The sequence below is a fragment of the Sorex araneus genome, chromosome 6 (genome assembly GCF_027595985.1).
Source record: "Sorex araneus isolate mSorAra2 chromosome 6, mSorAra2.pri, whole genome shotgun sequence".
Lineage (NCBI taxonomy): Eukaryota > Metazoa > Chordata > Mammalia > Eulipotyphla > Soricidae > Sorex > Sorex araneus.
In genome coordinates, this window is record NC_073307.1 from 152,709,035 (window position 1) to 152,853,213 (window position 144,179).

The window sequence follows — 144,179 nt, forward strand, 5'->3', positions numbered from 1 at the left end:
ATCGGGCTTGGCCTTGTGCAAGGCAAATGTCCTACCCGCTGTGCTATCGCTCCAGTCCCTGGAGTTAAATTTTTAACTGGATGGTGACTTTGGGGTCAAGAGCAATCTCTGAAGCTTGTTTATCTTTTTTGAGATTTTTTTTATGAGTCTCTGGATCATGGCTGGTAAATGAGCTTATATCCTGTGAAAGGCAGCTTCTGAGGTGACTTCTAGGTCCCAGAAGAATGGGTAAAGGTCACCTATCCCCAACTCTGTGAGAGCCTGGAGTTTTGGAGATTTCTCAAAAGTGGCTTACCTGAGCTTTTCAACAGATACATTCCTAGATGAGGTTAATCCCAATCCTGTGGAGTCCGACTGTGAGTATGGTGGTTGATTGGGTTATGGAGGTCTTTGGGCTGACATGGCATTATTTGAGTGGGTTGTATACTCACCTACCCACCTTGAAGGTACCCCCCATGAGACTCACTCTGGGATGGGTCAGGAGGTATCTTTGAAGCATTTTTACCTCCTCTGAGATATATTTATGAGCCTCTGGATCATAGGTCATTAAGGAAGTTATAGGGCATCAGTGGCAGTTCATGGTCATGACTACCAGGCATTCAGCAGAACAAGAGGATTGGGGAACGTTGCCCATTCCAGACTCCATGAGATCCTGAAGATTTTGTAAGCAACTTAATTTTATTTTTTTTAATTTTTAAGTATATATTTTATCTTATAAAGTAGTTCACAATATTTTATTACATTTAATATTCAAACACCAATCCCACCATTACACCTTCCCAACACCATATTTCGGGTGTTTCCATCCCGAAATCCAATCCATGACCCAAAGCAGAACCAAAGTAATGAATTTTGTATTTTTTGTTATAAAAAACCACTGAAAATGCTAAAAAATAGTATCATTAGAGAAAAAGGGGTGAGAATTGATGTATTCCACCCAGGGGCCATTAAGCCCTAGTATAAGATATCACTAACATGTTGTTAGAAGTTGAGCTTTGTGTGCTTTTACATATACATATGTACATATATATTACATATATACATATGTATCTGTAAAAATGATATTTCCCTCTAAGCTTGGTTATCTCCTACTTTGAACCCTATGAAATGTGGTGTGCTACTCTTGGAGTACAGGTAGGGTATGTGGTATGAAGTGTGGCACAGTCACATTTGTGGGTTCACTCCTGGGTGAGGCTCTGCCCGAGCATGTGGAGAGTGGCTGTGAGCATGGTAGTGATGTGTTCTGGAGGTTTTTGGCTGCGGCTGTTGGGTCCCTTGGGAGAGGAGGGCTTTCTGTCTCCCCCCTCTGGGGCTCCCTGAGTGAAACAGCCTGGCACGGGGTTGGCAGCATGGTGATGGTGAGCATCATGGGAACAGCTTAATTTTAGAACTCAGAGAGATGTCCACAGACTGCAGTGATCACACAAATAGGAAGCTCCATGCCCAGGAGAACAGTCTTGATTGTCATTCTTCTCACTCTGCTCACCATTTACCTCTCAGCTAACCAATATTTCTCTTCTCTACTCCCTTACCATCTCTTCTCTTCCCCTTCTCTGGGTTTGTACACATTACATATCTCTGTCCCTTGTTTCTTCTGATTGGTTACAACCTTTGCAGTCATCCCCTTGGAAAGACCAACCAGATTGCATATACAAATAGGAGTATGGCATGTTTGGGGGACAATCCATCAGGTCACACATCACTTGTCTTGTATCACTTGTTGTCCCGTTGATCTTCGATTTGCTCAAGCAGACACCAGTAACATCTCCATTTGTTCATGTGCGAGCTAGTGCAGCCCAATGATATCTGCTTGCTCCATGAACAGGACGAGCCTCAAATCATTCATTCAGGGATTTGACGAAGACATCTGACTATCTAGTTGGTGGGCAGCCACACGGTCTTCTGACATCCTGTGGAATCCAGTCGGTAACAGCTCTAGTCCAGTGGTCATCTCTGAATCACATTACATGACCAGCCCATTTGATTTTTGATGCCTTGGCAAATGCAGTGTCCCTGTTTCTTGACCATCCACAGAGGTCAGAACTCTGGATTCCTTCTCTCACTTGAGTGAGACGTGATACTCCTAGCATAGCTCTTTCGATTCCTCTTTGGGATACCCTAATAGCGTATCCAGTTCTCATCCTGTTTGCGTAGGGCCCAGGTTTCTGAGGCATATGTCAGTGCAGGAAGCACAGTGGAATCTAAAAGATGTGCCCAGAGTTGGAGGTTATTCGTTCTCTTAACCACTTCTTTGATGCTTTTGAAGGCATTCCACGCTGCTCTCTTCGTCCTGCGCAATTCTGGCACCAAGTCATTCCTCATGTTGAGTTCTCGACCCAGGTACACATAGCTGCTGCATTCGGAGATGTTCGTTCCATTGAGAGCAAATAGAGCTTCAGGGACCAGTTCGTTTTTCATGAGCATGGTCTTGTTGAGATTCAGCTGCAATCCGACCTTTCCACACTCTTGGTCAAAGTCGGCCAGCATTTGTGCCTGTTGGCTAATGTTTGATGTTATGAGAACGATGTCATCAGCGAAGGGAAGGTGGTGTAATTGCCGACCATCTATCTTCACTCCCATTCCTTCCCATACCAATCATCACATGATGTTCTCGAGGATGGCACTGAAGAGTTTCTGTGAAATGGTTTCGCCCTGCTGCACCCCTCTCTTTACATCAATGATGACTTCCTTATAGAATGGTGAGATCTTGGTGGTGAATCCACAATACAGCTTGTGGAGGATTTTGATATACTGAGTTTGAACTCCCTGTTTGGCTAGGGCTTTGATGACTGCTTCAGTCTTAACAGAATCGAAGGCCTTCTTTAAGTCGATGAATGTTAGACAGAGCAGCATCTTGAACTCTCGCGAAACTTCAATGAGTTTGGTCACTGTGTGGATATGGTCGATTGTGCTGAATCCCCTTCAGAACCTGGCTTGCTCGCATGGTTGTCCTTCGTCTAATGTTTTGCCTATTCTATTCAGGATGACTCGAGTGAACAACTTGTAGATGAGAGGTCACCATAACATACATATCTATAAAGTGATGATATGTACCCTCATTTAAACCATATGTGAAAATGTTCAATAGGATCACATATGCCCTTAATAGAGTTTGTAAGGAGGGGGTTGGAGATTGCACAGAGGACAAGGTACTTGCCAACCCATGTCCAATCCTAGTTCAATCCCATATGGGTTCTTGTGCCTCACCAGGAGTGATCCTTGAGCACAGAGCAGAAGTAAGTCCTAAGTATCACCAAACTGGGCCTATAAATAACAAGTAAAATACCAAAATCAAAACAAAAAAAAATATTTTCTCTTAAAGTACTGATATTTATTCAGCTACTCATTAAGCTGACTGAATTGGGCATGAACTCGACATTATTTTTTATTCTGAATCTGAATTGTATTGTTTTATTATTACTCTTATTATCAATTATTATTATTTACCACAATGAGATACAGTTACAAAGCTTTCCTGTTTGAGTTTCAGTCACACAATGATCTATCACCAAACCCTCCACCAGTGCACATCCTCCATCACCAAGGTCCTCAGTATCTCCCACCCCACCCCTCCCCTTGTTTCTATGGCAGACAATCTCCCCCATACTCTTCTTTGTATTGCTTGTATGAATACCAGAAGATGTTGGGGCCATGATCACCTGGATTCTAAAATTTTAGATAATTAGGGTCTAGACAAATCTCTCTAGCAATGTGCTTGGTTAAAAGATTCATTTGTACGTCTCTGGATTATGACCATTCAGGAGCTTAAGTAGCAGCCGGAGGAGGTTTGTGGGCATAACCTCCAGGGTTCCATGGGGACGTGCCTGCCCATCTCCCTATCCCTTGAGTCCTGGAGTTTGCCATTACTGAACCCACATACCTGCACTTTTCATTGGGTTTTCTAAGTTGGTGGTTGCCAGGGTTCTCAGGAGGTAGATGGAGGGGTGATTCCTGCCCCCGTCTGACACACCCCAGTGGAGTCATCCTGGTTTAGGGTCTGGAGGCATATCTGCAGTGAGCTGCTCTGTTTAGAGATTCTTTTGTGTGTCTCTGGATCATGGCCCTTGTTTTCATTTTTTCCAGAGTAATATACTATGGGCCTATGCCTTGCAGGGCACGCCCGCTCACGTGCAATACGCTGTGCTGCTGGACCTAACTGTAGCTTTTGATCTCTTCAAGATTCATGGGTCTCTGAAATAGGCCAGTAAAATGAGCTTGTATAGCTGAGGCAGAGGTGGTTTGTGGGTGTGGCTCCCACAAACCTAACTTTTAGCTGTTTAATATCTTGGTAAACTTGGCCCCAAGTTTTTAGGCCAAAGGCACAGTAGCAATTTTGGAATATCAGGAAGTCTAAAGGCACCGTCAGGCTGCTGATGCATTTGCCCTGAGAAAACTAGGATCCTGGGAAGGTTGGTGCCAAAAACTTTCTAGAATACAGGTCTTGTGGAAGAAAGACAATGTGGACAGGATGTTCAGGACTCATCTGGTTTTTATTAAATTTCGGTATTAACCTTCAAATTTACCATTTCAAAATAAAATGCCCAGATTTTATTTTATAATTAAAAGCTATAAAATTCTGATAAAGAAGAAATCCAATGATTGATTTCACCCAAAGAAGGGAATCAGCAGTAAAAAAAAAACCAAAAGAAAAATAAAAGTAATAGAAGTAAAAATAAACATCATTACTGGTTCTTTCAATTTTATGAGCACTTATATGTATAGTGTTTTCATATAATCACATATATATCCATGCATCAATCCTCCTGTCAATCATTTATCTATGAAGATCTCTAGGATCTATTTACCTATTTGCATAATATCTATCAACTCTTTAGCATGCTTTGATACTATAATTATGAATTCAGCACTCCTCTTTTATTTATTTCTTTTGCCCTACCAGAAGCCAATATTTCACAAATATTTCTGATATTTTTAATATTATTATACTTTGTTTAAAACTTTGAAGTATTACCTAATTAGTAATACCTAATAGCTCAGGAGTTATGTCCTTTTCCATGCATATTTAACACCTCTAGATCAAAACTGCAAAAGGTATCTTGCTGAATACAGCAAAAGTGAAAGGAATTAGAATAAATACCAAGCCTTAACTCTGTAAGTAAGATACATATTAACTTTCACATACGTCAAGTTTTTTTTTTTTTAGGAAATGAACTGTGCAATTACCAAAAAAACAGATAGAATACAAACATCCATTAGTGTTCAGGGCTGATTTCTGGCTCTGGACTCAGGACTCATGTGTGGCTTAGAGCACCAAATTTCAGAGTTGGAACTCAGGTCGGCCATATGCAAGGCAAATACTTGACCCATTGCACTATTGCTCTAGCCCGAACATTTTGACAAATATATAAACTATACATCATTCGTTGTTTTCTATTCCCATCTCCTTTCATACCAGTTTATTTGATACAATAGTAAAATTCTTAGTAATAAGTAGTTGAAAAATGTTCAGTAGCAGCTCTTTAAATTTTATAATAATTTATACATATAGTGGCTTTCCATATGATACATTTGTTTTAAAGTAATCTTTAAAATGGGTTAAAATATTTTTAGACAAAATAATACTCTATTATGGAATGATAAGATTAATAGCACTATTAATGACTCTGAGTTGTTCTAGATATATCCATAAATTGATTTGAAATTTCAGATAAAATGATTTCTTAAAGCTGACAACAGAATTTATTCCAAGTTAGATGAAATATTTGAGATGACTCAATTGAGACTTATGACCAAATAGAAAAGGAACCAATTAATACAAAATATTACGTCTTTGAGTCATTGCGTTTCAGTAGAAATTTCCTCAGTGCGGCCACAACATCTTTGTTTCTTAGACAATATATCAAGGGATTAAACATGGGTATGACAATGGTATATATAAGAGAAAATATCTTTTCCATGCCCTTATAGGGACTAGATACTGGTTTTAAGTACACAAGGATTCCTGATCCAAAGAATAAAATCACAATTGTGAGGTGAGAAGAGCAAGTCGAGAAGGCCTTCGCTCTCCCAGTAGCTGATGGCAGTTTCAGGATAGTGGAGATAATATTCACATAGGAGCCCAGTATCAGTATAAAGGGAACAGTGACGATAAGAACAGCAATGATATAAATCAGCACCTGAGTCATAAATATGTCTCCACAAATTCGCTGAACTACTGGCGGCACGTCACAGAAGAAATGATTCAGCTGATTCGAGCCACAGAAGGAAAAAGAGAAGACGTGGTAGGTGAAGCCGGTGTATACTGGAATTGAACTGACCCAACATGCAGTTGCCAGTTGAAGACATAGTCGATTGTTCATGATGAGATGGTAGAGCAAGGGGTTGCAAATGGCCACATACCTGTCATAAGCCATGACGGTGAGAATAAAGCACTCGGTAGCACCCAAGATCAGAAAGAAATACATTTGAACAGCACAGGCCAGAAAAGAAATACTTCTGTTTTGTTTATGAAGATCTGATAATAATCTGGGAGCAGTCACTGATACATAACACATTTCCAAAAAAGAAAAATTGCCGAGGAAAAAATACATGGGGGACTGGAGGGAAGCATCAACCTTGGTTATTATAATAATGAGACTATTTCCCATCAATATTGTGGTGTACATAATTAAAATCACCCCAAATAGAAATCCTTGAAGTTTAGGAACATCTGAAAAACCAAGAAGAATGAAATCCACCTCTGTTGAAATGTTCTCCCATCTTGGATATTGTCCTGTGGATTTCATCTATGGATGAAAATATTTGAATGCTTTGAAGTGACTTTAATTCTCTGTGTAGGGTTGCAGAATGTGACACACTGAACACATGATTTTTAATACTCATGGGAGCGATATTCAATTTTGCAATCTATTCATTGTAATAAACTTCAAATCGATATTCTCTAAAACAAAAAAAAATATTGAAATTTTATAAAGGCTTCTTATGCCTTTCTACCTCAAATTAAAGATTCTGGGAGAAAACACAACATAGATTAATGAATAATACAATTTAAAAGCTTAGGGAATGGAAAATTTTGTGAGTAATATTGATAGGTCTCCTTTTGTGATTTGTATACAGACTTTCTAGCCTCTCTTCCAAGTTAAATATTGCTTTCTCCCAATATTTTGTTATGATTCTAGAAACTTCACCTACTTTTTCAGATTCCAGATTCATCTTGGCTTTGTACTGAAGATAAAATCCCTTTCTCCCTTTGAAAAACCAAATTCTTATTCAATCTCACAAATTACAACAGATGAAACCATTTCTAATAATTTTTCTTTCATCTAAGTCTTGCCTCCCCTAGATTCCTTCCTTCTCATTTAAGTAAATCATCTGATCTGATTTTAGTATATAACCAAATATACTACAAATATGAAACTATGAGCTGTACTTTGCTATGACTTTACCATTGACTCAAAAGTGATGACAATGAACAACAGCCTGGTAGATGTTCAACTTGATCATGAGATGCATAAATAGGAACTGGTTTCCTCACCCTCTCTTCTCTTGCCAACTCCCATTTCTTTCTCTGTAGGCCTCTTTCTTCTCCTCTCTTCACATTTTAGTATTACCCATTTTATGCCTTCTCAATTTTTTCAGCTTTTATAGCACACTTTTCATAAATGCATGGATCTTATGGAATGATATCTAATGGAAAAACAGGTGCAGCGGAGGAGAACTCAATTTTCAGTGACCTAGCTATGTTTAATGTATATATCAGGCAGTGAATTTGCATGGATTTTGTACTACACATCATAGTTTATGATAGATTAATACTAAGTACATGATAAAGTCAAAGTGTATTAAAAATCAAGGGTACTGATAGTAAATGATATGAGCTCATTTGGAGTCTTCTCAGAGATTATAGACTGGTGGTGACGCCAGATACACTAGATAGATATTACATTTAAGATATATGCCAAGGTATTCTGGGACTTCCAGGCCATTTATTAGTGAATTTCTATCCACTCTCATACTTTGTCAAATATTAGAGGAAATAGACTTATTAGATTACTTTTACTTTTGGGGGAGATTGATTCCAAGCAGTGCCCAGGGGTTCTGGGGGTCCCTTAGGCAAGCCTCACCAACTAGGCTGTTGGTTCAATATGAGTTCTAGAATACAATGAGTGTTTGCGCCCTGTGGTATTAGTGATACAAGAGCCCCCTAGATTAAATTTTAGTTTTAAGAAAAGATAATAAAAATGTATTTCTGGTGAAAGGGGTCTTTATGTCCTAGAGTTATGTATTTCAGTAGATAGCTCTGTAGTATTGTAGGTGAGCGCTGTGTCCATTTAACAATTAATATATGCAAATGATTTTCCATTGAGTTTAGCAATCATTTTCTAATTTTTAAAGTACTCGTGTACAAGAGAATAGGACACTACCAGACTTATAATGGAAATAATTTAAGTTCTGGTGTCTGGAAATGTTGAATGTTCCTTATTGTAAAATATATGAAGTAAAAATTAACATGTGGATCAATTTGTTTTGTGAAGAAATTAATCAGATTTCTGCAAATAGCTTGTCTTGAAGCCAGCAGTTATATTTATATTATAGATTGCTCTATAGTTAGATTTCCTATATCTATCATTATTTTAACCCTCATGTTCTATCTTCTATTTTCTATTTTTTTCATCTTTGATTCAGCGCAAAAGTCGATTTAGTAACACCAGCATTAAAAAACACTTACCTGGTAAAAATTTGGCAATAATATTAGATTCATGCTTAATGGTCTGTGAGTGCAAAAAAAGTAGCAGTAGCTTCAAATAGAACAGTGCATACTTGAGCACACATTGGTAATTAAAATTCACTGGCCCCCAGAATACATTCAATATGCAATATTATTTTGAATATTTGAATAATGTCAATATTCAAATTCAAAGGAGAGAACTGTTTACAAAGACCAATTGATTTCAGTTTCATTGTCCATTGTAAACCTCACTATAATAAAACTAAAATAAAAGACAACTTATTGTTACAGTCTGACTGTTACAAGTCCAGAAGTTTTATCTTAAATGAATCTTTTCGGAAGAAAGACTCAATATGTTTTTCTTAAATATCTATTATAATTAAATGCACACTAATGTTGCAGGACATCAGAGTGCTTTGGAACACTGGATCAGGAGTAGTGTCTAAGGAACACCAGTTGTTATCCAAACCAAAATAATAATGATAAAAATAAAAACAAACTACACTTAATCCACAAAATGGTATTTTAGTTTATTAAAATAGAAATTACTGTTAAATTTTAAATAATTACTATGGATAAATTAATTGCAGCTTACCTTTTTATACTATAAAAAACATCACTTGCTTCTTTAGAAAGAATACAGCACTATAGACCAAATTTGTGGTTTTGAAAATCAAGAAAAATATTCAGCTGCAAAGTTTTCTTGAACTCATGCTTTAGTCAAATCGATGGAGCACTTTACAGAGAAAACTCCAAGCATAGACTCATTTTAAGGATAGCTTCCCTGCCAACAAGTTGTGTTTGAAAGAAAAATGCTCTGTTTATCAAGATGCAATTAGAAACATAATCCAGACTGTCTGTGGTTGGACCCATGCTGCTGTAAAATGTCTCCCTCTGTGGAACGTGGTCTGGGACCTGCTAACTTCCTGGCCATCCTTTGTACCTGTGTCCCCATTCTCTGTCTCTGAGGAATTAAACTAGTTCATTAGGAACTGCGTATAAAACATTCACAGTCTTTCAGTTGTACTCTGTTTATGTAAGGTTACTAATTTGAAATAATTACAATGCAATCTATTTTCTTATTCCTGTATTTGGGTCTCACCCAGGTGTGCTCTGGGCTTAGTCTTGGCTCTGCTCCCAGGACTCTCCCTGGTGACGGCGGCTGCTCGGCTGCTTACTTCCCAGAGGATCCCAGGCCAGCTTGTGATCCAGCTCAAGGGGAGATGGCACTAGGGCCTCAGAAAAGGCTTTCTAGTGAATCTATGACCAAGCTGTCCCCTGCTAAGGACAGTTCTTGGGATTTGATAGGAAATGAAACGGCCATGAATTCCCCAAACTTTCTCAGAGGTACCTCTGTTTACTAGACAGGGGTTTCAAGTTGGACACTCATTCCTTTAAATTCCACCTTTCCCAGAACCCAGGCCTGGCCCTGCAGTCCCATTGGCTTCCTAGTGATAGTCCCACCCAACCCCCAGAAATTCCACTCAGGGCTTAGAGACCTTGGCCTGTGGCGTTGGCATCGTTTCCCTGTAGGCATCATGTTTTCTCATCCGGACAAAAATCAAAGTAAGCTAGCAAAGCTTCCCCAGCTGCCACAGGACTATGTAGCCATGAGCAACTGGGTATTAGGGACCTCTCAAGGGGTGGGGGTGATGGAGAACAGAGCAAACTTAAGGCCCTGGCAAGCTAACCAGGTGGGATGCTATTCCTGCCGACCATATTTCTGGTTTCCTTTACAATGGTCAGGGGCCTAAATCCATGGGACTTAGGGAGAGGCAACTGGCCTAGCCTGTCATAGGGACCTGGAAAGGCAGGGATGCCCTGACTTCCTCTTGCCATGATTGGGAGGAAGACAGATGGGAGCAAATGCCCTGCAGTCTGGCCAGTCCTGGATTCAGGAGGCTTGTGAGAAGTTGGCAGGAGCAGAATGTGGTTTACTGGTTACAGGGGCATGATGAGGCCCCAGCTGACCTGCAGCACCTCTGGGTGTGATGGCTCACATGCCCCCCAGTCAATGGATATCAGGAGTCAGAGGGTCAGCTGCATCCTCACATCGGAATAATGGGAGTCTGGAAGGGGTACCAAGAGAAGGGTGCTGTGTTCCTGCTTCAGGGAGCCTGGCGGAAGCTATAGCACACTGAGAGCCAAAGAGACTGGGTGATGCCTCCCTCGTGGCAACTGCTTTTGGTACATGCCATGGAGTCAGATGGATGTTCAGAAGTGGGGGAGACTAATCTATGAGTCTGGTTTTGTGGCTTCCAGTGCAGCCAACCCAGCCAAGGGAGTGTGGGAAGCAGATGTCCCCTTCGGACTAAACATCAATACAGTCCTTCTGTTCAAACCCAAAGCTGATGTATTTTCACCATGCTCAGAGCATGATTTACTTTTTTTCCCAAGCCTCCAAGGCCAACTTTTACTTTTATTTCCAATGCTCCCAACCACCAGCCAACCCTGCCCCAATCGCAGGTCCTGAGTAATTTATTTTGAATTGCTTATGATGAAGAATTTGCTAAAAATGATCAAAACCTGAGATTTTCTTAGAAGACAGTGTGTGAAGATTGTTGTCTCTCACCCTAGAACCATTAGACTGCTAGCATGTTGTCACAGGTTGAGCCTTGTGTGCTAATAGTTTCATAATTGAGATTGGTTGCCTTGTCTTTACATCCCATCCAATGTGGTGTACTACTTCTGGTACATCAGCTGTATAGAGTTGTTGTTGTAGAGGTGTGAGATGTTGCTCCAGAAACTCTAAAATCTTAATTGGGGTGACAGAGCTGGAGTTAAGTTTTTAACTGGATGATGACTTTGGGTTTCAGAGGCATCTCTGCAGCAGTTGATCTTTTTCAAGATTTACTTATGAGTCTCTATGTCATGGTTGGTGAATGAGTTTATGTGATGCCAGACACAGTTCATGGGCATGACTGCCAGACTCCTAGAAGAACAGGGAGATGGCAGGATGTTGCCCATCCCTGACTCTGTGAGACCTTGGCTATTTTGGTCATAAAACCTGTATCACTGTATCACTATATTACTGTTATTCTGTTGCTCATTGATTTGCTCGAGCAGGCAGCAGTAACATCTCCATTGTGAGACTTGTTGTTACTGTTTTTGGCATATCGAATATGCCATGGTAGCCTGCCAGGCTCTGCCATGAAGGCTAGATACTCTCGGTAGCTTGCCGTGTTCTCAGAGAGGAGCAGAGGAATTGAACCCGGGTCTGCCACATGCAAGGCAAACACCCTACCCACTGTGCTATTGTTCCAGCCCATAAATCCTGTATACCTGAGTTTTTCAACAGATTTATTCCTGAGTCTGTGGAGTCTAGCCGTGAGCACAGTGTTATGGAGGTTTTTGGCTGCCAGAGCTCGTGTTTGGTGGGTCATGAGATCACCTGCCCCGCTTCAGGATGTCTTGGGTGAAACTCAGCCTGGCGTGGGTCTGGAGGCATCTCTACAGCTTTTTGATCTCTTCAGAGACTTATTTATGTGTATTTGGATCATGGCCTGTTAATGAGCTTATATGGCCCCAGAAGCATTTCGTGGACATTACTCCCAGGTTCCTGGAAGAACAGGAGGTTGTGGGGAAGTCTCTCCTCCCCGACTCCATGAGAGCCTGGAGATTTCATAACCAGCTCTTAATATTAAAACTCAGGTGGATCTTCACAGACTGCAGAAATAGGAACAGAACTAGGAACCTCCACGGCCAGGACAGCAGTCTTGATTGCCATCCTTCTCACTGTGCTGTTTGCCATTCACCTGACCACTATTTCTCCTCCACTATTTCTCCTTACCATCGCTTCTCTTTCCCTCCTCTGTGTTTATGTACATAACATATCCCTGTTGCTAGTTTCTGCTGTCAGATTGGTTATGACCTTTGCAGTCATCCCATTGGAAAGACCAATCGGATTGCATATACAAATAAGAGTATGGAATGTTTGGGGGACAATTCATCAGGTCATATTTACTCGTATAAAGATTTATTTCTGTGATCATTTGTGCACTCTTATGTAAATGAAATCCAGAAATGCCCAATAGGATCACATATGTCCTTATAAGAGTTTGTAAGAAGGGTTGGGGAGAAGGCACAGAGGGCAGGGTACTTGCCTAGCATGTGGCCGACCAGTCACTCCATGTGGCTTAATGAACAAATAGAATCCCGGACTTTAACTCCAGATACTCCAAATGATTTCTTAAGCCCCACCCTGAGTGATCCCTGAATACAGCATAAGTAAGCTCTGAGTACCACCAACTGTGACCTAAAAAGAGCAACGAAAAAATAAAAACCAAATCAAGAATAAAAGATTTCTAAGGTGATCTATCTGAGGTCTGGATCAAGTTCTCTCCAATCATTTTCTGATCTCTTACTGTTCATTTCCTTCATAATATGCCTTGCCTATTGATTTCTGATATCACCTGATTTCATGAACATATCTGGGAGGCCCCTGACTGGAGATGTCAGAGTGCCTCACAGCATCACAGCACCTGCACAGCCCTGCATCCCCGGCCCCTAGAAATGCACTGCTGAATCAGTTTGCTAGGAATGACCAGGAACGATCCCTGGGGCCCTGAGCACTTTGGGGGAGCCCCCCTCTAAATAATAATAGAAAAACCACACAGGTGGTCCTAAGACCTAAAGATACCACGCTGACTCACACCAGGTTGGGAGTTGTGCTCAGTACCAGTCCACTGAGGTCACAATGCTATTGCTACCTATAACCAAGAACCCGGCCAATAAGGAAAGGCGAGCTCCTGCCCAGCATCCTTGGAGCAGAAGCAGAGGCATGTGACTTTCTTTAGAGAGGCGTATGCTTTAAAACAAGTTGCAAGAAAAGTGGATTGTGGATCAAGCAGTCTTGCCCCTCAGGGGAGAAGAGCGGAAAAGGTTTGTGGCAATGAGCATTGTGGTGGTTACCATTCAGGGGCTGCCTTGGATTCCAGCATTGTTTGCCAAACACTATACCCATAGTGTGTGTGTTGGGGGCCTGGCACGGTATCCCTCAGGGGGGTGTGCTGGAATAATTGACCTTGGGGAACTGCAGTAGCCGTGGGATAAGTGCAGGGATTGGGGAGGGTAGTTTTCTGTTTGTTCTCTTAAACAAGGCTTTTTGTCCAGGAAGATATGAAATGATTTTTATTTATTTGCTTGTTTAGTGAAGCAAGAACCTTTTTATTAAACCCTATTTAGTAAAATAGGGTTTAATAAAATAAAAATAGGGGAGGGAGGAGGAGAATCTATGTTTGAGAGAGAACACAGGCTTCTCTAAAGTAGAAATAGGCAAGCGGAAAGAAACATTGAGGCAAGCAAGCAAGATAAGTGTTCAAAAGAGAACACGAGCTTGAAGAACAAGCCCCTAATTTTTAGTTTTTTTCTGAAAAGGATATGGTAGACTTTAAAAATATGGGAAACTCTGGGCCTTGTTCTTGTTTATGGTCTTAAATCTTCTCTCTCAGAGGGTTGGGGGGAGGGGGAGTTCAGGATGGGGATGGTGTTGGACCAAAAGTTGTACCTATTTCTATGTCCAGGACTGACCCCTGGTAGTTCCCAAAGGACCGTATGTGGTGCTGGGGATTCAGACCAGGGGCTGCAGCATGCAAAAATATCTCTAAACAAAACTAACAATTGTTGAACAAAAGCAACTCCCCTAGGCAAGCAAAACCACAGGCGCGACTTGTCTTTCCAGGAACCATCAAGGTAAAAGGAGGGAGGCTGCTTCTCAGAGGAATTTAGGAGCTGGAGAACTTAGGCGAGTGAACTTCGAATATCTCTACCCTGTGGACATGATGGTTTTATGTTTTCTTTCAATATTTCTTTTTTGGGGAAAGGAGGGTGTCACACCATTCAGTGCTCAAGGACTACTCCTAGCTCAGTACTCTGGGATCACTCCTTGGCAGGACCATGGATTGAACCCAGGTCACCTGTCTTAAAAACATTAGCTTCCTGCCAATTGAGTTATCTTACTGGCTCTTGATGCCTCTTTTGACCTTCTTCTTTCTTTATTTTATTATTTTTATTTTAATGAATCACCGTGAGATACAGTTACAGATTTACAAACTTGCATGATTACATTTCACTCATACAACATTCGAGTACCCATCCTTCCGCCCGTGCCCATTCTCCACCACCAATGTTTCCAGTATCCCTCCCACCACCCCAACCCTTTCCCCTGCCCCCACCCGCCTTTGTGGCAGACACAATCCCTATTACTCTCTCTCCTTCTGGGTGTTATGATTTGTAATACAGATACTAAGTGGCTATCACATTTGTTCCATAGTCTACTTTCAGCATGTAGTTACCTGAACCAAGTCACTTCTGTGATTCTGGTCAATCTAAACATGGCAGGAGTCTGGTCATTTCTGTGACTGAACATACATGAGCAGGTCCCGGGGTCCCAGCATCGCAGGATGGGGCTCTGTGAGTATAGATCTGAGTGCAGGTGGCGCATTCTCAACCACACCAAGGCTCACTTAAGGAAGAGTCCCCCTTCCCCCACTCCCCAGGCTGCTGACAGTCCCCTATTGGCAAATAAGAAGATGCTGGGATTTTGTATTTGGAACCCACTAGAATCCATCAGTATGCCTTTCTCACAAACAAGATAAGTAATGGTAATACTATTGAAAATGAGGGAATCCCTTATGGAGCAATAGGGCCTTGCTGTTGCATATTCTCCAGTGAGCTAACAGATGTATTTGAATGTACCAAGGTTTTATCAACACACTCTTTCCTCTGCCTTTCTCTAGGAACTAGACAATCCAGAATTGATGCTCCAGGGTTGATGCATGGTAGAGAAAATGATTCTAAACTTTTTAGCATTGTCAAGAGACAGAGGAGCAGAAAGAGCTGGGACTCCGGTTCATTCCAGTCTCAGAGAAAGGCACCTGTGGGTGGATCTTAGATTCTCATGGTTAATTGGGTGACAGATATTTCAAAACATGAATGAAGAGATGTTTGAGCTGACAATGCAGAGTAACTGGTATGAGCCCTTGCCTATGCTGCATATATTAGATGGCCCCCAGCATTGAATAGCAGGAACCTTTTTCACCTGAACATAATCTCTTGGCCCATTGTAGATCTGCAAATTCACAAAAGAAACTTGATCAATCTTTCCAAGTTTAGTCAGTCCCATTGATGAAACATTGGTAAATACTCGAGGCTTTGGGCACAGGGTCTCATCACTACTGCTCAGACTTTTCACTGTAGCCTGAAAGCAGTTGCAGAAAAACAATGTGAATATATGGGCATGATTGTGCCAAATTATTCTTTATATAGTACAATGAGAGAATACCTTTGAGCCTCTGGACATAGTTGACAGATTTCCACATCGGCGGTGTAGAGACTACATCTTGGTACCTTTTTAGGGCTTAGAAATGGCTCTTTTATTAAGCAGAGAAATATTTAAACTTTCACATTCTTTTTCAAGTATACTTTCAAAGTGTGTGGGTGCGTGCATGTGTGCATGTGCTTGTGTGTTCATGTGTGTGTATACAGGTGCTATAAAATTGCATTGTATTATATTAGGACATAAATTCCTTCATGTGTGCAAAAGTGATTTTTTTTAACCTTCCTGGAATATTGAGTCAATTGCAGACAACTTGCAAATTATGGATGAACCACCAGAGGGCACTCACTCATAGGAGTTATCACTGATTGGAACTATAAAACTCTAAACTCTGAACTAGTTTTTATTTTATTTCATTGATGTATTTTTGTGTTCCACAGAAAAGAATTTCAGGAGTAGAAAAGCGTGAAGTAAAAACATATTTTATTTGGAGGCTTTGAGGAAGGACAGGAGGTTGAGAAAGGGTGAGAGGGAGAGTAAATAACTTAAAGGAGAGAGCGCCGGTGCACATCTCAAGAGGGAAGATGTACAAGACACATGTGTTTGGCCACATGGACACAAGAAGCACATGGGAGAACCTATAGGCCCCAAAACATAGTTTTTATTCCACTTAAATCCTAGAGGAACCTTTCTGATCCAATAAAAAGTTGAGCATTTTAGCCCCTGTACTATTTCCCCAGCCCCCAGGTAAGGAGTTATTTAAAATGCAGCAGACAAACAGGAAAAATGGTTCCGTATGTTGTGACAGGAATTGGCTCTGCTTAAATCATATATAGAAATAGACTTGAAGCAAATACCAAAATACAAGACTGGAGAAGTGGATGTTCAAAGAACATGAGGGATGAGGATCTCTTTCTCTCTTTCCTTGTATCTATTGATATTTGTCAAACCTGTAAAACATTTGCAAGAGGCTGTATAGAAACAAAGTGTAGGAGAGGCCTGAATTTTCTAGAGGAGTCTGGGTCTGAGCTGAGGATGGAATGGGGGGACTGCACATGTCCACCAGGGATGCAGGTTCATCTGAGGTCCCCCATAAGCCCAACCTGCAATCCCTGCCTCAGTGAGGGGAAACTTTGTGTGCGTGTGTTGGGTGCGGGGAGAAGGAAGGCTTAAGTAGCCAGTGACTTCAGGTGAAGATTGTCCGAACGGGACAGACCCCCACCAGAGGCCACATTCTCATAGCCCAGAATAATCAGAGGCACCCCATGCACCTGCCTTCTCTGGGGCGACCATGAGTAGGGGTGATTCCTCAACACCGCTTCCTTGCACCTGAGCAGAGACAAATGGATGCATCTCTCCAGTGGCACCGATAACTGGATTGTTTTTCCCTGCAGCCCCTCAGTGTCCAGACGAACATGGCCCTTGTCTGTGACTATGGCTCTGGCTTCAGCAAGGTGGGCTTCTCCGGATCAGAATTTCCCAGGGCCATGTTCCCAACTGTCCTCGGGACGCCTCTGCACAAAGTGAGTAATGAAGGGACTCTGTCCTGAGACCCGCCACTACTTTTATCCTTATAAACAGGACCACCTCAAGTTCTCAAGTTGAGCAGGGGTGAAATGTGGGGGCCCCAGGGGAGACAAGTGTCTAGACCCTAGGGGTGCTTGATGAATTGTAGCGGGTGATACCCAATGTTGAGAACTTATGTGACAGCAGGACTGGGAGGGGTGGATTCTAACTGGTTCTAGGGTGATGCCATTGGCCCAAGTCATGTGGTGAGAACCAAGTAGCTTGGCTGCAGCACGTGAGAGGTGCGAAGCTGCAATGATATTGCAGGGGAGAATAGTGCTTGGCTGTCTGAAGCAATGTTGTCAGGCTGGCAGAGTGAGGCCCAGTGAGACACAGCACAGGTTAGCTGATCACCGTTGAGGCAGAAGCATATTTTGACTCAAAATGAGACATCACCTCTCAGTCCTCGCAAGTTCCTTTCCTTCTCTCATCTCCATGAGCCTGTCAAGCAAAAGCGCCTTCAACCTCAACTCTGCAGAATTGGGGGAATCAAAGTAAAATGGGATAGCATCTTATAAACCAAAACCCACAGGGTGATGCCAGCATTAATCAGCACCCCGCCAACACCAATAGTTGGCTTTTTCAGATTGCACCAGAATGTAAGGGCTGAGGACAGATACCGGGGCAGATGGGGAAGCTTCCCCTGGGTGGGAAGTTCCTGTTTGCAGGACGATGAGAAGCCAGAGCATGAACTGAGTAACTGGCTGCTACAGCGGGACTGGTTTCCCCCATGGAAGCCTTATCTCATCTCTCCATGGCACACATCCTTCCACAAGGCTTCTCCCTGCCATTTTGGATTTGGGAATTAGGAGCATGAGAAGGGGCCACAGAGCTGGGTTCTCCAAGGAAGTGTGAGTCCATACAGAGTGGCCCTTGGTACTTACTTGCTGCCAGAGGCAGCTGAGAAATAAAACCCAAGCATCCCAGTCCATGTTGGTCACTCTTTCCTATTTTGGTGAGAAAATCAATTTTCCTCTCCTTTTGGTTTTATGCTTTCCTATTTTTGCACATCCCACTCTTCTCTGTGCTGCCTGGGACAAAAAAATATATATCTTAGGGCAACATGAAATCCAACTGGCACTGATTATTGTCTCAGCACAAGAGATGCTACACTGTCAATTTCAAACAGAGAGATGCCTACAAGGAGTTGATCCCAGAGCACGGAGTTTGGCAGAGTGAAGGGGCCATGGAGGAAAGCTACAGAGCCGAGCTGCAGGACCAACACTGTCAGGGGAGATGGAAGTTCAGAAATTAGGTTCACGTAACAGAAATCAGAGAAGGTCCCATGGAACAGGGAGGAGGATCCAGTCGGGTGTTCTGGTGGTGATGGAGGGCAGAGTGGACAGGAAGTGCCCTTCTCTGTTCTGTTTCTGTACAGGAAAGTGAAGACCTGCCCTAGGTGCACCTCCATGCTCCTCTTATCTTCTTTTTTGCCAAATATACCAAGCAGTGACTGACCTGGGTCCAGCATCATTGAGCAAATAAAGGATGACTTTGCAGTCAAGAGTCAAGAGGCTGACAGCTGAGATAGAGAAGGGATCACCAAGTAAATGATGCTGGGAGGGCTCACTCAGGATGGGAGATGTGTGCTAAAAGTAGACTATGGACCGAACATGATGGCCACTTAGTATTCATATTGCAAACCATAACACCCCAAAGGAGAAAGAGTAAAAGAGAATGTGTCCTCCACAGAGGTGGAGGAGTGGGGGGAGGGATACTGGGAACATTGGTGGTGGAGAATGGGCACTGGTGGAGGGATCGGTACTCGATCACTGTATGACTGGAACATAATCACGAAAGTTTATAAGCCTGTAACTGTACCTCATGATATATTCATTTAAAATATATTTTTTAAAGAGTCAAAGGCTGAAAGAACCTGTGCAACCTGTGCAGGTGTCTCCCTGAACTAAGATTAACACAGAGGCCAAGTGGTAACCCACATTCGAGTAACTGAAAGTATCACTGTCACTGTAGCACTGTCATCCCATTACTCATCGATTTGCTCAAGCGGGCACCAGTAACGTCTCCATGTGAGACTTACTGTTACTGGTTTTGGCATATCGAATGCGCCATGAGTAGTTTGCCAGGTGCTGCAGTGCAGGCAGGATACTCTCGGTAACTTGCCGGCTCTCCGAGAGGGATGGAGGAATTGAACCCAGGTCAGCTGCATGCAAGGCAAACACCCTCCCCGCTGTGCTATTGCTTCAGCCCAGTGACAGTATGATTGCTTTAAAATGCCATGAAGGAAGCTATATTTGTCTTCCTAGTAATGAAATTGAAATGAAATTCAATGAAATCAAATTTGAAATGAAATTGCAAAGCCCTCTACACCAACCTTACAAAGCAAGCAGAAGAGGGTGCCCTACACCTCTACATTCCCTCCTCACTGCCTTCAGAGTCTTCATCCACATAGGAGCAACGTGAAGGTTCTGGCATTGGTTTCTCAGGAGAACTCTGACCTTGGATGTCACAGGTAAACCTCTTGGTGGCATCGTCAACTAGTTTGAAAAGAACACAGAAAGCAGCACTGTCCCATTCTGACAACCCCCTTCTCCCCGCAACACACACACACACACACACACACACACACACACACACACACACGTAAGCTCATCACTGCCCCCTACCCCCAATAAATTCTCCATGTCCCCTTTAAGCTCCTCAGACCTCATCCCCTGCTGTCGACCTCTGGGAACCAAGAGTGAAAGCTGAACGGGGATCACTTACTCCTCAGATATGATCTGTTCTTTTATGTGTTTTCCAGAGTTTATTCCAGGAGGAAAACGCCAAAGAATTGTTCATTGGAGAAGAGACCCTAGAGAATAGACGGCAGCTCCAGCTGCATCATCCCATCTTGCGAGCCACTGTCTTGAACTGGAGCAACATGGAAAAAGTAGGTGCAGCTTCTGCAGGGGTGAGACTTATTTATGCCTTCCCCCAAGTGAGGTCAAGGGTGTCCCTGATGCTATGATAGCTAGATGGAGATCTGTCGCTGCATTCAGGACTCACCAAGATCTTGGCTCCTGCAAGCTTGATGCCATGGTAATAATCCCAAGGGTACCTAGAGACTTCAAATTCAGAGACTAAAGAGACCAGTGATGCTAGGGGCTATGAGTGGGGGGTTAGTATTTAATGTGGATAAAGTTTAAATTGAAGATAATTATCTAAAAAAAATGCATGGGGATGGATGTTTGGTGAAGATTGGACAACAATGTGAATATATTAATGCTATAAAAATGATGAATTTTATGCTTTCCACGTATAGCTTTCCACGAGAAAAATATTTCTTTTAGCCAAGCATGGCAAAGGAATTCAAAGGGATTAATTTAAACTACTGTTTCTTAATAACTGAGGGTTCTCATCAGACCTTTCATAAAATATTGCACTGGTTGTACATTGACATAAAAATGAATTATATAAGATACATGTCCTCTGTTCCTCTCGGAGAGCCTGGCAAGCTACCGAGAGTATCCTGCCCTCATAGCAGAGCCTGGCAAGCTACCCATGGCGTATTCAATATGCCAAAAATAGTAATAACAAGTCTCACAATGGAGATGTTACTGGGGCCCGCTCAAGCAAATCGATGAACAATGGGACGACAGTGCTATAGTGCTACATGACAAGTGTCCCCAACAGTAAGAAGTTTAAAACAATGATCATCCATTGCTACTCACAATTCTTGTGACTCATTTATGTGGCTGTGGTTCGGGGTTTCTCCTTAGCAGGTTCTGATTAGGCTGCATCATCTGAAGTCTCGACAGGGGCTGGAGGATGAACATCCATGATGGTGCCCCCCCCCCCTATTACCAGAAGGGGACGCCTTTCTGCAGCAACCTCATCCTCTCAGCAGGAGGGGGGGGGGGGCAACTGCTTCTAGAGTGAAGGATCAGAGAGGCAAGAGGAGAGGCTGTAGTGCCTTTATGTCCCAGCCTTAGACGCCTCTCTTGGTCTCGTCTGCCATCTTCCATTGCCAATCAAGAACGTGAGAAAGGCAAGGGCAGCAGGAGAGGGGCTCAGAGGGGAACCTTGGAGAATGGCAACCAAACACCCTTCCCAGAAACAAGTTATCTCTGCGACACCCACCCCGCCGCTGACTCAAGTATCACCAGCCCAAGCTGTGGATCTTTGCTTGGGCAGCCCCAGAAAATGAAAATGAATCCACTAGCTTTTCAGCAAACACCATATTACCCGCTCATCACCGTCTATGGGGTAGGGCTCATCGCTCACAAAGACTCATCTGTCTTCCCTCATGACACATGGGTACTTTGGCCCAGCTTTTGGCACTGAACCTCCTTCCTCAGCTGTACCATGTGCTCTGTTTGTCTATATCTGTCCCAACTACACGATTCTCTGCACGGACACCTGCCTCATGGTACTCCTCTTCCTAACCCACCTGTACGGTTCCCCTGTTTGCTCTGTACTTTGGCAGTGCCATGCTGCTTCCCCCTGCAGACTGGTTTGCAGATGGGGGGCTCTGGAGCTTTGGCTCAGGAGGGCGGGTGCCAATCACAGGACTCCTTCCTTGTGAAGACACGCTTCTGCCCATCACCCTCTCTCCTCAGGTGTGGCACCACTCCTTCTACCAGGTGCTTCATATCTCCCCCGAGCAGTACCCTCTGCTGATTACAGACCCGCCTTTAAGCACAATCAAGCAGAAAGAGAACATCTTGCAGGTAAGGGTGTTAGGACTTGAACTGAAGTCCAAGCCTGGACTCAGATCCTAATCATAACCCTGGAACACTGTACACAAAACTTGGTCCTGGAATACTGCACACAAAACTCAGTTCTGAAATATTGTACACAAAAACTCAGTCCTGGAGCACGGTACCTAAAACCAGTGGACAAAGCTCCTGGCACCTAGGATTTTGATATTTATCCTCTCCACACATATATAGGGGTGATTGGTATCAACCATTTGAGGAAAGCCAGGTGCCAGGCAGAGGACCTGCTCCCCATATTTTCTTCTCCCATTGCCAACCTGGCTCTCTTAATTCTGGTTGTTTGGGAATTCCCCACCTTATTGTGGCGGGAGGGAAATCAAAGGTGCACTGGCTGGCCTGAGGTCCCTGAGGGTGGGATAATCATGAAGAACCACAGAAAAGTGGGGGCCTGGGCTAAGGCAAAGCAGGAAGGTCTGTGCAGGGCTATTGAGGAAGCCTGGGGCTGAGCAAGAGCTGAGCAGCAGGGAAGGAGGAGGGATGCTTGGCTCTGCTCTCTCTCTCCCTCCCCTGCCCCTGAGAAAGGGAATGTGACTGCCACGGAAGTGGGGAGGGTTGGATGTCCCTGCAGATAGGTTAGAAGCAAAGACGGTGAACAAGGACAGAGGAGCCAGCATTCCACTGTGAAAGACAGATTTCTCTGCATCCAGAACCAGCCCTGGCCATTGGATTACCTCCCCCTGCCCAAATCAGACTCCCCACCATGGGACTCCCTCAGGAGGTTGCAGGATCAGTAGACATGCAGGTTCTCAGAGCAAATCTATCTATTTTTTTTTTTTTTTTGCTTTTTGGGTCACACCCAGCAGTGCACAGAGGTTACTCCTGGTTCATGCACTCAGGAATTACTCCTGGTGCTCAGGGGACCACATGGGATGCTGGGAATCAAACCCGAGTCAGCTGCTTGCAAGGCAAATGCCCTACCCGCTATGCTATCACTCCAGCCCCAGCAAATCTATCTTTTATCCAGGTTTCCAGGGGCCTGTTCCAGTAGGGAATCTGGTGGGGTCGGGGCAATGGAGGGGGGGCTGTGGGAGAGAGGGAAGCCCCCTGCCCAGGGATGGCTAGGCCTGGCCTAGACTGGCCTTCCTTGTACCAGTGCCCCAGCACACTCCAGCCTAATCACATTTATATTTGATTGCCGTCTCCACCTGGTGTTGAACTGTAGCTGCTGATGTTCACAATTCACTTCCTGTTCTGTCCCGAGCCACCAAACACTTTCAGTCTCTGTCCTTGTCCAGTGTCCTGTGATCTGATTCCAATGAGTGTCCCTACTCCCCACCCCCACTTCCCCCACACGCACAAGAATCCAGTGGAACCTCACAAACCCACTCAGCTGCCCCGTCTTCTGCCCTTGACCCCATCCTCACCCAAGTTCTTCCCTTCCCCTTCCGTTCAGTGTCACCCTGAACCCAGGACAGGCCCCTGCGCCACCTCTCACAGCCTTCTCTGGTGTGGGCGGAATCTAAGCACTATGCATCAGGTGGCTTCATGGGGACCTCGGGACATTCATGCCCTTGACATTGAACTAGGTGCCCAAGAAGCTTTCCTCTATAGTCAGTCTCCACACACTTACAGGTGGTCCAGGGGACAGTTGTGAATGCACTTGACAGACCGGAAATGGGGCTTCAGAAATTTTGGAGTAAAGAGGGGCAGCTTTCCAAAGTCAGGGACTCTGGGAAGCAGAACTCAGGTTGTGCTCCAGCCCCTTTCCCCCCAGCGCCCGGGGAACCCGGCTGCCCGTACTTCCTACTTGCTCTCTGCAGATCCTGTTCGAGGAGTTCAGGGTGCCTGGCCTGTACCTGGCCAACCAAGCGGTCCTTTCTCTCTTTGCCTCTGGCCAAGTTTCTGGTAAGTAACTCTCACTGGGCTTAGCCTCAATGAGCCTGCATGCTCCTTGGGTGCTCCCCAAAAATAAAACACTAGAAAACTCACTCACTAGTTTCCTCCAACCCTGCCTAGACCCTTCGCTTTGCTGAACTCCTTGGCCCCACAGTTTCTGTTCCCTTGGTGCTCTAGGGATGTTTAACAAGTTTACAGAGGTCCAATCGATATATAATCTACCAAATGTGTATTTGCACACAATTAGACACTTTTTTATGCACAGATACTCATGAAACCAGCCTCACAGTCTAGGCAATGAACATATCAACTTATCCATCACTTCTCAGTGATTTTCTCACTAATATGCATACACAAAATGTGAACACCATTCTACTTTTATGCTAACATTTTCTGGAACTTAGCATAAATGCCACCATGTAGTATGTACTCTCTGTATATGGCTTTTTTTAATTCTTTTTTGGGTCACACCCGGCTATTCACAGGGGTCACTCCTGGCTCTGAACTCAGGAATTACCTCTGGCGGTGCTCAGGGGACCATATGGGATGCTGGGAATTGAACCTGGGTCAGCCGCATGCAAGGCAAACACCCTACCCTCTGTGCTGTTGCTCCAGCCCCTGTAAGTGGCTTTTAAAAAAATTTCCCACTCAGCAGAATCATTGGGTGATTTGCTGTATTATTTGTATCATTCCCCATTTTTATTGCTTTGTTGGATTGCATTGCAGGAATACTTGACCTATTCAGAGATGAATGGGCATTTGGGTTGTTTTCTGTTTGGAGCTATTAGAAATGAAATTGTTAGGATGAAATTGTTAGGAACATTTTTATACACGTATTTGCTTAGATACATGCTTTCATTTCATTTGGATATGCTCCTAGAGGTGAATAAGTCCATAGTAAACATCTAATTTTGAAAAATATATATGACTAAGTAGTTGTTAAAGAGAGTCTCTTGCCTCTGTGCCTGGCTGTCTTCACCGGGGCCCCTCTGAGGGGGTGGGTTTCAGTTTCTCTCCCCACCCCAAGCAGAGCCCCCTTAGCCTAAGACCTCCAGAGCCCAGCCACAGCCATGCTCAAGGCCCCTCTCCGCATGGTCGGAGGAGCCTCACTCATGAAAGAACCAGCAGAGGAACCTAGGTGTGTGGGACCCAGGACTGAGATCTTTAAGGCTGCTTGGATGGGAAGTGGGCCTCTTCCGCCCAGATCCCCCATTTTCCAGTAGCTAGGTGGTCACGCCCAGGGACTGCCCCAGCACCGTGTAATTCTACCAACAGCCAACATCCAGAGACTATGAAACTAAGCTTCTGAACAAAAGACATCTTATAGCCTAGTTCTCCCTCTAGGAGAACTTGGCAAACTACTGAGAGTTTCCTGCCCACATGGGAGAACCTTGCAAACTCCGCATGTCGTATTCATATGCGAAAACCAGTAACAATAATGGGTCTCATTCCCCTGACCCTGAAAGAGTCTCCATTGCAGCATCGTTGGAAAGGGTATGTAAAGAGAGGCTTCTAAAATCTCAGGGCTAGGATGAATGGAAACATTACTGAGACTGCTCCTGCTCAAGAAAATTGACGATCAACAGGATGATGTTGATGATGATGATGATGATGATTTGTTAAAGTGGTTGCATGTAGTGTTTTGGAATTTCCTCCAGATTGAGTGCATTTAAATTCTTCCACTGCATTTTTTGTGACTGGTCATTTTCATTGTTAGCATAATTCTGTAAATATACATGGATATTTCATTGTGGTTTTGACGTATTTAATAGTCAGTGTTGAACATTCTTCCATACGTTTTTCTGCCACCAATACGTCTCCTTTAGCCAAGAATTTTCTCTCCAAATTTTCTATTACGCTATTTTTGAGTTATAAAATTCATTCTTATATCCGAGACATGAATAAGTTTGGCAAATTTTAATTTCAGTCTATGGCAAGACTTTCCATTAGAAGCTAAATTTCAAAAAAAGTTGTAGCAATGTATATTTTTAGTGTGTATTATGTTTTCGGTATAATGTCTAAGAAGTATTTGCCAAATCTAAAGCTGTTTAGCTCTTGCTTTTTTCTAGAAGATGTCAACTGTTCATTTCATGCTTAGTTTTTTAACTCACTTTAAGTACATTTTAACATAGTCTAAGTATTTCTTAACTCTTCTAACTATAGCCCCCTGAACACTTTCTTTGCTTCCTGAAATCCTCTAATTGGTTTCCAGTCATATATCCCATGGTCTTCCATTTATATCATGTTCACCTGTGGTCTCCATTTGAACATCTTGGGTGTCCACAGAGGTTATATGGTCCTTGGTTGAGAAATTCTGATATATTATAAGTGAAGTTTCTGTGTAATTTATATAGCGAGATAGATAAGTGATGTTCAACTGTCCCCACGCCATGTTAAAAAGACTATTCTTTCTTTACTGAATTGCTTTTGCACATCTATTTGGTGTGTTTATTTTGTTTCAGGGCCACATTTATCTTGTTTCTGGCTCTTAAAGGTTCATCATTTATTCATATACCATTGAATCCAAAATTAGACATAGGTCTTTCCTAGACATCTTTTATCAATATGAGAAGTTTTCTTGCATTCTTGGGTTGGTGAAAATTTATATTTTTATAACAAATGGGATTTGATTTTGTCAAATGCATTTCATGCATCTATAGACATGATTATTTGGGTTTTGCGTTTTAGTCACTCACATGGAAAATTACATGATTCTTTTTTTAAAGTTATGTTCATTGAACAACCTGAACTTACCTAAAAGAAGTAAAACCAATTTAGTTATGAAATGCCTTTTTATGCATTATTGCATTTGATTTAATATTATTTTGTTTAGGAGTTCATGTGAGTTGATTGTCCCTAATTGTCCTAATTTTTTATATGATACACTCACTATTTCTTTCTCTCTGTCTCTCTCTCTCTCTGTCAATATCTCTATCATTGTCCCTCATTGCTGTTCATACAATAACTTGAAAACTGTTTGTTTCCTGCATTCCCTCTTTTTTTAGGTATTTAAGGTGGGAGGGGGATTGCACGCCTGTCCCCCAGATTAGCTAGATGTGAAGATCTTGACTCATTTTATTTCATTTTAACCTGAATTTGAAATTCTTGGTTACCCAGGTGAAGGAAGCTAATTACCTAGGCACTAACAAACTCTTGGGAAAAAAAAAAAACCTTTTTACACAAGACACGATTATAGCCTCTCACTGCTCTAGGACCCTCACCCTATTCCCCATCTTTTTGCAATTAACAGCGGGCGGGTAGGGCGTTTGCCTTGCACGTGGTGACCCAAGTTCGATTCCTCTGTCCCTATTGGAGAGCCCAGCAAGCTACTGAGAGTATCCCACCCACATGGCAGAGCCTGGGAAGCTACCTGGGGCGTATTTGATATGCCAAAACAGTAACAGCAAGTCTCACAATGGAGACATTACTGGTGCCCGCTTGAGCAAATTGATGAACAACGGGATGACAGTGCTACAGTGTTACTCTACTCGATATCTTTAGAAACCCAGAGACCACAGTAATTTTCCCATGCCCATTTCTTTTATTTTTTCTTTAATTTTATTGAATCACTGTGAGATAGTTACAAACTTTCATGTTTGGGTTACAATCATACAATGATCCACATTCCTCACCACCAATATCCCCAGTATACCCCCCCTTTCGCACCCTCCCCCTGCCTCCATGGCAGACAATATTTCCCATGCTCTCTCTACTTTGGGGCATTATGGCTTGCAACACAGACACTGAGAGATCATCATGTTTGTTCCATTATCTACTTTTGGCATGCATCTCCCATCCCAACTGGTTCCTTCAGCCATCATTTTCTTAGTGATCCTTTCTCTATTCCATCTGCCTTCTCCCCTCTGCTCATGAAGCAGGCTTCCAGCTATCCCATGCCCATTTCATCACATAAACACACACGTACGCTTGCACACACACACACACACACACACACACACACACACACACACACACTACGTTACTGCGAAAGGGTTTGAAAATACAATCAGGTTGCTTGTCTTGTACACCCAGGTTTGATCTATGACACTGCACAGTTCCCTGAATGCTGCCAGAGTCATCCCTAAGCAAAGAACCAGAAGTAATCCCAGAAAACAGCTGGGTGTGACACCAAAACAAAACAAAACAAATCACAGTCCTCTTTCTCTTCAATATTATTGACACTTGCTGCTAGTATCTTTATAAAGACCCAAAGAAAGAAACAAAAATTCACCTTCATTCTCCCTGTCCAAATTTGTACCCTTGGTCTGTTGAATTCCATCCTAGCAAACTCCCTTTTGAAGTAGAGCTCCTGCACTTAAGACAGGTTGTCTTTCCTTTCCTAAGCTTTGTTTCCCCCCTATGCCTTGTCTCATAAGGACTTGACTGGTAAGAAACGTCATCATATACCCTACATTAAAATGCTAATTGTGCTCATCTAGGGACAACCATAGAATGTGGAGAAGGACTGACATACTGTGTGCCCATCGTGGAGGGCTACTCTCTGCAGCACTCAACACTTAAGATGGAAGTGGCAGGACAAGACCTGACCCTGTACCTCATGAAACTGCTGGCAGAAAGTGGGAATACATTGGTACGCAAAGGTGGGAAATTGCAATTATTAGCCAAGTAAATCAGTCCCTGGTATATAATATTATATCCTTCTTTGACTTGCTTAATCTCTACTCCTCAATTTGTCCTAAATTTGTAAATCTAAGACAACTTGATCATTCAAATTCTGAAAAAGAATACTCTAGTATTTAGAGGCATTAACATGATTGATGTGAAAATGATCATGATGGAGATGGTAATGACGATGATGTTTATTGTGATAATAATGGTATGAGTGATAGAGACAGTGGTTGTGGCGGAAGGTAATGATACTGAGATAATTACAATGATGATGTGGGGTGGGAAGTGTTTAAGTAGTACAGAAAGTATGGCAGTTACTTTGCACAGTCAATTCAGATTTGATCCCCATAGCTATAAGGTCCATCCGAGCCCCACCAGGAGTGACCCCTAGATTCAGAGCCAGGACTAAGCCCTGAGCACCAAGAGGTGTGGCCTGAAAACAAAGCAAAAAAATGATGATAATTTAAGTTTATACACTTATGTAAGTCTCAGTGTAAAGCAAATGTTTCACATATTCATTCTTTCATTGCTTCATATTACCACATAAGAAGGGGAAAATTTTTCTCAATTACAAGAAGAAATCTAGACATGTGATTTAGACATCTAGAAATCTAGACATCTAGAAATATGACATTCATATTCTGTTACAAGTAGATATGGCAGTTGGCATCTGAACCCAGGTTCTTCAGAAAAGACTGTCCCTGTCCTGCTTTATGTCCAGTATTTGGAATAGATTCACCGATTTTATAACCTCCGTGATCCTCATTCTCAACAATCCTACAATCCTGCATTATGCCTTTTGTTATTCCAAGCATGTGTCTATTAGTAAAGACATGAGAAGCATAGAGACTTAAATAACATAACATGCAGGAAGCAATAAAGGGTAAAGGTAGTTGTCAGATGCTAATAGGTGCAATAATCTGGGGAATTTCTAGTGAAAGTAGTATGGAAAACTCCCTGTAACTCATAGTTAAAAACAATGATAAAACATACTTCCAAAATTTCAAAAGCAGGGTTTCAAACTTGTTATCAATCACCCAGAAAAAGAAAGGGATATAGCCTTCCAGATATATGCTGTTGAGTAAGGGTTCTGTTGGCCTGGAAATTCCACAGAGTGGGGGGTGCAATGAGCTGTCTAGGACTCAAGGGGGGTAGGAGCCCACTGTATATTCCTTATTAATAGATAATACAATTAACCTGATTTTCTAGTCCCTCCCCAATAAAACACTGTCAGACCTTGCAGGATGGCAACTATTAAATGCAGATGGTTTGCTCACACTTAGATGTTAGTTCAGAACATTCCTATGACAGCTTTCTGTTTTGTTCACAAGTCCAGACCTCAGTACACATTAGTGATCAAGAAATCCTAAAATATGAGATGACTGTGAACTTGGCATCTGTGTCAGCATCACTACAAGGAATTCTATGAAAAATATGGCTTCCTTGTCACTGTCACTGTCACTGTTATCCTGTTGCTCAAGCACTGTTATCAATTTGCTCAAGCGGGCTCCATTGTGAGATTTGTTCCTGTTTTTGGCATATCAAATATGACACTGGTAGCTTGACAGGCTCTCCCGTATGGGCAAGATACTCTCGGTTGCTTTCCAGGCTCTCTGAGAGGGGTAGAGGAATTGAACCCAGGTCAGCCACATACAAGACAAATGCCCTACTTACTGTGCTATCGCTCCAGCCCCTTAAAAAAAAAAAAAAAGGTGCATTTGTGAAGACATTCCCTTTTGCACCCTTTATTTTTTTTCTCATTTAGTTTGGGGACAGATCCAGCACTGATTTGATTTATTTCTTGCTCTGCTCAGGGATTACTTCTGATGGGCCCGGGGACCAGATTGGATGCCAGGGTTGGAACCCAGGTTGGCCAAATGCAAAGCAAACATCCCACAGGCTGTGCTATCACTTTGATTTCATGTGCCTTTTACTACTTGTCTCTTTTCCTTTCTCCACAGTAGGCAAAGACTCTATCCAGGATATGAAAGAGAAGTATTGTTATGTGGCTTCAAAGTTTGACAGAGATGAGGAGAAAACCAAGGTCAATACGAACACCCAGACCTATCATCTGCCTGATGGCCAAGAGATCATCCTTGGGTCAGAGAGATTCCTCTGCCCGGAAATTCTTTTCCAGCCAGACCTCATTGGTGAGCCCTCAAAGAAAGAATAGCAGGTAGTCTCTTAGGGAATAATTCAAATTATCTTTTGAATAGGAAACCTTTAGCAAGCTGGCACACATTTCAAAAGTTCATTGATACTCACATACTAAAACCCAGTGATACATCATTGATTTTCTTATCTCTACATATGGGTTGTATCCTTTAATCTTCACTACCTTTGCAGAAGTCAGCAAGGGAGAAAAATCATTTCTTATATGTGGCAAAGTATGTCAATGCAGTCTTCTATTGAGGTCCATAAAGGTATCGGGGTCACGGGTGTTCATATTTGCCCAGAGCTTGGAGATTGGAGCAGAGGTGACCCTCTACACCCCATGTCTGCAACTGAACAGGAGGGTCCCAAGTCTGCAGTCTCATGTCAAGGCCCCTGGTATCTCTCTCTTCTGCCTCCATCCTGCAGGGATAAACAGCCCAGGCATCCACATGATGGCCTTCAAGAGCATGAACTCCTGCAATCCTCAACACTGGGACACTCTATTTGGAAACATCCTGCTGACTGGAGGAACTGGATCCTGTGCTGGCTTGCAGATCCGGTTGCAGAAAGAAATTTCCAAACTTGCTGTTCCTAGTATGTCCGTGAAGGTATGGTTTACACACACACACACAAACAAACAACAAAAAAAACATTCACACTCGCCACCTCTGAGAACTCCCAACTTCATGCCCAGATGCTTCTGGAATACCTCTTGGAGGGCCAGGGTTGGTCAAGGTATGGTGGGAGGAGTGTCTGTTAAACCAATATGACAAAAATCTTTGGAGCTGTTACAGGTGGAATAAGAGAGTCCATCAAAAAAATAAATAGTAGCATTCCTGGGAGTCTTATCAAATATGCTCCAATTATTTATTTGGAGCCGCCTTATCAATTTAGTTACAGGTCACTCAGCTCATGGCTCTCTTGCCAAGGTGAAGTGAGAGTGAGGAATAAAGCCTTGAGTAGAGGGCTACTCCCTATATTTTACTGAGTGTTGCTTCCAACCCTAACGGTCAATTCTCTGTTGGTAGTTTTGCTTTCTTCTGATCAAGCAGCTCAGCCTTGTACATGCTTTTGAGTGTTTTAGAAAAGATGAAGCTTGGGATGGGTGACTTGCCTTGGACCAGAGGACCCTGTGCCACATCTGCTCTTCCCTCTGGCTCATGCCTGACCAGCACAAGCGTTGTACGCTACCTTTAATTCTTTGTTGTTCTTTGTCCTCAAAATTCCAGCAATATTTTTTCTCTTACCTAATACCAGAAAAGTTTTCTAAGCCAAGAGTTATCATTGGAGCCACCAATCATCAGTAACTAAATCAAAGAGTTTATTTTCCCTTATTCCCAACTAACCTCGATCCTGGATTTTCAGCATATCCTTTCAAAAGACCTTCCTTCTGCAGATCACTACAGCGATGAATTGACTGCATGCTTTAGGAGAGCAAAATCTGTTCTATTGTGACATATCTGGGTACCTTAAGGAAAGTCTAGGAACAACCAAATGAGAACAACTCTCTCCTTGTACAAGCAAATTTGATTTTCCAGAGACTCAATGGTCCTGCCTGACAAATGGGTAGAGAAATGTTTACCTCTGGCCAGCCCAGAGGGAACTAGTTGGATCTTTATCTCCAGTATCAGTGTGGAGAGGAAAACAATTTGACAGGTATCAGTGTGACAGGATAGAAGACTGCAAGAACAGAAGAAAATACCCCAGATAAAGTAAGAAACTACTTGGCTGCCGAGATGTGACCCCAGGGGCCGCACGCGTGTGCGGCTCCTCCGCAGCTGCACCCACGTGAATCCAGACCCAGCTGAATCAACTACAACATGGATTGCTCTTGCAGATTGTTTCCAGCCAGAGAACTAAGCTGCGACCCCATGCCCGCCTAGGAGGGGAAAGGCATTTCTCTCTCTCGCCTGCCCCTTCCTGGGGATGAAGGGTGTGGGGACCGCCATATTATGACGACCACAGATGGGGTTTACAAGCTTGCAATGATCAAATATCCAGAAGAAATTTCCCTGGACTTAGTTGTTAAAGTACAGAAATACAAAACAGACAAAAACTGCAGCAAAAGGGCGCAACATTTTGTATTTCTGTACTTTATACAGAAATACAAAAGCAGCGGCCGCGCGACCTCATTTCTCTTCACAACAGGTCTGACTCTAGTGGGGTGCTCCTAATAATAATGGTGAGGTTTGTGTTGAAATATTGAATGTAACCAAAGTAAATAGAAAGTAAGGTGAAATTTATCAGTTACAAGGCGGGGGGAGGGTGCGGGGGTGGGCGGGATAGGAGGTGTACCGTGGTTGTTTTTTTTTTTGTCTTCGATGTTGGGATATGGGCACTGGTGAAGGGATGGTTTTTTCAGCATTGTATGACTAAGACTTAAGCCTGAAAGCATTGTAATTTTCCACATGGCGATTCAATAAAATAAAATTAAAAAAAAATAAAGTAAGAAAGTACTTAAGGTATGTACCCCAAAGTGTAGAAGGAAATTCTCTGCATGATGTAAATATGAATATTGTTATAATAATTATTATTCTCATCATCTTTTATTTTAACTTTAGTTTTTTTTAATTTGTTTTTGGATCACACATGAAGGTGTTCATGGCTAACTCTTGTCTATGAGCTGAGGGAAACTGCTGGCAGTGCTTAGGGGACCATTTAGGACAGTAGGGATTGAACCCAGATTGGCTGCATATGAGGCAAATGTCTATCTGCTGTACTATTTTTCTGGTCCCAGTTTTCCAGTTTTTTGGACAAGGTACATTTCATGTCTTAAGCATAGCCTTTCATACAAATACAATTGTTGCACTTATAATCCTATTATTTTGGTTTGGGGGCCACATCAGGTGGTACTCCGGGCTTGTTCCTAGCTCTACAGCTCTACATTCAAGGATCAATCCTGGAGCTACACAACATACTATATGGCGTGTTAGGGATCTAACCTAGTTTCTTCATTTGCTAGGCAAACACCTTATCTACTGGACTATGGTTCTAGCCTCAATTGTCATATATTTTAGGTTAAGGTAGAAAGAGGTGAATCTTTTCTACTCCTGTTCCTTTTATCCTATTTCCAAACTGCAGGTAATAGAATGTGGGTAGTTGCCCATACTTGAAGGATACCATACTTTTATTTCCCAGGGATGAGGGAGCAGAAAAAAGTTACCCATGTAATTTATTCAAGGATTGGTGCTAGAGCAATATTTTGATTCTGGTTCCTTCTCTCTCTTCTCCTCCTTGTTCTCCTAACTTCTTCTTTCCTCTAACTCCTCCACCCCCATCAAGGTGTCCAGCTGCCCGTATTCCAATTGCAGTGCCTGGATTGGCGGCTCCATCCTATCTTCCCTCTCAACCTTCAAGGACATGTGGATCATGCACAACGACTATAAAGATGTTGGGTCATCCATCATCAGGAGGAGAAGCCCATGATTTGTGACTTTCTTGGACCTGTCCCACCTTATTGACAGAAACTCCAACCACTGGGTCAGCTGATTTTCCATCATTTCCATGATGTGAAATGCATGATGACCCCCACCCCCACCCCATAATCTATCCACCCCCATTAAAAGGTCAAGAAATGGCAAGTACTACATCTTGGCATATCTTCATAGAAGTCTTATATACTCATGTGAAATAATGAAGGTGATCTGGCCAATAGTCAGGGTCTTTGAATGTGGCAGTTATGAACATCCCCACATCCTATAAATGAGTCTTTCTCAGCTGGGTGAGGTCTGCAGGTTTCTTTCTCCTTCCATCTCACTACAGAATTGGACATAGATATAACTTAAAATCACTCATTTACAAAATGTAGCATAATGCAATAAAATTTTGATTTATCTTTTGTGAAGGTTCAAGACACTTTCTGAATAACACGTGTGGGTCTTCATGTTTGTTTGCATTATAAAATGGATTGAGGGACCTTGGGGATTACAGGATAGTGTTTCATTGTCTCATTTGAAGGCAGAAGATCAAACCTCAAGAGTCAAGGAAAGCCTTGGACCCTCAGCCACCAATCTCCCCAACCACCATCATGTCCGCCCCCCCACACCACCCTCCAACACTGTGCCTGGTTTGCTCCACGTCCCAGGTTCATGCCCCCCTCATCCCACCTACTTTGCGGTAGGGGGTGTGGCCTCCGCAGAAGTGGGAGTGGCCTCTTGTGGAATACTGGCAGACACAAGAATCTGTACAAACCCAATAAAAAAGAACACATCCTCCGAAGCTCCACTACAGCCTCACATAAACCGCAGAGGAGCACCTGAGAGGAAGGTGGAACTCTAGAAGTGGGGAAAGTTGACCATCATCGACCAAGCTCATCCAGAATCCTTTCTCGAAACTAGAGGGGAATACTGATAGTGAACTGGAAAGTCCTACCTCCATCCTACTACAAAAACATGAAGAAACAGCAAAATCCCCACCACAAGTAGAGAATGATGAAAAGGATCCAGATGTCTCAACAGATATTACCCACAAAATACTATCTCTCCGATAAAGAATTCAGAGATGAAATGTTGAAGATGTTCAATGAACTCAAAAAAAAACGGTGTAACAGACATCCAGTAAATTAAAGGAGGACATGAAAGAAACAGTGGAATGGACAGCCAAGAAAATGCAGGAAGAAATGAGAGCAAAAATAAAAAAAGTTACAAAAAGAAGTGTCATGAATACAGGATTTGGTAGATGAAATTAAAAACTCAGTGAGTGCCCTCAATAGTAGAATAGGTACAGCTGAAGACAGAATCAGCGCAAGCTAGAAGATGAGCTGCCGAAAGCTTACAGGCAACAACAATTAAAAAAAAAAAAAAAAAAAAACCTCAGAGACCTAGCGGAGATTTCAAAGGAACAACATTAGAATCATCAGAGTACCAGAAGGACAACCCTAATGAAAAAAGCCACAGTTAAAAATATCGTTGCTGAAAAGTTCCCAGAGCTGGAGAATGCAGGCATCCAGATCCAAGGAGCCTGAAGAGTGCCAGCTAAAGGAGACCCTAGTAAAAGACTAAGACATATCATAGTCAGAATGATGAATGCCATGGATAGAGACACAATACTGCAAGCAGCAAGGTCAAAGGAGGAAATCACATAAAAGAAGCACCCCTTACATTTACAGCAGACCTATCACAGGAAACCCTCCAAACCCAAAGACAATGGTGGGGATGTAAAATGTACACACATGGAAGGGTGTGTGTTTGCGGGCTCTCCGTGTGACTCTCTCACTGCTCTTGTTCGGTGCTCACGAGCCACTGTATATGGACTGGATCAGGATGACTGTTGCTGATGGGCAGGCGAAGGAAGAATGAGAACCAAGCTGGTTGCTGATTAGTTGCTGTTTATTCAATCTCTCATCTTTCCCATCTCACACACACTTCCTTCTTCGCTCCTCATTTTTATGTCCCAGCTCTCTGGATTCTGCCTCTCCCCTACTCATCTCTCCAACCCTAGCCCTCTGGGCCCAGGCTACACCCAGTATGGTAGCAAAATCAACATAAGAAAGCCCTTCCTGACTGCCTGTTAATTTCAAGGGCAGAAACAACACCTAGGGCTATCCCTCTTCTCCTAATACCTTAATTAACATCTTAATGTTAGTTATTTTTGTATGGGCACAGTAAGAGATACATTGACACTTGAAGGGCAGCTCTCATGGAACATCTTGTCACAGGCTCAGACTATAGTGCTTAGGCTGGTTTAATCATTTCTAACCGTAGCAGAGTCCAAATCTAGTTATTGCTTTTTGGATCATGACAACATTTGTCCATGACCAAGCTCTTAACTTCTAGTTAAGCATTATGGCACTTTGGCCAGGCCCATCTCTATGCCAGGGTAGCACATAGCTCACCACTCGCCTTGGGTCCATCCAGTCCCTTGTAGGGATCCTGCTTTTGAAGTGCTAATAAGTAAGGGCAACTAAGGCTTAAGAAAACAGATGCCCAGGATGTAAATTTTATTGAGACTCAATTAACTCCTATGTTACAAAAGCATAGCATTTACTGTCTTCCTGTGTCCATACAAAAAGAACATTGGTCTGAATTAACTATGCAAAGGACTTAAGGAAAAGAGAAGAACAATATTTACAAGTCATCAGAGCACAAGGAACAAATAAACAGAAAGGAATGGGAGCACTGTGATGGGAGTAAACCAATAACCCTAAGTTTCCTGCAGCAAGGCAGAAAAGACAAACCAGTGTTATCCTACATCTCCCCCTTTTCTTTTTATAAAAACAAAAAAATTGAAATAGAGGAAAAATTCCAAACAAAAAACAGTCTCTGTTGTGCTAAGAATTCAGCCAGACCCTGGACCCAGAGCAGAGCTTATAGTAAAGCACACAATTGTCCTGCACTGTCCAGGAGTGATGAGAGTCACCAATGATGAGAGTCATTTAGTCCCATCCTGAAGAAATGAAGTGCTTGGATCAAAATTGAAGAGTTGTTCCTGTAACAGCATTAGTAGTGGTTGCAGCAATAAGACCCAGGGGAGCAGCTATTAGAAATCCGATAAATTTTAGGAAGCACTGGATCAGTTCGGGAGCACTGGAACAGGAGCATCACAACTTCTGGCAGGGGTACTTCAGTAGGGGAATGCAGCCATTCTCTGGTCAGGTTCATCTGCAGTCATAGATGTGCATCCTAGCTTATGTCTGAGAAAAAAAATCACTTTTTTAAAGTTATCAGAGGCTTTGACAATTGGGGTTTGGTCTCCATGCCTGTGAGTAGAAAGAGACAAAGGGAAGCTCCTATATACATGGATATCCTAGAGAGAAATGAAAAGGTGTTTCTGTTAAAAGTCATACCTTCTTTCTTCAGGAACTGAGGCATCTGTGAATTCCAAGAAAAGGGTGAAAGTAAAGAATTGTTAATTCAAAATATGGAGGCCTTGCGTTGTCCAATCCACAACCTGTAAAAGAGGGGTATAAGGAATGATCTTAATGTGACCTTATATGTTAAAGGAGCAAGAGGCTTTGCTGCAGATCCTCTGAGGCTGGCTCCTCTTCTTCCCCTTGTGACTTCCAGCTAAAATCAGCTTGGTGATCGCTTGGAGCTGGAATTTGGAGGGTTGTAAACTCCGATAGTCTGAGAGCCAAATCAGATGGATGAATTTGACTCCTGATGAGACATAATGAGACCCAAAGTTTCTCAGTGGAGTTATCATCCATTGAAACAAAAGCATAGCCTTTTCCTCGAATGAGGAATTTCCCTGCTACCCATTCATTGTCAACTTTAATCCAAATACAAGAATTAATAGTTTCCTGAGTCTGTGCACCTTCTTGAAAATGCCTTTCAGCTGCTGTATAGGGCTCTCCTTGAGGTATATTTAAAATGTTTAAATTAAACAAAATCGGGCTGGAGCAATAGCACAGCAGTAGCGTGTTCGCCTTTCATGCTGCAGACCCGTGTTCAACCAAGCCTAGGACAAGGAATCAAGAGGAGGCATACTTCCTTTATTTTGTTTAATTACTGTGTTTTGGGGGTGCTATGAGCATGCTCAACTGTGCCTTGTCCCTGTGGGTCATGAGGGATTCCAGTAATGTGTTTAATTTGCCATTCATCACAGAAATCTTGAAAAGCTTTACTAGTGTAGGCTGGACCGTTCGTTTTAAAACAGAGGGAATGCCCATGACAGAAAAACATTGTAGTAGGAAGGAGCAGACTGCTTTGGTTCTCTCAGAAGACATGGGAACAGCCCATAAGAAGCACAAGTAAGTATCTATAACTGCATGGAGAACAGGTTTCTTGGGGAAACACGTGACATGAGTAATATCCATTTGCCATAATTCACTGGTCTGTAGGCCTCAGGGATTAGCTCCAGCCACATGGGAGGTACAGTGTAAAGGAGCACAGATAGAGCAAGCACAGACAATATGCCTGGCTTCTTGCATTGGGATACAATGGTGAATATGAAGGAGGTGGGTGTTCGTGTGTAAGGCCTGGTGCTCTTCTGCAGCAGAGGTAAAAATTGGTGCCACCAAGAGATCAGCAGCTTCATTTCCCCAAGTCATAGGTCCAGGAAGACCAGAATGAGATCTAATATGAGTAATAAAAACAGGTTCAGAGCACTCTTGTAAAAAAAAAGCTTGTAGCTGCTGAAGCAATTGTTGAACTATAGGTTTGGGGACACTTAGAGAAGCTGGCATCATATCAGAGAAGAGACCAACCACATAAGCTGAGTCCAAGACTATATTAGCAGGTCCTGGTATAAGGGAGAGTAGATAAACCAAAGTGGCAAACCAAACACTACTTGCTGTGCAAAGGCATAGTAATGTTTACTATTACTCTACAATGGGATATAGTGAAAAACAATGAAATGAACGCCTCACCAAGAATGCTTTATCCAGCTAAACTCTCACTCATACTCGAAGGAACAATACACTAATTCATGAATAAACAACAGCTCAGGAACTTTATAGACTCAAAACCAAATTTAAAAGAAAGACTAAAGGGGCTACTGTAAGACAAGAAAAACTCCTACAAGCACAACAAAACCCTACAAAAAAATGGCACAAAATCCCATAACAATAATCTCTCTCAAAGTCAATGGTCTAAATGCACCAATTAAGAGACACAGAATGGCAAAATGGATTCGGAATCTAAACCCAACATTCTGCTGCCTACAAGAAACATATCTGAACAGTCAGAGCAAACACAGACTCAAAGTCAAAGAATGGAAAACAATCTGGCAAGCAAACAACTCCTTCAAAAAAAAAAAAAAGAAAGAAAAGAAAACGGTGGCCATTAGTATCCAACAACATAAATTTCAGGTTGAAAAAGATTAGAAGAGATAGTGAAGGCCATTTTAATAAGAAAAGGATATGTACAGCACGAAGAAATCACACTCCTAAACTGGTTTTTATCTCTTTGGCATAAAATTGCAATGGGTATACTTTCTTTGGAGTGCTTTGATCATGCATGCACACATTAGTTTCATGTTCTTGACCAGAGTGCTGTTTAATACAATTGTTCTATCAATTAGCTCTATTTTCTGGTTTTGGTGGTGTTGGGGTTGGGGGGACGTGATGTAGGATTAGTGACAGTGGATCTCTTCTTGAATCCATGGTTTACAGATTGTTTGGTGTTTCCCAGAAAAAAAAAATATTGACTCATAAAGATGCTGAGATTCAGAGTTAGAAAGTAGAAAAGTTTATTGGGAAATAAGTAGAAGAGAAGAAACTCCCTTGCAGGGAAGGAATTTGGTGTAGGGCTAAATTAAATATTAATTGTTTTGTGGAGGTTGTATAGGAAAACTGGGTCAAGTGACAAGATAATTATAAGGAATGTAAGAAGTTCTCTTTGTCTTATATAACATGCTGGCAAATCCAGGGCTTTTGTACTGTTAAGCTAAGAGTAAGTCCCTGTGATTATTTTTGTTTGGAATAGTATGGCTATTTATACAGAGCCTTTTCGGTGATACATTCAGCCATCTGTCTGCGTTATGTCCCTTATGTGCAGATCTCCCTTGAGCCCTAAAGCTGGAACCAAACATAGTTTCAGGAAAGTGTAAACTACTCAGTATCAGAGAGAGTCTAGCAGGAATGTCTATAATGTAGACTTAAGTCAGCTAAGACAGAACTTCAAGTGACTATGGTGAAGGGGAAACTGAGACTTCTTTCAAAGCTGCTCCTAGAGTGCTCAGGGATTATTTTAGGTTTTTTATCGAGGCACTATTTCTGGCAGGACTGGGATGCCAGGGATCACATCCTTGTGTGCCTTGTGTAAGGCAAGCTCTGGGTCACTATACTATCCCAAGAAAATGTTTGATTTCTTATTTTAGCAACATCATACAAATCCTTTTCAAAGTATTTACATTTAACAGATAAATCTAAATTAGCTTTAGAACAATGTAAAAATATTTCTACACAACAGTAATTGTTTAACATCAGGACTCCATCTATTAATATGGGGAAGGGTGGGGTTTATTTGGATTCCTATGGTTCTTAAATATTGATGTTACACTACTCCCAAAATATTTTTTAAACTTTGAAAAGTCACAGATTTTGTAACCTAGTTCTAATTTGTTGAGCCTTATCAGATCAGTTTACCGGGAAATATGCAGAAAAAAAGGGCAGCCTGAAAGGGGAATTGAGATGGTGGGTGGAGTTATCTCACTTCTGGCTGGGTCTCCTGATGTGATGGATGGATGAGTGTCCAGAAAAGTAAAGATTGTAAATAAATACACAAGTTCCTTCAGCCTCACTAAATACCCTATCAAAATGCATTCAAGACCCACTTGATCTGCAAAGCATGTCAGCTGGCTCTTGCTTCCTGATTTTTGAGGAGATCAGGTTCTTAAATTAAGGTGAACTTTAATTCTACTCAGAAATAGGAGAAATCAGTCCGAAAATTTATCAAGGCTCTTTGTTTCATACTAAAAATAAATAGTTTCTGGGGACCAGAATTGATAGTGCAATAGGCAGGGCACTTGTTTTGCAAATGGCTAACTGGGGTTTAATTCCCAGAAGCCCATAAGGTTCCCTAAAATGTAGACTTAAGTCAGCTAAAACAGGAGTGATCTGTGATCGTAGAGCCAGGAGAAAGCCCCGAGCGGTATTGGGTGTTATTTCAAATTATATAACAAAATATGAAGAATTATAGGAGAAAACAAAAGATTATTTTTCTTAAGGAAACCATGAAAGATGAGAGGCCCATATAGTCTTTAAGGTTTTCACATGCTTAAAGAAAGCGGGAATAGCTCTAAAATGGATGCTCAGAGGTGCATTGAGAAGATAATGTCTTCTCCAAGATGTTGAGGCTCGGGCTGTATCCATCTGACACATGAGTCTGTTTTGGAGCATTGGCAAAGAAGAAGGCTTTGATCTCTGGTTGACCTCTTTATTCAGAGTCCATTTTTTGCAGGTCTCACCAATAGTTTTTAGAGATCACACTCCACCTCAGTGATTAAGGTCACCCTTCAGCTGCACAGGAGATCATGCAGTGCCATGGATCTAATAGATTTGCATGTTCTGCAAACAAAGTAAGTGCTCAGCTCCTATAGTTATCTCTCAGGACTCTTCATTCTTAGTTTTATAAGAGCTTTGTTCTTGTTTAATTGTCTTTCCATGGGTTCTTTCAGACTTGAGCTGCTGAAATCCTGCTGGAAGGATAATTTCTTTTCACATCATTTCTTATCTGTTCAAACATTTGTTGTTGAAATTTATTGCTAAAGTTCCATTCCCTGCCTGTCTATTTCATAATTATTGATAGAAATATTGATAAGACACACGTATACATTTAAAATTTTGTTACTTATTTTAATTATTTCAATTCTAAAAATAAAACATTGAAAACTTTCAATAATATGCATTTTTGGGGAACGGCATGATTGAGCAGCAGTAAAACATTAACAAATATAGTAAAACAAGAAACATTGGAGATAGAGCAGAATTGCATTCACAGATGTCGCATTCATGAACATTTTTATGTTAGAAAAAATGAGAATCACTTGAACAAACTCATAAGAGTATTTAGTATCCAAATGCTTTTACAATTTAAATGTATTCTTCAGATAAAAAATAGAACAATTTTCAGATGACTGCATGAAACCATGAGCAATAAAATATAATTAAAAGATCTTAAGTGATGGGTTGAAAGAAAAAATATAGAAAATCATGCTAAGTGATTTTGTAAAGAAGTACATTATTAATAACTTAGAATTTGGATTGTTTCATATTGAGATTATTCATGTAATTCACTGAAAATGAAGTACAGTGTAGAATTACTGAGCTAAGAACATGATTTGAACATGTTCAAATGCTAAAATTAATTAAGCGCTACAAAATATGATTACTTCACAAATATACTAATCAAAATCTATAGGTTTGAACTAGTCATTGGCAATCGATAAGAGAGTTTAATTTTTAATGTATTTAAAAAAGAATCAAAGGAATGAAAGTATCCTTTTCTTAGTAATGACATTTCTTAAAGCCATCTTCACTTCTTTATTCCTGAGGCTATAGATGAGAGGGTTCAACATGGGAATCACCACTGTGTAGAAGACTGAAGCCACTTTGTCCCGATTGTTTACATAGGTGGAACTAGGTTTCAGATAAGTATAGATGGAGGTGGAATAGAAGAGAATTATAGCAGTCAAGTGAGAGGCACAAGTGGACAATGCTTTGTGTCTCCCTGCCCCTGAGTGCATCCGAAAAATGGAGAAGAGAATGTAAGCATAGGAAGTGAGGATGACAATCAGAGACCCAACTATATTCACACCAGCCAAAGTGGAGACAATGCTTTCACTCAGGTGTGTGTCAGAACACGAGAGCTTAAAAAGTGGAGGACCGTCACAGAAGAAGTGGTGGATGACATTGGGGCCACAGAATGGCAAACTGCTTATGTAACTGGTGATAACCATGGAGTTCAACAGTCCTGCTGTAAAGGCTCCTGCTGCCATTTTCAGGCAGACTGTGGGAGGCATGGTCAAGGAGTAAAGCAGAGGGTTGCATATGGCCACATAACGGTCATAGGCCATTAGCCCAAAGAGAATGCATTCTGTTGTGGCCATGGCTATGAAGAAGTACATTTGTAGGAAGCAGCCAGCAAAGGAAATGATTTTCTTCTCTGATAATAAACCTACCAGCATCTTTGGGGTGATGGTAGATGAATAACAAATATCCACAAAGGACAGGTTAGCCAGGAAGAAATACATGGGTGTGTGGAGGTGGGACTCAATCTTTATTAAAAGGATCATCCCAAGGTTTCCCAGAACTGTAAGAGTGTAAACCACTGAGAAAATTGCAAAGAGAATAATCTGGATTTCCCAGGTGTCTGCTAAACCCAGCAGCATAAATTCAGTCACTGAAGTGTAATTATTTATGCTCATCTGTTGCCAATATATCCAATATATTTGAACTATACTTGCAATAAATTTAAATGTTTCCCTGTCCAAATATTTACAATAAAAATTTGCAGAAATTCACGTAAAAGGAAAAAGCAATATTTACCATAATAAAGCACTGTAAGTAGTTTGATTCAGTAATACGAATTAAGATGCATACTGAAAAATCATTTAAAAATAATGTACCGAAGTCTAGTGAATCTGATATGCTGGTTCTCTAGTCTAAGTCCAGATATTCCACTTTCACGTTTCTTCCATACCATGTTTCTTTAAAATGATGTTTAAGTCATCCTCATTTCCCAATTCTGAAAAGGAATAGAAATATCCTTGCTGAATTTTCTCCCAGTCTCTGCACAGTTATATGCTTTTAAGTCAGTTTTATATACTTGCATTTATACATTTGCCACATAATATCACCTAATATTTTTTTGAAATTTATTTAATCCTCCAAAATTTGTTTTCATTCCAAAGGTTATTCTCACCTGCCCCAAACACATAAACTAAATTCTTTCAAAAAATAGATTATTTCACAACTATCATAGTCTTAAAAGTGATTTTCTAGTATTCAAAAATATACTAGGCAGTTTGTTCTTTTTACCCTACCATATTGTCATTTTTCTAGGAAACAGAGTACCTGTCTACTGCAATAATGAGCATCACCAAATCCTCATGTCTTCTTCAAAGTATGCTTTGTGTCTAGTCCATATTTTCATTGTATATAGGATTTTCACCTGAAACAATTATTTTTCAACACCATTCTCTATGAAAATGGTATTTATAAACGGTATTAAATGAATGAACATTTGAATTTCCTTTTTCTAAAAATTGGAGACAGCTTCTAAAGAGCTCTATTTTGCTGCACTTTTATATTGTTTTTCTCTAAGAGGATTGGGAAACCATGGGGATTACATCATAGATTTTAATTGTACTGTCAACTCTCTAAACACAGAAGCTCAAATCTCAAGAGCAAAACACCCTCTCTCTCCTTTGCTCTTTCTATAAACAGGTTTTACACATCATGATATATATGTATATATATGATATGTAAGTATATTTTATATACTGATCATATGTATGTATTTGATCATATATATGATTAGATTAAGAAATATGCTATCACATCCTGTGGTGCTTCTCAAAAAAATACTATTTTTCATTATAACTTTATTTATGCTCCATTACCAAATTATTATTTTTTACTTTTTACCTTTGCTTATGTGTATGTGTCTGAGTTTTCATGCTTAAATGGATATCTTTAATGTGTGTGCCCTTCACTTACATAAAATTTAATTGTGTTTGTTTTGTTTTGTTTTGCCTTGTGGATATACCTAGAGATCTCTAGGACTACACTTCCTCAGTGTTTAAGGCCATTCTTTTTTTTTTTTTTGCTTTTTGGGTCACACCAGGGATGCTCAGGGGTTACTCCTGGCTTTGCACTCAGGAAATACTCCTGATGGTCCTCAGGGGATCATATGGGATACTGGGAATTGAACCCAGGTCGGCCGCATGCAAGGCAAATGCCTTACCCACTGTGCTATAGCTCCAGCCCCATAAGGGCCATCCTTGATGGTGCTTGGAAGACCATATTATCCAGGGTATCAAACCAAAGAGAAAAACATGTGATTTCTTTATTTATAGAAATAAATAAAGATTAATTTACCTCCCTGGCCCCATAAATTTAATCTTTAATACAATTCTATTTTAGTATAAAATTAGCAAAAATGAGTAAATAACTAAATTTATTGTGCCAGGCTTGGTAAAATACTCTGCACAGAACAAAGGGAACAATGGATAAGAATAACTTTTTAAAAATTATTTCAGTAATGCTGGGGTTTTGAAATTATTGTCTCTGATCCTCACTGAAGTAGAGGATAATATCAAATATTTTCATCAATAAATAAATAGGACAAGATAATATAAATCACGCTGGTACGCTGGTATTTGTATACACAGAGTTGACTGTATTAAGAATTAATACAGTGGGCTGGAGAGATATTACAGCTGATCAGGTACTTGTCTTGCACGCAGATGAGTTGGGTTGACTCTGGCATTCCATATGCCCCTGAGCACTGCCAGGAGTAATTCCTGAGTGGAGTGCCAGGCATAATTTCTGAGCATTGTCAGTTGTGGACCACAAACAAAAACAATTAGCAAAAATACTTCTAACCCACCAATTATTATCATCATTTTTAATTGAAATTTGCAATTAATTCTCACACCAAAGTTTGAGATTGACACTGTTATACATTTTAAAGGGAGTAAAACAAAAGTTCAAGCTATTAAGTAAACAATTGGACATGGAACAATGAATTTAGATAGAATCTTCAATAGAAAGAATACTCAGGTTACCTTAGTAATTTGTATTTTATGTTTTTGCAGGCCATACTCAGCAGTGCTCAGAGAACATGCTCCTTGCTCTATGCTCAGGGTATCATTCCTGGTGGTTCTCAGAGGACCCTATAAGTGCCAGTGATTAAATATGGGTCAGCTGCCTACAAGGCAATCACCCTACCACTTGTAATATTTCACCAACCCCAGACTTCTGTCCTATTCCATTTTTATCTAGATATTTAGAAAATTATTAATTTATTGTATACCTGGGCAGTATATATAAACAGATAATATATACACAAAGATGTTTGCATTTTGCATATATTTTAGTAAATCCATCAATCAACAGGATAAGTGGAATAATATCTGCATCTAAACAAAAACCTATAATTGATACAAAATTCTACTTAAAAGCTTGATATGTAAAGTCCCATAACCATGTTCTAAAAAAACTCCTGATTGACATGAAATACATAAATATAATTAACTAATTTTTCAAAGTTAACAATTCAAGAAATATAAAAACTTAAAGATAATTTCATATTGAGCAGATAGGAACACAGAAAGACATGGGAGAAGAATCAGCATTGTGACCTATTATGGAATTGAGAACAGTATTATAAAGGACAAGGGCATCAATAGTATTGCACTCTAAAGAAAGCCAAAATCATGAAAGGACTGATTCACTGTACAAAGGATCATTGAAAATCTTGAGAACAGTTTTGATGGGAAGGAATTTGAAAGAACAAAGGGTGTTAAACTGGGAAAATATTGAATTAGAAACTGCAGTGTTTTTAAATCAGCTTTTTGGTACCAGAGATTTCTTACATTATATTTTCACTGGTTTTATGGGGGCATGGTTTTGTGAGTTTTGATACACTGACATGTAATCATAGCCACAATCGAAACAACGTGTGTGCTCCAGCTGAAAATGTTCCATTATGTTATCTATTCTTTATAGATAACACATTATCTAACAAGAAAATTGAAGTACTGGTGCAATTCATGCCCTCTTGCATGAATATTCATTCAGTCAGAGGCACTGAGACAAGGAACGTGAGAGAAATTATATTTCATGGAGGGTCTGACCTCGCTCAAATCCTATGACAAAGGTAGAGCATCCTGAGATCTCCTTTTATCACTATCCTACTGTACATACCTCTAAAGTATCCAATACAGTGATGCCATCAAAAGAAGTTACAGAAAGAACATTGAAGGAGTATGCATTGTTTCCCTGTGTCTGTAAGTCAGTGGGTTTTGCCTCCAAAAATAGGAAATACAAAGCTGAAACCAGAAGCTTTCCTGAACAACAAGTATCAGGGTTTGCATCCCAGAGACAAGCTGGGCTATATCTGGAAGCTATATCCCAAAGACTAGAGTGGGCAAGCACCTGGAATCTACATGTCCAAAACCAGGCAGAGCTAGCACCTGAAATCTGCATGTCAGTGACAAGCTGTGTCCAGGCTTCTGTGTGAAAAAATAAAATTGACTCCATAAATTGAAGTTTATTAAATTATTTATTCAAAGCAGTTTAAAGAAAAAATGTTCGGCTTCATCCAGACCAGTCAGGACACAAGAGAAATCTCACCCATTTTCATGGGCCCCTATGTTCCTGCCCGTGTGTGGTGCAGTCTGCATGGGATCAACCTTACAGCTTAGTCCAGCTCCAAGAATGCCCCGCTTTTGAACTTCTAAGAAAATGACCTAAATGGAACTGAAATAACCAATAATTTGACATCAATCATACCCTTATGAGTGAGTTTTGTAGTTAAAAGTGAATGACGCTATTATTTTCTTTACAGGGTGCACTATCCTATCAATTAATGTCACGTGGTAGTGGACATAATACCTATCATTGCAGGAAACATCAGTACCAATTGCTTAGATCTTCCAGTGTCTTTCTTGCATATTTCATCATTTCCATTTTCAACAGATATGACTTAAAATCACTCACTTTAAAAATGTTGGATAATGCAGTAAAAATTTAAATTACCTCTTGTGAGAGTGCAAGCCACTTTCTCAATAACATTTGTGTGGTGGCATGTTTGTTTTCATTATAAAATGGATTGAGGAACCTTGGGGATTAGAGGATAGTGTTTCATTGTCTCCTCTGAAGGCAGAAGATCAAACCTCAAGAGCCAAGAAAAGATGATCACATGCAGATATATTGAGTCAACAAAATTTGACAAGTGCATCATATTCTATATTGTTTGACATGGAAAATTAAGTGACTTTTTATTACTTATCTTTGGAATCCTTGCTTTTTCCAAATACTTACACAGCTTATCACCAAATTGTCACTTTCCCTTTTTTAGTGCTTGATCCTGTATGTCTGCCCTTCCCCAATTAGTAAGGACTTGTTTGGGCTACCTTGTAGGTGGGTCAAATTGTTGAGAACCAACAATCACCATAGTCTCCTGAGTCTTCCTGAGTCCAAGTGTATTGGCAAAGCTCTTTGATTCTATTTGTTGATATCACACATTCTATTTGGCTTGTATTCCACATTTTTAAGCCAACATTCCTTTAAGAGTACATTTGTACACAAATTCAAGAACTTTAAATAGATTTTTTTTGTACACCAGGCAACTGGGTTTTATCGATTTGACGTAATATTGTAATGGGTGTCCTTTCTTTAATGTGTGTGCATGCATACATTCATTTCACATTCTTGGCCAGTGTGATGTTTAATGCAATTGTTATATCACTTAATCACAGTGTTAGCTTTGTCTATTTTCTGGTTTTGGTGGTGTTGGGGTGGGGGTGGGGGCTGATGTTGGAGCAGTGACAATGGGTCTCTTTTTGCATGTACTGTTGCCAGATTCTATAGTATTTCACAGAATGAAAATTTTGAGTCATGAAGTTGCTCAGATTCAGAGTTAGAAAATAAAAAAGTTTATTGGAAAGTAAGTAGAAGAGAAGAAACTCCCCAGCAGGGGAGGAATTTAGTGTAGGACTAAATTAAGTATTTTTCTTTTTATGGGGGTTGTGTAGGAAACCAGGGTCAAGTGTCAAGATAATTACAAGGAATGCAAGAAGTCCACTTTGTCTTACAGAAAATGCTGGATAAATCGGACTTTTTTGTACTATTAAGCTAAGAGTAACTCCTTATGTGTATTTTTGTTTGGAATAGTATGGCTATAAATTTTTCCAGTGATCCATTCGGCCACCTGTCTAGGTTATGTCCCTTATCTCCAGGTCTCCCTTCAGCCCAAAATCTGGAAAGAAACACAAATTGTGGTCTGAAAGGGAATTTGAGGTTGTGGATGGGGTTAACTCACTCCTGGCTGGATCTCCTGATGTGATGGATGGATTTATGTCCAGGAAAGGAAAGATTGTAAAAATATACACAAGATCCTTCAGCTTCACTAAATCCCCTATCAAGATGCGTTCAAGACCCACTTGATCTGCAAAGCATGTGAGCTAGCTTCTGTCCCCCGATTTTTAAGGAGTTCAAATTTTTAAGTTAAGGTAAACTTTCATTCTACTCAGAAAGAGGAAAAGTCAGTCCCAAACTTTATCCAGGCTCTTTGTTTCAAGGGATCAGAGTGATAGAACAACAGGCAGGGCACTTGCTTTGCACATGCTTGATTGGGGTTTGATTCCCAGCAGCCATATAGTTCCCTAAAATGTAGACTTAAGTCAGCCAAAACAGGAGTGATCCCTGAGCACAGAGTCAGGAGAAAGCCCGAAGCACTGTTGGGTGTTGTCTCAAATAATAAAACAAAATATGAAGAATTATAGAACACAAAAGATTATTTTTATTAGGGAAACCATGAGAGATGAGAGAGTTCCGTAAAATTGCTAAGGTTCTCACATGCATAAAGAAAGTAGGAATAACTCTAAAATACATGCTCAGAGGTTCATTGAGAAGACAAAGTCTTCTCCAAGATGTTGAGGCTTGTGGTACATCCATCTGACACATGAGTCTTTTTTTGAACATTGTCAAAGAAGAAGGCTTTGATCGCTTGTTGACCTCTTTTTTCAGTGTCCTTGTTTTGCAGGTCACTCCCAGTAGATTTTAGGGACCACAGCCCAGCTCAGATATTAAGGTCACCCTTTGGTGCATAAGGGACCATGAAATGGATCTAATAGATTTGCATTTCCTGCAAACAAAGTAGGTGCCCAGGTCCTTTAGCTCTCTCTCAGATCTCTTCATTCTTAGTTTTAAAAGGGCTTTGTTCTTATTGAATTGTCTTCCAATGGGTTCTTTTAGACTTGAGCTGACATCCTGCTGGCAGCTGGATAACTCCTTCTCACATTTTTTTTTTCTTTTTGGGTCATGTCCAATAATGTTTACTACTGGATCTGCACTCAGGAATTACTCTTGGTGGTGTTTGAGGTAGGAGGAATGCCAGGGATTGAACCCAGGTCAGCTGCATGCAAGGCAAACACACTACCAACTGTAATATCACCTGGGCACTCAAATCATTTCTTATCTCTTCAAACATTTCTTGCTGAAATTTATTGCTACAAGTCCCATTCCCTGCCTGTCTACTTCATAATTATTGTTAAAAATATTGACAAGACACATTTATACATTTAAAACTTCCCTAATCATTTTAATTATTTAACTTTTAAGATTGAAAAAGTTAAAACTTTCATTAATATGTACTTTTGGGGAATGGTAAGATTAACCAGCAAGTAAAATGTAAACAAAATTAGTAAAACAAGAATCGATAGAGATAGAGCAGAATTACATTCACTATTTCACAAGATTTGACAAATATTTTGAGGTTAGAAAAATAAAAATCACATGAAAAAACTCATATGAGTATTTAGTATCTGAATGCTTTTATACTTTAAATTTATTCTTGAGATAAATAAAAATAGAACAATTTTCATATGAATGCATGAAACTTTAAGCCATAAATATAATTAAAAGGTTTTAAAGAGATGGATTGCAAAAAGAATTAAAAATAGAGAAAATCATGCTAAGTGATTTTTCACATAAATACATTACTAATAATTTAGTATTGGGGTTATTTTACAATGAGATTATTTAATGTGGAAAAACTGAATAACTGTGTGGAATTACAGAGCTAAAACATGGCTTAAACATCTTTAAATGCTTAAATAAATTGAGCATTACAGAATATGGTTGCTTCATAAATATACTAACAAAATCTATAGTTTTGAGCTAATCATTGGCAATCAATAAGATAGTTTAGTTTTTCATAAGTGTAAAAAAACACGATCACAGGAAGGAAAGGATTCTTTTCTTAGTAACAACATTTCGTAAAGCCGTCTTCACTTCCTTATTTCTGAGGCTATAGATGAGAGGATTCAACATGGGAATCACCACTGTGTAGAAGACTGAAGCCACTTTGTCCCGATTGTTTACATAGGTGGAACTAGGTTTCAGATATGTATAGATGGAGGTGGAATAAAAGAGAATTATAGCTGTCAAGTGAGAGGCACAAGTGGACAATGCTTTTTGCTTTCCTGCCCCTGAGTGCATCCGAAAAATGGAGAAGAGAATGTAAGCATAGGAAGTAAGGATGGCAATCAGAGACCCAACCATATTCACACCAGCAAAAGTGGAGACAATGCTTTCATTCAGGTGTGTGTCAGAGCATGAGAGCTTAAAAAGTGGAGGACTGTCACAGAAGAAGTGGTGGATGACATTGGGCCCACAGAATGGCAAACTGCTTATATAAGTGGTGTTAACCATGGAGTTTAATAGCCCTGCTGTAAAGGCTCCTGCCGCCATTTTCAGGCAGACTGTGGGAGGCATGGTCAAGGAGTAAAGCAGAGGGTTGCATATGGCCACATAACGGTCATAGGCCATTAGCCCAAAGAGAATGCATTCTGTTGTGGCCATGGCTATGAAGAAGTACATTTGTAGGAAGCAGCCAGCAAAGGAAATGGTTTTCTTCTCTGAGAGTAAATCTACCAGCATCTTTGGGGTGATGGTAGATGAGTAACAAACATCCACGAAGGACAAGTTAGCCAGAAAGAAATACATGGGTGTGTGGAGGTGGGACTCAATCTTTATTAAAAGGATCATCCCAAGGTTTCCCAGAACTGTAAGAGTGTAAACCACTGAGAAAATTACAAAGAGAATAATCTGGAGTTCCCAGGTGTCTGCTAAACCCAGTAGCATAAATTCAGTCACTGAAGTGTAATTATTTATGCTCATTTGTTGCCAGTATATTTGAATTATACTTGAAATAACTTTAAATGTTTCCTTGTCCAAACATTTACAAGGAAAATTTGCAGAAATCCACTTAAAAGGAAAAAACAATGTCTTCTATAATAAAGCACTGCAAGTAGTTTGATGCAGTAATAGGAATGAAGATGCAAACTGAACAAATATTTGAAAATAGTATACTGAAGCCTACTTAATCTGACATGCTGGTTCTCTCATCTAAGACCAGATATTCTATTTTCTTATTTCTTCAACATCATGTTTCTTTAAAATATGTTTAAGTCATTTTCTTTTTCCAAATCTAAAAAGAAATAGAAATATCCTTGCGAATTTTCTCCCAATCTCTGTACAGTTATATGCTTTAACTCAGTTATATATACATGCATATAATAACCAAATATTTTTTCAAAATTTGCTTAATCCTCCAAAATTTGTTTTTATTCCAGAGATTATTCATATCTCACCAAACCTAAATTTAAATGTTTCAAGAAATAGTTTGTTTCACATTTATCATAGTCTTAAAACTGATTTTCTAGTATTCAAAGAATATACTAAACATTTTATTCTTCTCACATCTCATTATTGTCGTTTTTCTAGCAGGCACAGTACCTGTCTACTGCAGTAATTGTAATCACCGAATCCTTGTCTTCTTCAAATATTTTTGTGTTGTAGTCCATATCTTCATTGTATATAGGGTTTTAACCTGAAGATTAATTATTTTTAAACACCATTCTGTATCTAAATAGTATGTTTAGATGGAATTAAATGCATAAACATTTGAATTTCCTCTTTCTAAAAATTGGAGACAGCTTCTAAAGAGCTGTATTATGCTGCACTTTTATGTTGTTTTTCTTAATGAGGATTGGGAAACCATGGGGATTACATCATAGATTTTAATTGTACCGTAAACTCTCTAATCACAGAAGCTCAAATCTCAAGAGCGAAAGTCTGTCTCTCTCCTTTGCTTTTTATATATATACACTTATATATATATAAAGAATTAGTGATATACATGTATATACGATATGTAAATATGTCATATTTATCTAATCATACATAAGTATCTAATCACATACATATGTTTAGATAAAGAAATATGGAATGACATCATGTGGTACTTTGCAAAAAATATTGCTATTCTTCATTGTAACTTTATTTTATTTAAATATATGCTCCATTACCAAATTATTAATTTTTACTCTTTACCTTTGCTTATGTGTATGTATGTGTGTTTTCATACATATATGTATATCCTTGCATGTTTTTGCCCTTCCCTTATATAAAATTTAATTAATTTTTTTTGTTTTGTTTTGCCTTGTGGATGTGCCTAGAGATGCTCTAGGATGACAAGGGCCATTTTTTAAATCTATATTTAATTATTTTTTAATATTTATTTTTATCTTTTTTAAATTTTATTTTTTTAAATATTTTAATGAGCCACTGTGAGGTACAGTTACAGGCTTACAAACTTTCGCGCTCACAAAAATTCAGTCATACAATGATTGAGTGCCCATCCCTCCACCAGTGCCCATTCTCCACTGCCAACGTTCCCGGTATCTCTTCCACTACCCCACTCCATCCCCGTCCCCCCAGTGACAAGCACATTCCCTTTTACTCTCTCTCTCCTTTAGGGTGTTCTGGTTTGCAATGCAGGTGTTAAGTGGCCATCATGTTCTGTCTACAGTCTATTTTCAGTATGCATCTTCCATCTCAAGCGGGCCCTCCAAGCATACTTTACTTGGTGTTCCTTTTTCTGAGCTGCCTTTTCCCCCAGCATGTGATGCTGGCTTCCAAGCCTTGGAGCAATCCTCCTGGTTCTTATCTCTACTATCCTTGGATGTTAGTTTTCCATTCTTTTACTTTATATTCCACAAATGAATGCAGTCCTTTTATGTCCATCCCTCTGTTTATGACTCATTTCAATTGGCAGGATACTCTCCATGTTGATTCACTTATATGCAAATTTCATGACATCATTTTTTTTAAAATACCTGCTAGTATTCCATTGTGTAGATATACCAAAGTATCTTTAACCACTCATCTGTTCCCAGGCACTCAGATTTTTTCCAGATTCTGGCTATTGTAAACAGTGCTGCAATGAACATAGGACTGCAGATGTCAATTCTGTTATACTTTTTTGCCTCTCCAGGATATATTCCCAGAATTGGTACTGTTGAGTAAAATAGGAGCTTAATTTCTAATTTTTTGAGAAATATCCATGCTTTTTTGCAAAAGGGCTGAACCAGTTGGCATTCCCACTAGCAGTGAAGGAGAGTCCCTTTCTCCCCGCATCCATGCCAACACTGGTTGCTTTTGTTCTTTTGGATATAGGCCTGTCTCTGGTGTGAGACGATATATTTTTGTTGTTTTGATCTGCATCTCTCTGATGAAAAGTGATGAAGAGCATTTTTTTCATGTGTTTTGTCCATTTGATTACTTCTTTGAGAAAGTTTCTGTTCATTTCATTGCCCCATTTTCTGACGGGTTGAATGTTTTCTTCTTGTAGAGTTCAACCAGTGCCTTGTATATCCTTATATATCCGTGATATGAACCCATTATCAGATGGGTATTGGGTAAATATTCTTTCCCATTATGGAGATTTTATTTGTATTCTGGTCGCTGTTTCTTTTAAGGTACAGAAGCTCCTAAGTTTAAGATAGTGCCATTTGTTTATATCTGTGTTTACTCGCTTGTCAGTGGAGTGAAGATACCTTTAGCTTCAATGTCATGGAGGGTTTTGCCAACATTTCCTTCAATGTGCCTGATGTATTTTGGTCTGATGTTGAGGTCTTTAATCTATTTTGATCTGAATTTTGTGCATGGTGTTAGGTAGAGGTCTGAGGTCCCCATATTTTTTTTGCATGTAGCTGTTCAGTTTTGCCAGCACCATTTGTTAAAGAGTCTTTCCTTGCTCCACTTTAAATTTCTTGCTCCCTTGCCAAAAATTAGATTCCCCCAGCTGTGTGTAAGGATATTCAACCCTTTTCCATTGTTCTTCAGCTCTGCCTTTGTTTCAGTACCATGCTGTTTTAATTATAACCGCATTGTAATAGAGTTTGAGCTTGGGGAAGGTGATGACTCCCATCTTCTTTATTCTCAAGAATTGCTTTATCTATTCATGGGGGTTTGTTCATATTAGTTATTTATTAATTGTTTATTATTTATTATTTAGTTATTCATGGGGGAAATTCATATGGTTATGAATTTCAGGAGTCTTTGATCTATTTCTTTGAAGAATTTCAAGGGTATCCTTATAGGGATTGCATTGACTCTGTGTAATGCTTTGAAGAGTATTGCCATTTTGACAATGTTATTTTTCCCAATCCATGAGCAAGGGACAGGTTTCCATTTCCTTGTTTCCTGTTTTATTTCATGAAGTAACATTTTGTAGCTTTCTTTGTACAGGTCCTTTACCTCCTTAGTTAGGCTGATTCCGAGGTACTTGATTTTCTGAAGCATGATTGTGAACAGGATTTTTTTTTATCATGTCACTTTCTTCTCTCTCATTATTTGCATATAGAAAAGCCATAAACTTTTGAGTATCAATTTAAGAACCTGCTACTTTACTATACAGGAAGAACGGTGGAGTCAAAAAGATATGCTGGGAGCCGGAAGTTTTTTGTCCTCTTAACCACTTCTTCAATGCTCTTGAAGGCGTTCCTTGCTGCTCTCTTCCTCCTGTGCAGTTCTAGTGCCAATTCGTTCCTCATGTTGACTTCTCAACCCAGGTATACATAGCTGCTTAATTTAGAGATGTTCGTTTCATTGAGAGCAAATGGAATGTCAGAGACAAGTTTGTTTTTCATGAGCATTGTTTTGGTGAGATTCAACTGCAGTCTCACATTTCCACACTCACAGTCAAAGTCAGCCAACATTTGTGCCACTTGGCTAATGTTTGGTGTTATTAGAACAATGTCATCAGCGAAGGGGACATGGTGTAGTTGCCAACCGTCTATCTTCATTCTCATTCCTTCCTATTCCAGTCATTGCATGCCTTTATCGAGGTTGGCACTGAAGACGGTCAGTGAAATGGTATCACCCTGCCGAACACCTCTCTTTATGTCAATGATCACTCCCATGTAGAATGGTGAGATCCTGTTGGTGAATCCGTAATACAGCTCCTGAAGGATCTTGATGTAATGAGATTGAGTGCCCTGTTTGACTAGGGCTTCGATGACCACTTCAGTCTCAACAGAATCAAAGGCCTTCTTTAAATTGATGAACCTTAGACAGAGCAGCATCTTGAATTCTTGCGAAACTTCAATAAGTTTGGTTACCGTGTGGATATGGTCGATCGTGCTGAATCCTTTTTGGAACCCAGCTTGTTCGCATGGTTGGCCTTCGTCTAGTGTTCCGCCTATTCTGTTCAGGATAACTTGAGTGAACAATTTGTAGACGATGATAGACAATAAGCAGATTGGGTGATAGTTGCCAATGTCGTGGATGTCTCCCTTCTTGTACAACAGAATGGTACTGCTGGTTTTCCATTGGGATGGGACCTTACATTCAGACAGGTAGTGTGTGAAGAGCCAAGCCAGTGTTTTGATGAGTACTGGTGGCAGATTCTTCAGGTGTTCAGGTCTGACCTTGTCTGGACCAGGTGCTCTATGTGTCTTTACCAATGAAATGGCATGTCGGATTTTCAAAGGAAGGACATTGGGAATGACATATCTATTCTGCAGAATTTCGTATATGGGCAAGTGGATATGACTGTCAAAGAGATCCATGTACAAGTCATGAATAATCCTCTACATTGCCCTTCTGGAAGATGTAATAGATCCATCAGGATGTCGGAGGGCAGTCATCTTGGTCTTGTAGTTGGCAGAGGACAGGCAAGTGCTGTGAATCCTTTTCACAGCTCCTGCCATATCGGCCAACATTGCTGCTCTTCTCTCTTTGAGGTCTTCCTTTATTGCTTCTCTGCACAGCTTTGTGAGTTTGAATGTTAGCTTGTGTTTGCCCGAGGCTTGTGCCAAACCATGTTAGCTAATGAGCTCAAGAGTTTCTGAAGACAGCCATATATTTCTGGCTTTCCCACTCTCGGCATTCTTTGCACAGTCATGGAGGTGTTGAACCAGTCAATTGTATTCCTCGTTGATGTTGTCAATGACAGCATCTTCCCATGTTGCTGCATTAGTGCCAAAGAACTCCCAGTTGGTGGTCATTCTGGGAGTTCTCTTCTTAAACTTGAGCTTTGCATACCTTTCTCCCTGCTCTGTGAAGTAGAATTTTGCATGAAGGAAGCAGTGGTCTGATCCCGTTTGGAATTTTGGGACACCAGAGACATCAGTCAGACAAAACCTTCGATTGAATATGATGTGGTCAATTTAGATTAATTGAAAGAGTTATGTTTATAGCATCACGTTTCACTCAAGTAATGGAAGGAATCTGGAGTTCTGACCTCAGTCGATGATCAAGAATCTGGGACGCTGTCTCTTTTGCCAAGGCATCAAAAATCAGATGGGCCAGACACATAATGCGATTCAGAGACAACTGCTAGACTAGAGCTGTTACAACTGGATTCCACGGGAAGTCAAAAGACAGCACGGCCACCCCCCTACGAGATGGTAAGACTTCATCAAAACCCTGAGTGGACGGTTTGAGGCTCTTCCTGTTCCTGGAGCAAGCAGATACCATTGGGCTATACTAGCACATGGCAGGGACAAATAGAGACATTACTTGTGCCTGCTCTAGCAAATCAAAGATCAACGTGATGACAAGTTATACAAGTGATACTATACAGGCCTATTATTTCTAGGAATTTCTTGGTAGAGGTTTTGGCATTCTCTACATATAGTATCATATCATCTGTGAATAGTGAGAGCTTGATTTCTTCCTTTTCTATATGGATGCCCTTAATATTCTTTTCTTGCCAATACCAAGAATCTGGAAAAAAAACTTGAGCGCCCAAGAACAGATGACTGACTAAAGAAACTCTGGTACATCTACACAATGGAATACTATGCAGTTATTTGTAAAGATGAAGTCATGAAATGAGCATATAAGTGGATCAACATGGAGAATATCATGCTAAGTGAAATGATTCAGAAAGAGAGGGATAGACATAAAAGGACTGCACTCATTTTTGGAATATAATGTAACAAAATCAGAGACTAACACCCAAGGCTAGTAGATATAAAGACCAGGAGGATTGCCCAAGGCTTGGAAGCTACCTTCACTTGCTGGGGAAAAAGGCAGTTGAGGCAGAGAAGAGACCACCAAGTAGAGTATGCTGGGAGGACCCGCTTGGGATTGGAAATGTGTGCTGAAAGTAGACTATAGACCAAACATGATGGCCACTTAATTCCTGCATTGCAGAACGCAACAACCTAAAGGAGAGATAGAGTAAAAGGGAATGCACTTGCCACAGTGTCAGTAAGGTGGGGGTGGGGGAGAAGATAGGATGGGGATAGTGGGAGGGATATCATATGACTGAAATGTGAGCACTTAAGTTTGTAAGTCTGTAACTGTACTTCATGATGATTCATTAAAAAGAATAAATAAAATATAATAAAAAAGAAAGGGACTCATTGATATGGAATGTCACAAGGCTTTTCTAAATGGGGCCTGGATAATTTTGGCCTGGCCACATAATCTAGAAGATTGGATAATTTGATGAACTCCCAAAGATAATCTCAACACCCTCTCCCCTTTTTAATGACCAATACTCTTGAAGCATAATAAAGAAATACCCCCTCACCTTGGTTTAAAAGGAGTATAAAGTATAAAGGCTTCTTAAATACTGCTTCCAAGATTCCTCCCATATTCTGGGAATTTTCCTGCATTACTTTTCCTTCCTTTAAATAAAGATTTTTCCTTATTCATCCATTTGCTTTCTGATGTCTTGCTTTCCATCTTGATTGTTTGAGGACAAGAACCTGAGTACCTTCCCACTATTAAAATCAGCCAACAAAACTCCTGATCCTTACATGAAAGTTTCATTATTGATTGCTTAGGCAGCTGTCTCTGGAAATCAGTAGTTCTAGAGTCCATACCTCTCGGTTTGCTTCTTGCGTGAAGCAGCACTCTTCCCATTTACTTGCTGACCTTGGCAGTGTCAGTGACATCACTGTGTCCACAATGCTAAAATGTTCCGTGTCCCTCACTCTCCACCTCCTCTGCTGCCTCTTGGGGATGTTGCAGCTTTTAGTTTACAGGCTACGTGGGTGAGAACTTGCGGTTTTCCTCACAGGCACAAGTGAGAGGTTAAAAAGGGAAGTTTCATTTCTGGTGCCCCTTTTCTAAGTTGCTATCTCTACTCCTTACTCATTTCCCTTACCTAACATTAATTTTTATAATGATGAGATTTAAAATGCCCACTGAACTAGAATCCCTGAGATTCCCCAACCCCCTGTGAAAAGTATTACTGATGAAGAAAATGAAGAGGACAGAATCCTAGCCTACTCCTACTGCAGAAAGGTGAGTTGGGGAAGAGACAGCAAACGTGATGTCTGCATATGCAACTGGACATTATGAATGTCTGCAGAAAGTACTCATACCTAGACCCCATTTTTAAAGTGAAACTTTTAATATTAAGGTTCTCAGTAACCTTAAAAGCCCTGCTTCTTTTTCCACTGTTTTGGTTTTTTTTTTTTCCACTGTTTCTGTGTTTTTGGTTTTATATTGGAGACTGGAAAATGAAAGAATTGTACACCACTTTGAAAGAGGAAGCCTCAGTTTCTCTTGCCAGTAAAAGATGAAGCTGCAGTTTTCTCTCCCCAGATGTTCCATCTCTCTACCATCAACCTGACACACATTCCACTCCCAAGGCTCTGTCTCAGCATTCCCGTGGGCTCTTTAGGCTGATGGGGAAACTAGATAATGGGAATACTAGAGTCTAGCCTCACTGGGAAAAACAGACAATTGGCAGTTATGCCTAGAAGATTTATTTTCCCTTGCCAGTGAGAAGGAAGCTATAGTTTTCCCTTGCCACCTTTTCCCCACTGGCCTGACACATTTAATTCCCAAAGTCCCATCCTAATAGAGATTTCCAGAACCATAAAACTCTGTCCTGGAGCCTGGGCCAACAGGGAGACAGATAAGTGTCAAAAAAAAAAAAGGCCCGGGAAGATCAATTAACTTATTTTTTATATCTTTTATTTTCATAAAGTAGTTCACAATAGTTTATTGCACATAATATCCAAACATCAGTCCCCCCAATGGGCACATTTCCACCACAATAAAAGGGAAGTGCGTGAAGTTTGTTGTATTTCATTCTGGAGCCATTTAAGCCCACATATAAGATAATAGAAGAAAGTATGTTAAAACCAAACAAATGTGTGCTACTTTTGGTATGTAAGTGGGCTAAAGTATAAGAGTTGCAGCGTGTGTTCCAGGAAATTCTTCATTGGTCTCTTTGGAGAGTGTTAGTTTATAGTCTCTGCATCTTGGCCAATGATGAGATTACATGACATTGGGAACAGTTTGTGGGTGTGAATGCCAAGCTACTCGACAACTGGGGAGCTGGGGGTAGGAGGCCCAGTTCTGATCTGAGCAGACTTGGAGATCTAATCACGGGTCCTACATAGCTGGGTTTTTCTGCCAGTACCTACTGGGTAAGGCTTGTCTCCGTGTGTGGAGAGTGGCCTTGAGCATGGTGGCAGTTGGGTTCGGGAGGTTTTCAGCTGCCAGGGTTCTTCTTACGGTGGGGAGGGAAACTCAACCCACCCCTCTCTGAAGTGCAGCCCAGAGATATTTAGAGCTGCTAGATATCCCTGTGATTTTCTGGCATCTTCTGTCTATCCTTATCAACTGATAAGGAATGCAAGGAGACTTTAAAAGGGTGCACACAAAACTCCCTTTTAACTTAGTCCTATACTAAGTTCCTCCCCACTCAGGGAGATTTTCTTTTCTCTTCTACTTTCCAAAAACAGCTTTTCAATTTCCCAACTCTAAGTCTGGGCATCATTATTATTTTCCTACTTGAAAATATTGAAGAAGCTGGGGATCACGAATGAACCCAGTGACCTGCTACCATCACTTCTGCCTCATCTGCTTCAACTTCACTATTTTAAAGATTCAGGTTTATATGATATCTGAAAAGGGGGTGTTTTCAACTGAGAAGATAAGTTCAAAGAAACAAAGACTATCTTTGGTTAAACTCCCAGTAATTCTAGCACTCTGAATTAGCATATTAATCCTCTGAGGTGGGAAAATTTTAGTGTTGCAAAAGACAAACCTAGGGAGATAAGGATTTTAACATAAACTGTGTTACAAGAACATCAGACTTTAGCACCTTCAAGTTAAAATACCTACTGGATTTAGAATGAATTGGGTGGGTATCTAAAATGTCTTTTTATACTCAAACTACCGTTTGGTGAGGGGGGCAGAGAAGAAAGGAAGAAACAACTCAATTCAGAAGAAAAAAAGCCCTCAGGAAAATTTACCAATTAATGTTTCCACAGCAGCAACTATGAGTTATTTGTTTCTCAATAGCAAATGACTACTTAGAACCTTTGTCCCATAAGTGCACAGGTTTTCCTTGAGAGGAAACGAAATATCTATTGCATGTTTAAGAAAAGTAGACAAGCAGTGTGGCTGGTCTCTGTGCTAAGTAGAGGGTCTAGAGGGCTACAAGTGAAGCTAAGGGAAAATTTATCCTATTGATAAATGATCATTTAGTAACCATGGGAAGTAATACAAACACTTTGCTTTAGTGGTTGCCTCAGGTAAGCGGGTTTCATATAGCCCTTCCCCTACCAGAGCATAAACAACTCTTATCCAGACTATATTGAGACTTCTACTAGCTGGAATCTCGTGCTGTTAGGGTGCGGATAGAGATCTCCCTATAACGACAAAAAGACTCCAGAGACTGCAAACAGCAAAGAGGGTTTATTGTAAGACTGGCTAGCCAGGGTCCAGCCACCTACGCGGACACACAGGTCCAGCAGGTTGGGCAAAAAACCCCGAGCTTCTCTAAAGGAGAACTTATATAGGCCTTCCCTGGCCGTTACAGCAGAGCCCGCACATTTCATAGCCAATAGATTTGTAATACTACAAACTTTCTTAACCAATCCATTTAAAAGGACATCACTCCTTAGCCTATGGTTTTAGAGATCAGTATTTGCACCAATATTCAGGAATGTCCCGGTTCTGGGGGCAGTCCTGGGTCTTGTGATATGGGTCTTGTGATATGGGTCTTGTGAGAAGCATCTGATTATCTGGTCTGACCACCACCCTTCTTGCGACCCAGGGTGCCTGTATCTGAATTCCTTGCTCAGAGGGAGAAAATAAAGTTATTCTGCTATGTGGGCTCCTGTAAAAAGAGTCTTGAGAAAGCTAAATTGATTCCTGTGGTCTGTTCTGGACCAGTTCCTCACAGTGCAACATCAAAGTGGGTTTAGCAACATGTGTATTCTCAGGAATGTGTAATATGGCAGTTTCTGGAAGCCAGGAAAGCAAACAGAAAGCATATGTCTTCAGGGATCCTGGTGGTAGCAGGGAGCATGGGTCCAGCAACCAGATCAATGGGACTCTTATAATGGCCTCTCCAACAAATGTATGTGTGTTTACAGCTTGGGGCAGCAAGAAATCATTTGGCCTGGCCTCTTTGAAAAAGAACATATTGCTTGGCAAAATGCTTCTGGTCTCTTTGAGTCACATAGTTGTCTTATGAGATGGTTAGTGAAGCCATATTGTCCATATTGGGCAGGTAGTAAAGGGAATAGGAATTCCATAACAATCAGACCCAGATATATCATTATTAATTATTCTTGTTCTTTTGATGAACTCACAAAGTCTAGTATTCCAAAGGATTCTGATGCATAGAGCTCTTCTTTAAGATAAGCTTTGCTTAAAATTTTTAGGATTTAAAGAAATCTCAAGCTGTACTTCCCATTTCTATTGCTGCTTTCTACTTCCAGCTAAATAAATCTATTTACAGATAGTAGGTTCGGCAAAAAGGGTAGTGACAGGTCTCCATGTTCATTCATGATTCCCAAGGTCCCAAAAAATGAAAATATTGAGTAATAAAGATGCTCGGACTCAGAATTATGGCAAAGTAGAAAAGTTCATTGGAATGTGGAAGAGAAAAGAAAAGAAACTCCCTAAGACCAGAGAAACTTAGTATAGGACTAACCTAGGGTTATGTTTAGGCCTTTTAAGGGCTCCTGGCATACCAAGTTGATTGGCAAGTGTTTACAAAAGATGCCAGAAAATCACAAGACTGTTTAGTTGGGTCAAAATCTTTCTGGACACACATGCCCCTTATTTTAGTCTCCTTCTTGGCCTAGGATCAAGGACAGAGTTTTACATAAAGGAAAGTACTCTTTTCATGATAATTGCATATCTTAAAGTTGTCTTCACTTCCTCATTCCTGTGACTATAGATGAGGGTCCAACATGGGAATCACCACTGCGTAGACAACTGAAGTCACTTTTTCCAGATTGAGTGCATAGGTGGAACTAGGTTTCAGGTATGTATACATGGAGGTGGAATAGAACAGAGTTAGAGCTGTCAGATGGAGAGGGAGAGGAGAATGTAAGAGTAAGAGGTGAGGATAAAATGGACAGGTAAGCCAGAAAGAAATACATGGATGTGTGAAGGTGAGAATCTGTCTTTACTAAAAGGATCATCTCAACGTTTTCCTGAACTGTAAGTGTGTAAATCACTGAGAAAAGCAAAAGAGAGGATGATCTGAAGTTCCAGTGTGTCTGTTAATCCCAAAAGGATGAATTCAGTCACTGGAGTACACTAATTTCTGTCTATTTGTGGTCAATGTATTTGATTTAAACTTATGTTGAGTGTAAATATTTCCCTTTCCAATATATATGCTATAAAAGAAAAACCAAAATCAGGAAAAGACAAAACCTAGGATAATATAACACTGTAAATAGAGTGATTTGAGCCCTAGAAAAATTTTTAGAAAGGTAGACAAACATTTGAATTTGATAAACAATAGCCTTTATCACAATAGGTAAACGTGCCTGGTTTACATTCAGATTTCCCTATTTGATCTCTGCAAATGTGGCATCTGTTATTCTAATCTTTTTCTTTGGTCCACATTAAATATAGGAGAGCAATATCATTACTGAAGACTCTCTGTTCTCTGAATATGATTGCATTTTTATGTGTGATTTTTTTGCTCCATAATACTTCTATCTATACTCTTCAGAATTTATGTAATCCTCAAAAATTCCTGCTTGCCTCTCAGACATTGTTTTAATTCATGCCAACCACAAAAATGCAGTTATTTGAAATAATCAATAATTTTTGTTTCTTTTTGGGTCACACCCAGCTATGCTCAGGGGTTACTCCTGGCTTTGCACTCAGGAATTACTCCTGGCGGTGCTTGGGGGACCATATGGGATGCCCGGGATTGAACCCGTGTGCTATCGCTCCGGCCCCCGAAATAATCAATAATTTCATATCTATCATACCCTTATGTGTTAATTTTGTAGTTAAAAGTGAACAACGCCATTGTTCTCATTACAGGGTACACTATCAAATTAATTTCAGATGGCAGTGGACATAATACCTGTCATTCCGTGAAACATCAGTACCAAATGCTTAGAGCTTCCTTCCAGTGTCTTTCTTGCATATTCCATTATTTCCATTTTCAACAGTTATAACTTAAAATAACTAATTTTTCAAATGTTAGAAATGCAATCAAAATTTGAATTTCCTTTTGTGAAAGTTCAAGACACTTTATGAATAACATGTGTGTGATTGCATGTTTGTTTCCATTATAAAATGGATTGAGGAAACTTGGCGATTACAGGAGAGAATTTCATTGTCTCCTTTGAAGACAAAAGATCAAAACTCAAAAGTCAAGGAAAGATGATCAGATGCATATATATAGAGAATCAACATAATGTGACAAGTGCATCATACTCTTTAAATTATTTGACATGGAAAATAAAGAGACTAAGAAACTTTTTATTACTTGTCTTTGGAATCCTTGCTTATTTCAAATTGCTACACAGCTTATCACAAAATTGTCACTTTCCCCTTTGTTAGTGCTTGATCCTGTATGTCTCCCCTTTCCCTATTAGTAAGGCCTTGTTTTGTCCACTTTGTAGCTGGGTCAAATTGTTGAGAACCAACAATCACCATAGTCTCCTGAGTCGTCCTGAGTCCAAGTGTATTGGCAAAGCCATTTGTTTCTATTTGTTGATTGTAGGATAATATACACAAAATCCTTCAGCCTCACTAAATCCCCTATCAAGATGCATTAAAGACACACTTGTTCGGCAAAGCATGTGAGTTGGCACCTGCCCTCGCCACCCTCCGATTTTTGAGGAGCTCAGATTCTTAATTTAAGGTGAGTTTTCATTGTGCCCAGAACAAGAAGTCAGTCCAAAACTTTATCTCTGATTAATTCTACGAAAAAAACAAAAAGTAAAATTTTCAAAGCACCAGAATGATAGTGGACAGAAAGAGTACTTCCTTTTCACATGGCTAAATGGGGTTTGATTCCCAATGCACATATGTTTCCCTAAAATTTAGATTTAAATCAGCTAAAACAGGAGTTGATCCATGAGCATAGAGCCAGGATAAAGCCCTGAGCACTGTTGTGTGTTGTCTCAAAAAAAAAATAAAACAAAATATGAAGAATTATAGGAGAACACCAAAGAAAGATTATTTTTGTCAAGGAAACCATGAGACATGAGAAAGTTTTAAGGTTTTCATATGCATAAAGTAAGCAGAAATAGCTCTAAAATGGATGCTCAGAGGTGCATTGAGAAGACAAACTGTTCTCCAAAATGTTGAGACTTGGGGTAAATACATCTGACACTTGAGTCTTTTTTGGACCATTGTCAAAGAAGAGGGCTTTGATCTCTAGTTGACATCTTTGTTCAGAAACCTTGCTTTGCAGGTCCCTCCCAATAGTTTTTAGGGATCACACCCCACCTCAGTGATTAAGGTCACCCTCAGGATACCTAGGGAGTAATGCAATGCCATAGATCTAATAGACTTTCATTTCCTGCAAACAAAGTGCTCTGCATCTTGAGCCATCTCTCAGGTCTCTTCCTTCTTAGTTTTACAAGGACTTTGTTCTTGTTGAATTGTCTTCCAGTGGGTTCTTTCAGACACGTTCTCCTGATGTATCATTTGTTATCCTGCTGGCAGCAGGGTAAGTCCTTTTCACATCATTTCTTATCTCTTCAAACATTTCTTGTTGAAATTTATTGCTACAAGTTCCATTCCCTCCTTGTGTACTTCATAATTATTGATAAAAATATTGACAAAACACACTTACACATTTAAAATTTCCTTAATTATTTAATTTCTAAAAATGAATAACTTAAAATATTGATTAGGGAATGGTAAGTTTAACCAGCAAGTAAAATATAAAACAGAATTCATAAAACAAGAAGGAATAGAAATAGAGCAGAATTGCATTCACAGAAGTAGAGTTCACAGATATTTTCAGGTCAGGAAAACAAGAATAACATGAAAAAACTCATAGAAGAATTTAGTATCCAGTGCTTTTGCAATTTAAATTTATTCTTGGGATAAAAATATAGCAATTTTCAGATGAATTTATGAAACCATAAACAATAAGATATAATTAAAATATTTTAAAGTTATGTGTGGCAGAAAGAATAAAAAATAAAGAAAATCATGTTCTGTGATTTTTTAAATAAAACACATTACTAATAACTTAGAATTAGGGTTGTTTTCAAGGACAGTAGGTACAAAGGCCAAGAAAGATTGCTCCATAGCTGGAAGCTTACCTCATGAGCAGAGGGGAGAAGGCAGCTGGAATAGACAAGGGATCACTAAGAATATGATGGCTAGAAGAATCGGTCAGGATGGGAGATATGTGACAAAAGTAGATAATGAACCATACATGATAACCTCTCAGTATCTGTATTCCAAACTCTTCCAAATGATAATGTACAAAAGTAGAGAGTTTGGGAAATATTATCTGCCATGGACGCAGGGGAAGGGTGGCAAAGGGGGCGTATACTGGGGAGATTGGTGCTAGGAAATGTTCACTGTTGGAGGGATGGATGTTTGATCATTATGTGATTGTAACCCAAACATGAAAGCATGTAACTATCTCACAGTGATTCAATAAAATTTAAAAAAAAATGAATTAGGGTTATTTTGTAATGAGATTGCTCAGTGTAGGGAAAACTCAATGTAGAATTACTGAGCTAAGAACATGGCTTAAACATGTTTAAATACTTAAATAAATTGAGCATTATAGAATATTACTACTTCATAAGTATATTAATCAAAATCTATATGTTTGAACTAGTTATTGACATTCAGTAAACTACTTTAATTTTTTCTAAGCTTTTAAAAAGATGATCACAGGAATGAAATTATCCTTTTCTTAGCAATTACATTTCTTAAAGCCGTCTTCACTTCCTTATTCCTGAGGCTATAGATGAGAGGATTCAACATGGGAATCACCACTGTGTAGAAGACTGAAGCCACTTTGTCCCGATTGAGGGCATAGGTGGAACTAGGTTTCAGATAAGTATAGATGGAGGTGGAATAGAACAGAATTATAGCTGTCAAGTGAGAGGCACATGTAGATAATGCTTTGTGCCTCCCTTCCCCTGAGTGCATCCGAAAAATGGAGAAGAGAATGTAAGCATAGGAAGTGAGGATGACAATCAGAGACCCAACAATATTCACACCAGCAAAAGTGGAAAAAATGCTTTCATTCAGGTGTGTGTCAGAACACGAGAGCTTAAAAAGTGGAGGACTATCACAGAAGAAGTGGTGGATGACATTGGAGCCACAGAATGGCAAACTGCTTACATAACTGGTGTTGACCATGGAGTTCAACAGCCCTGCTGTGAAGGCCCCTGCCACCATTTTCAGGCAGACTGTGGGAGGCATGGTCAAGGAGTAAAGCAGAGGGTTGCATATGGCCACATAACGGTCATAGGCCATTAGCCCAAAGAGAATGCATTCTGTTGTGGCCATGGCTATGAAGAAGTACATTTGTAGGAAGCAGCCAGCAAAGGAAATGGTTTTCTTCTCTGAGAGTAAATCTACCAGCATCTTTGGGGTGATGGTAGATGAGTAACAAACATCCACGAAGGACAGGTTAGCCAGGAAGAAATACATGGGTGTGTGGAGGTGGGACTCAATCTTTATTAAAAGGATCATCCCAAGGTTTCCCAGAACTGTAAGAGTGTAAACCACTGAGAAAATTACAAAGAGAATAATCTGGAGTCCCAAAGTGTCTGCTAAACCCAGCAGCATAAATTCAGTTACTGAAGTGTAATTATTTATGCTCATCTGTTGCCAATATATTTCAACTATACTTGCAAATTTAAATGTTTCCCTGTCCAAGCATTTACAAGAAAAATTTGGAGAAATCCATGTAAAAGTAAAAAACAATAACATGATACAGCACTGTAAGTAGTTTGATGCAGTAATAGAAATGAAGATACAAACTGAACAAACCTTTGAAAATAATATACTGTAGGCTACTCAATCTGACATGCTGGTTCTCTAGTCTAAGTCCAGTTATTCTACTTTCATGTTTCTTCAGCATCATGTTTCTTTAAAATGATGTTTTAGTCATTCTCATTTCCCAAATCTAAAAAGAAATAGAAATATCCTTGCTGAATTTTCTCCCAATACTTTTAACTCAGTTATATATACATTTGCCTCAATTATATATACATATATATATACATTTGCCCCATAATATCACCTAATATTTTTTCAATTTTGCTTTCATTCCAGAGATTATTCTCATCTGCCCCAAAGACATAAACTTAACTGTTACAAGAAATAGATTATTTCACATCTATCATAGTATTAAAAGCGATCTTATAGTATTCAAAAAATATACTAGACTTTTTGTTCTTCTTACACAAGTATATTGTCATTTTTCTAGCAGACACAGTACCTGTCTACTGCAGTAGTTGGCGTTACCAAATCATTATGTCTTCTTCAAAGTATTTTTTCTGTGTAGTCCATATTCTTATTTTGCATAAGATTTTCACCTGAAGCCTAATTATTTTAAAACACCATTCACTATGTTTAAATGGTATTAAATGCATGAACATTTGAATTTCCTTTTTCTAAAAATTGGAGACAGCTTCTAAAGAGCTGTATTTTGCTGCACTTTTATATTGTTTTTCTTAAAGAGAATTGGGTAACCATGGGGATTGCATCATAAATTTTAATTGTACAGTCAATTCACAGAGCTCAAATCTCAAGAGCAAAACTCTCTCTCTCTCCTCTGATCTCTCCCTATACAGATATTTAGAGATCATGATATATATCATATATATGATATGTTATTATATCAGATATATATAATCATATATGAATATTGATTAGGTGATGAAATATGGACTCACATCATGTGATGCTTTGTCAAAAATTGCTATTTTTCATTATAACTTTATTTTATTTAAATATATGTTCCATTACCAAATCATCATTTTTAATTTTTACCTTTATTTTTGTGTATATGTGTGTTTTCATGCATATATGCATATATTCATGCATGTGTGTTTATCTCTTATATAAAATTTAATTGATTTTTTTGTTTTGTTTTGCCTTGTCTATATACCTTGAGATGATCTAGGACTACTCTTTCTCCTTTTTTAAGGGGCATTGTTGATGGTTCTTAGGAGACTATAGTATCCAGGGTATCAAATCTAGGTTTCTTCTCTGTGAAGCATGTGCTACTGCTCATTTTTATCTCCTTGGCCCCATAAGTTTAACCTTTAATCCTATTCTATTTTAGAATAAAATTAGCAAAAATGAGTAAGTAACTAAATTTATTGTGCCATGTTTAGTAAAATAATATGCACAGAACAAATGGAACAATGCATAAGAATAACTTTTTATTATTATTTCAATAATGCTGGGGTTTTGAAATTATTGTCTCTGATTCTCACCTAAGTAGGGGATAATACCACATATTTTCATCAATAAATAAATAAAAGAAGATTATATAAACCACAGTGCGTATATGTATACAGAGAGATGACTGCATTAAGAATTAATACAGTGGTGCTGAAGAGATACTACAACTGGTAAGGCACTTGTCTTGTAAGCAGCTAAGCAGGGTTGACTCTGTCGTTCCATATGGTCCCTGAGCACTGCCAGGAGTAATCCCTGAGTACAGTGACAGGCATACCAGCTGAGTATTTTCAGATGTGGACCATAGACAAAAACAATTAAAAATATACTTCTAACCCACCAATTATTACCATTGTCTTTAATTGAAATTTGCAATTAATTCTCACACCAGCATTTGAGATTGACAATGTTATTTTTATATATTTTCAAGGTAGGAAAACAAAACTTCAAGCTACTAAATAAACAATTAAACATGGAACAATGAATTTAAATAGAACCTTCCATAGAAAGAATACTTGGGTTACCTTAGTATTTTGTATTTTGTGTTTTTGTGGACCATACATACTTAGTAGTGGTCAGAGGACTCGTAACTTTCTCTATGTTCAGAATATTGTTCCTGGTGGTTCTAAGCAGATCATATAAGTGCTTGTGATTAAATTTGTGTCAGCTGCCTACAGTCAAGCACCCTACCCCATGTACTATTCCACCAACCACAGACATCTGTCCTATTCCATTTTTATCAAGACATTTAGAAAATTATAAATTTATTGTATAACTGACAGTATATATATACAGAAAATATATACAAATAGATATTTGCATTTTGCATATATTTTAGTAAACCCATCAGTCAACAGGATAAGTGAAGTAATATCTGCATCTAAACAAAAACCTATAATATGTATAAAATTCTACTTAAAAGGTTGATTTTTAAGGTCATAACCATGCCTTAAAAACTATGATTGACATGGAATACATAAATATAGTTAAATTATTAAAGTTAATTAACAATTTAAGAAATACAAACACTTAAAGATAATTTCAAATTGAGCAATTAGAAATACAGATTGAAAGAGACAGGAGAAGAATCAGCATTGTGAGTTATTATGGAATTGAGAACAGATTATTATGAAGGGCAGGGCATGAATATTATTACACTCTAAAGAAAGCCAAAATCATAAAAGGATATTGAATTCACTGCACAACAGATCATTGAAAATCTTCAGAACAGTTTTGTTGTGCAGTAATTTGAAAGGGGGTTAAACTGGGAAAATTATGAACTAGAAACTGCCAATGGTTTTAAATCAGATTTTTGGTACCAAAGATTTCTTACATTACATGTTCACTGGTTTTAAGGGGGCATGGTTTTATGAGTTTTGATACACTGACATGTAATCATAGCCACAATCAAAACAAAGTGTATGCTTCAGCTGAAAACTTTCCATTTTGTATCTATTCTTTATAGATAACACATCATCTAACAAAAAATATGAAGTTCTAGTGCAGAGCCTGGCAAGCCGCCGGTGGTGTATTTGACGTGCCAAAAAAAGTAACAAAAATAAGCCTCATCCCCCCCCAACCATGTAAGAGCCTCCAATACAGAAGATCTGAGAAGGACAAACAAGGAGAGGCTGCTAAAATCTCAGGGCCAAACCATGCTGCTGAAACAAAGGACGAAATTGACTGTCTGCACATTTAACTCATGTATGCTGGCATCTGAAGCATCCATCGAGGACTTGATGGTGCAAGTGCAGAAGACTAAGTACGATGTCATTGGTTTGACCAAGAAGAAAAGGCGTTGATCAAATAACACCATTTTCATTTCAGGAGAACTGTTCCTCAGAAAATGTGACAGTCGAGGCATCGGTGGTGTTGGTGTCCTTGTCAACACAAACTTGGCCATGAGCATTGATTTGTTTGAATGCCTAACAATTCGAATAGGATTCTTATGTTTGCATAGATGTGGCTCATTGCCGGCAGTTTCTACCTTTGTCATCTACACACCAACATCCAACTACGACCAAGAAGAAATTGAGAAGTTCTGCATGGAGCTGGAGAAGTTCTATAAAGAAGACCACACCTTTTATAAGGCCATTGTTGGTCATTTTAATGCCAAGATAGGATGAGAAGGTCTCATGAAGAACTCCACATCGGGATCCATGTCCTAGAATGGAACAAACAGGGTGAGAGGCTGCCTGGGTTCATCATGTTGATCAAGAGCATCCATGGTAACTCACAGTTCCGGAAGACCAAATCTAAACATTGGACATGGGAGTCTCCCAGTGGCCAGTCCCACAACAAAATTGACCACATCTTATTCAATTGATGATTTTGCCTTTCCAATGTTGCTGTCGTCCCAAAATTCCAAATGGGATCAGACCATCGTCTCCTTTGTGTGAAATTCTGCTTCATAAAGCTGGGAGAAAGGGCTGCAAAGGAGAACACCCAGAATGACAACCAACTGGGAACTCTTTGGCATTATTGATGAGTTTTGGGAAGATGCTGTTGTTGACAACATGGATGAGGAATATGATCAACTGGTTAAGTACTTCCATGATTGTGTAAAGAACACTGAGAGAGAGAAAGCCACAAAAAGATGCCTGTCTTCAGAAACTCTTGAGCTCATTTTCCAATATGGTTTGGCATGAGCCTTAAGCAATCACAAATTAAGGTCCAAGCTCACAAAGATGTGCAGAGAAGTGATAAAGGAAGACCTCAAAGAGAGAAGAGGAGCAGTGTTGACTAATGCAGGAAAAGTATTCACAATGCCTGCCTGTCATTCACCAACTACAAGACCAAGAAGACTGCCCTCCAACATCCTGGTGGATCTATCACATCCTCCAGAAGGACAATGCAAAAGGTTATCCATGACTACTTGGATCTCTTCAGTAGTCATGTCCACCTGCCCACATACCAAATTCCACAGGATGGATATGTCATTTCCAGTGTTCTCCCTTTTGAAATCCACCATGCCATTTTGTTGGTATAGAAGCATACAGCATCCAGTCCAGACAAGGTCAGACCCAAACATCTGGAGAATCTGCCGCCATTACTCATCAATACACTGGCTTGGCTCTTCACATGCTACCTGTCTGAATGCAAGATTCTGTCCCAATAGAAAACCAGCAGGACTGTTCTATTGTACAAGAAGGGAGACATCCATGACATCAGCTACTATCGCCCAATCTGCCTGTTGTCCATTGTCTACAAATTATTCACTCAAGTCATCCTGAATAGGATCAGCAGAACACTAGTTGAACGACAACCATTTGAGCAAGCCAGGTTCTGTAAAGGATTCAGCAGGATTGACCATATTCACAGGGTGATCGACCATATCCAATAGCTCATTGAGGTTTTGCAAGAGTTCAAGATGCAGTTCTGTCTAATGTTCATTGATTTAAAGAAGGCCTTTGATTCTTTTGAGACTGAAGCGGTCATCGAAACCCTAGCCAAACAGAGTGTTCAAACTAAGTACATCAGGATCCTCCATGAGCTGTATTATTGATTCACCACCAGGATTTCACCATTCTACAAGGAAGTGATCATCAACATAAAGAGAGGGGTTTGATGGGGCAATACCATTTTAAGCAAAAATCTTCAGTGCCACCCTCAAGAACATCATGCGATGACTGGAATGGGAAGGAATGGGAGTGAAGATAGATGGTCGGCAACCACACCACCTCCGCTTAGCTGATGACATCATTCTTATAACACCAAATATCAGCCAAGCAGCACATATGCTGGCCGACTTTGACCGCAATTGTGGACATGTCAGACTGCAGCTCAATCTCACGAAGACAATCACGATCACGAATCACGAAATCGCGTTAATCATTGATTTCTCGAGTGGGCTAAGTAACCTCTCATTTCGTCTTTTCCCTGAGATCTTAGAAGTCTATCTCAATTCGGATCTCCCAAAGATGTCACACAGGGGGCTCTTTCAGGGTCAGAGGAATGAGATCCAGCTTGTTACTGGATTTAGCATATGAATACACCATGGGAAGCTTGCAAGGCTATCCCATGTGGGCAGGAAACTCTCAGAAGATTGCCAGTTTCTCCCAGAAGGAGAAGTAGGTTAGAAGATATTGTGTGGCCACATTGTGGCCGCGTGCTTCCTAGAGCTTGCTTTTAAGTCTCTCTCTGGATGTTGGCCGTTTATGGGATTACACACACCTGGGTTCCTCTGCCGGTACCTTCATGCATGAGGCCGGTCCGAACGTGTGGAGAGTGGCCTCTAGCATGGCTGTAGCTAGGTTCCGGTGGTCTTTGGCTGCTGGGATCTCTGCTTGGGGTGGGGAAAAATGCTGGAGCCCATCCCCTCAGAGGGGCCCTGGGGAAGACAGCCAGGTGTGCAGGCAAAAGACTCTCAATGAAGTCTCAACGAAGACAATATTCATGAGAAATGGACTAATTTCTGATGTTCCATTTGCTTTCAAAGGAACAGACCTCTCGGAATGCAGCAGTTATGTGTACCTGGGTCAAGAACTCAACACGACGAATGACCTGGCACCTGATCTGCACCGGAGGAAGAGAGAGGTGTGGAATGCCTTCAAAAACTATGATGTTGTTACGAGGGCATAGAAACTCCAACTTCGGGCACATCTTTTCGACTCCATCATTCTTCCTGCACTAACATATGCCTCAGAGACCTGGGCCCTACCCTATGAAAGCAGGATGAGAATGCTAGTCGGGTTTCCCAACGAGGAATCAAAAGAGCTATACTTGGAATATCACATTTCTCTCAAGTGAGAGAAGGAATCCGGAGTTCCAAACTCCATGGATGATCAAGAATCAGGGACAATGTCTCGTTTGCCAAGGCGTCAAACATTAGATGGGCTAGACAAGTAATGTGATTTAGAGATGACTGCTGGGCTAGAGCTATTACCGACTGCTCCCATGGGACATCAAAAGAATGCCTGGCTGCCCATCTACGAGATGGTCAGACTTCTTTGTCAAGACCCTGAATGAACTGTTTGAGGCTCTTCGTGTTCCTGGAGTGAGAAGACACCATTGGGGTGCACTAACACATGACGGGGACAAATGGAGACGTTACTGGTGCTAGCTCTAGCAAATAGATGAGCAATGGGATAACAAGGATAACAAGTGATACAAGTGATTTTTTGGATGGGTTACACATGGTTCAGGTGTTATTCCTGTGTCAGTACTGAGGAATTAATCCTGGCAAGAATTGGAGGACCACATATTATGCTAAGGATCAAACCTGGGTTGGCCTCATGAAAGGCAAATGTCCTACCTGCTGTAGTATGGCTCTGGCCCCAATAATTCAGTATTCTTTAAAAAGTCAATCATTGGAGTAATTTCATTTATTAATTTTATTCTAATATTCCTCTTAAAATGATGCCCCTAGTCTCTCTATATCTTTTACAACATGCAACACCATGTATATCTCCCAAATTCCAAGAACTAAAATATTCTAACAAATATTTCTCTTCACTGTGGTACATCAAGACATTATATGTCGCAAAGCCCTTAGACACTTTATGTAGTTCAAACTTTTGCTTAGGCTGATTACCTCTTTTTATTTTTAGAAATAAACATTGTAGGCTGTTCTTCAAGCCCATGTTCTCCGTTGGACATGGATCTTTCTGACTTGTCTCTAGGTCTCTTCTCACTTTGAAAAGCGTGTGATCACACTTGAACACTCACTTCCTCTTTTCTCTCCCCTCACACTAAGATTCAGTAAAAACAACCTTGCATCACAATACAAAATAATTAAATATACATTATCTTGGACATCATGTTATGTGAAACAGTCTTCCTGACATGATTTTTACTCAAACTGGGTACCCTGAATTGCCATTACTCAATCTCAAATAAATACACTTTGCTTTTCTCTGCTCAGAGTCTTTTTTCCGATCATCTGATCCTTAATAATTCTGCTCTGGAGACAGATAATCCCTTCTCTAACTTTCTGCCCACCCTGGGACTTACAAGAAAGATAATTTTACTTCTGTGCCCTAGATACAAAGAATTGATAATGGGTACTACTATTGACAATGAAAACTCCACTCCTAATTTTTGAGTCTTTTGAAAGTGAATCTAAATGTATGTGACTGGTAATTTGGTTTGTGAAGGAAACTCTTCTAAGGTAAGACACACTTTCACTTGTTTCTTTTCCTACCTGACATTTTTTTCTCTACTTTTTCTTGAGGTTCTTTATAGGAGTATCTTAACATTCACTAACCATTGTATTGTCTGCCTCACAAAAGCTGTTTTACTGCTTATTATCAAATCCAAGTTTAGAAGTTTGCTCCAGGAAGGCCAATTACTTCATCTTTTCTAACAGCTGCATAGTATTCCATTGTGTAGATGTGCCAAAGTTTCTTTAACCAGTCATCTGTTCTTGGGTACTCAGGTTTTTTCCAGATTCTGGCTATTGTAAACAGTGCTGTGATGAACATATAAGTGCAGAGGTCATTTTGATTGTACTTTTCTGCCTCTCCGGGATATATTGCCAGACGTGTTATTGCTGGATCAAATGGGAGCTCAATTTTGAGAAGTGTCCACATTGTTTTCCAAAAGGGCTGAACCAGTCGTCATTCCCACCAGCAGTGTAGAAAGGTCCCTTTCTCCCCACATCTATGCCAACACCAGTTGCTTTTGTTCTTTTGGATGTTTGCTAGCTTATAAGTGGATCAACAAGGAATGTATCATACTAAGTGAAAGAGTCAGAATGTATCATACTAAGTGAAAGAGTCAGAAAGAGAGAGACAGACATAGAAAGATTGCACTCATATGTGGAATATAAAGTAACAGAATAGGAGACTAACACCCAAGAATAGTAGAGATAAGTACCAGAAGGTTAGCTCCATGACTTGTAAGCCGGCCTCACATATGGTGGGGGAAAAGGCAGCTCAGATAGAGAAGGGGACACCAAGTAAAGTGTGGTGGGAGGACCTGCTAAGGATGGGAGATGTGTGCCAAAAGTAGACTATAGATTGGACACGATGGGCCCTCAATATATTCCCAGACATGGTATTGCTGGGTCAAATGGGAGCTAAATTTCTAATACTTTGAGAAGCATCCATATTGTTTTCCAAAAGGGCTGAACCAGTTGGCATTCCCACCAGCAGTGTAGGAGGGTGGGAATGTGTAGACACTTTCTATGTCTGTCTCTCTCTTTCTGACTCATTTCACTTAGCACTATTGCAAACCACAACATCCAAAAGGAGAGAGAGAGAACAGAAGGAAATACCCTGCCACAGAGGTGAGGTGGGATGAGGAGGGATGGGATTGGGGAGTGGGAGGGATACTGGAATCATTAGTGGTGGAGGATGAACACTGGTGGAGGGATGAGTTCTCGAGCATTGTATGACTGAAACACAAGCACGAAAATATGTAAATCTGTAACTGTACCCTCATGGTGATTCACTAATAAAAAATTTTAAAAATGTATTTTTGTTTGTTTTCGGGGGAGGGGCACACTAGGCTATGCTCAGAGCTTATTCCTGGCTCTGTGCTCAGGGATTACTCCTGGCCGTGATTGGAGAAACGTATGGGATGCTGGGGATAGAACCTAATTTGAGGTGGCTGGATGCAAGGCAAGTACGCTACTTGTTATGCTCTTGCTCCAGTTCTGAAAAAGAAAGGCTTTTAATAAAAAAGAATTTTAATTATACTTTAACTTTTAATTATTTTTAAATAAGTATCCATAAATACAATTTGAGATGTTCTGCCAGTTTATGTAGATATTAAATAAAACCTAGAAAGAGAAACACAATTTTAGCAACCATTTTCATTTTTTAAAGTTTTCATCTTTAATTCCTAATACACATTTACCTTCGATTGAGGAAAGTTGGACATCATTTTATAGATATACTTATCTTTAATATGTCTTATTTAAAAAATATAGAAATAGACCTGTTTCAATTTTTTTTACCCATTATTGAACAGATGGCAATCGTTGGCTATACTGACGACACATATTTATGCGTTTTCCATTTTATACACCTTAGGAAACTTAGGACACTGACAGACTCTGTGGCACTGTCATTACTACAAAGAGAATTAAAATCTAAATTACAAACAAACAAACTTTTAAGAAACCTGTTATGTATAGTGTCTCAATTACTAAAGTAAAATAAAAGCATCAAATGAGTAGAATCAGAAGAACATCATTTTACAAAACCAAAAATATATCTGATCAGATGGGAAATTATTATTCACAGTTTCAAATTAGTAAAATTAGATTAAATAAGGATTTTAGTTTCTCACAGATTATTATTAGTATTTTTCATAACAATTTATTGAAGATTATTCAAAATTTAGTTATATTTGCTCACTTAGTTGAGAAAAAAAGGAAATTTGGAGCTTGAGCAATTCTAAATACTTTATATATAAAAACTATATAATCACTGTACTATATATATATACACACATATATATATTATAGTGGTTAAGGTGTTTGTCTTGCGTGCAGTAAGTACTGGGTTCCATCCCAGCACCATATCTGTCCCCTGAGCCCAGCAGGAGTGATCCCTGAGTGAAGAGCCATGAGTTATAACTACAAAATGTGACCAAAAAATTTAGTTAAAAAAAGAAAACTTGAGTGACTGGGATTCACCTCAATACTATTGATTTTACACTTAACAGTTACTACCTATAAATGCTTCTTTAGCTATAGTGAAGAATCTGGAAAATATAGTTAATGCGACAGAAAAAATCATTAATAGGATTAAATTTAATCCTATCAGGATTGAATTAATTAAATTTAGTTCTGATGAATATTTTAATGATGAATATTTTAATCAAACTGGAGAATATTTTAATCAAGCTGAGGAACATTTTAATCACAGATATCACAGCGATGAATGCATATGTTATTTTGTAACTGGCTTCATTATGCCAATTATGCAATTACTCTTCATCTTTCTTGCTGAAAGTAAGTCACTCAGACCATACAACTGGAAACAAGGTAATTGCCAAGCCAAAGTTCTCCAGGGGTTGGGGATTATCTTGGGATATTGTCCCACTTGTCACAGGCTAGAAAATAAATACTAACCCTTCATAAGAAGTACTTGTAAGTTCTGGAGAGAATGTTAGCCTCTCCTCAAAAAAAAAAATCTACATTTCAAACTTCTAGATGAATAAAAGGTAGGTAATGGATTTCTTAAGAGTATCAACAAAATACCTAGTTGACCCCAACTGAGATGTCTTAGATAAATTGCATCTTCACCTGATCTTTATGGAATTTTCTAGGCTTGTGTGTATATGCAGTTGTAGATGGGGATTGTTGGGGGAAAAAAATCTCACCATAGCTTTTATTTTATAGAAATTACTGCCTGATCCATTGTATTCTTTATTGTCATAAGGGGCTTATTGATTCTGGCCATCTAGAGATTTCTGGATATCCATGATCTAATTAATTTCATTAACCTAATTACATAGACTAAACCTTATCCAAATCTCAGTTTCTATGACCCTGTCAACGTTTTTGAATATATGACTAATTTGTGCTTTTTTTCTAAAATTATCCTATGAAATTATAATGAGCAAAATGATAAATTAGTAAATAATTGTAATGGTATTGATAGTGAAAACAAACAATAATGAATATATTTTTATGAGCATAGAATATGCCAGAATGTAAAATATTTCTATAAATTATCTAGCTCCACTTCAGTTCCAACCTTCTAGAATATTGCTACTCTAATTAACAAAAACAAAAGGAATTTAGTCATACAGAGATTTAAAGTCTTGTAAAATATAAACATTGTATGAGTTTGAATTTAGTTTTCCCTTTCTCTATTCTGTATCTTTGAAGGCCATATTATAAAGTGAAAGAACAAACAGGGTGAACACTCACTTCTCTCTCTCTCTCTCTCTCTCTCTTTCTCTCTCTCTCTTTCACTCTCTGTGTTCTACTTTAGAGACTAAAAATTCCATCCACAGATGCTTCTTAGAAACAATAGTTTTGTCAGGTGAGAGCTTGCTGAGAATCAGTGGAGTCCAGCTTAATTTAGAAGATTATCTCAGCTAGAGGTGAGTCTTTTTCAATATAAATGACACTCTTCTGAGGAGCTGAGTCTCTCAGTTAATATTGGCTACAGAACCTTTCTACATAGTTTTCTGAATCTTATGAGGATTGAGGAAATAAATAGAAAAACAAAATTTGACCTCATAACTTCTTTATGGACATATGATAAACATACAAATAATTAATGACATGTTACTCATATGTCAATCTCATGAATCTTACTAATCATTCAATCTGAAAAAATAAAACTGTTGGTCAGGTAATTCCTTACTTTCTTTTGAACACTTCCATTCTACATATGAATAGCATCTAATAATTCTTACAATGGTAGAAAATATTTAAACATATTTTCACCTTTATTTTCTGATTAAAGGATAGGAACTGAATACCCACAAGTACTTGGAAAATTTAACTACATCCCTATGTCTCAACTTTATTATTTGTAAAGGTAAAAATTAATGTCTATGATGAGACAGCCCAAATAATTTTAAAATATCTTGGCCCACCTCCACAATTTTAAATATTATGTATTTATTGCTATCACCATTTCCATTAATGCACATAACTAGATAGAGTGGCTGAACATTAGAAAACTCTAATTTATAGAAAATCCAGGTGAGGACTGTTTTGAAATAAAGTATAATTTGTCATTATTTTGACACTTGGTAAAGAGTTTATGCTTCATTTTATGGATAAAATGTGTCATAATATTTTTACGTGTTTATTTCTTTATCTCATTGAAGAAATAAAGCATATCTTCATAAGATTGCCTGATTATTTGATATTTGGTTTTTTGGGCCATATCTGCTTGTGCTCAGGGCTTTCTTTTGACTCTGTGCTCAAGGACCATTCCTGAAAGGCTCAGAGGACCACATGCAGTTCTGGGGATAGAAACTGGGTCAGCTGTGTACAATGCAAGCTCCTGATATGCAGTAATATCTGGACCCAAGCTTGCCTGATTTTTGACAATTTATGTCAATCACTAAAGAAAGAAATGCTTCCTAAAACATGATATACACAATTTCGTTTATTTAGATCAACTGAGTACTTCTGATTTTGTTAGTGAGGCTATCATGGCATAACAGATTAAATGAATTGTAGTCATAGAATTACAATGGATCTCAGGTCTCCAGTGACTTTCTGCCTTTTCTACTAGTTTACTTGCTACGGTCTCTTGGGTATTACTAATAGACAATCAAACAGTACTTAGAGGCTGCTGCATTTGAAAAATGATTACATAGATGAGCCCTTAAAAAAAAAACATTGCATTCCTTCTTTCGCCATTCAATCAGTGTGAATTCTGTAAACTTCAATTTAGAATACTGCATTCTAACTAATTACATAGTCCCAAGATACTTTAAAGACTGGACTGTTTTCAAACAATTTCAGAAAAAACATTTTTAAAATTCTGAGAGAAAATATACCAAATAAATCTTAGAGCATTTGCACAGCAGAGATATAGATTTTTTTCTTTTAAGAGTTCACTGCAGACAACTGCCCTCTATTGCTCTCTCATTAAACTATGATTTTAGTGGGAGATGGCCCTGATATTCTAGAGATTAGAGAGAACAGATTTCCATTTTCTATTTGTTTTCTTACCAACAAGAGGATTATTCATGAGTCACTTCAAAAGTGAATCTGCCTTTCGGCCAACTAAAATGTTTTTTCATATGCATACATTCTGGTCTTTATTCTTGAATAGCTATTTAAACATGTCTATTTATTTTCTATATGCCTTTAATATAAAATTTCTTAAGTACAAAGACTTAGCTTTCCTTCAAAACATATGTACCTAGGATCTCACACCAGACACTGTGTTAACATTAGGGCTAAATAGAAAGAGGAATAAACCTAGAGAAATGAAAGCAATACTTTTAGGGTCTATGCAGGTGATTTGCTGTTGCCAAATTTACATAGGACATATTCCTGCAAGCTCACACTCACACAGAGGTTGGTCTTACAAGAGAGCACAAATGATATATTTATAATACTGAGATAAGACAAATATTGAGGGTTCAGAAATAGCACACTGGGTAGTGCACTTGCCATGCAAACATTCTATCTGGGTTTGATCCTGTGTTTCATATGGTCCCCAGCATGGGTCAAAAATGATAGCTGAGTGCAGAACCAGGAGTAATTCTTGAGAATCACCAGCTGTGATCACGAAACAAAAATAAACAGACAAAAGTAGATGAGTATTAAAACAACTGAGCACTTCAAGCCCTTAGTGAGCAATAAAAATAAAATATAAAATCAATTTCCTTGTTTGAATCAGTTTATTTAATAAATATTTGGACTCGAGCAATAGCACATCGGGTAAGGTGTTTGCCTTCCACGCAAATACCCTACTGTTCAATTTCTCCTTCCCTCTCGGAGAGCCCAGCAAGCTACCAAGAATATCCCACCCGCCCAGCAGAGCCTGGCAAGCTACCTGTGGCGTATTCCATATGCCAAAAGCAGTAACAACAAGCCTCACAATGGAGATGTTACTGGTGCCCACTTGAGCAAATCAATAAACAATGGGGTGACAGTGCTACAATTCTACAATAAATATTGTGTTCTGATTTATCATACAGCACTTACATGCTTTCAAATACATACTTTAAAAGTATATACTTGTTTTAAAATATATACTTGCTTATCTTTATAATAATGATAGATAAATAAATTTGTGAAGTTCACACAACCTATAAGCAGCAAGGTAAAGATTTTAACCCTAGTCATTTTCTACATAAATACTATACTACTTGGGGGGTTTTGAACTACACCCTGCAGTACTCAGGGGTAACTCCTGGATCTGTGCTGAGAAATTATTTCTGGTTGGGTCGAGGGACCATATGAAATGCCAGAGACCAAACTCTGGTTAGCTGCATGCAAGGTGAGCACCATACCTCCTGTACTATTTCTGTCTCCCACTCTACCCTGCCCTTCACTCTTCACTCTTCACTCTCTTCACCGTCACTGTCACTGTCATCCCGTTGCTCATCGATTTGCTCGAGCAGGCACCAGTAACGCTTCCATCGTGAGACTTCACTCTTAATTTACAGTAAACTTCCTGCAAGATCTCAAATACACTTCTTTAGAATTTTCAAGTTACCTATGATTTTATTCTTTAAATCCTAGAATTTTCTACAATTCTACTATCCTTTACAAGAAAAATGTCATTTTTACCTATGAAATGTCAGAATTTGCTTCAAAGAGGTTGGCCAATTCTCATAGTTCTAGTATGTCCTATCAGTTTAGCCTCATCCTCTTTCAGTTTAAAAGTAACTAAAAGAAAGTACTATCACTTAAAGCACACCACTTTTTTTGTATTACTGCTTCTCAAAAATACTCTTAGTAAATATCCTCTGATATAAATGCTGGTTTTTAATTATTGCAGTGATAATGACAAAACAGAAAATAAACCAAGTATTCCAGAAAATGTCATCAATGTGATTTTATTATCTGTCTATTTGTTTCCTTATAAGGGAAAGTAAAAATATTCTCACTTCACCAATAACTGAAGTCAACTCACATATTTTGTTACCCTGTGTCTTGGATGAGAGAAACAAGAAAACCAAGATGTTGAAGAGTAATTATACCCCGCCAACTGAGTTTATATTTGTTGGATTCACAGATTATTTTCCTCTCAGAGTCGCCTTATTTTTCATATTTCTCATAGTATATATACTAACTGTGGTTGGAAACGTGGGTTTAATAATCCTAGTTAATACCAATGCAAGCCTTCAAACCCCCATGTATTATTTTCTCAGTAACTTGTCTTTCTTAGATATCAGCTATTCCACTGCAATTGCTCCTAAAATGTTGGTGAATTTCTTAGCATCCAAGAAGAGCATCTCTCTCTATGGCTGTGCACTGCAAATGTATTTCTTTGCTTGCTTTGCTGATGCTGAGTGCCTTATCTTGGCAGCCATGGCATATGACCGCTATGCAGCCATCTGTAACCCGTTGCTCTATTCTACACTGATGTCTAAGAAAGTCTGTGTCTGTTTTATTGTGTTGGCATACTGTAGCGGAAGCATGACCTCCATGGTACATGTCTGTCTCACTTTCAGATTGCCATTTTGTGGTTCCAATGTTGTCAATCATTTTTTCTGTGATATCCCACCTCTCCTGGCCTTATCATGTGCTGATACCCATCTCAATGAACTTCTGCTCTTTGCCTTGTGTGGCTTCATCCAGACCAGCACTTTCGTGATCATATTTATCTCTTATTTCTGCATCCTCATGACTGTCTTGAGCATCAAGTCCTCCGGCGGCCGAAGCAAAACTTTTTCCACTTGTGCGTCTCATCTTGTGGCGGTCACCTTATTCTATGGAACACTCCTCTTCACGTACTTACGTCCCACCACCAGTTATTCCTTAGACACGGACAAGGTAATTGCTCTCTTCTATACCGTTGTCTTTCCCATGTTTAACCCAATAATATATAGCTTCAGAAATAAGGATGTCAAAAATGCCCTTAAAAAACTATTAGAAAGAAACTCGACTTTCAAATAACTAACATTTAAATACTTTGAGATTGCTCAAGATATAGCTGGCTCTTAAATCAACACTATAACATAAACACATAGATCAAACATTCTAAATTTATAACTAAATTTCCAAAAACAAAGACAAATTTCATCTTTCTTACTTCAAAATGCTTTTGTCTTCTCTGACAGAAAATTCTTCTGCAAATTATTCTATTCTGTGAAATAGTTATGAATAAAATAATAAGCATTTTTATAATTAGTGGTCTCAAATGTAGATACATTGATTTATTTTATCTATTTTTTAGGATTTATTGTGGTATCTGTTAACCTGTTTGTCAATCATAATAGAACATTTTTAATAGAAGAAACTATGTTTCTTGGTTGATTCTTTAAAAATTGGTATCATAACCAGTATATTCTACTTTATAGCAAATGTGTTTTAAGGCTGAATGAATGACATGGATGGATACAAACATAACATTCTGTGGGGAAATAAACCTAGATTTTTGCACTTACAAAACACCATACAGAAAAACACAATTTTATTTATGGGTGAATAATGGTCATTTCAAGACTTTCAAGATATCAAACAAAAGGTACACAGCAATAGTAACTTTAATATTAGGACATTATGAGGTTTCATCATATTGTTTCTCTTCAGACCGTACTAATTCTCCACAGTGGGGATCTGAGCTAACCAGCAAAGATAATTAAGATTAAAAATTGTGCATATTATTAGCACTTATGCTGTTACATAACCTAAGAGATGTTATCTTCAAAAAGAAAGTGAACAACTGATTCAATCATTTTGTTTTATAACTCACAAATCAAGGGAAATACAATGAATAAAATAGATCTTAAAAAATTTCTGGGATCAATTGTGATGACAAAGTATCAGATTTTTATTGATCATTTATTTTTTACTCTTGTTTTACCCTGTTTTTCTTGACAAATTTAAAGACTGTGTTGTACATTTGTGAATATATAACATTGTGCAATTTTTGCAATTAAAAAACAGAAATACTGGATTCTGCTTATTGAATGTTGCCCTGTAAATGAGACAGCAAGATGCTACAGTCTAATAAAATTGGTTGTTTGGAAAATAAATTACTGTATGTAAAAATACTGCTATATTTATTTTTGAGAATTTGATATATATATATATCTTAGAATAGTGTAAAGTTTTTAGGTAGAGATATTTTAATGGAACAAATACTCTAATGTAATTGTTATTTTACCATTGTCTCAGTACTATTTGATTTTAATGCAATCGTAAACATTTAATTCCTGTGCATTTAAGCATTTAAAAGTACATCTGAAACATTTCAAAAGATTTACAGTTTTCCAAAAGTAAAAATATAAAAAAACTTAGATTCAATATTCATCTTAATTATGCTTTTTGTTCTACTATGAAGACTCCATCAGATTACAGATTAAAATATTCTTCATATTTCTTTATTTGAGTTTCTGAAGTCATGAATTATTTTGACTCAGCTTCTTAACTTAGTTAAAAAGTTAAAAATAATCATTGAGATGTCATGGAACAAGTAGTCATCTATTCATTGTATTAATGAATGTAAACTATGTAAAAATACATAATTTATCTTTCTTAATAGGAAAGTGTAATCTCAGAAAAAAAATCTATTTTTTTATTTTCCAAAATGAATTATATACATTATATTATTGTCCACAAACTATAATGCTTTTATAAACTGTCAAATTGTCTAGTATCTACATAGCCAAAATTTCCTCAAAGCAAGATTGTTGGCATTTTGGGTCCAAACTTCCAAGTTATAGGAAGAGAGTCTGACCTTATTTATTTTAGAACTTCTAGCAACAGTCCTGAAATCTACTCAATAGATATCAGGGCATTCTTCTTCTGCACTTATTTTTAGTAAAACGAAAGCAATTTTTATTGAAAGGGAAATGTGAGGGAAGAGAAAGAGAGAGATACATTTCAGAGAACACAGACTTCTCCAAAATGAAAAACCCACATTCTCCATATTTGTTACCAACAAAATGCTTTCAAACATTAACAAATTTCTCCTTAGAAGCATTATTAATTCTAAATGAGTAATATCAAGCTGTCTCAAGAATATTTCTTTGTCCACTGGGCATAAATTGGATGCATAGAAGCGAGAATATCCTCTAACATAAATCAGAATAATAATTTGAAAAGAGAGTCTCAGATATAATTTTATTAATTTGCTTTGCATAATAATTCCTTTATTTGATTCATATATAAGATCTAATTTAATCATATAATATAGAAATGAGGTGCTGGAGTGATAGCACAGTGGGTAGGGCGTTTGCCTTGCATGCGGCCAACCTGGGTTTGATTCCCAGCATCCCAAATGGTCCCCCAAGCACCGCCAGGTGTAATTTCTGAGTGCAGAGACAGGAGTAACCTCTGAGCATCGCCGGGTGTGATCCAAAAAGCAAAATAAATGAATAAATAAACATATGAATAAAATATACATATAAATGAAAATGCTTTACTCGTTGAACCACATAAAATGGATAAATTAATGTCATCACTTTTAGTAATATTAACTTTCTCTTTCAGTCTATGTTGAGAGAGAGTATTTGAGAAGTTATACATATTGAAGTGACAAGATAGGAATGTAGTAGTGAAGAAATCATGCCATGATTTAGAACTCTTGTACTGCTATTCTAATTAAGTGTACATGTGTTCCATTTTCATGTTATATGGATGCATTCGTTACATTTAAAATATCAGACTTAGGGATTGGAAAAATAGTATGGGAAGTAAGGAGGCACTTACATGCAACCACTTTGATTCTACCCCAACACCTCTTTTGATCTGGCCACCTCCAGGAATTCTTCTGACCATGGACCCAAGGGCCAGCCCTGAGCACTGCCAGATGTGGCAAAACAAAAACGACAACAAACAAATGCAGGAATAAAAATAAAACAAAATTTTATGATAATATAACTCCTCAGCAGAAAAAATACAAAATCATTTTGTACTCCATAAATATCACCATTCTTTCTTTTATGCATTTTTTTGAAAAGTAAAGAAAATTTACCTGACACCACTTCTGTTACTGTTCCAATCTGCACAGTCTTTATGAACAGAGAATTATGGAGGAAAATTCACAAATATAGAAGCATTTTCAGATATACTGTTATATCATAGTAACTATTTTTTTTAATTTTTTGGAGTCGCAATGAGATACAGTCACAAAGCTGTTCATGATCAGGTTTCACTCATACAATGTTCACACCCATCCTTCCACCAGTGTCCATTTCCCACCCCAAATGTCCTCGGTTTCTCTTCTGCTACTCCTTCCCCCAGCTTTCCTCTGTAACAGGCACTTTTATTCTCTCTCTCCCTCTCTCTCTCCTTCCCCCTCTCTCTCCTGTTTTCTCTCTATCCCCCCACCTCTCTCTCTCTCTTTCTATGTCTCTCTTCCTTTCCTTTTGGGCATTATGATTTGCAAGTCAGATATTGTGGGGTTATCATATTTGTTTTTTTTACCTACTTTCAGCACTCAGTTCCTATCCAGAGTGATCACTTCCAACTATCTTTGTCATAGTGCTCTGTAAAAAATACAAAGGCATGCATGTGGTGATGTGATGTGTGTTGTGTTGTTCATGGGCTCTGGGTGTGGCACTTTCTCTCTCTCGCTGCTCGAATTTGGTGCTCTGGAGCTGCTGTGTATGGACCAGTTCCGGATGGCTCCTCCTTGTGCTCTGCTTCTGTGTGTGCTGCTGTGCTCTCTTCTGTCTGTCTCTCTATCTCCATCCCTGTCTATGTAGTCTCTCCTCTGGTCTCTTCTGACCTCTCTCTGTCTCTGCTTCTGTGTCTTCTCTGCTTCTGTGTCTTTCCTCTTGCTTCTGTCTATTCTCCTGTGTCTTCTGTCTTGCCTCCATTTTTTTTTCTCTCCACTTCTGTCTCTTCTCCTTGCTTCTGTCTTACCTCTTCCCTTCTGTCTTGCCTCTGCCTCTACTTCTCTTACAGTCTCGTTTATATAGCATCATATAGGGTGTTAACACAGAGGTGGGTTGAACATTAACAAATGTTGAACACAACAACAAATCAACAAAGAAAGGTAAGACCATTTCTCCAAGAGATTAACAAAATCTCATCTAAGGATATTACTCCAGATTACTAAGAGATTCTCTCAAGGGTGGGATCCAAACAAGGGTATGTCACTTTCTTCCTTCCTCAGGTAGTAATCCACTTAAATAGTTATAGTAAATTTACTTCTAATATTTCTAGCAATGTCATTTATTTTTAACTTTTTGGTTCACACCCAGCAGTGCTCAGGGGTTACTCCTGACTCTGCATCTCAGGAATTACCCCTGGTGGTGCTCAGGGGACCATATGGGATGCTGGGAATCGAACCTGGGTTGACCTTGTGCAAGGCAAACACCCTATCCTCTGTGCTATTGCTTCAGCCCCGCAATATCATTCTGTACGAGCACAGTAAGAGACTTACAGTTTCATATCAGACTTAAAGTTTGGTTCTTCCTGAGGACATTCACCATATATTCCTGACCACAGTCCTCAGGCCAGGTTAGTCTCCCTAACCCCAGCAGGGTCCGAGTCTCATTGTTACTTTTGGACCATGACAGCATTTGTCTATGACCTTGCTCTCAACTTACAGTTGAGTATTGTGGTGCTTTGGCCTGGCCCATTTCAATGCCAGGGTATCTCAGAGCTTGCCCTGGGTCCATTCCGTCCCCCGTCAGGACTCTGCTTTTGGGGTGCTTGGAAGTAAAGGCAACTGAGTGGAGAAAGCAGATGCCTAGGAGTAAATATAATTGGAGTCAATCAGCTCCCAAGTTATGAAGCATAATATTAACTGTCTTCCTGTGTCCATACAGAAAGGACATTGCTTTACGGTAAACTAAGTTCCCTGCAGCGAGGCTAAAAGGACAAACACCATGTTATCCTACAATGACCCCTTTTCTACCTCAACTGCCTTTTCCCCAAGCAATTTAAGCGCTATTCCAACCATGGACCAATCCTCCTGGCCTTTCTTATTACTGTCTTTGGGTGTTTGTCTCAGATTTATTTGCATCCCACAAATGAGTACAATCATTCTATGTCTGCCCCTACTCTTCTGAACTCATTTCACTTAGCATAATACTCTACAAGTCCATCCATTTATAAGAGAACCTCATGACTTAATTTTTCTTAACTGCTGCATAGTATTCCAGTTTGTAGATGTGCCATAGTTTCTTTAACCAGTCATCTGTCCTTGGGCACATACATTGTTTCCAGATTCTGGTTGTAGCTATGATTATTGCTCTTGTTGTGTTTGTAAAATTGCCTGAGTTAAGCTTCCAATGACAAGAATTGCACTTCAAAGATAGCTGTCTAAGTACTTTGGGTTAAGGTGCTTGTTTTGAATGGAGCTGAGCTCTGTCAAGTACCTAGCACTGCATGGTCCCTGGAGCATAGAAATGTAAATATCCCCCTGAATATCATCAGATATGGCTCCCAAATCCAAAAATACTTAACTCAAATATATTACCATATCACTTATGCTTATATCACAGGATTCTTAGTTTTAAGTATCTGTTGATTTTAGTAACTATTTGGGCAATTTATTATTTCTTCCTTGGGTACTTTAAAGCTCCAAACTTAAATTTATCAATAAAGAATTAGTCCAGACCCCTCCTAGCATCAGAGCCAGAGATTCTTACAAAGGTTAAGGTGCTTGCCTTGTATGTAGGCAACCTGGTTAGATTCCCAGCACCACATATGGTCCCCTGGCACTATCAGGAGTGATTCCTGAGCACAGGGACAGAAGTAAAGCTCGAGAACTGCTGGGTGTTCTTCATCTCCACTTGTCCTCAGCTTCTTCAATTCTTCGCCAATAAAAGCAATACAGATCTAGAAACTTAATCTCAATCCCAGTAACTCTAGAACCTTATTCTCAATTAGGACCAGGTCCAAGCTAATTTTCTTTCTTTTTTTTTCAATTTTGCTGTTGAAAAATTCTATAGTTTCCAGATCTTGCAGTAAAAGTTGCTTCTTTAAAAGTTCCCTATTTTCTTGAAAATTAAAATAAAAACCACAAAAGTTGTCATAGTTTCAATACCATTATTAATTCTTCGTTCACCCATTACTATTGACAAATAAGATGTGTGATTTTTTTTTTATTTGGGAGGACTTTGAACCACACCCATTGGTGTTTGTGGGTTACAGTATTCAACACATGAAGGTTATCTTCTTTCCTGGCATAATCATGCAAGTGAAGTCCAACCAATGATATATGACAACCTATCAACTCAATCCATGTTAGGATTGATTATCCTTTCCACTGTGTAATTTCTCAGAAGAAAAGTCTGAATTTTAAATCATTTACAATTATTACTTTAAATATAACTAGAGAATATATGGTCATAGGCTTCCTGTTATCCACTATTTATTTCTAACCATCCATCTGGTGTGAGACCTGGCATCCACTTATTGAAGTGGAGATACTCTTCATGATTCTGTTTCTGGTGCATGCTCACCCATGACTTAATGCGGGTATTCATGGTATGTGTATAGTGTGCACTTTCCCACTAGATGCTATTTTCTAATTCTAGCTCAAGATGTGCATTTGTCTTTAACATTGAATTTTACACAGATAAAAGTACAGTTGCAAAAGCCTTTTTACCCTTATTTTGAACTCATGAGTTAAGAAAGGAAATTAAAATATCTCTCTTAGGCTATATATCCTGTTCTCTGCTCAAGCATCACTCCTGGCGAAGATCAGGTGACCATATGCAGTGCTGAGGATCAAACCAGGCTCAACCACATGCAATGCAAGCACCTGAAATATCTCTCAGAACTAAGAAAGATAATTTTAAATGGACTCTCTAAATATTCATAAATGATATGTGAAAATCTAGATATAATGCAACTTTTAGCATCTATGCAATAATAATAAATTATAAAATCTTCTTACAATGTTATCTACCTAAAGTTGGAAATTGATTAATCATAGTGACAATGTTATAGGATATTTATCAAATATGCCCCATGTATTTTTGTATGTGAATAATTAATTTTTCTAAGAACTACTTTTATACACAAGGGATTATTTACTGTGACTATTGTACTTTATTTTAACTAGAAAGTTTTGCTATAGCAATCAAAATAATAAACATTTCCCATAGATTTTGGTTAAAATTACAAACACATTAAATACTCATCAAATATTTAAATATATGCTAGTAAATCGCATCATTTACTTTATTAAACTTTTTAAATCTTCCATTATATGCTATCATATTTAACTAAAATGTTTGTTTTAAATTAAGTGCATGTTTTAATTTTAATTTCTTCCTTTTTAAAATATTTTTTTAAATTTTTTTATTGAATCACCATGTGGAAAGTTACAAAAGTTTCAGGTTTAAGACTCAGTTATACAATGCTCAAACACCCATCCCTTCACCAGTGCACATATTCCACCACCAAGAATCACGGTATACCTCCCCCCTTCCCCCCACCTCCCCAGCCCCCCACCCCGCATGTGTAACTGGTAAATTTCAATTTACTTTCACTTTACTTTGATTACATTCAATGTCTCAACAAAAAATGATAGTGAATTTTTTGTTGAGATATTAATTTCTTCTTAAGATTGTCAGCTTAAAAATCACATCAGCACATGCAAACATAATTCATGTTTCAACATATCAATGTAAAGTGTTAAATTCCAAATTATCTTAATAATCTTAGTATGAATTATAATCATGATAAAATGTTCCTTTTATTTTAAACAAAGTACAGAGATCTAGGTTATTTTTATGAATTAGATTTTTGAAATATATTTCACAACTTTGTCTGATGTTCTAATTTATTAACTTATCTTAAAATTTGTGTTTTATGCATTTAATTTCATCTTTTCAATGTTAAATTTTACTTTAATGGGTTAAAAAATTATCATTTGCAAAGAATCTTACTATCTCAAGGATGAAAGAAATTCCATCCTTGATTACATAATTTATATGCCATGACAAACTTTTGATTGGTATTGTGGATTTTTTTATTTTGCTTTTATTTTTGTTTATATTATTGACACTGTTCTCTTATAAGTAACTTATTTAATAGTGTTTTCATAAATTATAAAGGTATTTGTTAATGAAATATGCCCTCTTCACTAAATTTAATCATGTTTCTTTCTTGTATTGAACCTAGAATCCTATTATTTACAAATTTTATCCCATTCTTCCAAAAATTGATTTGTTATTTGGGGTATTTTCTTACTCTTATGTAGTGTGTATAACTTCAATTTTGTAGGAAAATACATTTTAATATGTCCCTACTTTAATCATCACAACTGCATATTACTATTGCTATACAATGTTTGCATAAATTTGGATTTATGTAATGGGTCTTATTGTATATAGCTAAATATTAAAATTTCTTTTTTGGTGCTAAAGCAACTAAAACTTTTGAATTAACAGCAGAATTGGGGTTGGAAGGAGCTACACCTTGCTGTGATCATGGTTTTCTCCAGTTCTGTGCTCAGGGATCACTCTTGTTGATTCTAAATCTCAGGGAACCATATACAGTGCTAATGAGCAAACCAGGACCAGCTGATTGCAAGGGCAGTGTCTTAACTTCTATACTATCTTCTGGGACTCTCATACTAGTTTAATGTAAATGGTTATGAAAGTTGTTGGAGTATGATTTTATGCATTATTATATTCATAATGAATGCCTGCAGTAGATAGACTTATGTATAAGTGCACAGAAGAGAAGGTAATTCTGGCTGACTAAGCATTAGAATATTTGAACATTTATCTAAGCAATGTAAATATGATGGAAACAGATTTCTTTAGTCCACACAATTGAATTACTCTCTGAAGTGTTCCAGTATCCTACAATATTTGTAATTAAGAGAACCTATCCATTTTTAAAATTATTTAATTAGGAAGAGATAGTACATCTTTATCAATGCAAAAGCAAAGATATCTAGTAAATAATGATTGAGAAGATGTGCAGCTCTAAAATTAGTTCTTTTCTCTGGAGACCGGAAAGATCCTAATGATCCTAATGATCCCACCCGTGGACATCTGAGATTTATATCTACAGCACAATTTCGGTTCCCGAAAGCAGAGGCACCCGACAAAACAAACCTCTACCACAGGAATGAGTTCTTTAAGTACCATGGAACCTGGGCTTCACTACATGCTGGATTTTGTGCTTTAGTTGTGAGTTTAGTTGTGAATATGTTTAGAGTGTGGCAATGTAGACTTATTTTCAACTCTTGATATGTTCAATTATCTATCCACACCAGAAAAATCTGCTGTTGACTGTATGATTTTAGAATCGTTTCCAAATTATGAAAACAGTTTGCTGACCTGTGGTGTGCCTTTCAAAATTTGTTATATCCTGTAGAAAAAGGCAATATCTATATAAATACCCATATTCCTTTTCCTTTGCACAGATGTGTATATCTTTGGCATGTAACCTTTAAAGATCTTGCACAGTTATTGAATATTCTTTGAAAGCAAAATTTCCGAGACCTGTAATATATGTTAATTGTAGCCCAAAGAAAATAATTTCTTCCAAAGTGGACATCTGAAAATGTTTAGAGTTTATCATTTAGGTAATAATACTTTAACAACTATTTTATATTTCCCTTGAGTTTATCACTAATATAATTGGACTGGAGCGATAGCACAGTGGGTAGAGAGTTTGCCTTGCATTTGGCAAACCCAGCTTCAATTCCTCTGTCCTTCTCGGAGAGTCTGGCAAGCTGCCTAGAGTATCCCACACGCATGGCAGAGTCTGGCAAGTTCCCCATGGCATATTTGATATGCCAAAAACAGTAACAACAAGTCTCACAATGGAGATGTTACTGGTGTCCGATCTAGCAAATCGATGAGCAGTGATAATTGCAATAACCCTAGGTATATGTATATATATATATATAATTCCTCTAAGTAACTATAAATCTTCTGCTATAAGATACTATAAGATTCTATCCCAAGTCTAGTTTGTCTGAATAAAGTAGTCATCAAATCAATGTACTGTTTTTAAATTAAACTAAGTATGTATTCCATATTATGTAAGTTTATGTGGATATGTGTGCTGCTTTATTCTTTTTTCTTATAAACGGCCTTAACATAAACCATAAGCATGGATTACCTATATGTGATTTTATATTTTTGGACAGATACATGGACTCATTTATATGTTATATTTCATGTATCCAGTTATGTATTTAAAGAAATATTCTATAATAGTATACAATATAATATAAATAATAAGGTATATGACATATGACCATCTACCTTACATTCATTTATGAATATTTTGTTAATAAAATTACATTCTGTGGACAATTGTCTATGAGACTGTAAGGTGACTATGTAGTCTGAGACTATTTTGTTTTGTTTAACAAATGTGGACCTGCAATACCAGAGCCCTTATTCTAAAAAACAACCACTCTTCTGGTACCAATGTGTCTTGTTTGTCTTATTCATTAAAATGAAAACTGCTTTAAAATTTGTGATGTATTCTCTAATACCAAACTTCCAGGGGTGGCCTTCATCACTGACTCTCTAGAGAGTAATATAATAGCACTCTGAAAAATAAATGATATAGAAATTATTGTGAAGAATTTCATATTTTACATAAATAAATTGAAACATTTTGTCCACATTTTCAAGACTAGCACTGTAGCACTGTCGTCCCGTTGTTCATCGATTTGCTTGAGCAGGCACCAGTAATGTCTCCATTGTGAGACTTGTTGTTGCTGTTTTGGGCATATTGAATACACCACGGGTAGCTTGCCAGGCTCTGCCATGCGGGCAGGATACTCTTGGTAGCTTGCCGGGCTCTCCAAGAGGGACAGAGGAATCGAACTCGGGTCAGCTGTGTGCTATACCCGCTATGCTATCATCACTCAACACTGCATGAAAATTAGAAAAGTGCATTTGAATATGGATTAGGTTATGACAATAAATTCAGAATATATTTTTTTCTAAGAGAAAGTTCATGCTTCTTCATATTCTACCTAAAACTCTTTTTGATTAGGAAGAAAGCAACAAGTTGGAACAAACCCTGCGTTTACTGATAGAATGAATCTGAGTTGGATTTATAATGCTAACAGAACAAAAGTACCTCATGCTTTGACTCCTGGTAACACTCCTCTCTATACTTATTTTTCTTATTATGAGTTCAATGTATAATCTGATGCTAAACATCATATTGTTTACTGGACCAAGTCATCTTGGATTTTGTCCTGATTACTCTCCTCCTCCACTAGTTTTCTGTTTTTGTGTTCTGGTGTTAAGTATCATGCATCAGATTATTTTTACAGTATTTGTGAAAACTGATACTAGTCAAACTGGAAATCATTTTATTTTGCCCATCCTGCTCTAAGTGGTAAAAAAAAAAAAACCTCTGATTTAATAATCCTATGAATGACTTGTGACAGGCAGTGATTTGGGCAAGTCTAGAGCAGAGCTGTAATGAAACTCTTACCGTTCTTGTTTCAATGTAATCCCACAGGTGATAACACCATTGTGCTGCACAGCCTTACAGGAGAAAAAAGAATTAAAAAGTATACCATTAATGCAAATTCTTAACCTTCAATTTCTTTCAAAAATATTTTAGAAACTGGAAACTTATTCTATAGTTTGCTTTCAGATTTTATTTTTAAAAACACTGTTATTACCAACAAATGATTCTCTTTTCTAGAATACAGTTAGATGGGTTCACCATGCTTTTTAAGACCACATACAAAAATGTATATGTAATGCTAAAATAATAAATTCAGTCAATGAGAAATGTAACTGCACTCATATAATGACTATATTCCCTTTTATTGGGTGATCTCAGGGAAATATCTCTCTGAGATTACTCCAATCCTGAGATAAGTAGAAACCATTTTTTTTTCCTGAAGACCATAACTCAGGCATATATTTTGAGATCTGCAGTCTCTACCCCAAAACTCGTGCATGAAAGGCATGTTTGCATTCTAAGACTAGATCTTGGAAATTTATTTTTAAATATGAGACTAACCAAGTACAAAATAGAAATCCTAACATCTCTTTTTTGTTTGTTGATATTGGGGTTCACATTCCATGATGCTCAGGGATTACTCTTAGTTCTGAACTTAGAGATCATTCCTGGCAGGTTCCCTAGGCCATATGGAGTGTTGGGATCAAACTTAGGTCAGCTACATGCGAGGCAAAAGCATGACCAACTATATTATCATTCAGGCCTTCATCCTGTCATCTCTTTCTACTCACACTCCTTAAATTTGATCATGATGCTAATCATTATTGCAGATAATATTGAGGTGTGTTTTACTTTCTTAAGAAAATGTCACCTCCTTGAAAACATAAAATTTTGTCCTTCATTGTTTATTCCTAGTAAAATATCATTCATGAAACAAAATAAAATAGAATATGAATTTAATTAATATATAAACTTACCTGTAAATTAGTTTATTAATACTTAACCATGTCTTTTAAAAATTAGTATTAAATTAGTCTTAATTCATGGCAGAGCCTGGCAAGCTACCCATGGCATATTCGATATGTCAAAAACAGTAACAAGTCTCACAATGGAGACATTACTGATGCCCGCTCAAGCAAATTGATGAACAATGGGATGACAGTACTACAGTGCTAGTTTTAATAATACTAATTTAATCATTTTTAAATTAGTATTAGGTCAAGAACCAAGTGAAACCAAGTGGCAGACTACATTTTGAAAGCAAGCCAAAATCTGATAGGCATTTGAGTATCTCATACTAACTCACATGTTGCTTTTCAGTAATGAAATGTTGGGTTTGTAGTTTTAATGCTGATGTAACCAACAGGGATATAAAAATATATGCAGATACAAAAGAGAGGTGTTTTGAAGTTGAATTGTACTTCTACTTTTTATTATTATTAATGCTAAAATAGGGCTGGAGCAATAGCACAAAGGTAGGGTGTTCGCCTTTTATGAGGCCGACCCGCATTCGATTCCTCTGCCCCCTTCGGAGAGCCCGGCAAGCTACCGAGAGTACCTAGCCCACACGGCAGAGCCTGGCAAGCTGCCCGTGGCATATTGGATATGCCAAACACAGTAACAATAAGTCTCACGATGAGAGACATTACTGTGCCTGCTCGAACAAATCAATGAGCAACGGGATGACAGTGACAGTGACAGTGAATGCTAAAACATCAACTATAAAGCATTCCTCTATCATTTTTTCTAAGACAAATCTTTGGAAAGAAGCCACCGTCATTAATTTCACAAGTGGTGTATCAGAGCAGAAGGTAAGACCCTCCCAAAACAAAAATCACTATGTTTGAGAAAGAAAGGGAATTGAATATTTAGAAAGTTAGTATCACAAAATAACTGGGTTTGAAAAAATTAAAACAGGTTAGCTGAAGGCTGAGGAAATGATTAATATTATTGGGCACTTCAGTTTTTAGTTTACAAGCAAGTATTTGAAATTACTATATCATAAATCAGAGGTATGTCATGGGATATGTTCCAATTCAATTAATTGCTGAGTATTTTTTATCTACAAATTTTAAATCTTTTAATTTGTACTGTGGAAACTGAACTGTATGCAGCAAAATTATCTGTCAAAAATTAGTCACGAGAAATAGATTATTTAATACATGTATGGTATGCTGTTGAAATTCATCTCTTTTACTAACTACAGGAAAAAGATTTGTGCTCCCTGTTAACATGAATTCCGGGTCATGGAGAAAAAAATATATACATATATATATATTTTGGAAACTGAGTGACATCATTTTATTTCACAACTAAAACGTTGCATAAACCTGAATCCATGGCAGGCTGGAATCACACAGGAGTGAAGGAATTCCTTCTGGTAGGTTTAACTGAAAACCCTGACTTGCAGATCCCTCTGTTCCTGCTTTTCTTTTTTATTAACTTCATTACTCTAGTAGGTAATTGGGGGATGATCATCTTGATCAGGTTAAACGCTCAGCTTCATACGCCAATGTACTTCTTTCTCAGCAACCTGTCTTTTTGTGATATTTGCTATTCAACTGTCTTTGCTCCTAAGATGCTGATTAATTTCCTTTCTAAGCACAGATCCAGCACGTTTTATGGCTGTGTTCTCCAGAGTTTCTTTTTTGCAGTATATGTTACCACAGAGGGCATCCTCCTGGCTATGATGGCTTATGATCGGTATGTGGCCATAGTCAATCCTTTATTATATACAGCTGTAATGACCCAAGGGGTTTGCATTCAGATGGTCCTTGCATCTTACCTGGGAGGACTCATAAACTCATTGACACATACAATCGGTTTGCTGCGACTGGACTTCTGTGGTCCCAACATTGTGAATCACTATTTCTGTGACATCCCTCCACTTCTGAAGCTCTCCTGCTCAGATGTCCACAACAATGAAATGTTGCTTTTGATATTCTCTGCGTTGATTGCAATGTTCACTTTCACTGTCGTCATGGTCTCTTATATTCGCATCATCATTGCTATCCAGAGAATCCGTTCAGCTGAAGGAAGGCACAAAGCTTTCTCCACGTGCGTCTCCCACTTGACTGCTGTGGCCTTATTCTATGGGTCTACAGCTTTCAGTTACGTCCAGCCAAGCTCTCAATATTCCCTGGAACAGGAGAAGGTGTCTGCTGTGTTTTATACATTGGTTATTCCCATGCTAAACCCACTGATTTATAGTCTGAGGAATAAGGATGTGAAGGATGCAGCAAGAAGGACAATAAGATGGACGGAAACTTCTACTTGATACAGAAAGTTTTCGTCCACATAGCGTTAACCTGACTTGCTTAAAAACGGTACTTTAAATGCAATCAAGACACTCATAAAATCTAGAACTTGGGTGTTGAGTTTCAACTGAAGATGCAAGATCACTTCATTTTAGAATTTATTATTTGTGACTTTTTATTCTTTTTCAAGAGCAGATGCTGAATTTTGTACAGAACTTTATAGCAACAGTGAAGAAGTTTACCTGGTGTTAAAAGACAATGATTCAATCCAAGAACTCTGGAACAACAGCTATTTGTCAAGTGCAATAATTCAGAAAAAAATGGGAACTGTCACTTTACATGAGTTTTTAAGATCATTTTTTTTTAAACTGGCATCATTACAAACACGTCTTCAATTTTGTATTGAAAATATCTCTCTTATCCATGAAAAATAAATGACATTAGAATAAAAACACTCTCATTAATTAAAGTTTATTCATACAACATACATTTATTCACTGTATCACTGTCGTCCCATTACTCATCAATTTGTGCTCAAGCGGGCACCAGTAACGTCTCATTTGACCGTGTCACTTTCAGTTCAGGGGAATGAGGTCCATTATTGCTACTGTTTTAGGCAACCACGAGTAGCTTGGCAGGCTCTGCTATGAGAGATTCTGTATCGCTCTCTCCTGGGAGCTTTAATTTATAGTCTCTGGATTTTGTCCATTAATGAGATTACATTGTGGTGTGGAGGCTCAGCTTGTGGGTGTGACTGCAAAGCTACTGGAAAACAGAGGACCTGGGTGGAGGTGGCCCAGTCCTGATCCGAGCAGGCTCGAGTTCTCCACCATGGGTCCGCATTTCTGTTTTCTTCTGTTCGTTCCTTCATGCATGAGGCTTATCCAAGCGTGTGGAGGAATGACCTTGAGTATGGCTGTGCTAGGTCCTGGTTTTTGGCAGCTGGGGCTCTGCTTGGGGCAGGGAGGGAAACTTAAGCCCCCCACCCGAAGGGGGGCTGCAATGAAGACAGCCTGGTGCAAGTGTAGGAGGTTATGTATATGTTTATTACTGTTCCAGTTTTCCTACTAAAGTTTTGCATGAATGTGTATGTATATTAATTGTATATGTAATTGAATATGTATATAAATGTATATACATTAAAACAAAAGTTTAGTTGGAAATCTGGAACAGTCAAGGTATAATGTAGACTATGTCTTGTTTGTTTAGGGTCTTTTTATTGAGAGGGTGGTGTTCAGGGCTTACTCCTGGCTCTGTACACAGGGTTCAAGGGACCATCCATATGTGGTGCCTGAGTCTGGTCTCAACTGTGCGCAAGGCAAGTGCCCTACTCACTGTACTATCTCTTCAGACCCTAGACCCTAGACCTATTAAGGTCTAAATTCAAACTGAGGACTGAGCATACACTAAGTATGTTTGCATGTGGGAGGCCCAGCACTTCCCAGAGCACTGCTGGAGACCACCCCAGAGAAAAGAGCCAGGAAGAGCCCCTAGGCACTGCTTGGGTGTGGCCTAAAAACAAAACCAAAATCAAACAAAGCAGAAGAAAGGATTTACTAATGAAATCATGACTAAGATTTATTCTTAAATAATCCCTGAGGAACTGAGAGATAGTATTGTGAGTCAGGCATTTGCCTTGCACATGGCCAACTTGGGTTTGTTCTCCAGCAGCCCCAAGTGCACCGGCAGTGACCCCCCCTCCTCTCAGATCCAGGAGTAACTCCTGAGCAACTCTGGGTGTGGCCCAAAAGCAAAACCAAAATTAAAATTTAAATAATCCCAGAGCCTTCTTCCTCCCACTCTATTATTAATTTAGTTTATACATTCAACATCTTTCTATTGTGTATCTTTATTTTTCAGATTACCCTGTAATTCAAAACTTAGAGGTATTCTAAACTGCTAAGGAATAAGAAATAAATGTGTTGATAAGTTTTCTGGAATATGTAAGGCAAAAATATATTAATATTTGGTAGAATATATTTTTAGTTAAAACTGAGGAAATAAGTGTCCCAGGTTATTGAGGATCATGTTTAAAAATCTCAGGCTGCCTTAACAGTAGAATGACTACAGCTGAAGAAAGAATCAGCGACCTGGAAGATGAGCTGCAGAAAGCTTATAGACAACAACAAATCATGGCCAAAGACCTCAAAATGGCTATAGAGCGAATCAGAGCCCTGGGGGATGACTTCAAGAGAAACAACATAAGAATCACTGGAGTACCAGAACCACAGGGAAGTAACCCCAATGAAAAAAACACAGTCAAAGACATCATTGCTAAGAAATTCCCAGAGCTGGAGAAGGCAGGCATCCAGATACAAGGAGTCCGAAGAGTACCAGCAAAAAGAGACCCGAATAAAAAGTCTCCAAGGCATATCATAGTCAGAATGACGGATGCTATGGATAGAGACACAATTCTGCAAGCAGCAAGGTCAAAGAAGGAAATTACATACAAAGGAGCACCCCTCAGATTTACAGCAGACCTGTCAGAGGAAACCCTCCGAGCCCGAAGACAATGGTGGGACATAGTGAAAAGACTCAACGAAATGAATGCCTCACCAAGAATACTTTATCCGGCTAAACTCTCACTCAAACTCGAAGGAACCATACACTACTTCTCGGATAAACAACAGCTCAGGTCCTTCATAGACTCAAAACCAAACTTGAAAGAAGGTCTCAAGGGGCTACTGTAAGACAAGGTGGAGCCACATAAAAACAACAAATATCACAGAAATATGACACAAAATCCTATCACAATAATCTCTCTCAACGTCAACGGCCTAAATGCACCCATCAAGAGACACAGAGTGGCAAAATGGATCCAGAAATTAAACCCATCATTCTGCTGCCTGCAAGAAACACACCTGAACAAACAGAGTAAACATAGACTCAAAGTCAAAGGATGGAAAACAATCCTGCAAGCAAACAACCCCCGTAAAAAAGCTGGAGTGGCCATCCTAATATCCGACAACATAGATTTCAGGTTGAAAAAGATTAAAAGGGACAGCGAAGGTCATTTTCTGTTTATCAAGGGATATGTTCAACAGGAAGAAATCACACTCTTAAACATATATGCACCTAATGAGCGACCAGCTAAATATTTAAAACAACTCCTAGCAGACTTCAAAGAGGACATCACTAACAGCACAATAGTAGTCGGAGACTTCAATATGGCCTTATCGCCTCTAGATAGATCGACAAGAACAAAACTCAACAAGGAAACACTGACTCTGAAAGAAGAAATTGAAGAGAGAGGCCTAATAGACCTATACAGGGCCTTACACCCCCAAAAGAAAGAATACACATTCTTTTCCAGTGCACACGGAACATTTTCTAAAATAGACCATGTACTGGGCCCCAGAACATACCTCAATAGAATCGGAAAAATAGAAATTGTATCAACCATCTTTTCAGACCACGATGCGCTGAAGATAGAAGCTAACCACTCACTGACACGGAGAATCAAGTCAAACACTTGGAAATTAAACAATTCAATGTTGAACAATGAGTGGGTCAGGAAGGAAATCAAGGAAGAAATCAAAAAATACTTAGAAACAAATGAGAATGAAGACACGAGCTGCCAAAACCTATGGGACGCAGCTAAAGCCGTGTTAAGGGGAAAATTTATAGCTCTCCAAGCATTCCTCAGGAAGGAAGAAAGGGCCCACATAGACAGCTTGACTTCACGACTCAAGACCTTAGAAAAGGACCAGAAAAGGGAACCCAAACCAGATCGAAGGAAAGAAATAATAAAAATTAGAGCAGAAATTAATGACATGGAAACCAAAAAGACAATCCGAAAGATCAATGAAACAAAGAGCTGGTTCTTCGAGAAAATAAACAAGATTGATAAACCGCTAGCAAGACTCACAAAGAAAGAAAGAGAAAGAACCCTAATAAATCGAATCAGAAATGAAAAGGGGGACATCATAACAGAAACCAGTGAGATTCAAAAGATCATTAGAGACTACTTCGAAAGTCTATATGCCACAAAACAGGAGAACCTAAAAGAAATGGATGGATTCCTCGATTCTTACAATCTCCCAAGACTGAACAAAGAAGACTTGGAATACCTGAATAGACCCATCAATGTTAAGGAAATTGAAGCTGTGATCAAAAACCTCCCCAAAAACAAAAGCCCAGGCCCAGATGGCTTCACTGGCGAATTCTTCCAAACATTTAAAGAAGACCTGCTGCCTGTTTTCCTCAAACTTTTCAAGGAAATTGAAAAAACAGGAAATCTCCCAAACAGTTTCTATGAAGCACACATCTCCCTAATACCAAAAGCAAACAAAGACATCACTAAGAAAGAAAATTACAGACCAATATCCCTGATGAACACCGATGCGAAGATCCTCAACAAAATACTGGCAAATAGGATCCAACAACTCATCAAAAAGATTATACATCACGACCAAGTGGGATTCATCCCAGGGATGCAAGGATGGTTTAACATTCGGAAATCAATCAACATAATCCAGCATATCAACAAAAGTAAAGATAAAAACCATATGATCATATCAATAGATGCAGAGAAAGCATTTGATAAGATCCAACATCCTTTCATGATGAAAACCCTCGCCAAAATGGGGTTTGGAGGAACTTTCCTCAAGATAGTCGAAGCCATCTATCACAAGCATAAGGCAAGCATTATCCTCAACGGGGAAAAACTAAGGGCCTTTCCTCTGAGATCAGGCACAAGACAAGGATGCCCACTCTCACCACTCCTCTTCAATATAGTACTGGAAGTACTTGCGATAGCTATTAGACAAGAAAAAGAGATTAAGGGCATCCAGATAGGAAGGGAAGAAATCAAACTCTCACTATTTGCAGACGACATGATACTATATCTAGAGAAGCCTAAAACCTCTACTAAGAAACTCCTAGAAACAATAGACTTATACAGTAAAGTTGCAGGCTACAAAATCAATACCCAAAAATCCATGGCCTTCATATATGCAAACAATGAGGCAGAGGAAAGGGACATGAAAAAAGCAATCCCATTCACAATCGTGCCCCAGAAAATCAGGTACCTCGGAATCAGCTTAACCAAGGAAGTAAAAGACCTTTACAAAGAAAACTACATAACACTACTCCATGAAATCAAAGAGGACATGAGGAAATGGAAACATATACCCTGCTCGTGGATAGGGAGAATCAATGTTGTCAAAATGGCAATACTCCCTAAAGCATTATACAGATTCAATGCGATCCCTATAAATATACCCATGACACTCTTCAAAGAAATGGATCAAGAAATCCTAAAATTCATATGGAATAACAAACGTCCAAGGATAGCTAAAACAATTCTTGGGAAAAAGATGATGGGAGGCATCACCATCCCCAACCTCAAACTTTACTACAAAGCAGTAACAATTAAAACAGCATGGTACTGGAACAAAGGCAGAGCCATAGACCAATGGAACAGGGTGGAATATCCCTACACACAACCCCAAATGTATGACCATCTAATCTTTGATAAGGGAGCAAGAGATGTGAAGTGGAGCAAGGAAAGCCTCTTTAACAAATGGTGCTGGCACAACTGGACAACCACATGCAAAAAAATGGGTTTAGACCTTGACCTGACACCATGCACAAAAGTCAGATCAAAATGGATTAAAGACCTCAACATTAGACCACAAACCATAAGGTACATTGAAGACAAGGTCGGCGAAACCCTCCACGATATTGAAGATAAAGGTATCTTCAAAGGTGACACGGAACTAAGCAATCTAGTAAAAACAGAGATCAACAAATGGGACTACATTAAACTAAAAAGCTTCTGCACCGCAAGAGATACAGTGACCAGAATCCAAAGACTATCCACAGTATGGGAAAGGATATTTACACAATACCCATCAGATAAGGGGTTGATATCAATGATATATAAAGCACTGGTTGAACTCTACAAGAAGAAAACATCCAACCCCATCAAAAAATGGGGCGAAGAAATGAACAGAAACTTTACCAAGGAAGAAATACGAATGGCCAAAAGGCACATGAAAAAGTGCTCTGCATCACTAATCATCAGAGAGATGCAGATCAAAACAACTTTGAGATACCACCTCACACCACAGAGACTAGCACACATCCAAAAGAACAAAAGCAACCGCTGTTGGAGAGGATGTGGGGAGAAAGGGACCCTTCTTCACTGCTGGTGGGAATGCCGACTGGTTCAGCCCTTCTGGAAAACAATTTGGACGATTCTCAAAAAATTAGATATTGAATTCCCATTTGACCCAGCAATACCACTGCTGGGAATATATCCCAGAGAGGCAAAAAAGTACAATCGAAACAACATCTGCACATGTATGTTTCTCACAGCACTGTTTACAATAGCCAGAATCTGGAAAAAACCCGAATGCCCCAGAACGGATGACTGGTTGAGGAAACTTTGGTTCATCTATACAATGGAATACTATGCAGCTGTTAGAAAAAAGGAGGTCAAGAATTTTGTAGTTAAGTGCATGGGCATGAAAAGTTTCATGCTGAGTGAAATGAGTCAGAAAGAGAGAGACAGACATAGAAAGATTGCACTCATCTATGGTATATAGAATAACAGAGTGGGAGACTATCACCCAAGAACTGTAGAAATAAGTACCAGGAGGTTGACTCCATGGCTTCGAGGCTGGCCTCACGTTCCGGGGAAAGGTCAACTCAGAGAAGCGATCACCAACTACATTGTAGTCGAAGGCCATGTGGGGGAAGGGAGTTGCGGGCTGAATGAGGGCTAGAGACTGAGCACAGCGGCTCAGTTTGTTATTGCAAACCACAACAGCTAATTAGAGAGAGAGAACAGAAGGGAATGCCTTGCCACAGTGGCAGGGTGGGGTGGGGGGGAGATGGGATTGGGGAGGGTGGGAGGGACGCTGGGTTTACGGGTGGTGGAGAATGGGCACTGGTGAAGGGATGGGTTCCCGAACTTTGTATGAGGGAAGTATAAGCACAAAAGTGTATAAATCTGTAACTGTACCCTCACAGTGATTCTCTAATTAAAAATAAAAAAAAAAATCTCAGGCTGAGCAAGTGAGTAGGGTGCTTACCTTGTACACAGCACACCCGGGGTCTCATATGGTCCCTCAAGAACTGTAAGGGGTAATTCCTGAGTGCAGAGCCAGGAATAACTGCTGAGCATCTCTGGATGTGGCTCAAAAACAACAAAACCAATAAAATGTTTTAAGATTCTCTTATAGGTTATTAAATAAAGTCCTACAAAAGCTGAAAATAGTTCATTTTTTAAAAAGATATCATAACACCAGTTGTTATTTTGGAAAAGTCACAAAAGGGGAATATAATGAAGCTGCAGAAAAAAATACCTTTGGCATATGAAAATACTGTGAATAATACAGAAGAAGGAACATAGTCAAGAAATAGATAAAGGAAAGTATCCAGCAGAACTTGAGAAACACTTAAAATGTTTTAGAAATAAAGATGAACACAGCTGGAATATTTAGAAATTTGTAATTAAGAAAATGATTTGCTAAAGAATAAAGATAATAAGAATCTGCCTGACATTGAAATTTCTAAAGGAAAAAGTTCCTGGGAAGAGAGATACAATCAAGAACAAAGTTATGGGAACAGAATTTCTTGTAGGGTTAAAAAATTATCAAAAAGATTAGAACAGGATAGAAAGCAGGAGAAGAAAGGAAGGGTAATGCAGTTAAAAATGTCCTCTGAGTATAAAAAGACCCAAATCATCTCGGATATACTTAGGGCAAGGTGGACTGGAGAGTGAACAGAGGGATGGCATGATCTTCTTAACAGGCTTACTGTCACCGCTGTATTAGTAACTAGACCTTAAAAATACCTAAGCTAATAGCTGAACTCTACTCAGGAGATCACAGTCTGCTAGATTAAAGTTTCCATGGAGGAACTCATATGAATGTAAGTTAAAGTTATATTTTGGGATTAAACATTGTAGGAAGTAAGGGAAATGAGTTGTTAAAAATGAATGCAAGATTTTTATTTTGGAGGGGAGTAGGGGGTCACACCGGAAGTTCTCTGGGCTTACTCCAGGAGTTGCAGTCAGGAATTATTCCTGGTGGTGCTCAGGAGACAATATGGGATGCCAGGATTGAATTTAAGTTGGCCATGTGCAAGGCAAGTACCCTGCCCTCTGTACTATTTTTCTGGCCCCTGAATCCAAGATTTTTCTGACAAGCATATCTCAGTGAGAACAAGGTGGGTTGAACAGGAAAATATTCTCTCTGCCTCTGTCTCTCTGTCTCTGTCTCTGTCTCTGTCTCTGTCTCTATCCCTCTCTGTCTGTCTGTCTGTCTGTCTCTCTCTCTGTCTCTGTCTCACTCTCTCCATCTCTTTCTCCTCTGTGTGTGTGTGTGTGTCTCTCTCTCCAAGTTATTACCTCCCTTGCTTCCCATTTAATTCACTTACATCATTGGGCCAGACAGGCAGGGGTCAGTGGACCCTGCAACATTGCAACATTTCCTGAGCCACCCAGGAGAACTTCTCCTTTAGAAAAGAGTCACATCTCCCACTTAGAACAGAGCCTAAATCCTATAAAATCTCACAGTGGAGATGTTACTGGTGCCCATTCAAGCAAATCGATGAAAAACAGGATGACAGTGCTATGGCAGTGCTACAACTTTCATGCTAAATGTTTCATCAAAAAAATTCAAAAAGCATTAAGAAAATTAGTTGCGGTACATATGATATATGAACATTCTCAAAAATTTAAATCAGGTGAAATATTTAAGGAAGCTCCACATAATATTATGTATCTGTGACTTCTTCACTAGAATTTATAAAAGATTATTGAGCTATACTCCACAACTCTATGAACCTTTTGAAATCAGGAAGAACACATTTTTTTTAATAAAAGAGCCAACAGTGGCTACATGACCTTATATCTCCTCATTCTCAGCAATGGAAAGCAAATTATCAAATACTTCTTTTCCAGCAGGTTCGACTCTGGGGGGGAAACTCCAAACAATAATAGTGAGATTTTTTGTTTGTATGTAATCAAAGTAAAGAGAAAGTAAAGTGAAATTTACCAACTACACAGGTGGGATGGGGGGATGGGGGTGGGGGGGTGGAGGGTAGGTTTACTGTGGTTCTTGGTCATGGAATATATGCACTGGTGAAGGGATGGGTGTTCGAGAATTATGTAACTGAGACTTAAGCCTGAAAGCTTTGTAACTTTCAACATGGTGATTCAATTAAAAAAAAAAAGGAGCCAATAGAAGACATGCAGTTTAATGACTTCTTCTCCCCTTCCCTACTCCTCTTTTTGTATTTGTATGCACGTGCTTCAGTAATGTCTCATACACACTTTGTTTTGGGAGTGGAAAGTGGGCTACATACTACTGTCCTCATGGTTTTGTCCAGTTCTGGCTCAGGGATCACTCCTGTTGGTTCTAAGGCTCAGGATACCATATACAGTGCTAATGATCAAACCAGGATTGGTTGGTTGCAAGACTTGTGCCTTAACTTCGATATTATCTTCTGGGATACTACCTTAATGTGAACAGTTATAAAAGTTGTTGAAGTATGATTTCATGCATTATTAGATTCAAAAAGAATGACTGTAGTACATAGACTGTGTACAAGTGCACAGAAGAGAAGGTAGTTCTGGCTCACTAAGCATTACGCTATTTAAACAAGAGTTCCAGTATCCTAAAATATTTGTCATTAAGAGAACCTATCCATTTTTTAAATAACTTAATTAGGAAGAGATAATACCGTCACTGTCATCCTGTTGCTCATTGATTTGTTCGAGCGGGCACCAGTAAAGACTTCATTGTGAGACTTGTTGTTACTGTTTTTGGCATATCAAATATGCCAGGGGTAGCTTGGCAGCCTCTGCCATGCGGGAGAGATACTCTTGGTACCTTGCCTGGCTCTTCGAGAGGAGTGGAGGAATCGAACCCGGGTGGGCTGTGTGCAAGGCAAACGCCCTACCACTGTGCTATTGCTCCAGCCCCGGAAGAGATAATACAACTTTATCAACACAAAAGCAAACATATCTAGTAAATAATGATTGAGAAGATCTGCAGCTCTAAAATTAGTTCTTTTCTCTGGAGACCGGAAGGATCCTAATGATCCTAATGATCCCACCTGTGGACATCTGAGATTTATATCTACAACCTGAGCACAATTTAGGTCCCCACAAACAGAGGCACCCGACAAAACAAAATTCTACCGCAGGAATGAGTTTTTTAAGTACCATGGAACCTGGGCTTCACTACATATTGGACTTTGTACTTTAGTTGTGAGTTTAGTTGTGAATATGTTTAGAGAGTGGCAATGTAGACTAATTCCCAACTCTTGATATATTCTATTGTCTATGCATACCAAAAAAATATATGCGATTAACTGTATGATTTTAGAATCATTTCCAAACTATGAAAACAATTGCTGACCTGTGGTGTGACTTTCATAACTTACTACATTCTGTAGAAAAAGGTAACATCTATATAAATACCCATATTCCTTTATTTTTTCTGTGCACAGATATGTATGTTTTGGGCATTTAAACTTGGTTTATATAGTGATTGCACATTTTTTTTTAGTTTTTGCACTATAAAAATTTATGGAATATTCTTTAAAAGCAAAATTTCTGAGATTGTTAATATATGTTAATTGCAGTACAAAGAAAATAATCCCAACCAAAGTGGATGTCTGAAGATGTTTAGACTTTATTATTTAGGTAATAATACTTTAACAATTATTTTATGTTTTCTTTGAGTTTATCACTAATGTTATTGTAATAATACTAGATATAAGTATACTTAATTAATCCAAATCACTATAACTCTTCTGCTATAAGACACTATAAGATTCTATCCCAAGTGTAGTTTGTCTGAATAAAGTAGTCATTAAATCAAAGAAGCACTGTAGCACTGTCATACCCTTGTTCATCAAGTTGCCTGAGTGGTCACCAATAACATCTCCATTGTGAGACTTGTTACTGTTTCTGGTATATCGAATGCACCACAGGTAGCTTGCCATGCTCTACCAAGTCAACGTACTATTTTAAAATTAAGCTAAGTATTTATTCCATGATTATATAAGATTGTGTGAATGTGTGTATTGTTTTATTCTTTTTTCTTGTAAATAATTTTAACATAAACCATAAGCATTGATTACTTGTATGTGATTCATATATTTTTGGACATAGATACATGTAATTACTTATGTTATATTTCACCTAGCCATTTATGTGTCTAGCGATGATGTTATATAATGGCATGCATTATAATATAAATAACGAATTATATGATATATTACCTTTTACAATGCATTTATTTACAAATATTTTATTCATATAATTGCATTCAATGGACAGACAAATGTCTATGAGACTATTAAGGGATGATATAGTAGACATTGTTCTGTTTTGTTTAAGAAATGTGGACCTGCAATATGGAAAGCTCTTATTCTGAAATTTAATGACTCTTCTGGTAGGAATGTGTCTGCTTTCTCTTATTCACTAAGGTGAAAACTGCTTTACAGCTTGTAATTTATCCTAAAGTAAAATACTTCCAAGTGTAATCTTCTTCAAACTGAGTAGAGAGTAATATAATGGCTCTCTGACATCATAAATCATATATAAATTTCTGTCAAGAACTTCATATTTTCCATAAGCAAATTGATTATTTTTTCCCACACATTTCACAACACTGGACGAAAAAAAGAAAAATTTGTTTCACTATAGGTTAGGTTATGACAATAAATATTGTGTATATTTTTTCTAAGAGAAAGTTCATGCTTCTGGGTGATCTAAAGAAAGCTCTTTTGGATTTTGAAGAAAGCAGCAAGTTGTAGCATACTCTGCATTTACTGATAGAATAAATCTGTGATAGATTTATAATACTAAGAGAGCAAAAGTACCTCATACCTTGACTCTTGGTAAAAACTTTCTCTCTGTACTTATTTTTCCTGGTATGAGTTCAGGAGTGGAGCGATAGGGCGTTTGCCTTGCGCTTGGCCGACCCGGGTTCGATTCCTCCATTTCTCTCAGAGAGACCGGCAAGCTACCGAGAGTGTCTTGACGGCATGACAGAGCCTGGCAAATTTCCTTGGCATATTGAATATGCCAGAAACAGTAACAACAAGTCTCACAATGGAGGTGTTACTGGTGCCTGCTGGAACAAATCGATGAGCAATGGGATGACAGTAATACAGTGATTATGAGTTCAATATATAACCTGATGCTAAACATCATATTGTTTACTGAACCAAGTCATCCTTGGTTTTCTCCTGAATATGCTCCTCCTCCACAAGTCTTCTGTTTTTATGTTCTGGTGCTAAGACATTTCCATCTCTATCATGTATCAGGTAATTTTTACATCCACTGTGAAAACTGATATTAGTCAAACTGGAAAGAATTTTATTTTCCTTATCCTGCTCCAGGTGGTAAAGGTAAACTCTGATTTACTAATGCTCTAAATGACCTGTGATAGGAACTTAATTGGGCAAATCCAGAAAAGAGCTATATTGAAACTCATAGCGTAATTATTCCACCATAATCCCATAGATGATATCACCATTGCACTGCACAGCCTTACAGGAGAATACAATAAATGTAGGACATTAATGCAAATCACCTAACCTCAAATTTTCTTTTAAAAAATGAATGTGGAAACTGGAAACTCTGATACTATAGTTTGCTATTAGATTTTACTTTTAAAAACTGCTATCACCAACAAATTATTCTCTTTTCCTAGAATTCAGGTAGATGGCTTCACAATGCTTTTTATGTGTGTGTAAACTTAAACTAATAATTTCAGTCAGTGAGAAAAACTCACATATTGAAGATATTCCTTTTGTTTGGGTGATGACATGGAAATATCTCTCTAAAATTATTCAAGTCCTGAGATAAGTAGAACCCATTTTTCCCCCTGAAAACCATAACTCAGGCATCTATTTTGAGCTCTGCAGTCTCTACCACAATTTCTTGTATGAAAGACATGCAGTTCTTGGATATTTTTTTCTTTTGGGGGTCACACCTGGCAATGCACAGGTGTTACTCCTGGCTCTGGACTCAGGAATTACTCCTGCAGTGCTCAGGGGGCCATATGAAATGCTGGGAATCGAACCCAGATCAGCCATGTCCAAGGCAAATGCCCTACCCACTGTGCTATCACTCCAGCCCCCCTTTTTTTTTTAAATATGAAACTGACCCACTACAAAATAGAGATCCTCCATCTCTGTTTTTGTTTGTTTTGTAGGCCACACCCCACGATGCTTAGGGCTAACTCCTGGTTCTGAACTCAGGGATCATTCCTTGCGGGCTCCTAGAGGCCAAATGGGGGGTCGGCATCAAACTCAGGTCAGCTGCACGCAAGGCAAAAGCACTGCCCACTGTATTTTAGTTCCAGCCTTCATCCTACCATCTTTTTCTACTCACAGTCCTTACTTTTGATGTGACACTCATCATTATTGCAGATAATATTGATGTGTGATATTTTTTATTAGTGCTATTGCTAAAATATCTATCATAATGCATTCCCCTCATTCCTCTATCTTTTCTTCCAAGACAAATCTTTGGAAAGAAGCCACCGTCATTTATTTTCCAAGTGGATTATCAGAGCAGAAGGTAAGATCTCCCAAAGACGAAAATCACTGATATTTGAGAAAGAAAGAAGTTTGCATATTTTGAAAGTTAGAATCATAAAAAAACTGGGTTTGAAAATATCAGAACAGTTTAGGTGGAGGATGAGGGAATGATTAGTAGTATAGGGCTCTCTAGTTTGTAGTTTAAAGGCAAGTATTCAAACATACTATAGCATGAATCAGAGGTTTGGCATAAGGTATGATCCAGTTGTGAATTCCAATTCAACCAATTGCTAGGTTTTTTAATCTACACATTTTAAATACTTTAACTTGTACTATAGAAACTGAATGGTATGCAGCAAAATTATCTGTAAAAAATTAGTCACTATAGATAGATTATCTAATACATATATGGTACGCTGTTGAAATTCATCTCTTTTACTAAATACATGGAAAGCTTCAGGGTTCTCTATTAACATAAATTCCAGGTCATGGAGCAAGTATTTTCTTTTTGGAATCTGAGTGACATCATTTTATTTCACAACTAAGAAGTTGCATAAACCTGAATCCATGGCAGGCTGGAATCATACAGGAGTGAAGGAATTCCTTCTGGTAGGTTTAACTGAAAACCCTGACTTGCAGATACCTCTGTTTCTGATTTTCTTTTTTATTTACTTCATTACTCTAGTAGGTAATTGGGGGATGATCATCTTGATCAGGTTAAACGCTCAGCTTCATACGCCAATGTACTTCTTTCTCAGCAACCTCTCTTTTTGTGATATTTGCTATTCAACTGTCTTTGCTCCTAAGATGCTGGTTAATTTCCTATCAAAGCACAGGTCCAGCACGTTTTATGGCTGTGTTCTCCAGAGTTTCTTTTTTGCAGTATATGTTACCACAGAGGGCATCCTCCTGGCTATGATGGCTTATGATCGGTATGTGGCCATAGCCAATCCTTTATTATATACAGCTGTAATGACCCAAGGGGTTTGCATTCAGATGGTCGTTGCATCTTACCTGGGAGGACTCATAAACTCATTGACACATACAATCGGTTTGCTGCGACTGGACTTCTGTGGTCCCAACATTGTGAATCACTATTTCTGTGACATCCCTCCACTTCTGAAGCTCTCCTGCTCAGATGCCCACAACAATGAAATGTTGCTTTTGATATTCTCCGGGGTCATTGCAATGTTCACTTTCATTGTCATCATGGTCTCTTATATTCGCATCATCATTGCTATCCAGAGAATCCGTTCAGCTGAAGGAAGGCGCAAAGCCTTCTCCACTTGTGTCTCCCATTTGACTGCTGTGACCTTATTCTATGGGTCCGTGACTTTCAGTTACATTCAGCCAAGCTCTCAATATTCCCTGGAGCAGGAGAAGGTGTCTGCTGTGTTTTATACATTGGTTATTCCCATGCTAAACCCACTGATTTATAGTCTGAGGAATAAGGATGTGAAGGATGCAGCAAGAAGGACAATAAGATGGACGACAAGTTTTACTTGATCCAAAAAGTTTTCGTCCACATAGCGTTAACCTGACTTGCTTTAAAATGGTACTACAAACATAATCAAGATACTCATAAAATCTGGAACTTGGGTGTTGAGTTTCAACTGAAGATGGAAAATCACTGTATTTTAGAATTTATTTTTTATGACTTTTTATTTTTTTTAAGAGCAGATGCTGGATTTTATACAGAATTTTATAGCAATGGTAAAAGATTTTACCAGCTTTTAAACAAATCTGACGCTGATTCAACATTACTTTTCTTCTTTTTAAACTGGCTTCATAAAAATGAATGTCTTCAATTTTATATTTAAAATATGTCTCTTATCCATGAAAAGTAAATGTCATTAAGATAAAATCACTGTCAGTTAGAGTTTATACATTCAATATATTTCTATTGTTTATCTTTATTTTTCCCACTACTCTATAATTCAAAACATAAAGGTATCTTAAAACCTGTTAAGGAACAAGAAATACATGCATATGATAACTTTTCTGGAATATTTAAAGTCAAATAAATATATTACGTTTTCTCTAGAATATATTTTTAGCTAAAACAGAGGAAATAATTGTGAGAAGTTATTTGGAACTATGTGTAGAGATCTCGAGCTGGAGTGACAGTACAGTGAGTAGGGTGCTTGCCTTGTGCACAGCCCACCTGGGTTCGGTTCCCAGTACCTCAAGCCCTGTCAGGACTAATTCCTGAGTGCAGAGTCAGGAATAATTCCTGAGCACAGCTAGGTGTGGCCCAAAAACAACAAAACCATAAAAGGTTTTTCAATTTTAATAAAGTGTTTAAAGATTCTCTTATTTGTTAGTAAATAAAATCCTACATGAACTGAAAATAGTCAGTTTTTTTAAAGATTTCATAACACCAGTATTAGTCATATTGGAAAAGAAAAATCACAAAAGAGGAAATAATGAAGCTGCAGAGAAAAACACTTTGGCAGATGAAAATACTGTGAATAATTAGAAGAAACAACATAGTCAAGAATAGATAAAGAAAAGTATCTAGCAGAACTTGAGAAATATTTAATTATTTTAGAAGAATAGATGAATGCAGCTGGAATATTTTGAAATTTTATGATTAATAAAATAATTTGCAAAAGAATAAAGATAATAAGAATCTGCCTGACATTGAAATTTCTAAAAGAGAAAGGTCCTGAGGGGCCGGAGCGATAGCACAGTGGGTAGGGCATTTGCCTTACACGCAGCCGACCCGGGTTCGATCACCGGCATCCCATATGGTCCCCCAAGCTCTGCCAGGAGTAATTCCTGAGTGCAAAGCCAGGAGTAACCCCTGAGCATCGCTGGGTGTGACCCAAAAACCAAAAAAAAAAAAAAAAAAGAGAACGGTCCTGAGAAGTGAGATATAATCACGAACAAAACTAAGGGGGCAAAAATTTCTTATAATGTAAAATATATATATATCAAAAAGATTAGAACTGGATGGAAAGCAGGAGGAGGAGTGAAAAGTAGTGCAATTGAAAATATCCCCTGATATAAAATGACCCAGATCACGTATAATTTAACCGAGGGCAAGTTGAACTTAAGAGTCAACAGAGGGATAGTGTGATCTACTTAACAGGCTCACTCTCACTGTAGTATTAATAACTAGACCTTAAAGTAGCTAAACTAAAAGCTGATCTCCTCTCAGAAGTTCACAGCCTGTTACATTTGACTTTCCATAGAGGAACTGATATGAATGTAAGTTATAATTGTATTTTGGTGTTAGACCTGGTAGGAAGTAAGAGAAATGAATTGTTAAAGATGAATCCAAGATTTTTATTTATTTGTTTATTTATTGTTTTGGGACCACACTGGAAATGCTCAGGGCTTACTCCTGGTTTTGCACTCAGGAATTACTCCTGGTGGTGCTCAGGGGACAATATGGAATGCCAGGGATTGAAGTCAGGTTGCCCATGTGCAAGGCAAGTGCCCTACCCACTGTACTGTTTCTCTGGCCCCTAAATCTAAGGTTTTTCTGACAAGCATATCTCCAGTGAGAACAAGGTGGGTTGAACAGGAAAGCAGTATCTCTGTCTCTCTGTCTCTGTCTCTGTCTCTCTCTCCAAGTTATTACCTCCCTTGCTCCACACTTAATTCACTTACATCATGTGGTCAGACAGGCAGGTACCAGTGGACCCTGCAAGCTGCAACATTTCCTGAGCCACCCATGAGACCTTCTCCTTTAGAGTCACTTTTCTCACTTAGAACACAGCCTACACCCTGTATGATCTACACCCCTTAAATACGGATCATAGAGGGAAAAAATGAGCTTCAGTTCCACATATGTTTAATACCAACTTAATTAACAATTAGCATCACTGTCACTGTCACTGTCATTCCATTGCTCATCAATTTGCTCGAGCGGGCACCAGTAACCTCTCCATTGTGAGACTTGTTGTTACTGTTTTTGGCATATCGAATACACTATGAGTAGCTTGCCAGGCTCTGCCATGCGGGCAGGATACTCTTGGTAGCTTGCCGGGCTCTCTGAGAGGGGCAGAGGAATCGAACCTGGGTTGGCCAGCATGTGCAAGGTAAACACCCTAACCGCTGTGCTATAGCTCCAGCCCACAATTAGCATAATTCATTTTTAATTTTAGACATAAAACTCCCAAAAAATCATATTCACAAGACTAGAAGGTCTATACCTTGGATTTAGAAGGGATTTTTTTATTATATATCCTTTATATTTTTTAAAAAAAATTTATTAGTGAATCACCATGAGGTACAGTTACAAACTTATGAACTTTCGTGTTTGCATTTCAGTCATAAAGAAATAAAAATAATAGAAAAATATAAGATATTTCAAGAGAGAAACGCATTATAGCCAACCATTCTATTTTCTGTCTGTGAGTTTGCTATTTTAAATTCTATGTAAAAATGGAAATGTGGTATTTGTCTTTTAATGACTAGTTTCTTTTACTTAGTGTAAATTCTGCAGTTCAACTCATGCTATTACGTGTCAGAATTTCCTCTCTTTTTGTAAAAAATAAGGATTTATAGTACACTGAATGAAACATTACAATTTTTTTAATTAAAAAAATGTTGTTGGACCACACCCAGCCATACTCAGGGCTTTGGGGCCTACTCCTGCTTCTTCACTCGCTGAGCACTTTGAGGGAGTTGGGAAGTCAGAAGGTTACCAGGATAGAACCTCAGTCCACAGTGTGCATGGCAAAGACATACATGCAAATATCCTATCATTCTGGTCACACCAGATTTTCCTCAATCACTCTATGAGTTTTGACATTTGGGTTAATTTCATGTTTAGGCTATGTTAAGTAATGCTTCAAAACTCATGGGCACACGTGCCTTGTTTTGTCTTTTTACACACAAAATTTGGTTTCATTGTACAGACTGTTTAGCAAGAAATGATTTTTTCAGTAAGAGCAACAGATTGAAAAAGAAGGTTTGTACATAATTGTTACGTCCCACATTTTTGCAAAACGTTTTAGCATAAAATCTGCAATGATTATGCATGTCACTCTGGTGGGACAAGGAGAGGGGTAAAGTTATTTAATGAATATAAAATTATGGTTGTGCCAGATGAACTTCTAGATAACTTTAGTAAAAAGTGCTGCCAAGGTAGGCAATGTTGTACTGACCACTTAAACATTTACAGGGGGAGCTTTCATGCTAAGTGCTTAAAAAAAAAATCCAAAAAGTGCAAAGAAAATTAAATGTGGTACATATGACATGAGGATGGTTGTGGTAGCCATACAGGTATAAGCATGTGTTCAAAGTTATTAATTTAATATATCAGTTTTGTAAAGTTTCTGGTACCTCAAGTGTATCTAAATAAAATTTTATGAGAGGCTCTGATGGAATTTTGTCTTTTCCAAAAATGCATAAAATTTTACACAGTAGAAAAGGATATTTAGAGCAGTAAAGAGATATTCAGTGATCTAAGATTGAAGGTCAGTTGGTGATAGTAAAAGGTTAACTTATTTTTATATTATATCATAAATATAATTAGCCAGATAAAGTATAATATTGATCACAGTGGAATTTACTATCAAATATATAACAAAAAGTCAACTAATATATATTTAAATGGTATTCATAATATATAATTGCAATTAATTTATATAATTTCCACAATTATACTTTTGGGGGCCTCCATGTCCATTTTGGTTGTGTTGAAGGGTCAAGCTAGGGATTAAATGCTAAACGTTAGAAGATGGGTCTATCATTTAGATCTATCTCATTGACCCCAACTAATAGGCATTAACCCCTTTGGAAAGCCAAACATTCATGGATTATTTTATGATTTTTACACTATAAATATGAATATATAAAGTTTAAAACTATCTTTGATAATAATATGAGAAAAGGTAGAAAAAATATGAATATAACATATAAAATAAAATAAATGACTTAAGAACAAAATCAATCTTTTCCATAAATTAGTGAAAAGACTAGTAAAACTAATCAGAAAATGTGAAAAAAGTCAAATTTCTAATAGCATAAATTGAAGAGACTATCATTACACATCCTGTACCTTTCTAAAGGGTCCTAAGAAGAGAGTTTAGATAAAAGAAATTGTTCCTAAAGAAACAAGGCCAGTCATAATACATATAAACAATAAAAATACCTATATAATTCTAAGTGTTAAAAAGATTAGTTTAGAATGAATTAACACTTTTTAAAATGGAAAATCATTGCTAATATATTATGCTAATGTAATTATATTCAAGTTAGAATAATAAATTTAACTTGAGCATCTTGAAATTGTGTGTAGGAATGGTTAGGGATGTGGTTTAAGTAGATCAACTCTCATTATATATGTGACACCCTGGGTTTGATCCCTAGAAATGTAGTAGTCCTCCAAAGCCTTAGTACAGTAATGAGAAAAAGTTAGTAGATAAATTACTTAAATAAATTCAAAACGCTGGATGTTAGGGCTAAAAATATAGAAACCAGATTGATTTTTAAATGCCAGTTTTAGAGTGAAAAGTCACAGAGTCAGTGAAATTATTTTTCCTTATATAGATAGATACATGCATGTAAGATACATCTATATATAAAACACACAAAACTGTACAACAATTCTTGTGAAACAATAAAGGCAAGACAGACAAAACAATAAACAGAGAAAGTTCTTGAATTGCCACATCACACACATATTAAAATAAAAAATGTTTCAAATCAGATATGAAAAATAAAAAGTTTATGAATTTTATTAATGATCTGGGAAACTAAAATTAAAACTCTATGAAAATTCCATTAAACTCAGACCAGAAAGTCTATCATGAAACATTAAAAATACTGAAGTGCCCATGTAAAGTTGCAATGCAACTTTTGATTGCACAACGCACATTTGGATTGAAATGTGCTTTATTTGTGTATTATTTTGTTCTGTTTCATTTTGTTCATTTGGGCCACCCTCAACTACGCCCATAACTTTACTCCTGGCTCTATCCTTAGAGGTCACTTCTGACAGGCTCAGGGATCCATACTAAGTATCAGGGATCAAACCCTGGTAGCCACATGTTAGACAGGCACCTTATCTGATGTACTTTCTCTTTGGCCCCAGAAATGTTCTTTAGATCATCAACCTTGGACTACCGTAAACTATGAAAGCTTAACTTACAAAATGCAAAGTCTTTGTAATGTATTATATATAAGTTATAGGACCTATGAGGAAAATATATATATTATATATACATATATATATATATATATATATAAAATCTATCCTGTGGGGGGGGGCAGCGGGAAGTGAAATCAGTCTTCAGAAACGCCTCTAAATAACTCAAATGCTGGACTGAGTAAAAACAGACTTCAAACTCAACTTTATATGTAAGATTATAAAATAACTAACATCAACTAAAATCAACATATAAATAAAGAAAATCATGGTAACAATTGCTCATCAGATAATTAGTTAATTAAAACTGAATCACTGTCACTGTCATCCCATTGCTCATCGATTTGTTCGAGCAGGCACCAGTAACGTCTCTCATTGAGAGACTTATTGTTACTGTTTTTGGCATATCCAATACGCACGGGTAGCTTGCCAGGCTCTGCCGAGTGGGCTCGATACTATCGGTAGCTTGCCAGGCTCTCCGAGAGAGGTGGAGGAATCGAACTCGGGTCAGCCACGTGAAAAGCAAACACCCAACCGCTGTGCTATCGCTCCTGAATGATTAATACAAATTTCTGAGTAACATATACATTTTTGCTGTTTAGTTAATGAAAATATTTTATAGTTAAGTTTGGATATTGTTGCTATTTTAAAAATTTGATTGAATAAAAATAAATAAATTATTAAAAAGAAATAGATGCATATTCTATAATTGAAAAAGTTCAATAGTTAGAAATGACGGGAGACACATGCGGAATGATGGCAGAATGAAGCAGTGAATTTATGGCCAAGGGAGATAGCAGTTGGGTGGTTGCCTTGCATGTAACAACCAGAGTTCAGTCCCAGATCCCATCTGAACCTACCAGAAATGATCCCACAGCCCAGAGCCAGAAGTGGGCCCTGAGCTAGCACCACTGGTTGTGGCTCAAAAGCCAAGTTAAAAAAAATAAACAAACAAACGAACAAAAGGCAGTGAATTTAAAAAATAGGTGGAGGTTGGAAGCCTTTCTTATGAGCTGGAGGAGAAGGCAGCTGGAATAGAGAAGGGATCACTAAATCAATGATAGTTGGAGAGATCGTTCAGGATGGGAGCTATGTGCTGAAAGTAGATAAAGGATCAAACATGATGGCCTCACAGTATTTGTACTGCAAATCATAATACCTGTAAGTAGAGAGAGAGTAAGAGGAAAATCGTTTGCCACAGAAGCAGGGGGAGTGGGATGGGGTGGGTACTGGGGACACTGGTGATAGAAAGTGTGCACTGGTGGAGGGATGAGTGTTTGATCATTGTATGACTGAAACTCAAATGTGAAAGTTTTATAACTGTATCTCACAGTGATTCAATTAACAAAAAAAACATTTTAGGACTAATTCTACTGAACAAAAAGAAAAAGTGAAAAGTCATGAAGACTATTATGAACACCAGAAAGATATCTAAAGAGACCTAGTGGAAATTCATTGAAAAGAAGGATAAAGAGCAAAGAAAACAAAACACAATCCCAAATCTCAATGGACAAGCTTTCTGTGTTTTGTGAAAAGACTCTAGCCAACATTTCACCAGTTACTGCTGCTTCATGACACGCAACATACAGGTGTAAATTTTAGGTGTCAATAGGTCTAAATGTGAAAGAGCAATTTGAAAATGAGTCAAAATTACATTGCTCTATCCATTATATGTATATAAAAATATTTTTTACAGTATTAACTGTTTTTTCTGTTAGTAGCAACAATGCCTAAATTTAAAGTACTAAAGGAAGTATTTCCGCTAACTAACTAGTAAAACTGAATAAAAATATTTAGAAAAACTCAGCCAAAGAAATTAAGAATTAACTTTAAGAACTAAAAACTGCAATGTATTACTGAGAGAAATTGGAAAAGTGCAAATATATATATATGTATATATATACATATATCCTATTAATAGATTGGGAGTATCCACTAGCAGGTGAACTAAATAGTTCAACCTAATGGAACTAAATAATGATGTCCATAACAAAATTTTATTTAATATTTGTGGTTGAATCAAATACTTGAAAAAACCCAACTATCCATCAACAAATAAATGATATATTAATCAGAATTTTTTTTATTTTTTTCTTTTATTAGTTCACCATGTGGAAAGTTACAAAGCTTTCAGGTTTAAGTCTCAGTTATACAATGCTCAAACACCCGTCCCTTCACCAGTGCACATATTCCACCACCATAATCAGAAATTTTTAAAAACAAAACTAATAGTTTATGTAACAGTGTGGACTTTTCTCAAAACATAACTGGAAAAAAGAAATATGCCGGACAAAAACACATTCCCTGAATATTGCCAATTTTATGAAACTTTGCTATACAGAGATAAAGCTGAACAATTGAGATAAGAACTAAGAATTGCTTGAAAAGACAACATTAAGGACTTAGAGGGCTAAGAAAATATATTATGGTTTTTGCTATTGTATTTTGACACATTTGTCAAAATTCTTAAATAAACATTTAAAATAACTTGCATATTTAAATCACGATTGTTATTAAACTTCAAAAACTTTTATTGGATAAGGATAGCCATTTTTTTTTGCTTTTTGGGTCACACCCAGCGGTGCTCAGGGGTTACTCCTGGCTTTGCACTCAGGAATTATTCCTGGCAGTGCTTGCGGGACCATATGGGATGCTGTGGATCGAACCCGGGTCGGCCGCGTGCAAGGCAAACGCCCTACCCGCTGTGCTATCGCTCCGGCCCCAAGGATAGCCATTTTTAAAAATAGTTTTGATATATTACATAAATTACTTTATGCAAAATCTAATCATATCCTCTTTAAACATAAGTTCTTACTGCTAGTAGGACTGGACCGATAGCAAAGCGGTGAGGCCGTCTGCCTTGTACACGGCCGACCTGGGTTCAATTCCTCCGTCACTCTCGGAGAGCCTGGCAAGCTACCGAGGGTATCCCGCCCGCATGGCAGAGCCTGGAAAGTCACCCGTGGTGTATTTGATATACCAAACACAGTAACAACCAGTCTCACAATGGAGACATTGTTGGTGCCCGCTCCAGCAAACCGATGGCCAACAGGATGACAGTGCTACAGTGCTAGTCTCCACTGTGAGACTTGTTACTGTGTTTGGCATATCAAATATGCCACGGGTAGCTTGCCAGGCTCTGCCGCGTGGTTGAGATACTCTTGGTAGCTTGCCAGGCTCTCTGAGAGGGGCGGAGGAATCAAACCCAGGTGGGCCGCGTGCAAGGCAAATGCCGTACCTGCTGTGCTATCACTACAGGCCATTTGTAACTAAAACAGTAAAATAACAAACTGGTTTTTATCAAGTCTAATTACACTGTTTTAAATTCCACTGATATTGGAGTGGATATTGCACAACCTGTATGTGTGTGTGTATGTGTGTGTGTGTGTGTGTGTGTGTGTGTGCGCGCGCGCTCATGCTCACTCATGTGTGTTTTCTGACAGTTGACCTCAATAAACATAATCACCTGAAAAGCTTATTTTCCAATTCAGGCACCATCATCAGCTCTTTTGTATTTCATTCAATAATGATATAATCTTGGTTCTCCTCAAACTGTCTTCATTTCCTTCATTTTATTATTGCATTAGGAAACAAATGCCTTAAGGGAATAATTAAATTCTTGAGAATTTCTTAAATCCCTCGAGGAACAGAGAAGAACTTTTAATATGTTTATTACATCTTTTTTATTAGAAAATGCACCCCAGGGACATCATTCCCATTTGAACTAAGGCAAATATATAACTGAATTTAAATCTTCACCTACCTTCTGACATGACTGCTTTTTAATCCTTTTGCTCTTTCTTTCAATCATGAAATCTATGCATTTGATTCTCATACATTAAAGGATAAATTTGAATTTCAATTCTACTACTTCTAACTTAAGTCATTTACCTAAGTTAGATATTACTATGAACATCAGACAAATTTAACTGTCTTTTACGGTTTGTTTTCTTTTACTGGGGGTGGTGGGTTGGTAAAGAGAAATCTCAGGAATGGAACTCTTTGCAGTCCCTACATGAGCTGAGGTGTGCACATTTTTCCTTCCTTTTGGTAAGTTACATTCATTTATTTTAAGTAGTCCTCATAGGTACATTTTGCAAGTCCGTTAATAGTATAATAAATGACTGAACTGCAGATAAAACGTCATTTACATCTTAATCTTATACTCAATTCAAATGACAGACTATGGAGGCTACTTGTAATTTGAGATTGAAATTAAGGGTCAAGAGGTTATGGAGCAAAAATGTTGTGCACTCTCAATGGAGAAATGGAAAATAAAAGATTTAACTCGATTGAAGATTTTTTTTTTTTTTGCATTTTGGGTCACACCCAGCAATGCACAGGGGTTACTCCTGGCTTTTCACTCAGGAATTACCCCTGGCGGTGCTTGGGGGACCATATGGGATGCCGGGGATCGAACCCAGGTCGGTCACGTGCAAGGCAAACGCCCTACCCGCTGTGCTATCACTCCGGCCCTGAAGATGTTTTTTTCAAAAGAACACGTTCTAGTATAATTCCATACTTCCATAGTTTTGCATGCCATTGTGGCCACTCTACTACCATCCCTATTTATTATCAGACCAGCACCTTGCAATGCTGTTCTTTTTATGTGACCACTGCAAAGAAGGCATAGAGTCTCCCAAGTGGAGAGATAATGAAACCACCGCTAGCATAATTATCTTCTAAAGATAAACTTATGAACATCCTTAAATATTGGGCTGGAAAGAAAATATAGTGAACAGGACACTTGTGTTGCACATGGCAGACATGGGGTCAATATCCTGTACCCCAATACGATTCCCTCTAACAACCCCAGTACGTAAGTGCAGAGTCAGGATAAGCTATGAGTACTGCCAAATATAGCCAAAAGACAGTAAAATAAAATATTTGTTCTTAAGGTTCACTTCAGAAGAATGTACACTAAGTTTGGAATGATAGAGAAGCTTAAAATTGTCCTAGTGCAAGAATGATATGTAAGAGACTAGAGAGATAGGCAAGTGGGTAGGGAACTTTCCTTGCTTGCACGGTTCTGGGTTTGATCCCTGGCACCGCTATTGTTATCTATGCACCTTCAGGAGTGATTCTTGAGTGCAGAACCCCAGAATAAGCCCTTCCCCCAGTGGGTTTGGCCCCAAAACAACCAGAAAATGACATGCATATTTATGAAATATTTTGTATTCTAAGTATATATAGAGAAATGTTTGTTCTTTTATATATAATTATATACTTATTCAACTCTTCAACTACTGAAACATAACTAGTGTGTATTAACTAAAAGGAAAAGTTGTATTTTATCCTAAAATACAAGATCTGTGGTGATTTATAGGTTTGTTAACTTTTTATAGGTTGCCTTTATTTTTCTCAAAAAGTGCATAAGGACTGTTTTCTCAGTCTCCTGCATTGCTTTTCCCTCTGGCTCTCAACTGAAGGTGGTGTTGACCATGTTTCATGCTGCAGCTAACTTCACCCCTACTCCCATCAATGGGCAATCTTCTGAATAGCAGGCACCTCTGTCAATTCTGAGGATAATTCCTGAGTCTTGGATATTAGGACCTCACGTGGCACATTCAAATTTTCTTAAATTAATTTTTAATTTTTTTATTTTATAAGGTAGTTCACAATATTTGATTACATTTAATGCTCAAACACCAATCCCACCACCATGACCCCTCCCCACCACCATATTTGGGATGTTTCCATCCCAAGCCCCAATCCCTGTCCCAAAGCACAAATGAAATAATATATTTTGTGTAATTTGTTATGAAAAACTGCTGAAAATGCTACAAAATAGAATCCATAAAGGAAACAGTGTGAAGATTGTTCTACTTTGGCAGGGTCCATTAAAGTCTTCATCAGGATATCACTAACATGTTGTTAAAGATTGAGTGATGTGAACTTGCATATATATATATATATGAATATATATGCATATATGTATATATTTCCCTCTATAATTAGTTGCCTACTATTTGAACCCCATCAAATGTGGTGTGGTACTCTTGCAGAATGGATTGGGAGTGTCTTATGTGACTATGAGGTCCAGGACTAGGTTCACTCATGCATGAGGCTCTGCCTGAGCATGTGGGGAGCGGCCTTGAACGTGATGACGGTTGGGTTCTGGAGGTTTTCAGCTGCTGGGGCTGGGTCCCTTGGGACAGGGAGGGCTCTCACCAGTACCCCTCTGGGGTGCCCTGAGTGAAGCAGACTGGTGTGAAGTTTGGTGGCAAGCACATTCAAATTTGTTTTTTTTAATGTGTATGAATTGAGAGCTTTTAAGATGTGTATGAAGGCATGGAAGTGGAAACTCTTAGACTTAAGTGCTACAGTAGTGAACAGGGAAATAGATCAAGTGCCAGGGGCACAAATGTAAGGTTCCAAGTTGAATTTGATCTCTTACACTAGAAGGCCCCCATCACTGCCAGGTGTAACCCGAAAGGACCAAAGCACTGTTGGAATAGCCCTGGTCATCCCAAAGACCCCAGAGTCAAGCAGAAACGTATCATCCACCTGAGTATTGAACTGAACCCTTTGAATACTGCTTCCAAGACACCCCCATATATGAATATGGCACATAGAACTTATTATTATATGTTAGTGTATTTGACCTGAGAAACCATTCCATGCAAAGAATCTAAAAAAGAGAACTTCAATGGGTCACATGTTATATTTCCAATGCAAGTTAGACTACAAAAGCAAGATGTTGTAATTTTAGATTGAAACGCATTTTAGCTGTTTTCCCTAGCATTAAGATAAACTCTTAGAATGCTTCCTGAAGCTGAGACCTCAGTATTTTATTTTTATTTTTCCCCCACTGACAGTATATCCTGGGCTGGAGCGATAACACAGCGGTTGGGCTTTTGCCTTTCACGCGGCCGACCAGTGTTTGATTCCTCCGCCCCTCTCGGACAGCCCAGCAAGCTACTGAGAATATGGAGCCCACACGGCAGAGCCTGGCAAGCTACCTGTGCGTATTGGATATGTCAAAAACAGTAACAATAAGTTTCTTAATGAGAGACGTTACTGGTGCCTGCTCGAACAAACCGATGAGCAATGGGGTGACAGTGACAGTGACAGTATATCCTAATGGGATAGCAAATAAATAGTGCTTGAAGAGATGAGACTTTCTAGCTAAAATGTTCCTGTTTAATAACTGAGGTGATGATCAAGGAAGAGATTTCAGTACCTTAATCACCCAGCTAATAGGGGTGCTTACCAGTCTTAATTGTACAGCAGCATTTCATCCATTTCTTTCTTTCCCCTTTTCACTAACAGGTACTGAGAAAAATCCCATGGCTAGTGGTAATTTTACAGCGGTTACAGAGTTTATTCTTTTGGGCCTCACAGATCGTCCTGAGTTGAAAGTGTTCCTCTTTGTGCTATTCTTGCTGATCTATACCATTTGTTTAGTGGGGAACCTAGGGATGCTTTTCCTCATCCAAATAACCCCCAAGCTCCAAACTCCCATGTATCATTTCCTTAGCTGTCTGTCACTTGTTGATGCCTGCTACTCATCAGTCTTTGCACCCAAAATGCTGCTGAACTTCTTTGCGGAAAGGGAGACGATCTCTTTCTCTGCGTGCATTGTGCAATACTTCTTTTTTGTATCCCTCCTGACCACGGAAGGCTTCTTGCTGGCTGCAATGGCTTATGACCGCTACATGGCCATCGCCAACCCTTTACTCTACACGGTAGCTATGACTAAAACGGTTTGTGTGGTCTTGGTCATCGGTTCATGTGTAGGTGGTTGCATCAACTCATTGACACACACAGTTGGTTTGCTGAAACTTTCTTTCTGTGGGCCAAATGTCATCAGCCATTTCTTCTGTGACCTCCCTCCGCTGCTGAAGCTCTCCTGCTCTGACACGTCCCTGAACGAACTGTTGCTTTTGATCTTCTCTGGTGTCATTGCCATGATCACTTTCTTGACTGTGATGGTCTCCTACATCTTTATCGTTGCTGCTATCCTGAGGATTCGTTCAGCTGCCGGGAGATACAAAGCCTTTTCCACCTGTGCTTCGCATCTGACAGCCGTGACGTTATTCTATGGCTCTATAAGCTTTAGCTACATTCAGCCCAGCTCCCAGTATTCCTTGGAACAAGAAAAGGTGGTCTCTGTGTTTTATACCTTGGTGATCCCTATGTTAAACCCCTTGATATACAGCCTCAGGAACAATGAAGTGAAGGAGGCTGTGAAAAGAGCTATAGAAATGAAATATTTCCCTTGCTAATTTCCCGTATGACATGTCCCACGACAGTTTATCTAAAACAAGTGCTTTAGACAATGATATTTACATGCACTCACTAAAGTCTTGACCCGGAAGGACACTTAGACTTATATAATTGAAACTGCTTTTGTTGTTTGTTGGTTTGGGTCCACAGCAGGGGATGCTCTGGGCTTACTCCTGGCCCCTCTGCTCAGGGATCATCTCTTGTCGGCTTGGGGGACTGTGTGGTGCTGAGATGGAACCTGGATGGGCTGTGTACAAGGCAAATGCCCAACCACTATACTATTGCTCCACTTCTGAAACTTTTATTTTTTCAGTGGAAAAAAAAATAGAGGATAGAACACATGCTATAGGATGGGTGGCTGATTATAATGCAAACTATTATGAGATAAATATGAAGAGCTAGCTATTATCGGACCACTCCTAAATATGGTTAGAAATGAATATATATATTTATGCACCTATATTCATAAATGAATATACAGATTGGCACTCATATATATAGTTAGAAATGAATATATATGCACCTGTATTCAGAAATAAGCACGCAAATGCAGAGATAAGAGCATAAAATTCATAAGAATATAGAATTCCTCTAACTAGTTCTCTATATTACAGAGTGCAGAAAAAATGTAAGATATTTCTGAGAAAAAAATGTTTTCATGCTTGGATTTTTTCATAAAATAGGCAAGTGCATGTTCTTGAAATTACCCATACTACAGCTATTCTTAAAAATTGTTATTCATGAAGAGAACTTTGCTCTCTTTTATCTTTCATTCAAGTTGGTTGGTTTCCAGAACTTCCCTACTTCTTCTTTTAGGAAGTGGGGGGAGGCAAGTTCGCTCAGCATCTATTTGGAAATCTACTTCTTAAAGCAAACAGAATGAGCCGGCTGATTACTCAGATGCCTAACCTCTTCCCATTAAATCTTTATTATACATGAAGGTGATGGGTTGGAACATCATAGTTTTATTACTTTCCGCATGGATGGACCCCTGAGATTCTGAAAAAGTTTTTTCTAAAGAATTTTACTTTTTATTTAAAGAAGAAACTTCAAAGAATATCAGTGAATTCTTATGATAAAGACTCACTTTTCCTAAACTTTAAGATGTAAAATCTTCTTTAACTAGCATACAGACAAAAAAAAATCCTCTATAAGAATTGCTGGCAAAAAAGAAATCACAAGTAGTCAATTGTTTTTGATTAAATTATAGATATGTATAATTATATACATATCTCTATAAGTATAGAGGTATACATAATTATAGAAATACATAACATTAATACAGACCCCACATACTGCTTTTACTTTTACCATAGTGATGTATTTTTGCTAAAGTGCTCTAGATTGCCCTATCTAGAAACAGAAACAGTGTTCTATAGAATTTCTTTATGTGCCCTATATGGGCCCCTAGATATTGCCTGGAATGATTCCTAAACTTAGAGCCAGGAGTAAGCCTTGAACAGGTCCAGTGTGGCCCAAAAATCAAAACTGAATACCCTGCCAAACACAGCAATTGTTTATTGGAAAAAAGAGATATGAATGAAATGTGCAAAATTTCCTTATCAAATGATATACTACATCTAAGGTGATTCCTGCAATTAGTAATGCCAATTATAGCAGCTTAAAACCAGGTATAAGTGCATTCCAATATTTATAATTCAGTTAGATGAAATAATTATTTTCACTTATATGATGTGATAACTACTTTATATAAAACATTTATGAAAAAAGTATAACCAATAAATTGTTTTATTGCCCCTTTGAAGGGCACACAAAAGGGCAAGATATATATCTGAAAATCTATAATTTTTTCTATGAAATTTCTTACATGTTGAGTTGCACTGGCATCTATTTAGACATGCTGGAATAATGATAAAAATAGAATTTTCAGCTACAATTAAAGCTGGTGGCAATGACTGTATTACTTTCTCTTTCTCTACAATCTATTGAGTCACTGTTCAATCCACATAGGTATTCCATATCTCACCTCTAAAGTTGCTCTTTCAATAAATTATCTTCAACTTCCCCAATCAACATTTTGATCTAATTTCACTATTGTCTTTGTACTGTATCTCTCATTCTTTGATCTCATGATTCATTCTAATAAAAATAGAAAACAAAATAAAAATATAATGTACACCTTCATTCTGCTATTTCAGTGCTTTCCCACATCCAGAAATTTTATCTATTCTCATGCTGTCTTTTCTAGAGAAAAGAATTCTTGATGATAAACATAATGAGAATTTAGGTGACATTTCTGGGAAATGCATATATATATATATATATATATAATGAGAATTTAGGTGACATTTCTGGGAAATGCATATATATATATATATATATATAATGAGAATTTAGGTGACATTTCTGGGAAATGCATAATATTCAAATATATTATATTCAAATGAATACAAATATAAGTTTTATTTGAATTCATTCGAATGAATGCAAATATAAGTTTTATTCAGGTTTAGTTTTATTTTTAGTCTTTTTCTAAAGTAGCCCTATGTAACAAAGTATAGTTAGAATAACTTGTGCATAAATATTATTAATAGTATTGTAAATCACTAAATGTATTGTTATTCAGTAAGGATTAAAGCAAAATGATAATACTAAAATAATTTTTTCAATATATTCTTTATATTTTTCCACTTATAACTCATATCATCCTCTCTAGCCACTGATTGCATAACTACTTTTATATAGTTTTAGATTGAACAATGCATATGTTTGCTTCCCTTTTACTTTTCCTTTCTGTGAGCCTCTTTCAAAAATGTTACTCTTCACACATCTAAAGGGTGAGCTCCATAATGTTGAGGAATATGTTGTGATGAGTAGCATAGTGTATGAATATTTTCAAAATATTTTATTATTTTGGTCAAAGAGGTTTAATATAAAATATTTTTATATAGCATGCTTCAAAATAAAAAGTACTGACTTGGCTTTTCAGTCTTGTGAAACCATGTTGCTCTATAACCATTTTTGTTCTAATTTAGCCTCTTTGTTTTGGGGGAAGATACACCCAGCAGTGCTAAGGTTTTTTTTCTAGTTCTGAGCTCAGTAATGATTTCTGGCAGTGCTTAGGGACCATATGGGTTGCCAGGATTGAACATGCAAGGCAAGCAGCTGACCTGCTGTATTATATTTCTGACCCCAGTTGCAGCATCTTTAAATAATTTTTCTAACAACTCTCCTTCATACTTGATTTTTAACTTGTTTTGTTACAAAAATTATCATAGTAACTTTAGAACAAAAATTATTGATTGAAAATAAAGTATGACTTTGTTCAGAGATTTTTGGAATGGTGAACACATGCTGACTTTGAGACTGTGGTGCAAAGTAGACAGAACTTTGTATTCCATTTTCCTCTACCTTCTATTCATTCTAGCATCTGACTTGTTTAACATCTGATCTCATATAAACCAGTACTTATAAAATCGTTAGTTGCTGCTGGAGAAATAGTACTGGAGTAGGGCGCTTTCTAGTAAACCCTGAGAACTATTAGGTGTGGCTCAAACACACACACACAAAAATTTCTCAAGTTCTTTAAGCAACTCTAACAAGTTGAGCAACACCAGTGAGTGAGTTTGGAAACTTCTGGTAATTGTTATTTCATAAACCATGCCTAACGGGATGCATGATTCACTTCTGAAGTCAAGACGGGGGTCCCCAAAAATCTCCAATTTATTTCTGATTCTTTGGAATCCTGATCTAAACTACACCTGTGTAAATAGATCAGAAAGATTTGGGGCTGTTGGCACATCCAGGAAAATAGAATCCAGATTGTGTTGAAGTATAGAAAATTGATATCCAGAAAGTTGCTTGTTTGTGTGATTTAACTCTATATATTAAGTAGGTCCATAAAACAATTTACATTCTCCACTTGTCATTCTTTGAATGTGATCCAAGGTGAAGGCTTCCCTGACAAATTGTTTTTACGGGAAAAAAGCACATCTCCGTGTACCCACTCCACTTTTTTCTCTCAAGCATTTATAAACACGATATACATGCATTCCATTGCTCTCTCCATTTGATGCACCATAATTTACAATACTGATAGTTTTAGGGTTTCGTGCACACAACTGTCTAACATTACAAGCTCCACCAACGGATCCCTCCCTCACCCACTGCACCATCCTCCCCTGCATCGTAGTACGCTCATTTCCATAGGTCAGCTCTTTGGACATTTGTTATTTCCTTACTATTTTTCTTTAAGTAGCACATATGAGATAGGTATTTCTGTATCTGTTCCTTTCTGTCTAACTACTACCAGCATGATACTATATCGATTATTGTATCTATATAGTATTGTAATTATCCTATCACCCCCTTCTCCCATGATAGAACTGACAGCCTTAAGACAATCCTTGTATCCCTCTAACCATCCACTGCATGTCCCTTACGCTGATGACTCCCCAGATGAAACACTTTCCTGACCTAATCTTACTGAACGAAGTCTTCTCTCTTTTCAATCTCTGCTAAGGTACCAGCTTTGTAGTAGACATTATTTTGAGCACACCATTTGCATATTCTGGGCATACCAACTCAACTCCAGACCACTTTATTCTCTATGTCAATGTAGAATTTACCTTTATGCTTCTTTTAAACTTTCTAACATGTTATTCTTGCAAAGGATTAGAATCGTTCTTTATTTGCATCTAGAACCATGTTAAAAATTGATTTTGTGCCAATAATAGTGAATTTTTTTTGTTTAAATATTGAATGTAATCAAAGTAAAGTGAAAGTAAAGTGAAATTTACCAGTTACACATGCGGGGTGGGGGGCTGGGGAGGTGGGGGGGAGGGGGGAGGTATATCGTGATTCTTGGTGGTGGAATATGTGCACTGGTGAAGGGATGGGTGTTTGAGCATTGTATAACTGAGACTTTAACCTGAACGCTTTGTAACTTTCCACATGGTGAATCAATAAAAGAATTTAAAAAAATTGATTTTGTGCATATCACTCTTCAAAATTGACTAGAGAATGTAAAAATGTCATGCATTTGCGCTTCGACTCAAAATTACACAGGAAATAGTTAAAAGATGCAAATAAAATGTATTTAATCTGAAAATTAAAAAGTGAAATTGCAATATAATTTAAAATTATCTTTCAAGTGTAAATTTATTTGTTTATTTATTTTTATTTTTGAATCACAGTGAGAACAGTTACAAAACTTTCCAGTTTAAGTTCGGTCATACAATGATTAAACATCCATCCCTTCACCAGTGCACATTTTCCACCACCAAGAACCCTAGTATACCCCCTATCCCACCCCTCCCCCTGCCTGTGTGGCAGATGATTTCAACTTTACTCTCTCTCTAATTTGATTATATTTCATATTTTGACAAGAGACCCACAATTATTATTTCAAAATTTCCCCAACAATCAGACCTGCCGAAAAGGCATCATTAGATAATTCATTTTCTACTGCTGATTATTAAGAACATATGATTTTGGATTTCTGATATTTTTTTATTTTTTAAAATTTATTTTATTCTTTAATTAGTAAGTCACCATGAGGGTACAGATACAGATTCACACATTTTCGAGCTTGTTTTTCCCTCATACAATGTTCGCAAACACATCCCTCCACCAGTGCCCATTCTCCACCACCAATAAACCCAGTATCCCTCCCACCCCCCAATCCCATCTCCCCCCACCCCACCCTGCCTCTGTGGCAGGGTATTCCCTTTTGATCTCTCTCTCTAATTAGGTGTCGTGGTTTGCAATAGGGGCACTGAGTGGCCATCGTGTTCAGTCTCTAGACTACTTTCAGCACACATCTCCCTTCCCGCGCGGGATCTCCAACCACATTTTACTTGCCATTCCCTTCTCTATCTGAGCTGCCTTTTTCCCCAGCGTGTGAGACCAGCTTCCAAACCATGGAAACAACCTACTGGTACTTATTTCTACTATTATTGGATACTACTCTCCTACTCTGTTATTTTATATTCCACATATGAGTGCAATCTTTCTATGTCTGTCTCTCTCTTTCTGACTCATTTCACTTAGCATGATACTTTCCATGTTGATCCACTTATATGCAAAGTTCATGACTAGAGAAGCCTAAATCCTCTACTAAGAAACTCTTAGAAACAATAGACTTGTACAGTAAAGTTGCAGGCTATAAAATCAATACCCAAAAATCCATGGCCTTCCTATATGCAAACAACGAGACAGAGGAAAGGGACATGAAAAGAGCAATCCCATTCACAATCGTGCCCCAGAAAACCAAGTACCTCGGAATCAGCTTAACTAAGGAAGTAAAAGACCTCTACAAAGAAAACTACAAGATGCTACTCCATGAAATAAAAGAGGACATGAGGAAATGGGAACATATACCTTGGTCATGGTTAGGGATAATCAAAATTGTCAAAATGGCAATACTCGCAAAAGCATTATACAGATTCAATGCGATCCCTATAAGGATACCCATGACATTCTTCAAAGAAATGGATTAAGCAATCCTGAAATTCATATGGAACAACAAACACCCACGGATTGCTAAAACAATTCTTGGAAAAAGACGATGGTAGGCATCACCCTCCCCAACCTCAAACTTTACTACAAAGCAGTAATAATCAAAACAGCATGGTACTGGAACAAAGGCAGAGCCTCAGACCAATGGAACAGGGTGGATTTCTGATATTTTATTAATAAGTCTGGAGCCATTGGTGAGCGGCAACACAGGGCCTCATCGGGCAGGGAGAAGGGCTGGTTCTACCCCCCATCCCATGAGGCCCCGAGTGTCTTGTCACTGTAGTCTCCTATGTGGCTGTCTAATAGGCTCTGAGAGATGGTGGACACCACACTGGGGGGAGGGGGAAGGCAGAAGGGACAAACACCTTTCCCCACCTGGTGTGGCACGACACTGTAGTTTAGTTTTTTTTTTGTTTTTTTTTTTTTGTAGTTTAGTTTAATACACAGTCCAGATGCATTTATGCCAAAAGCCACTGGGTTCTGAGATCAGTTTGTGTGCCTCTGGAATCATGGTTATTCAGGAGCTGGAGGAGCCATTCATGAGCAACAACTTGGGGCCTTGTCAGGGCAGGGAGCTCAAGTGTAAATTTAAAGAATTATAGTGCTATTGTAGAATGGAAATAATGGAAATAATTAATATGCCACAAATGCCAAAAGTAAAGTGCCATCCTGATGAATGTGAAAATATTAATTTTTCTATCATAAATGAAAAATTTTAAAGCTATTATTAGATTAATAAATAATGCAGACTTAATTTAATAGAGAAGATAAAATTAAATTGTACAGTATAAAAAGAAATAAAGTAGATAGTGTGTAAAATTACAACCATCCCTTATTTTTGAAAATGTATGATGAAAAAGGATATAGATTTGTTTTAGATTTAAAAATATGACATTAAATTGCTTTAACTTTTGAAGTAGAGGTTTTCAAAAACTAAAGTATATTAACTGTAACTTAAAAATTTAGGATGCATATGAAAATACATTAACTGAGATTGTGTTACATATAACACTCAAAGAGGAAATGGGAAGCCAATGAAGATAAAAATAGTTTGAAAATTTTAAGCCAAACATAGAAACAGAATGGTTAAATGTGTAGGGAGGGGCTTAATTATTTTATGGAAAATATGTTTGCGTCCCTTCAAAATACCTCATTCCATCTCAGCAGTGACATATTTTGCTTGTAGTTCTTAAATTTTCTGCAAGCTCTAAATTTCAGAGAGCTGAAATTGTCACTTTATGTGCTATATTATTTTTTCAGAATATCAGTAATTTAAAATTTATTAGAATCTTATGACAAATTTTACTGATAAGGCTACAAGTAGTAAAAACAGGAAGAAAATATGCATGTTAATACATAAATTACTTATGTATATTCTTATCAAAATAGATACTGAAATTTGTTTTCAAATTTCAACTCCTTCTCTAGATGTTTATAATTATAAGAAAAGTCAGCATCACATTAAACTACAGGTTCAGGAGCAATGAGAAAGTATTGATCACAGCATAGGTGCTCAACACGTGTTTGCTTAATAAGTTACTGAGTTAAGTACTTTATAGTATTATTTTATTTTCTGTCACATATTAGCTATGTAACATTGAAAGCTAAATGAACAAAAACATAGTCACATATTTACACTGAAGAGGAGGGCAGGTTAAGGGTTAAAAACTCGATTCTGATAAACTGCTGAATTTGCCTTTGTAACTGCTTGGCTGCTTTGAAAGATGTTTTCGTGACCTGCCACTAGGCAGGAAACAGTCACCAAATGCGCCAACAAACTGCTCTAGGAACTGTAAGCAAACATTTGGAGGAAACAGTTAACGGTTAACAAATGTTGAGATTAGCAAATTAAGTGACATATGTGTAATTCCCTTTGATCCAATAGGTGTGATTCCCTTTTCTCTCCCAAAACGGTTTGCTTTTTGAGTTTGGGGTCCTCAGCCTTGCCGGCTCTCAGGCACTGTTGAAGGTCCCAACATGGACATGTTGGCTTGAATATACCCCGTGTGATTGCAGAAAGAGTTGTCTCAGTCTCGTTCCTCTGGCCTCCCCCGGGTAGAAATCTGCTAGACCTTAACAACACAATAAAAAGACTCAATGTTTAAAAAAATGGTTTTCAGTAGCATCTAAAGTAATGGGCATATAAATATTAGTGGTAAGAGATAAGGCAAAGCATTCCTTTTCTATTGTAATGATGTAAATATTGAATGAGAGAACATTATAATGTTCTACTATATGAAACCTTAAATTATGTAGCTAATTCAGGTAATGTTATAAAAAAAACTGATGTTCAGGATAAATAGTCATGCAGAAAAAATTTACTAGACTACTCCATGAAGCCTTGCAGTAACATAAAACAGCAAGTGAAATTAATTTCCCAAAACCTAGTTTTGTTATTTTCATCATCATCATCATCATCCTGTTGATTATCACGTTGTTATTTTAATCAAGGATAAATATTATTGTGCATGTTGTAGGATAACATTGGTTTGTCCTTTCTGCCTTGCCACAGAGAGCTTAGGTTTATTGGGTTAGTCCCATCAAAGTGCTGCCATTCCTCTGTGCTTATCTGTAGCCTCTTTCTTTGTGCTCTGCTTCCGTCACCTTTATCTCCTAATCAGACTCTGCTAACTTGAAAATATTACTTTTCTCTTCTCCTTAAGTCCTTTGCATTGTTAATTCAGAGCAATGTCTGTTTTGTATAGATAGACACAGACAGTTAATGCTATGCTTTTGTAACTTGGGAGTTAATTGACTCCAAATGATATTCACTCCTGGGTATCTGTTCTCCCTATTCAAGCCTCAGTTGCCTTTACTTCCTAGCACCCTAAAAGGAGGCTCCCGACAAGGTACTGGATGGACCCAGGGCAAGCTGTGAGCTACATTGGCATCGGAATGGGCCTGGCCAAGCGCCGTAATATTTAACGATAAGTCAAGAGCATGGTCATGGGCAAATTCTGTCATGATCCAAAAAATAACAACTAGATTAGGACCCTACTAGGGTTAGGAAAGATTCATCTGGCCTGAGCACTGTAGTCTGAGTCTGTGGCGAGATTTCACCAATAGAGCAACCTTACAAGCTTAATGTATCTCTTAATGTGTCCATACAAAATAACTAATATTAAGAAGTAGAATTAAGATGTTAATTGAGTTATTGGACAAAGGAAGGGAGAAAAACCCCCAGGTGGTATTTCTGCCCTTGAGCCTGATCTCTGGCTGCAGGCAATCAGGAAGGGCTTTGAAATGTTGATTGTGCTACCAGACCTGGGTATGTGGTTGCTACCACCAATGTTTTGTGGGGACTTGGTGAGAGAACAGAGAGACCAAGGCGGTCAGTGAGAATGAGGAGAAGGGAGAGAGAGATATGGGTATGAGGGGTTAAGTGAAACTAGGATGGGAAGCTTAGTGAGACTGGAACAGGTGCGTGAGGAGAATGGAATAAATGAAAATTGATCACCAAACAGCCTGGACTTCCATTCCTCCTTTGTCAGCCCATGGCATCAGCCGTGCCAAGTGGGGTAGCTGTGTGAGACCACCGAATGCAGGCATCGAGAGAGAGCCACAGGATTCCTAGTTGCATGGTTATTACACACATATTAAATTACTTTTCAAATATAAACACAAAATTTAAATTAGTGTAAATTCTCAAAGATGGAGAAAACAGCTCAGTAAGTGTGGATGTAATATGTATTCAATTACTTTAAATCCACTTATATTAAGAACATATATACATTTTGATTGAATACTTATTTGATCCTCAAATTGAAAAGTGACACTTACATATAATATTTTATATATTAATGTATATTTATAGTATAACATAAATTACGAGATATCTAAAATATGCATTTTGAAATAGAAATTTCTATATGTACATATGACTCTTAACTGCAAGTTCACAAAATCATAAGGAAGATATCTATTGCTGCTATTTTCACATTGTAAACATGAGTATGTTTACAAAGAGACCGAAGAGACTGAAGGCAGTAAATGACATTTTTATGTAAGACTTTTTCTGTGTTTCCTGTTTCTCATCAGAGAGAATTACAAGGAAGCTTTCAGGTTCTCATTTTAAATCTATTGTCTTTATGCAAGTTCTAGTGCTTCCTTTCTGTGTCATGTGATTCCAGATTGACATTTGGCTACAACTGGGTAATTAGCAATAATACTTAAAGAAGGTAGAAATGAGTTGGAGCAACGCCTCCTCCAAATGGAGCCCTGGCGACACTGAGCAGCAACTAACACGGCTCCGGGTTGCGGGACTGGAACACATCCGAGCCGCGGGGGGGGGGGGCACTGGAGTGGGGCAGCGCCAGCCCAAACTCCAAATGGCCCCGGCCGCGGAAGTCCCGCCCTCGACCCACCCTCGGCGCCATCTTGCCACATTGAACAGAGAAGAGGCCAGGCCGTCTGGTGAGCAACGCGGCCGGAGAAATGCTCCGGACCGGAACCCGGGCCAACAACACCAGGGATCCAGACGGAGGAGGTACAGCTGGGACGCCTTCTCCAAATGGAGCCCTGGCGACACTGAGCAGCAACTAACACGGCTCCGGGTTGCGGGACTGGAACACATCCGAACCTTTTCTAAAAACTGAAAACATACAATTTTTTAATGGAAAACCAATTATCAAATGCTTCCTTAGTTAGGCTGTCTTTCTTGGGGGGAAACTCCAACAACAATAGTGAGTTTTGTTTTGCAATATGGAACGTAATCAAGGTAAAGAGAAAATGAAGTGAAATTCATCAGTTATATAGTGGGGGGTGGGGGGTGGGGGGTGGGGGGTATACTGGGGATTCTGGTGGTGGAATATGGGCGCTGGTGAAGGGATGGTGTTTGAATATTGTATAACTGAGACATAAACCTGAAAACTGTGTATCTTTCCACTTGGTGATATAATAAAAATTAAAAAATAAATAAATAAAGTGAAGCGCTCTCCCAAAACAAAACAAAAAAAAAGGAAATGAGTTGGAGCGACATTGTGAGGTGTAGTTATAGTGGAAAAATATCTCTAAGTTTCAGGTGTATTGTGGAAGGTTTTCATTTCCCAGGAAAATTCTTTGAAAACATTGTTCAAGCAGTATATAATTAATTTTTACACAATCAATTAGTCACTTAGGGTAGGGAAATATAACTTTAATCAATAAGAGCTTTTAAAAGGCAGTGATTAGACACCTTAGATACCCTTGAGTATCTTAAAAGGTGAGTAAATTATAAGGAGTTAGACCTGGGGAGAATTTAAAAGGACCAACAGCAATTATTTTCATAGTTAGAGTGTAAAAATATGTACAATTAAAATTTTAATATTGATATTGGTTTATTTGAACTAATAAGATGATGTAGGAAGATAAGCATGCTGAAATGTCAAACTACTCAAAGAAGAAAAAATTTTAAGCCACCTTGCTGATAAAATTGGTGTCTTTAATCACTGTCATTATAAAATAGTTTAGGTGAAGGTATAATTTTTATTTCCCAAAAACCATTAGTCAAAGAAAGGTCATGGTCTATTTAGAGAAGATGGAATCAATGAGAAGACACAAAGATCATTATTTTAAAATATATGTCCATCAGACAAGAGAAAATGAATTGAAAACAAATAGACAAGCCTCAATCATTAAACTTTTCAAAAGCAGTGAAAACAAACTTTCCAGGGCTGCATTTAAAACTGATAGAATAACTCAACTAATCTCTTATGGTCCTATTAATATTTCCCCACTAATATTGATCCAATAATATGATTATTTTATTGATGTACCAATGGTTTACTCTATTATAATGTTATGAGAGGAAATTTTAGGGCCCTTGGAAAGACTTAGTTGGTTTTTGACTCAAACCCATGCTTTTATGTTTTGTCATAACAAAGATATTGAGAAGTCTCTGAAACAAACAGTTTTGGAAAAACTGTCTATCCCCATGCAAAAACAAAACTGGAACATTATAAAACATTATAAAATACCATATAGAAATGATAGTGAGTTATTTCACAACTATTAGAATAGCAAAAAAAAAAAGACATGAAACAACCAGGCTTGACAGAAATTTACTGTAAATAAGTACCCCCTTCACTACTGGTGGTGAATCACTCAATGTTAGGTGGAACTGAAGAAATGTCATCTGTTCCAATCCCTCTGGAAAACTATCTGGAAAAGCCTTTGAAAGTGAAAATACAGCTTCCACCAGACACTGTGATTCCAGTTTTTGGTTCTACCCCAAGAATAGCAAAACATTAGTTCTAAAAGATACAAGTAAACTGTTGTTTATTGAAACATTAGGGTTTCAATGGAAATCTATTCAGTGGCATGTGATCAGATAAAGAAATTGCAGTGTATTTACATAAACACACATATGTTTATATATGTATATACATATATATTAGAAAAGGTATATTGTGCAGCTTAAAAAATGGAGCAAAAATAAAGTTCATTCAATGTTAGGTGGAACTGAAGAGTAGCATGTTTAGTCAAAGAAGTCGGGTATAAGAACAAATATCAGATAATTTCACTCGTCTGTAATATATCACTTGTATCACTCATCATCCCATTGCTCATCAATTTGCTCAAGCAGGTGCCAGTAATGTCTCCATTTGTCCCTGTTGCGTGATAGTGTAGCTCAATAGTGTCTGCTCACTCCAGGAACATGAAGAGCTTCAAACCGTTTGTTCAGTGTCTTTATGAAGAAATCTGACCATCCTCATAGGTGGGCAACCAGACATTCTTTTGACTTCCCGTGGAATCCAGTCAGTAACAGTTCTAGTCCAGTGATCGTCTCCAAATCACATTATGTGTCCAGCCTGTCTGATTTTGGACACCTTGGCACATGTGACAGCATCCCTGATTCTTGATAGTTGACAGAGGTAGGAACTCTGGATTCCTTCTCTAATTTGAGTGAAACGTGATATTTCAAGCATAGCGCTTTCGATTCATCTCTGGGAGATCCAAATAGCATTCTTATCCTGTTTTCGTAGGGCCCAGGTCTCTGAGTTATATGTTAGTGCAGGAAGAATGATGGAGTCGTAAAGATGTGCCCAGAGCTGAAGGTTTTTTGTCCTCTTAACTTCTTCAATGCTCTTGAAGGCGTTCCACACCGCTCTCTTCCTCCTGCGCAGCTCTGGTTTCCAGATCATTGGTCATGTTGAGTTCTCAACCCAGGAACACATAACTGCTGCATTCAGAGATGTTTGTTCCATTGAGGGCAAATGGAACATCAAGAACTAATCCGTTTCTCATGAACACTGTCTTTGTGAGATTCAGCTGCAGTCCGACCTTTCCACACTCAAGGTTGAAGTCGGCCAGCATTTGTGCTGTTCGGCTAATATTTGGTGTTATAAGAATGATGACATCAGCAAAGTAGAGGTGGCGTAGTTGCCAACCATCTATCTTCAATTCCATTCCTTCCCATTCCAGTTCTTGAGGGTAGCACTGAAGAGTTTCAGAGAGAAGAGGCCAGGCAGTCTGGTGAGCAACGCGGCTGGAGAAATGCTCCGGACCCGAATCCGGGCCAACAACACCAGGGATCCAGACGGAGGAGGTACAGCTGGTACACCTTCTCCGGATGGGGCCCTGGCGACACTGAACAGCAACTAACACGGCTCCGGGTTGCGGGACTGGAACACATCCGAGCCGCGTGGCCGCTGACGCGGCCGCGTGACCTTTTCTAAAAACTGAAAACATACAATCTTTTAATGACAAACCAATTATCAAATGCTTCCTTAGTAGGGCTGTCTTCCTTGGGGGGAAACTCCAACAACAATAGTGAGTTTTGTTTTGCAATATGGAATGTAATCAAGGTAGAGAGAAAATGAAGTGAAATTCATCAGTTATACAGTTGGGGGGGGCTGTGGCGGGGGGTATACTGGGGATTTTGGTGGTGGAATATGGGCACTGGTGAAGGGATGGTGTTTGAATATTGTATAACTGAAACATAAACCTGAAAGCTTTGTAACTTTCCACATGGTGATATAATAAAAATTAAAAAAAAAAACAAAGAGTTTCAGTGAAATGGTATCACTCGGCCGAACTCCTCTCTTAATGTCAATTATCACTTTCTTGTAGAATGGTGAGATCCTGGTGGTGAATCCATAATACTGCTCATGCAGCTATAGTATATATATAGGAAATTAACATATATACATATATATTATATATAGAGAAATAAATATATTACATAGAGAAATAAAACAATAACATAGACATATTGAATTAAGATAGAAAAATGGTTAGTGCAAGTGTGATATATAAATAACCTGAGTTATAAAATTCTGAGTCATAAAATTCTCCCTTTTGAAATAAAAGGTTCTTGAAAGCAGAGCTCACCACTTCTTTTAAAGTACACATATTCTGTGTATGAACCAAAGGACGTCCTGTCAACTAAATTAGTAATAATAGATTTCAAACATACTAAGAGGCAAAAAAAGTGAAGTCCAGGAACAGTGAAGTCCAAAACTTGTGTTTGGACTATTTGGAGGCAAGAGTATTAGAGTTGGAAGATTATTAAGTTATGGGAAACTTATACTTTATTATAAAACTTTGGCGGAATAAAAATTCACACCCATCTATGCCATGGCTATTTACAATTGCCATCCATGATAACCCTGGAAGCAAAAACATAAGGTAAAAAATCTGGGTAGCACCTTGTCCCTAGAAAAATCACTAAATATTCATCCTTTCTGTCTAGAAAAATAAAGAATAAACCCTGAAATTAAACCCTATGTAACTTTAAATAGTGAAAACTGCTGGGCACTCTGATTCTCAGGGTTTGTACTATTACTTTTAGCAATCATTTGTTTTAGATACAATTGCTTTTTTGAGTAGGCATGTACTTTGATTCTTGAGGCATCAAAAATACCCTGCGTTAATAAATATTTACTACACTTTATCTAATTTGTGCTTGAATTTTTTCCTGTGAAGTAAACAACTTAGCTCTGAGTCAGGACATAACAGCTATGGTCTTTGTAGAGCATTTTGTACAGCAGAAGGATGTCAAACCTTAAGCCACTGCTGGCAAAACTAACATCAAACTGGGGACAGGAAGTGCTAGAAGTGATACAAAGATGGTGATGAATGAATGTCTTGGGCACTTTGGTGGTGTTTGAAAGTGAACTAACTTTGTTCAAACTGTTAAAATAATTATTGGAACCAAAGCTATTGAACGAAACTTTAAAAAAGTAAGACGAGAATAAGAAAGTCTTCACCTGAACGTGGACATTAGAGGGAATTTTGTAATCAAAGAGTTCTAGGAGGTTTATTGACTTAGCACATTATATTATTGTTCAAGAGATTGTTAAGCCAAGACAAACCTCCTTCTTTCCAATGGGACTAAAAGCAACGTCATATGGAGTCATAGAAGCAAGATATTTTAGTCTTCATTTTTGCTGATTGGATCCGCATAAGATTTTATTGAAATCGGGGTTTTGAATGTTAATTTTAACAGTGTTCCATTTGGTAGTTCAAGTTCTAGATCTATTTGTGATGAGCTGATAATCTAATAGGAAAATATTTACCTAGGCTCCGTGAGTCACTCAAGCTCCTGAGAGAAGGTGGTGGTAGCATCTGATTTATAACCAAATAATTAAAAGTGCAGGGAAATGTTGCATTCATGACAGCTGTCTGAAATTCATGGAGAAGGTCATTAGAACAGTCCCTAGTCATGAGTTCATAAGTATTGGTAGTATTCTGAGTTCTCAAATGGCATGTGAAGAGAGTTGATGTACACT

General features: G+C 38.5%; 9 protein-coding genes across 9 annotated transcripts; 5 read left to right on the forward strand and 4 right to left on the reverse strand.

The window, feature by feature from the left end:
• Window positions 1-5,783: 5,783 nt before the first annotated feature.
• LOC101547827 (olfactory receptor 10AG1-like) lies at window positions 5,784-6,746 on the reverse strand. Its single transcript, XM_004621724.2, has one exon. The coding sequence runs from the start codon at window positions 6,744-6,746 to the stop codon at window positions 5,784-5,786; it is 963 nt and encodes a 320-aa protein (XP_004621781.2).
• A 10,634-nt stretch (window positions 6,747-17,380) lies between these two features.
• LOC101548093 (actin-like) lies at window positions 17,381-34,297 on the forward strand. Its single transcript, XM_004621725.2, has 8 exons — window positions 17,381-17,488; window positions 20,296-20,445; window positions 22,094-22,204; window positions 24,013-24,097; window positions 28,528-28,689; window positions 30,679-30,867; window positions 31,298-31,479; window positions 34,154-34,297. The coding sequence occupies exons 1-8, from the start codon at window positions 17,381-17,383 to the stop codon at window positions 34,295-34,297; spliced, it is 1,131 nt and encodes a 376-aa protein (XP_004621782.2).
• An 8,436-nt stretch (window positions 34,298-42,733) lies between these two features.
• Window positions 42,734-43,678, reverse strand: LOC101548363 (olfactory receptor 5F1-like). The gene has a single exon (XM_004621726.2). The coding sequence runs from the start codon at window positions 43,676-43,678 to the stop codon at window positions 42,734-42,736; it is 945 nt and encodes a 314-aa protein (XP_004621783.2).
• Window positions 43,679-51,218: 7,540 nt separating this feature from the next.
• On the reverse strand, window positions 51,219-52,163 carry LOC101543619 (olfactory receptor 5F1-like). Its single transcript, XM_004621712.2, has one exon. It carries the CDS (start codon window positions 52,161-52,163, stop codon window positions 51,219-51,221), a length of 945 nt encoding a protein of 314 aa, XP_004621769.2.
• Window positions 52,164-67,433: 15,270 nt separating this feature from the next.
• LOC101543867 (olfactory receptor 5F1-like) lies at window positions 67,434-68,378 on the reverse strand. The gene has a single exon (XM_004621713.2). It carries the CDS (start codon window positions 68,376-68,378, stop codon window positions 67,434-67,436), a length of 945 nt encoding a protein of 314 aa, XP_004621770.2.
• A 15,148-nt stretch (window positions 68,379-83,526) lies between these two features.
• On the forward strand, window positions 83,527-84,465 carry LOC101548631 (olfactory receptor 5AS1). Its single transcript, XM_012935749.2, has one exon. It carries the CDS (start codon window positions 83,527-83,529, stop codon window positions 84,463-84,465), a length of 939 nt encoding a protein of 312 aa, XP_012791203.1.
• Window positions 84,466-98,221: 13,756 nt separating this feature from the next.
• On the forward strand, window positions 98,222-99,160 carry LOC101548890 (olfactory receptor 1052-like). The gene has a single exon (XM_004621727.2). The coding sequence runs from the start codon at window positions 98,222-98,224 to the stop codon at window positions 99,158-99,160; it is 939 nt and encodes a 312-aa protein (XP_004621784.2).
• A 14,062-nt stretch (window positions 99,161-113,222) lies between these two features.
• Window positions 113,223-114,161, forward strand: LOC101549156 (olfactory receptor 1052-like). The gene has a single exon (XM_004621728.2). It carries the CDS (start codon window positions 113,223-113,225, stop codon window positions 114,159-114,161), a length of 939 nt encoding a protein of 312 aa, XP_004621785.2.
• A 12,888-nt stretch (window positions 114,162-127,049) lies between these two features.
• LOC101549430 (olfactory receptor 1052-like) lies at window positions 127,050-127,988 on the forward strand. The gene has a single exon (XM_004621729.2). It carries the CDS (start codon window positions 127,050-127,052, stop codon window positions 127,986-127,988), a length of 939 nt encoding a protein of 312 aa, XP_004621786.2.
• Window positions 127,989-144,179: the final 16,191 nt, after the last annotated feature.

Coding starts and splice junctions, on each gene's coding strand:
- LOC101543619 (XM_004621712.2), bottom strand. CDS start 52,163: ATGAGCATAAATAATTACACTTCAGTGACTGAATTTATGCTACTGGGT.
- LOC101543867 (XM_004621713.2), bottom strand. CDS start 68,378: ATGAGCATAAATAATTACACTTCAGTAACTGAATTTATGCTGCTGGGT.
- LOC101548093 (XM_004621725.2), top strand. CDS start 17,381: ATGGCCCTTGTCTGTGACTATGGCTCTGGCTTCAGCAAGGTGGGCTTC. Junction 22,205..24,012: donor AGAAAGAGAACATCTTGCAG/GTAAGGGTGTTA, acceptor TGCTCTCTGCAG/ATCCTGTTCGAGGAGTTCAG. Junction 28,690..30,678: donor GAATACATTGGTACGCAAAG/GTGGGAAATTGC, acceptor CTTTCTCCACAG/TAGGCAAAGACTCTATCCAG.
- LOC101548631 (XM_012935749.2), top strand. CDS start 83,527: ATGTTGAAGAGTAATTATACCCCGCCAACTGAGTTTATATTTGTTGGA.
- LOC101549430 (XM_004621729.2), top strand. CDS start 127,050: ATGGCTAGTGGTAATTTTACAGCGGTTACAGAGTTTATTCTTTTGGGC.
- LOC101548890 (XM_004621727.2), top strand. CDS start 98,222: ATGGCAGGCTGGAATCACACAGGAGTGAAGGAATTCCTTCTGGTAGGT.
- LOC101548363 (XM_004621726.2), bottom strand. CDS start 43,678: ATGAGCATAAATAATTACACTTCAGTGACTGAATTTATGCTGCTGGGT.
- LOC101549156 (XM_004621728.2), top strand. CDS start 113,223: ATGGCAGGCTGGAATCATACAGGAGTGAAGGAATTCCTTCTGGTAGGT.
- LOC101547827 (XM_004621724.2), bottom strand. CDS start 6,746: ATGAAATCCACAGGACAATATCCAAGATGGGAGAACATTTCAACAGAG.